Source organism: Pituophis catenifer, unplaced genomic scaffold (assembly GCF_029215685.1).
Source record: "Pituophis catenifer annectens isolate HBS135680 unplaced genomic scaffold, rPitCat1.0.hap2 SCAF_3, whole genome shotgun sequence".
Classification (NCBI taxonomy): domain Eukaryota; kingdom Metazoa; phylum Chordata; class Lepidosauria; order Squamata; family Colubridae; genus Pituophis; species Pituophis catenifer.
Window position 1 is genome coordinate 107468997 of NW_027256883.1, and position 122764 is coordinate 107591760.

The 122764-nt window shown below is 37.1% G+C and overlaps 5 protein-coding genes across 9 annotated transcripts in view; 2 read left to right on the top strand and 3 right to left on the bottom strand.

Moving 5' to 3' along the window:
- The window catches only part of SELE (selectin E), a 12375-nt gene extending 11397 nt beyond the window's left edge, over window positions 1-978 (bottom strand). Inside the window, exons 1-2 of the mRNA XM_070939188.1 lie at window positions 942-978; window positions 1-253 (exon numbers count right to left, since the gene is read on the bottom strand). The exon at window positions 1-253 is cut by the window's left edge and continues 134 nt beyond it. Coding sequence (XP_070795289.1) covers window positions 1-253; window positions 942-978 — 290 coding nt within the window. The remainder of the gene's footprint in view (window positions 254-941) is intronic.
- Window positions 979-25648: 24670 nt separating this feature from the next.
- Window positions 25649-27580, top strand: LOC139313747 (14 kDa phosphohistidine phosphatase-like). Its single transcript, XM_070939189.1, has 3 exons — window positions 25649-25955; window positions 26851-26975; window positions 27373-27580. The coding sequence occupies exons 1-3, from the start codon at window positions 25754-25756 to the stop codon at window positions 27463-27465; spliced, it is 420 nt and encodes a 139-aa protein (XP_070795290.1). The 5' UTR covers window positions 25649-25753; the 3' UTR covers window positions 27466-27580.
- A 2515-nt stretch (window positions 27581-30095) lies between these two features.
- On the bottom strand, window positions 30096-31864 carry METTL18 (methyltransferase 18, RPL3 N3(tau)-histidine). 2 transcript variants are annotated; one of them, XM_070939192.1, is made up of 2 exons: window positions 31756-31864; window positions 30096-31249 (listed from the first exon to the last, which is right to left on the bottom strand). In XM_070939192.1, exon 2 carries the CDS (start codon window positions 31244-31246, stop codon window positions 30188-30190), a length of 1059 nt encoding a protein of 352 aa, XP_070795293.1. In that variant the 5' UTR covers window positions 31247-31249; window positions 31756-31864; the 3' UTR covers window positions 30096-30187. The 2 variants fall into 2 exon arrangements, with proteins under 2 accessions (XP_070795293.1, XP_070795295.1); XM_070939194.1 differs by having other exon boundaries at window positions 31779-31859.
- A 78-nt stretch (window positions 31865-31942) lies between these two features.
- On the top strand, window positions 31943-88117 carry FIRRM (FIGNL1 interacting regulator of recombination and mitosis). 2 transcript variants are annotated; one of them, XM_070939190.1, is made up of 24 exons: window positions 31943-32134; window positions 33093-33132; window positions 39982-40070; window positions 41489-41593; window positions 43306-43446; window positions 45155-45317; window positions 45526-45610; window positions 57149-57287; window positions 57844-57924; window positions 60578-60642; window positions 65748-65896; window positions 66516-66645; window positions 67032-67218; window positions 67812-67894; window positions 68138-68189; window positions 68940-69029; window positions 70843-71028; window positions 71589-71711; window positions 72347-72442; window positions 73675-73788; window positions 83766-83870; window positions 84724-84804; window positions 86211-86330; window positions 87662-88117. In XM_070939190.1, exons 1-24 carry the CDS (start codon window positions 31943-31945, stop codon window positions 87845-87847), a joined length of 2802 nt encoding a protein of 933 aa, XP_070795291.1. In that variant the 3' UTR covers window positions 87848-88117. The 2 variants fall into 2 exon arrangements, with proteins under 2 accessions (XP_070795291.1, XP_070795292.1); XM_070939191.1 differs by lacking the exons at window positions 31943-32134; window positions 33093-33132 and adding an exon at window positions 39308-39431.
- A 216-nt stretch (window positions 88118-88333) lies between these two features.
- On the bottom strand, window positions 88334-121474 carry SCYL3 (SCY1 like pseudokinase 3). 3 transcript variants are annotated; one of them, XM_070940893.1, is made up of 14 exons: window positions 121367-121474; window positions 118505-118711; window positions 114463-114648; window positions 113263-113376; window positions 112599-112655; window positions 102913-103015; window positions 101731-101842; window positions 101113-101190; window positions 95911-96050; window positions 95257-95444; window positions 92109-92280; window positions 90784-90942; window positions 89769-90457; window positions 88334-88683 (listed from the first exon to the last, which is right to left on the bottom strand). In XM_070940893.1, exons 2-14 carry the CDS (start codon window positions 118667-118669, stop codon window positions 88621-88623), a joined length of 2226 nt encoding a protein of 741 aa, XP_070796994.1. In that variant the 5' UTR covers window positions 118670-118711; window positions 121367-121474; the 3' UTR covers window positions 88334-88620. The 3 variants fall into 3 exon arrangements, with proteins under 3 accessions (XP_070796994.1, XP_070796996.1, XP_070796995.1); XM_070940895.1 differs by lacking the exon at window positions 121367-121474 and adding an exon at window positions 121059-121079; XM_070940894.1 differs by lacking the exon at window positions 121367-121474 and adding an exon at window positions 120674-120723.
- Window positions 121475-122764: the final 1290 nt, after the last annotated feature.

Genomic DNA, 122764 nt, shown 5'->3' on the forward strand with positions numbered 1-122764 from the left:
TTTTTCGCTTCTTCGGTCAGTTGCTTGTTTGTTCCAACCCATCTCCATTCATTCTCAATTTTTCGGATACCAATCCAGTAATAATTTGAATTTATAGGAAACGTTGCATTTAAGTAGTGAATTTCCTCTTTATTCTGAATAGCAACCAGATTTGTAAAATGGGTTTTACACCATTTCTCTGCTTTGATGTAATTCATATTTTCCTCTGAGGCATGGTATGTCCAGCTGTTGCTAACCTTAAATAATAAAAATCCTAAAACAAGAGATAACAACAAATTGTTGTGTTAGAATTTAGCTGTCTGGGCTAACATAAGCCCTAGAGACCAGAAATGTAGTTCATGCTAAAAGAAGACATAAATAAAGGTTGAGAGGGTAGCTATGGGAAGAGGAATGGTTTTGGTTTAAAAAACAGGTGAGAGGTAACTATGCCTTCCTATGAATTGGATGGAAAAGGAACAGAGCATAAAATTACCAGCCATGTGCCTAGAATGGGCTTCTAATATATGGAAAGGAATCTAAAGTTTTTCTTTAGTCAAAACAAAGGACTTGATTAAGAAAACAGAATAAAAAGAAAGTGGATGAAATATAACAAGTGATCTAGAAAAGATAGAAAGAGAAAATAGACAGGAATGATAGTCTGAGTTTTGAGATTATTAAAAAAGGAAGAGAAAAACGAATCTGGTGATAACTTTCTCCTTCGGACAGTTTGGAAACATTAAGCAGATCCTGGTAAATTTTTGATACCATTCACCCTCACACAAACTTTTGACATTAGTTTGCTGTCTGTTTTTAGCCAAAATGTTTTTTTCTAGTTTGTCTTACTAGTGTAATTTTTAAAAAGTATAAAATAAGGTTCCTGCTTCAGTGAAAAGAAGCCCACCGTAAGAAATGTTGCTTCTACTCAGTCAGGAAGGCTCCTAAGATTTGAAACATTCACTTACCATAGCAAAGAGTGGAGAGAAAGTGAAAGGTAATCATCACAGCAGAAATAGTCTTAAAATGGTCTAGCTTTGTTCCTGTGCTGCAGTGTCTGGATTAAAAATAATAATAATAAAATAGTAGATTGTTATAAATTGATAAAAGAAGTAATGGGTTTTCTCAAGAGTGTGTGAATATATATAAATGAAATCATACAATTCACATGCAGTTATATAATAAATTTGAAATCCAAACAAAAGTAGCAGTTAAATCTCATCAGCCTTCTGACATACAAAGTTCTTTTTCCCTCTCATTTTCCTCTCCCAGTAATCAGCAACAGATTGCTCAAGGAGATTACAGGATTACATAATCGTTTTCAAGAGAGCTAGACTGAATCTTGTTTGAAACATTTGAATGCTGTAAATACAAACTGCAGCTAGAAAGCTGTTGAACTGGAGGAAACATTCTGCATGCATACTTTTTAAAGTATAAAGTTAAAATAGCTTATTCCTTTTCCCTCCCTTAATCTGCCTTCTAAATGCATTGAAATGACAATTCCCAACAATTGGCATTTGGTTATATTGAATGGCAATTAGCCATGGTTGGGATTATTAATTATTAATTAATTATGGCAATTAGCCATAATTCTGGCTGGGAATTCTGAGAACTGCAATTCAATCATTAGGAGAAAATTATTTTCTGGCCATGCCTAAGAATATAAAGTATGAACTTCACAAAGTGAGACTTACAAACTGTATGTTAGACTTATATATTTTTAAGAAAATTCAGATTGGCATTAGTTCTCTGTTGAATTTATAGTTTAATTTTAAAGGGCAGATTAATGTGAAAAGTAATATATATTTAATAATATAAATAATACTTTTATTCTTTGATCCTGCATTATAAATGTATTTTCTAAAAGAAATTTAGCAAATTGTCATTTTAAGATGGAATGAATGTTGTCATTACTCACATGTTCTTTTTCTATTCAACTTTCCCTTTGGCATCTTTTGAAAAATTTAAAAAAAAAGCTCAAAGTTTTGTTTTTTACTTACCGATAGTGAATGTGGAATGTGAAATCCTAGTTCTAGTTAGATGAACAGAATAGTTGTATTCTGCAGACTCAAGCTTTAAAGTGACACTCCGCAGCTTTCACTTCTTGATTGTTGGCCTATTACTCAGCTCACTGCCTTATATAGAAGACTCCAGCCACTTTGGAAATCCCATGACACATCCAACAGGAAAGTGAAGAAGAAAGTGAGAATTTCCCTAGGTAGGAAAAAAAATCCTTGGAATATTCATGCTGTTAAAGAACTAAGACCACCTCCCTGCCTTTTCCATTTGAAAGCATTTGTCCTCATGAATATCTGATTGCAATTCCTGGACACAAATGTTTATTTTAATTAATCCTCATTTTTAAAAACGATGTACTCAAATTCTTTTGTTGATGGAGCTATTCTTGGAATTGGATTCATTTCAAGGATTTATTTTTCAACATTTTTTCCTGTTTAATTATGGAGGTGGAAAAAATCCTTTTTATTCAGTCCGTCCATCCATCCATCCATCCATCCATCCATCCATCCATCCATTTATCCATCCTTTTATCTAGCAACTTGTGGCAGTAAAAATAGCCTTCCTCCCTTTAATTTTAACTTCATAAAACCCTGTAAAATAGGTTAGGTTTGAAATATAGGGCCTGACCCACATTTGTTCCTTGACTACTATACTGTAGCAGTAGCTGTATGTATACCTGAACTTGTCTGTCACTGATCCTAGTTTGTTACCTTGGCTCCTGCCCTCATCATGTTTGCCTTGTGACTCCAGGCCCAGTTGGGATCTATTGCCTTCACATATGCAGGATCAAGGACTTCTCATTCTAAGGATAGCCATGGCTCAACAGAAGAATATTTTTATGATTTGAATGAAAGATACAATTCTACTTATCTCCCCACAAATGCATTAAGCATAATAACTATTGCAAATAATATTGCAAAACTTGTAGTTGATCACATTTGAAATGAAGTTTGTAAGGATTTTCAGGCTGCTCACAGGAGAATTTTACTGTCAGGTCTGCCATCTTCAGCTTGGCACCTCACTGGCATTCTGCCATCAAAGGCTAGGAGGGAGGGGGCATGGAGGGAACAAATGGGCAATAAACATGTTTTGGTATGTGACTGGAATTAGGAAGGGGGGAATGACAACTTGACAAAGAGCAGCTTGGAACCAGTTCGTGCCAGCGCTCAAGGCCATGCACCCTAAGAAAAGAATGTGGATTACCCCAAACATCTCAGCATTCTCAAAACATCTAGGCGGATCTTCATTGGCTGAAGATGAAGTGTTCATGGGGGGAGGGCTGGGATAAGGAGAAACCTTTTGTATTTTTTTCATGCGGGAAACTTAGTTCTAGTCTGACTTTGCTGCAACCAGTGTTCTTTAGTAAAAAGAACCTATCACTTTATCCAAATGGAGTTGAGGGTCTTTCTTTCCTAAGGGATTGGATTGGGGCAGGTCTGACATTTACAATAATTTGAGGATATATATTGTGTGTGCTTATTAATAGGCTTTTGCAGTGGTGGGATTCAAGTAATTTAACAACCGGTTCTCTGCCCTAATGATTTTTTCCAACAACCAGTTTGCCAAACTGTTCAGAAGGTTAACAACCGGTTCTCCCGAAGTGGTGCAAACTGGCTGAATCCCACCACTGGGCTTTTGGCCTTTTTCTTGGTATGATATGTAACAAAACAGTACAGAATCTCTCTAAATCTTCCTCCCTTGCTTCTAGGTTTCACTACTTTTAAGGTATACTTTTTTCTTCAAAGGTTGTATTTCAGAATTGACCATGCCTGTTTTTTTCCAATTTTCTTCTAAAATTTCCTCTTCAGTTAACAAACATAAACTCTTTATGGAAGAAATTCTCATTTGGTAGTCAGAAACAGAGGTGGGAAACTGTCAGCTTCTGTTCACTAATAGTCATATAGCTCACCATTATTTGAAGTCCCACCCCAGATACAGAGAAAATTAGTTTTTGTAATACATTTTGTTGCAATATTTTTAGCATACCCTAAAATGTTATTACTCCAAAACTTCTTAAAAATTGCATCTTCACTTCATGTGCAGGAAAATATTTGTCTTGCTATCCCTTTTCAAGTGTAAAGATCTTATAGTACAATAAATATTACTTAATTATTTAATACTGCAAAAATACCATCTCTGGATAGTTTTGAATGAGTTTTAATTTTTGCTTAAACCATTTGGGGCTATTCCTAATAACCATTTTATTGCAGAAGCAGATTGTTTCTGCATTCATTTATATAAATGTATTGCTATCCTGAGGATGTCTTCTTTTAACAAAAATGGCTGATCTGAATAATTAAACTGCAGTCCTCACAGATTCAGTTTAAATACTTCAATTGAATTGGCATTAAGATAAGTGGTCCTAAATTTTGAAAAAGATAACAGGCATCCATACAGAACAGTAGGAGGAGCTTTTTAGCAAGAAATGCTTCTAGAATGAGCCAATCAATACAGAAGTTCTGTTCAGACATTGTCACAGAGCCAGTTTGGTTTAGACAGAGCACAAGTGTCAAACTCACAGCATCACACCATCACGTGACATATCACAACATTTTTTTCCCTTTGCAGAGCTATGGTGGGCATGGCCAGCACATGACGCATCCAGCCCATGGACCACCTTAGACATCCCTGGTCTAGAGGTTTGGTCTCAGGTTAGAAACCAATTTGGTCTCAGGTTAAAAAACAGGAGGTTGTGAGTTCTAGTCTCACATTAGGCATGAAAACTGCTTGGGTGACTTTGAACCAGTCACTCTCTGTCTAACCCAACTCACGAGGTCGTTATAAGGAAAATAGAAGAAGGAAGGAATACTATGTTTGTTCACTGCCTTCAGTTATTTATAAAAATAACAAAGGCGGGATATACTGTAAATATATAAAAAAATAAAATTCACCACACAAACCATGCTAAGAAGCTCCTTCCTTCTGAGCAGGGTTTAGAGTGGATGTCCTCTAAGGTTCCTGCCAATTCTATGATTCCATGGTTCAGTATCCACAGAGTCCAAATAAACATGATGGCCCTGTCTCTTTGTATATGCATCAGTGTAGGAGCATGGATGTGAGGCCACATGTGCCATCTTGTTCAACTTGATTTCCTCTACAGGCACTACTGCTGCAAGTGATGCACACTTTGAACAGAACAATCTACACAGCTGCAAACTCAGTATGATTTCCTATTATTGTATTCCTCTACTGCACATACCAGACTTTGTCTTTGTGTGTGTGTGTGTGTGTGTGTGTGTGTGTGTGTGTGCTTTTTTTTTTTTTTTTTGCTTGAGACTCTTAAGACCCTCTTATTTCAGCAAGCTGGCCTGGCCTAATTTTTTCTCCCCTTTCTTTTAAATTTTTAAACTGAAATTTTAATTTGTTTTTAAATTATTGGGATTTTAAATTATTTAATTTGGTTTTAAATTGTTTCTAACTTTTGTACTTCTGTATTTTATCCTGTGCCTGTTCACCGCCCTGAGTCCTTCGGGTGTAGGGAGGTATACAAATTTAATAAAACTAAACTAAACTAAACTAAACTTGAGAAATCTATCCCAATACCCTGGTTTTAGGAAAAAAGAAAATAACTTTTCAGTGGATGAAAAACACAAGGGCATGAATGTCTTTTCAGTTTTTGCCATTTTTCTTCTAGAATTCATTTTAAACTCATTTTTTTCTAAAGCTGATTTTAGGAGCTTATTTATTATTTACTAGATTTATACTCCTCTGGGCGTTTAAGGTGGCATACACATAGCATTTCCTCCTCCAATTTTTCCTAACAACAACAACCCTATGAAGCAGGCTAAGGAGAAAAAGTCTGACTGACCTAAAATCAGCCCAAGAACTTCTATGGCTTAAGTTTGCTTTCACCTGCTCTAACCAAAAACTTTAATCAAGCCTCAACACAGGTTTCCAAATGACATTTATGTTGTCTCTGAAGAAAGTTGATATATAAATACTAAGCAAGCATTGCCAAGTGTTCTTTAAGTCTTGTAGTACACATTCACAAGTATAATGTTCATAATTTTTACTAGGATTTTTTTCCAATGAAGTGCTACATTAAACATCAGAAACCTCACTTATGCCATTTATACATTTTAATGGATGTATTAATTTTACTTTAGTGCCTTTACATGTTGGGCACTGCTTAGTTTACAACTTTTTTGTTAACTGGAATTCTCAGAGTGACTTGCAGTAATTTCACTGGAAGAATTCATCAGTGGAGTTCCAAGAAGGAAGGAAACTCCACCAGACAGTTTGTTGTGCGCGCAGAAATATCTTTCCTGTGCAATGGTCAAGCAAGACTTTGTCTGTTGATAAGCCAGAAAAAATATTACTGTAATATTTATAAAACTTCCAATGAATTTTACTTTTCCTTGCAATCTTATCAAAACTACAGAAACATTTCTTAATGTTAAAAACTATGCAAAACTATATATGTACATAAATATTTATATCATTTCCAGACACCTTGTAATTGCATTTTTCTTCTCTGTACTATATTTATAGCTAGATTTCATTTACATTATACTCCGGGAATCAGCTTGACTCCAGGTGATATCCTGGATACATCCATGAATTTTTCTTGGCAAAATGTAGTGCTTTTCATTGTCTTCTAGGATTTTTTTAACTTCTCAGTCTAGTTTGCTGTCTTGGGATTTCCTTGTGGTCTTTCACTCAAGTAACAACCATGTGCAACCTTGGTTAGCTTTTTGAGATCAGCCAAGATTGGCTAGAATGCATTTTCAGCAGCAGGAAAACATGAATGCTTTCTTCTGATATTATGGTCCAAATATGTTATTAGAATATTGAATATTTATTTAATCTTGTCAAATTCTAATTGTTTTACTTCTTAAAACTTGTCCATTTGGACAAATGGATGTTTAGTGACAACTTGAGTCACCTGCTACCTCGTTGTGCCTGCATGACACCTCTCCTGCGCGAGCTGCACTGGCTCCCAGTGGTCTTCCGGGTGCGATTCAAGGTGTTGGTTACCACCTTTAAAGCGCTCCATGGCACAGGACCCGGGTACCTTCGAGACCGTCTTCTGCCACCAATAGCCTCCCACCCACCAGTCCGTTCCCACAGAGAGGGTCTCCTCAGGGTGCCATCAGCCAAGTTATGTCGGCTGGCGACACCCAGGGGGAGGGCCTTCTCTGTGGGAGCCCCAACCCTGTGGAATGAACTGCCCCCGGAAATACGTAAAATCTCCGACCTCCGGGTGTTCCGCTGCGCACTGAAGACCCTATTGTTCCGCCAGGCAGGGCTGTCAATATAATAATTTTAAATTGGGGTATTTTAATTTTTGGGGTTTTAAATCGGCCAAATCTATTTAATTATTTTAATTTTTAATTATTGTTGTGTCTTGTGTTTTTAAATTGGCTGTACACCGCCCTGAGTCCTTCGGGAGAAGGGCGGTATAGAAATAAAATTATTATTATTATTATTATTATTATTATTATTATTATTATTATTATTATTATTATTATTATTATTATTATTATTATTTACCTTGCTATCTTGCTTCGGATCTTTCCCAGCCAAATTTTAAAGATCTGAGAATCAAACCTATATTAGCACCCTCTGACTCTTCATAGGTTGCCAAGAGCAGCATTTATAGAAAAGATACAGATAAGACCTGGCCCATATCTTATTGAGATTGTTCTTGAGTCACACAAGCAGAACTCTCTCCAGGATAAATTAATCCAGGCATGCTTTCCTGCCTTGACAGAAGAGATGGAAGTCAGGATCTTTGAGGCCTTAATATCTACAAAGGAATAAGTTTCTTTACTTTGATGCTACAAAGTGTGAAGTACAATGTAACTAATTTGCTTCCTAACAGCTTCATAGCAATGACTCCAGTAAATCCAGGAGAGCAGCTATCACAAGGACTTCATAGACTTCACCAGGGATCCACCATGAGCAACCCAAGTTTCTCTCAACCAGCATTTATCTTCTTTCTCTTGCCCATCCTAGAGGAAGATCCTTCCATTTTTATTGTTCTTGAGCATTAGGAGATCTAATTCCCAAATTTTCAAACTTGATAGAAATAGTTACAGGTTATTCAGATGTCAGGATAGGGACCAATGATGAAACTCTTTTTCAGCACTGTAATCCACTTGCACATTACCAGCTGGGATGAACTCATGGAAATCCAGAGTCTCATTGCTATTAACGGAGGAGGTTGGAGACTGTTCTTACTCTCATTGAAATGTAAAGATACTTAATGGCTTTATGTCAGATAACCCTGAAGATGAACTGGGGCTGAAGAGGAGCATTTATTCTCTTTTTTTTCTTTGAAATTCTTTATTTATGACATATTAAAAAAGAAATTAGATATAGTGCGACCGTCTTGGCGTTATCTCCACCATACACACTAAAGTATAACACAAGTATCTTATATACATTGCTAATTATATACACATATTTGACCCCCTATATAAGTATATTTATGTAAATATAAGCATTTACTCTCAATTACCAGATGATAATAGTTAATACATAGTGATTTTGTATCTTGTTGCAAATATTTAATGTGACTTTTTGTCTAGAGCAGGGCTGTCAAACTCCCGGCCCTCAGGCCAGATGCGTCACGTGTTGGCCACGCCCCTGCCCAGTTTAGCGAAGAGGGGAAAAGTCCTGATACATCATGTGATGCTGCTGGTCTAGAAACAGATAACCCTGGTCTAGAAAGTAACCCTCTATCACTAGTGGGTATTTCAGTTCTTGATACAATAAAGCAAAAACCAGTGTGCCTACCATCCCTGTCCTACTGTCCCCATTTATATGTAATCATTTTATGTGTTTATGGCTATGTTTTGCCTATTTACTGTATATCCATTTATTTGTGCCATTTTTTATGTGTCCATGTCTATGTCTATACTGATACTTGTTTCCTTGTACTTGTTGACAAACAAACAAACAAACAAATAAAACTGACACCCCACAAGTTTATGTTCTCTCTGCTATTGACAGACCTTAGAACTTCATGGTCTTATAAGTTGTCTACATTTCAATTCAATTTTTTGATGATCCAGCTGCTAATTTTTTGAGACAGTTTATAACTATAGCCAATGATGCTCATGAGACACTATTCATTTTTCAGCAAATCATCAGCTTTGCCCAAGACCATTTATAGTGCAGATGACCTTCTTCTTTATATCAGTCTAACTAACACTTCAAATCTTGATTTAATAGGGAGTACATTTCAGCTATAACACAGGTCATCAAAGCTTACAAGAATGCTCACATAAATAATAACTCCCTTTCACATGAAATCTTTATTTCATGAAAAATGGTATTAAAGGAGAAGAAACAAAGTTATGCACTACAGAACAGGACCAGGTTACACCAGGTTGTGATATTTGAAGGTAGTGTTCTGACACCAATATATTGATTTCTAGCAGAATTCAACCCTATAAATAGCTATAACTTAATTCTCTATAAGGATGCGGTGGCTCAGTGGCTAAGACGCTGAGCTTGTTGATCGAAAGGTCAGCAGTTCAGCGGTTCGAATCCCTAGTGCCTCGTAACAGGGTGAGCTCCTGTTACTTGTCCCAGCTTCTGCCAACCTAGCAGTTCGAAAGCATGTAAAAAATGCAAGTAGAAAAATAGGGACCATCTTTGGTGGGAAGGTAACAGCATTCTGTGTGCCTTTGGCATTTAGTCATGCCGGCCACATGGCCACGGAGATGTCTTCGGACAGCACTGGCTCTTTGGCTTTGAAACGGAGATGAGCACCGCCCTCTAGAGTCGGGAACGACTAGCACATATGTGCGAGGCAAACCTTTACCTTTTTAATTCTCTATGGGACAATAAAACTCCAGATAAAAATCTAATTTTAGCAGAATTTCTGAAAATAAATTCTACCTAATCTCATATTTCCTAATCCCTCTTTCAGTATCCCCCAAAATTGGCTTAATTCTATCACCTCCCAATGTACAAAAAAAGTGATAAGTCTGATCCCACTAATTATTGAGAAATACTCTCTCATTTGTAATTAGAAAATTATATACCAGATTCCTATATTATAAACAATGGGATTGGATGCAACCAGAGAAAACTCTGACCCCTGAGCAGCTGGATTCAGGTCTGAACATTGAACAATCGACTAATGTATCATGATTTGACTTACAAATACTCTATCCTAGGAGTCCCCAACCCCCAACCCCTGCTCCATGGACTAGCACTGGTCCGCAGCATGCCAGAAACTGGGCCATGCAAACAAGCGAAGCTGCATCCATGGGATGCAGGAAGCACACAAAACCATGCCTTCTCCAGTCCTTGGAAAAATCTCTCTCCACGGAACTGGTCCCTGATGCCCAAAAGTTTGGCAGCCGCTGCTCTATGCCACCAAAAGGTGCCTCTGTATTCCTGTCAATGACTTAAGGCCAGTCTTTGATTCAAAACTACACGGTGGACTATGGGGGAAAATAGCTGCCACATTGATTGGTCAATGACCCCCTTAAACTGATAATAGCAATGCATCATGGCACCACTGCTCAAAGAAAGGGCAATTGCAATGGCAATTTAACCAAACCTGGCCCTATTCAAAAGGGCCTGAAATAAGAATACATTCTTGTCTTACCATTGATTAATTTACATATTACCAATGTTGTTGATGTTTTTGCTAAGCCAGAACATCATCCTCCATGTGTTGCTCACTGCCTTGTCACCAATTACATATATGCTGATGATGTAACCATTCTATCTGTAGTTAAGATGGGTATTTATTAAGAAGACAAATTATGATTTTGCACGCTGCAGCTTTTCAGTAATATCCACTTTTGGCCTTTATAAAACTTTGGCCAAAATAAGGCAGAGAATCCCTTGGGACCAAGATTTCCAGTTGGATAGAGCCAGTGTTTCTAATACCTTCCTACCTTCATTATAATGCAATCTTCATACCTTTTCGATTATCCATAAATATTTTTTAAACATTTACATGCCCCATTAAAGAGATTTTTCTCCCTAGCCTGAATTAATGCATTGCTTATTCTGATGACAATAGGCAGCTATACCAGCTTCTCTTGTAAAAATTGATTGCAGGTGTGTATGCTGAGATACAGAGGATGAAACTTTATCACATATATTATTAAAGTGTCCACTTTATACACAGTGGGGACCAGATCTTTTGCTATCTATTATTAGAAAACTTGTTTCCTTTGTGACCATACATTTTAATGACTGGTCTAAAAGTGTAAATAAATTTCAAATGAACAATAATCTTAATAGAATCATAAGACTTGGAAGGTACCTTATATATAATTTAGTTCATCATTGCACAGAACCAATTCAGTGTCATGGTTAAGGCATCAGGCTAGCGACCAAAAGACTGAGTTCACCTTAGGCACAAAATCAGCTAGGTGACCTTGGGCCAGTCACTTTCTCTCTCTCTCTCTCTATACAAGAAAGGAGGCAATGGCAACCTTTGCCAGGAAAACCACAAGCAGGCAGTCTCCAAGAACGGAACATAATTGAACAGAAGAAAGAAAAATTCCTTTTTTTTCTTAGTCTTTAGTGATCTCTAGTGGCATAACTTTCATTTGGAAAAGTACTGTGCCTGAATTAACATCAGTGTGTTTTATTGAAAAGAGGCACCTCCTTTTTGAAATTAGGAATGACTTTGTAAATTCCTTGGAGTCCCAGAAAATTGCTTTTCTTCCTCTGAACAAAATTTGGATATATGGAATAGTAAACTTTTTATTATTTCCAGAAAGCACAGGGTAACAAAAGAAAAGCAAAGATAAATAGCAGTGCTTCCTGTTTTGTGTTTCTTAAACTGTTTTTGGTGTTATATTAAATTACTCTTTGGTGTATAATAAAAATGAATTTTAATGCACACAATTGTTTTTCTCAAAATAATTGATGGATGCAAAGATGAGGAGGAAATACTTGCTTTCCTTTTTCTGAGCTTGGGAGACGTTCTTGCCTTGTGTGATATTTAACAGAAAGAAATAATTTAGTGATTCCCATCAGTAAGTCCTCTGAGAGTTTTACTATAGCTGGTGTTGTGTAAAACAGTCTCCACTCTGTCTGGCTCTGCATTGTCATAAACTGGAATTCTCTGCTTTAGTCATTCTGTCTCTCTTCAGTTCAGGAGGAAGAATTGGCGACAACGGTTTAAAGAGGGCTAAAAGTAATTTGTACCCTTGGTGGGGAATTTCCCTTTTTTCCTGGCCTGTAATCAGTGGGGAAAGTGGGCTAATTCTCGTCCACCTTTCAAACTTAATTCTATTTACTGATTTGGTTTCCATATTCCAGATCTTTCAAATAATTATGGATATAATTTGTTAACCAGCTTTATTATGCTTATATACTGTAGATAAATAAAATTACAATCATTAGGCAAAGTTCCTTCATGCAAACTCACCTATGAAGTGATTTATGTCTCCCAACATCAGCTATATTACAATCACCAAATCCTGTAACAGTTTAATTACCTCAGATGACAATACACCAATCTCAAAAGTCTTGTGCAAAATTTGGCATTCTCTTCTACATACAGTTGTCACAAGAAACTCAGAATAAGTGGACAAGTGATAAAGATTACATTGTTTTACTAAACTCTATGTACATTTGAATCACTTTGTATTTGTGGAAGCTTATAGTTGTGGCTATTTCTTTGGCCTGCCTTATGTGTGACTTCTTGTTATTAGTAACCTATTTGTAAATCAAGTTGGTATGCATATGCCCAGTCTGAAACAGAAGATGAATGCTGACTGGGAGAAAAGTATTGTTCTTAGTAATCTGTAAGTGCGAGTTGGTGTATTACCACTGCAATTGCTGCTCAAATCAAGAACCCTTTTGTCCTCATTAGAAGGCAGTTTCAGCTCTGCTGGAATAATATTTGTAATGCCATTGAGAAGCAGGTTAGCTAGATCTTGCCTTAAGCTTTATAATCTATGAAGAACAAAATCTTGTTCATTTTGAAAATTAAGGCAAAGGAGTTCCTGGCTTCCATCCCTTTGGTCAGAGTAGGAGAGGAAGAGGGGGTTAATTAATACTGGCAGAGATTATGTTTTTGTCTTCCTGAGGTCAGCCTCTCTGGAATAGGGGTCAGGGTCTTATCTATATCTTTTCCACCAGTTCTGCTCTTGGCAATGTGCCCAGAAACAGAAAGTTTAGCATAGGCTTAGTTGTCATGTCTCTGAAGACTTTCTTAAAAGAGATTTGAAAAGCAATCAGATAGTTTCTTATTATGATTAAGGTAGAAAGAATTTTAGAAGTATCAAATGCTAGTATAATTCAGCTAGCATCCTTGAAGCTTGGAAGCCATTCTGCCATTACTACATCCAGATGAGAAACTGGGGTACAAGGGGTACAAAGAAATAACTGCTTTTTCAGAGTCCCATTTATAGATGTTCAATAGCTATTTTGGATAGTGAGCATAAATATAGCTCGTTATTCATAACAGAGATGGATTTATCTCAGGGATATAAATTGGGCTGATTTTGCTGCCTACTACAATGTCTCTTGGGAAAGATCTTAAAAGATGTAGGCGAGAGTCCAATTTTTTCACTGGTGGCATTTAGATTCAAATTTAGATGGGAGAATCTCTCAGCAATAAGGGGACATTGATTTGTGATGAGATTAACCCAAGAAGAACTCAGTGCATTTGGTACTCTGTTAGTAGAGTACCAAATGCACTGTTATGGCGCGGGGGGGGGGGGGGAACTGTTCATCTATTGATTCAGCAGATTTTCTTCCAGAGGGAGAGAGGGTCCCATCCATTCATATTTTTTGCTTCTACTTCTATCGTTGCCTCACGAACCACCCCATAATAATTATCAACAAGTTCAGTTGTTTTAAGAGAATGGATCTTCCACACTTAATGGCCTGCAGTCTGGTTCTGGAACCAAGTTATCTATTATTAATTGTTTCAGAGGTTTTTCCTTGGGGCTATTTTCCAGGTGCTCATTCAAATCATCTTCTTTTTGCATATTAGATTTATGGATATTTAACATAAAATAAACCAATCAAGACCAATAAGAAATCAATCAGCAAGTTTAGTTTATTAAATTTATATGCCACCCATCTCACCAATAAAAGTACTCTGAGTGACTTACAAAAGTAAAAAGATAAATATAAAAACAATTAAAATTAAAAGATGCTCTATGAAAAACTAGAACCATGGAGTTTCCGGCGGAGATGTCATTGCGAGAGGGCGAGGAAACGGAGGCGCCGTTTCTGAAACCCAAAAATTCTTCATTAGTTGCTCTTTAAGGGCATTCCCGAACTTGGAGGGATCGGGAAACGAAAGAGGAATTCGTGAAGACCCCTGGCGTTGTGCTAGTGTCAGGGAGGACGAGCGATTAACCTCTTAAATTGGTGGAGAAGAAGTCAGCCTTTCTGGCACCTAGATTGAAGCAAAGAGTGGAAAGCAAGTTCAAGTGACGGTAAAAAGATCCCCTACAATAAAGGCGGTAAGCAGGAGACACGCGACTGAAGCGGAGGAGGAAAACTGGAAATACAACAGCGGCGGTATAAAGGAGAAAGGAAAGTGGATGAAATAATACAGCGCAGAAGAGAAGGGACCCATAGAATGACTAAGCAAATATAATGAGACAGAGAGGGAGCGCCTGAAGAAGGCGAAGGCAGTTGAACCTGAGCGGAAGGAACAGGCTGCGGAATACGTGAGCATAAAAGCTTTGTTTGAACTCTGGATTTATAATGATTTAAACTTAAAAAGACTTGAAAACTGAACACAGAGACTGAAATACCGGAACTCGAGCGGAAGGAACAAGTTATGGAATTTGTGAGCATAGAAGATTTGCTTAGACTTTGGATTTATAAACTTAAAAAGACTTGAAAATCGAATGCAGTGATTGAAAGATTGGGACTACTAAAACTAATACAGATGGACATAGATCACGATTTAACTTAAGAGGGAAGTGAATACTACTCTTGGGAAAAAAAAGTTAATACTTAAAAGCTAATACGTTTAATATCTATAGAATTAGAATGATATATAAGCAATAATTTATATATAAATGCAAATTATACTGTGAAATTATAAGTGGTGATAAAAGAAAGATAAGGAATTGCTGTTAGAGTGATTGATTGGAATTTTGATATGAAATAGTGAATGAGCTGATTATACTCTTGTGATAGATAAATTGACTGATTGAATAGATTGGTAATCAGAAAATTAAGAAAACTAAAAACTGTGATTGATGAAATAAGTATAAGTAAACTGATTTGTATTGTGAATAGAAATTAACTGACTAAGTGGGGTAACTGGGAAATAATAGAAATAAGTCGTGTGAGGAATAAGTGGTTGTGTGGGGGAAAAGTAAAATACTAAGAAATAAATCTAAAACTTTATGTTAAGGTGGGAAAGTTTTACATGAATACTGAAAATGTCTACAACATCCACCATAACAAAAACAGGGAAAAAACCCACAACAAGCACGACAGTAATGACTGCCTCCCCACTACAACAAAAAACAATAGATAGCATGGTAGGAAAAGAAAAAGAAAAATTGGAAATGTCACCAAATGTAATACAGAATATGTTCCAAACGATTCAGGAATCACTACTCAAAACACAAGAAAAAATAAGGAAACACAAGGAAAATCAGGAAGAAATGAGAACTTTCCATACAGAGATTAGAAATGAAATAGAAGAAGTTAAGGAGGACATTAAGACCATGAAGGATAAAATTGGGGGTATTCAACAATCCATAGTAGAGAATGAACAGAGAATTAGAAAAGCGGAAATGAAAATAGATCATGTAGAATTAAAAGTAGAAGCAATGGAACAAAAAACTTTACAACTAAATAAAGAAATGTCAGATTCATTAGCCATGCTTGAAATGGAAAAGGCCTCATATTTTTTGCACTTTCAAAACATACCAGAGGAAAAAAATGAGGATCTAGAAGGAAAAATGGTGGAGATCATCTCAGGAATGACTCAAAAAGACCAAAAGGAAATAAAAGGACAACTGGAGGAAACATCGTGTACAAACAAATTATATAAGGAAGCATAGATTAGTGAGAGAAGTCCACGTTAAATTTTCAAAAAGATCTATTCGGGACGTAGTCTACAGGAAATCCAGAGAAGAAACAGTGACTTATAATGATAAAGAAATCATAATTTTAAAACAGATACCCCGAAGAATAAGAAACATATGGCAACAATACCAGTTCTTAACATCATTATTGATTAAGTATAAAATAATATATAGATGGTTGCCAATAGAGGGGATCTTAATTACGTGGGAAGATAAAAAATATAAAATAGACACTCTAGAGAAGGCAAGGGAATTTCATAGCACACATTTTAGGCTGGAAGAAGAGCAGGAAAGTAAGGAAGAAATTGATAGTAGAAGTCAAGAAGAGCAAACAGAAACGAGCCGAGAAAAAGAAACAAGAAAAAGGCAAGAAAAAGAAAGGGAGGAAAAAGAAGGTGCAAAAGCAAAGTCACGGATGGAAACAAGACACACAAAAAAACAGATACAATAGGCAATGGATGAACCAATTAAACTCTTTTTGATAAACATCAATGGATTAAATGCTCCAAAGAAAAGAAATCAAACATTTACAAAACTACGAAAATTAGAAGCAGATGTGCTATGTCTGCAAGAAGTACATATCCAAAAAGAACATCAGAAAATTCTAGAAAACCCCAAACTAGGAAGACTATATACATCCCTGTCCCGAAAAAAGTAGTAGCGATTTACATAAAAGAAAAAATACAATCTAAATTAGTTTATGCTGATGAGGAAGGTAGAGTGGTGATGGTAGAATTAGGAACAGAAAAAATACTAATAGTAGTGATATATGCACCCAATCAAAAACAACAGGAATTCTTTAAAGATCTACATATAAAATTAGCAGAACTAGAATATGAAAATATCTGTTTAATAGGGGATTATAATGGAATAATAAATGTAAACAAGGATTACAAAACTGATAAAAAAAAAACAAAAGAAAAAGGATATACTTCCAAAAGAATTTTTTAATCTGGCTGAAGAATTAAACTTGAGAGACGTATGGAGGGAAATACATGAAGGTGAGGCCCAATACACTTTTTACTCCCACCCACACAACTCATGGTCAAGATTGGACATGGCCTGGATGACCCCAAATATCCAAACAGCGGTAGAATCAATTGAGATAGGCATAAAGCAATGGGCAGATCATAATCCATTACTCATAAACTGGAAAGGGGAAAAGAGGTTCAGGAGATGGACGATGAATCAAAGAATATGTAAAGAAAAAGAATTTAATTTGATGTTAGAAAAGGAAATTAAAATATTCTTTCAGATAAATAAAAAAGAGGAAACTTCCTTACAAAATACATGGGATACCTTAAAAGCATATATAAGGGGCCTGATAATTGCATATACGGGGAAGAAAAATAAAGAGAAGAAACAACAATTAGACAAATTAGAGAAAGACCTAAAACAAATAGAACAAAAATTGCAGAAAGAACCTCAAGATAAAACAATAAAAGAAGAATGGATAATAATTAAACATCAACTGAATCTGATAAACCAAAAGGAATTAGCCCAAAAAATAAAAATGGCGAAACAAAATTATTTTGAATATGCAAACAAGACAGGCAGATGGTTAGCCTATAAATTGAAAAATGAAAGGAATAAAAGAATGATACATCAATTGAGAGATGATAACGGGGAAATCCAACATAAAAGAGAGGCCAAAAAAAGAAATTATTAAGAAGTTTTATGCAAATCTATATAAACAAGAAGTAGAAGAAGAAAAGATAAAACAATATATAGAAAAATCTGACATGCCAAAAATTACAGAAAATCAAAGAGAAATGCTCAATAGGCCAGTAACTAAATTAGAATTAGGCGAAGTACTGAAAAAGCAAAAAAATAACAAAACACCGGGACCCGATGGGCTACCGGTGGAAATATATAAAACAATGCAAGAAGTACTGGGAGAAAATATGTTGATGTTATATAATGAAGCCATGGAGAAAGCTAAAATTCCAAAAACATGGACAGAAGCAATAATCACAATCATACCAAAAGAAGATACAGATCTTCAGCAAATTCAAAACTATAGACCTATCTCATTACTGAACACCGATTACAAAATATTTGCAGCAATTCTGGCTGAGCGAATTAAATTAGTACTAAATACATATATACATGCAAACCAAAATGGATTTCTGCTGGGACGCCAAATAAAAACAATATGAGAATAATACTTAAAACTCTAGAATATTATGAATCACATCCGGAGAAACAGGCCTCGTTGGTTTTCCTTGACGCCCAAAAAGCTTTTGATAACCAAAACTGGAAATTTATGATTAGACAATTACAAAATATGCAAATTGGGGAAAAATTTGGAAAAATCATAGAAGAAATTTATACTAACCAAACAGCAAGGATAATTATGAATGACAACATAACAGATAAATTTAACATAACAAAAGGAGTCAGACAAGGCTGCCCACTCTCACCCTTACTGTACATACTATCATTGGAAATTTTTCTGAAAAAAATTAGAGAAGATCAAAGAGCTGAAGGTTTAAAAATTAATAAAGAAGAATACAAAGTCCAGGCCTTTGCTGATGACCTAGTGTTTATAACAGAAAACCCCATGGAATCTGTTGAAAGCTGTTTCAAAAAATAGAAGAATTCGGAGAAGTGGCCGGACTGAAAATTAATAAAAGCAAGTCAAAATTAATTGTAAAAAATCTTACGAAAAATCAAGAAAAAGAATTAATAGATAGTATACAAATCCAAACAACAAAAAAAATAAAATACTTAGGAATCTGGCTGTCCACAAGAACTTCAGCAATAAAAGAAAATAATTATGACAAGCTAATAGAACAAACAAAGAAGGATTTAGAAAAATGGAAAAACTTACACATCTCATTTCTAGGAAGAATTTCGGCCATTAAAATGATCATACTACCTAAATTTTTATACCTGTTTCAGGTTACCCCAATAAAAACAGACAAACCGTTCTTTGAAAATTTGAATAAAATGACATCTAAATTTATATGGCAAGGGAAAAAGCCACAAATAAAATTTAAGCTGCTTCAGGACACAAAAGATAAAGGAGGAGTTGCACTCCCAAATTGGGAGACATATTATCAAGCAGCAGTACTGGCATGGGTCAAAGACTGGATAGAATTAAAAAATCTTAGAAATTTAACAATTGAGGGACACGAACTTCAAATTGGCTGGCACTCCTTTATGTGGGATGAAAGATACAAAACACATTCATACTTTAAAAGACACACAATAAGAAACTCATTATTACAAATTTGGCTCAAAATTAAAAAACAACACTATATGAAAATACCAAATTGGTTATCACCAGCAGAATCAATTAGACACCCAAATCTAACAGATAAGACAAAAATAATTAGATATAAAGATTTAATTGACTATCAAGGTAAACTGAAGACAAAACAACAAGTGGAGGCAGACATAGAAAGGGAAATAGATTGCTGGACTTATACCCCAATACAATCTAAATATAGAGAACATATAAAAATATATGAAATTCATAAACAAAAACAAGAAATAGATAAAATTATATTAGATTCAGAAAATAAACTAATTAGCAGAATTTACAAATTTCTTTTTTCACTATAAAATGGAAGAAGAGACAGTTAAGGAAACGATGATTAAATGGGCCCAAAACGTCAAACATACAATAAATTTGGATAAATGGGAAAAGTTTTGGCAAGTAAATATAAAATTAACAAGAGCAGTGGCGTACAAGGAAAACCAACTGAAAATGTTTTACAGGTGGCACATGTCTCCAACTAGACTGGCAAAAATACAGCCCAAAAACAGTCCGATCTGCTGGAAGTGTAAGAAGACACAAGGAACTTTCTATCATTTATGGTGGACATGCCCGGCAGCAAAGAAATTTTGGTCTAACATCAAAAAATGGTTGGAACAAATAACAGAAACACAGATAGATAAAGAACCAGAAACGTTTTTATTAGGAATCTTTAATAAATCATACTCTAAAGATATTAAATATCTCACAATTCACATACTAACAGCTGCAAGAATAATATACGCAAAAAATTGGAAGCAAGAAAAAACGCCAAACAAAACAGATTTAATAGAAAATTTTTTAGAATGCGCTGAAATGGATAGGTTAACCAAAGAGATGCAAAAAATAGAAGAATCAGATTACTATAAAGTATGGAATAAATGGTATAATTGGTTAAAAATTAGAAACAAACAAAAAACCTAGAGGGGAAATATTACCGATATAGAAAATGTTATTACACTAAGGAGAGGTGAAGAAATATATAACAAGCAGAATGTCACTTTGAAACAATGCTTAAGAAGGAAATATAATTTCTTTTGTTTATATGTTGTATAAATGTTTGTTGTGTGTATGTTATGTTATGTTTTTTTAATATTTATACTCTAATAAAAATTTATTTTAAAAAAAGAAAAGAAAAACTAGAACCATGGAGCTGGATGGCATGGGGATAAGTTCTTCTTATCCTGTTTTAAAACAAAACAAAACGAAGAACAAAATGAAATAAAAGTGAAATACAAGTAGTAGTGTAAGTAGTAAGCTAAAATATTGTATTGGTAACAGAGTGAAGTTACTAACTTCATTCTACTGCCAATAGAGGGGAGGGAATGGAGATTTTGAAGTATCCTTCCCCTGGAGTGGGTGGGAATGGAGATTTTGCAATATCCTTCCCCTGCCACGCCCACCAAGCCATACCCGCAGAACCGGTAGGGAAAAAATTTGCTGCCAGGCCTTATTAACTAGTGAGGAGGAAGTATACCCCATACCAGGACAGTTGCTAAACAAAACGCTTTGGATCTTAGACCGGTGCTACATGATGGCCTGTTACTACTTCCTTTGGAGCCTTTTAGTCTTCTTCCTCTTGATCTGGACATTGCTAATGGAACCTGTAAAATCACCCATCTGGAAGCTACTCCTTAAATCCAGATGATATCACAACAGGCACTTACTAGGTGAAATATTATCTCTGGTTCTCTTCCAGGTCAGAGTATGATATGTCGAATACCCTCATACCAACAAAAGATTGCATGTTTAGTTAATCCTATTATACTTATGGTCATATATACTTATATATAGAAGTATATAATGTGTCTATTATTCAATATCTGGCCTCAGGGATGTAATACATAAATTTGAATTTGTAAAGGCTGGTCAAAGACTGTAATAAACATACCTGAAATTTTAACTCTTCATCCCCTACAAGATTAAATTGATACCTTTTCATCCCATAGCCCTTCCCTCATCTACAAGCAAATCTATAAAACATTGTTTAAAAAAGGTCTTATTTTAACCTCAATCAAGCACCTTCAACTACAATATACCACATTATCTGTGACTGATGTTAAAGTTTAGCTGTAGATATATGGTAATGTGTTTTAACAGAACTATAGTGGAATGGCAACCTTTACAATTCCCACAAATAATATTCTCTATTAAATAATAAGACCAGAATAAGACTAACCCTTCCCTTTTTACTTCAAAATGCTAACTTTCACTCTCTTATTTGTTTAGGCCTATTTTCAGGTTTCTATTATTCAACCCTTTCTCTAAAATGATACTTTATAATCTTGACAAGTAATCAAAAGAGTAAATTTTCACCATTTTTTTCATAAAATTGTCATACTACTTTATATCTCTTGAAATAAAATATAATTATTTCAAAAAGCCCAACAATACTTTGTTTCATCACAATTTTGAAGTGCGCTGTATGCATGCATGTATACCTATTGAATCATCGCTGGGGAAATTGCAGCTGTAGCAACTTTATCTCCAAGAGCCGTCAGTGAATAAGCAATCAAGTGAACAGTCTTCCAGCTTATGATCCATTAGTATTTCCTTTCCTTTGAATGAAAGTTCTTTTAGATATCCTGTTGAGCAAAGAACAGATCTCTTGGGTCTAATCAACAAAGATACCAATCAGAACAGTAAATTAAAAAAGACCAATCTATAAATGAATGGTTTGCCCAGTCCTTTCTAATCCAGGAATACTGAAACCCTATTCACATAAATTTAGGAGTATTAGTGCAATAAAACAGAGACATAAAAGGGCTGTCCAAAACTTTTTATATAAATAGGAATTCTGAACTGGTACAAATCCAGCTCCTTTTCCAAAAGCTTCCAGTGGCCACTATTACATATTATGTGACTAGCTTTTAATGCAGAAGTCAGAAGTAGCTTAATTAAAAAAAAAAAAAGTTAACTCCAAGTAGTAGTAGTTTGGGCTATTTCAAATCTTATATAGGTGGCGCTTGGAGATATAATTTCTGTTTCAAAGTTTCATTTCTATATATTTTCAAACATCATTCCCTGTCAGTCATTGCAAATATATTGTAATGGTACCTTCGGAAATGGGGAAAAGAAATGAAGCTAGTGAATGGTCAGATAATAGACAGCATTAGTTTAAGATCCAAATCCTGAGGTTTAGCAAAGTTTCAGGAAGCGATACATAAAGTCTGTCTTAGAATAGTGTACGCCAATGCTTCCCATTTTCTTTCATTATCAAAAACCCCTTATCAGAAAGTCTTTTATACCAATCAGGTATAAAATCAGAAAGTCCTTATTTAAATTTCCCTGTTGTGATTGGGAAATTACTTTGTGTTGGGCTGTTGGTTTGAGCTCCGAGCTCGGCAATTTGGTTGCAAACGTTTTGTCACCATTCAAGGAGACATAGTCAGTGTGCTTTGAATTGTACTCGTCTGTCAGAGCACTGGCCTTTAAATGCCTTTTTATGTGACGCAAATTAGTATGGATGTTGTTTGTTCGGCTACTTTTGAGTCATGATCTGATGTGACATCGATCCAGTTTATCAATTGCTGAGATCGAAAGAACTGCATCAACCGTGATTCCGAAGATAGCATTTAAAACGAACAAACAGGCACCGCAATAACAATAATCACAATCCATCAGCTCATAAGAAATCAGACCATGTCTCAATAACAACAACCAGCCATTCAAACAGACCGAAACCAGATCATGACTCAGAAGTAGCTGAACAAACAACATCCATACTAAAAAAAACCTAGTACTAAAAAGGTATTTAAAGGCCAGTGCTCTGACAAATGAGCTCAATTCAAAGCGCACTGACAATGTCTCCTCAAATGGTGACAAAACATTTGCAACCAAATTGCCAAGTTTGGAGCACAGAGCAACAGCCCAACTACCAACCCAAGCTACTTATATTCAAATACATTTCAAATTACTTTGTGTGTCAGTAAAGGAAGTCCTTGACTTACAACAGTTCATTTAGTGACTGTTCAAAGTTACAATGGCACTGAAAAAAATGACTTATGATCATTGTTCACATTTATGGCCACTGTAGAATCCCCATGGCCTTCCTTGTGATCAAAATTCAGACACTTGGCAACTGACTCATATTTATGAGGTTGCAGTGTCCCAGGGTTATGTGATTCCCTTTTGCAACCTTTTAACAAGCAAAGTCTTGTTAAAAGACTTACAAGTCTTACAAAAGCCTTGGTGGCGCAGCGGACTAAAGTGCTGTTAATTAGCACTTAGCAGCCAGCTGCCTGCAATTACTACGATTTAAATCTCACCAGGCTCAAGGCTGATTCAGCCTTCCATCCTTCCAAGGTAGGTAAAATGAGGACCCGGATTGTGGGGGCAATAAGATGACTTTGTATAAAAAAGAACACCGCGGGGGGGGGGGGCAAAAAGCCCAACTAAGCAGGTATATACAAAAGTATGAAGGCTATTGCTTAACGTATTGTAAGCTGCCCTGAGTCTCCGGAGAAGGGCGGCATATTAATCAAATAAATAAATAAATAAATAAAGTCAATGGGGAAGCCAGATTCACTTAACGTTACTAACTTAACAACTGCAGTAATTCACTTAACAACTGGGACAAGAAAGGTTGTAAAATGGGACAAAACTCACTTAACAAGTGTATCACTTAGCAACAGAAATTTTGGGCTCAATTGTGGTTATAAGTTGAGGACTACCTATACCTAAAGAAAAATTGCTTTTACCCAATTTGGAGTAATTTACTCCAGTAAATACTCCAGTAAATTATTGGAGTATTCAGGTTTGGAATACAAAAGTATACAGTACACAGTTCACTTTTGATGAGCATCAGAACCAGATTAGGCTGCAGTCTGTTTTAGGTTTGAATAAACACAACAGATTTTTACATTACAATTGATTTACAAACTTCTTTTGGTCTACTTACTTGACCTTCATCTACAAAACCTCTCTACTCTGTTTTTACTCCCCACTTCCTCCTCTGTATAAATTTAATTCCTGCTTCAGTCAACCCCCTTCATGCAGCTGGTGAATTGAGGGGTATCTGATAAATGCTTCTATCTTCTAACCAAATTTGTTGGTATTACAGGATACTATCAAACTGATCTGGGGCTTCTATAGACTAACATGCACCCCTATAGTGTGTAATGTGTGTACTAGTTAATTCGGTTAATCCCAGGGTGGATTTGATTTAAATCAAGTCGATTTAAATCACAATTTAAATCTGTGATGGTGAACCTATGGCACATGTGCCAGAGGTGGCACACAGAGCCTCTCTGTGGGCACACGTGCCATCGCCATCTGCTCCTCCGGGTTCCAGCGTGCGTATGCACACCAGCCAGCTAGTCTTTGTGCATGCGTGTGGCAGAACCCAGAAGAGAATAGTTGGCCGGTGCGCAGGCATGCATGCCAGCTGTTCTTGTCCAGGTTCTGGCACGCATATGCATGAAGACTAGCTGGCTGGTGCAAATGTGCATGCCAGAACCCGGAAGAGGGCTGGCCGTTGCACATGTGCACTGGACTAGCTGGCTGGCACGCATGCGCGTGCCAGAACCCAGAACAGATGGCCACTGCCTGCATATGCACCAGCCAGTTGCTCTCTTCCGGGTTCCAGTGCACTCGTTTCAGCACTTGGTGCCGAAAAGATTACTCAAGCATGATTTAAATCACTAGTAAAAAGACTTGATTTAAATCAACTCGATTTAAATCATATGTTTTAAAGAGCAACCGTCATCTCTGTCCCGCAGTGGCTCCTCCTCTGACCCGCTGTTGACTCACCAACAGTCCCATTCACTTTAATGGGACAGCTGGTGATGTGGCAGTGACACAACAAGGTGAGGGACATGGCAGGCAGTAGGTGAGTGGATGCCTGCTAACAGGCACTGCCATGATGGATCTGAAATGACAGGTGCTCTTTAAATGTAAGGACTCATTCTTGGTGGTTAGTTAGAATCTTTAATATTATTATTTGCAAACAAAATGAAGGTTTCCTATTTAGCTTGCAGAGCTTGGATTCATTGAATGAGTTTACCAAAAATGTAAATATTGTGGAATATACAGCCTCATGCTATATAAGTAAGCTCCATTTCATGCTGAATAAACTGAATTAATGTATTTTAAATAGAAAACTATCTTTAGATAGATTTTTACGAGGAGTTGGCTAGATGACCTACAAGGTCCCTTTCAACTCTGTTATTCTGTTATTATTATTATAGATGCGGTTAGTATTCCATATTAAGCACCTTTTGTTCCACTGATCGAGATTGAAGAATATCCGTTCTCTACCCTGAAATTGTGGTCTTCGTAGGAGTGGGGGTGGGGGGGAGGGATGTGCTTGTGCGTGGGTGATTCCAGTAAAGAGGCTCGTCGCAGCTTTCTCCCCTTTTGGAAGAGTCCCGTTCCACTCGCGCATTCGTGCGGCCAATTCGCCCCTCGACCACAACCAGTACGAGCCAATGAGCGCTTGCGGCTGGCGATCCAGGCCACTTTTTACATTGGAGAGGCTCGACGCGACGCCGAAAATACGTCGATGCTTTCTCTTTCTGCATTTCGGCGCGCTCTCTGCTCCAGTCCGCGAAGCTGGATAATGGCGGCCGGAGGACAGCTGAGCTCGGTGCCTGAAGTGGAGCTGGATCCCGATGGCACTTTCAAATATATCCTGGTGCGGGTGCAGCGGGGGGCTGATGAACACCGCGACATCGTGAGGGGCACTGCGGACGCCGAGTTCCACAGTGAGTGGAGCTGCCAGCTGGACCGGACTCAGACATTGGCTTAACAATGAAAAAAAATATATGTGAAGTCAGCACCGTTCAGCGTGAAATTAAGAAGCCGGAATAGCACTAGAGAAAAAGAAAAGTTACATGTATGACTAATGAGTGGTCTCATTAGAGAATATTAGTTCAGCGGGTTTAACCTGGGTTAGATCCGCTGTCAGATTTCGCTGGGACATCCAAGCCTAGTTCCACCATAATGTTCCATTTGCTTTCCTTTTAAGTATGGTTTGTGGGTTCTCCCCCCACCCCCCTTATGATTTAGTAACAGGTAACAATTGAATAGACCACTGTTGAATCTTGAGTTTGCATACTGTGTGAATCCAGCATGTTGAAATAACTTGTTTCAGCTGTGCCCTGTTAAATTTTTGCATTTGAAATCTGGATGAGAAAAGCATGTTGTTCTCTTATTTGAATTATAATATAATAAATCTAAATGATTATGATGCTTTAGACTCACTGTCATGCTTTCCTTTTCCACAAAACTTTAAGTAGAAAGGTTGGTATTTTCCTTTTTACAAACAAGCCACTTACATTCTTAATTATTCTATCATTCTATTTTGTTTGTAGACAGAAAGCCAAAAAAATAAACTGTTCTCAAACTGGTTTTTAGCGTTCAGCTTTGGCATTTCTTCATTTTGGCATCTACAAGATGAAGAGAATCTATATTTGTTTATAATAATCCTTTCCAGACATAAAATAAATATCTTCAAAATTGCTTGAATGATATGAATACTATAGTTAAGGCAAGGTAGAGTTTTTATAGTTCCTACAATGTTTACATTTCACAGATCCTTGTGTTTTGTCTTTATAGTATACTGTTAATGTTCTGCTTAGCTTCTATTTTTTATTACAGATCACATATTTGAAAAAGTAAACCCTGAAATGGAAAAGCTAGGTTTTGTATGCAAGTGTCTTGGAGGAGGAAAAATTGATCATAACAGCAAAGACAAGAAAATCCGTGTATTTGGTCTTTCTACAGTAAGTGCTGCTTACATATGCTGCCCAAATATTGGTGATATAATTTGCATATTAAGATTACGGTAGTGTTTATAAATATTAATTCATGAGAAGGAATAGTAATAGATTTGGGGATGAGGTTCCTGTAATTCTCAGCTATCCTCAATATGTACCATATTTCATGTTAAACCATTGCTTGTGGAACTTTTATTGTGTTCACACATTTCTAATTATGCTGATTGCAAGAGTTGTTATTTTATCATAATTTGTCTACTTTGTGCAGGTTCTATTAGGAATAAGTCTATTTGGAAATAATCATGCTCAATAGCTATAGCAGAATGGACTAAAATATTATGAGTGTCTTTTCCCATCCTTTTATTCTACAATTCCATGACACTAGAAATTTTTCTTCTTACAGGGATATGGTAAAGCTGATCACTCTGTGACTGTTGAAATACTGAAGAGAACTTATAAAGATTATGAAATTAGCTGGTCAGATGACAAGAAATAAATTGTATAATCTAATATAAATATCTTTTCAAGATAATACACATTTAATTCTAAGTTCCCATGAGGAAATACAATCAGTGTATTTAGCGTATACTGAATAAAAAATAGGATATGAATGGCTTGGTTCATGCTTTAAATAACTTGGAGTTTTATCACGTCTTCACATCTTGTTGATAGCATGTGTATTTTTTAAATCCATACTTTACTTCCAGTTTACATCGCCATAAAGATAATTTTGGACCCTGCAATAATGGAAGCCCTCTTTAAACATTTTTAAGAAATAAAGTTTCATTCAAATCAAGCTTTATTTTGAGGACTTCCTGAACATTGGTAAATATTTGCATTTTTGTTGATAAACTGCCAAGTCAAAGCCAGAATGAACACATGATCTTTGATAATTCATCCAGTTTCAGTATTAAAACTATTTTTCAGTATGAAAAATATCTGGAATAATATCATGCCCAATATTTGCATTTCCAGGCTCTAAATTAGGGATCTACATCTTTTTCAGGTACTCCTTTTCTAAAATAATGCAATTTTAGAATCTCATTTTGGAAAACCAAAATCATATATAATATGACAATTTATTAATATTTTAATTTAGAAGGGGGGCTGTGAGCCATTTAGGTGCCATTGACACACTGGCAACTGCAGATTCTGGATAAAAATTCTGTGGGCAATTACATGACATAATTCTCTTTGTTATCCAATCCCAGAACAATTTTAAAGTATTTAAATAGTTAAAAATATTAAGATATAGGTTGTGTTTTGATAACATGTTTCATTACAATTTACTCAATGTAGTTTTATGGATTTGTACTTGTACCATAAAGATAACCACATGGCTTGGATTCACAATACATGCTAGACTGAAAAGTCATTGACGACTTGAGGTTCAATGCACACATAATCACAGTATAATTCTGTACAACTAAGGTTTCATAAAACATCACATTTTAATCCCTATGCACGACAAGACACATCAACCATGTAAGAATTAGATCTACTTCAGTATTTCAATCAACCTTGAATTAAATTCTGCTGAAGTACAATTTTTACTGTGATTCTTCATTTGGTATCTGAACCAAAAAAATGGGAATGTATGGTAACATCCAATTGCTAGTACGCATAAACCTGCTTGGTTTTACTGCTGTGAATTGTTTGAAAAGGGAAAGGTAAGCATGCTTCATAAGCTACTTCTTATGAATTTAGACTAATAAGAAAAGCAAGAGACAGAAAAATTGAAGATCAGAGGAAAGTATCAGGAGCTTCAAAAAAATTAAAAGTGGCTAGGGAAACATCTGGAAAGAATATAATGAAAATATGGTTGCAGGTTTCTAGCGGTAAGGAGAAAATTGTAAGCAAGAGAGTTTATAATTTGATATCTCAACTAAAAATAGGGTCACTTGAATTCTAATCCTGAATTAGATGTAGTAGGCAACAGAGTGACTTTGAGCCAGTCACACTCAGCCTTGTCCGGGATGAAGCATTTCTGAAAATTTGGCCAAGAAAATGCATGGATTTATCCATATTGTTTCCAAGAATCGATCAATCAACAAAAATGATACCGATGGAGGTAAAAAAAACTGCCCAAGGAAAAAGGTTTTGCCCATGGTTAATTAAGATATGATTTATTGAACCCAATTTTCTCAGTAATTAAATACAAGGGCTGAATTGACTGGTTTGTTATTCTGATATCTACCCAATTAATTAGAAAATAAACACATATTTCACCATATTGGAAGAAATATCCTTCTGGGTTCAGCTCCAAGTGGGGAAAAAGACACTGGAAACATGGAGACTGCTTGGAAAGATGGTTTAATGGTGGACAGGATCACATGACTTGAGTTCCTGAACAGAAAAAGGGCAGTGATGCTGTGAGTCCCCGAGTTTTATGCTCTCTCTGGCTTTGAACTTCCTGGGGCCCCGAAAGAGTATCCTGATTGGTTGTCAGACTCCCAGGGGGTGGGGGTCTTAGCTAGCCTTGCTGGCTGATGTAATCTTCCCAGGTGCCATGTGGTGAGTTTCTGTCCTAGTTGGGTCCCATTGTGTTGCAGATGATGGTCCATTGACAAAAGATTGAGTTTCTGCCTCTGGCCCCTTGACAAAAGGGGGGAGGCAGGAAGGTGGGAGCTGCTTTGTCTTTAAAACATGCTTCTCCATTTCTCATCCAGGGAAACAATATTCTGCCTTTTTAATATTTCCTAAAATATTTCATTTTTCCAGGAAAGGGGTGGGTGCTAACTTCCTACAAGCATAAACATGTTCATCTCAGAGATGGCATGTACAATGAATTTAGAATTTTTAAAATATAAACATTGCTGTTCCTATTTTGCTTTTGAAGCAGCTGCCTTAGATTAGATGGATCTTTATGCCAGTAAAAATTGAGATAATTTTGTTAAGTGATTGATGTATTAGAGGGAAAGATATTGTACATGTAGTATCACTCTTAAGATAAATTAGACGAGGAAATAACAATTGTGATATCAAACTAGGTCCATAAATAATGCAGTCTTAGACATTTATGGGAAATGACTGCTAGACAAAATCAAGCTAAAATTATGCTTATGTGGTACATACCCTGCACAAATAATTATAAATAATTCAGAGACAAGGAGAAAACATAGTAAGTTTTGGTGTAAGTAAAGTCAGATGTAGTAGTAATTTATTACAACACCTCTGATAACAGAAAATACATATCTAATAATATGCATGTTAGCATTTTAACAGGAATTCTTAAATGTCAGTTCAATAATGAAACGATTGAGCCCCTTCTCAATAACTTTAACCACTTGAGATTTAAATACATCCTTCTTTTCTATGAAACTTGTAAAAAGGTGGACCCCTCCTCCACACCCAAAATAATGTGCTTTGCTAGCTAAAAATATGGTGCCCTTTCTTGCCAATAAACTTGAAAGTGCATCATGGAAAGCTTCATAGTAATTAGGATTATAAATAGTTTCTGATGTAAGTATGAGATCGTATTTTATTAAAGGTTTGGTGTTATTTAAAATAAATGTAGTAAATTCTGACCATTCCCCAGAAAAAAACTTGCATTTAGAGAGAAAATCTTGGATGGAATATTTTTTCCTAGATTGATTTAGTTGAAGCTGGGTATCTTCCTCACCATCATCATTTTGAGAATTAGCCAGTATGTTCGGCATGGTGATTCCTTCAATTACTGAACTGTTATAATCTTGAAAATGAACTTCTTTGGCATTTCTTTTTAATGCAACTATTCCTAGCAGTCCAGCTCCACACCCAAGGTCCAAAACTGACTTCTGTGCAAACTGAATATCTGTTTCTGATAAATAATCCAGGAGATCAAAAGTGCATTCCCAAATCTTTAAACCTCCCTCATAGACACCTGTAATGAGGTCAGATTGAGAAGAAGTGTTAGACATAATGTTTTCTTTGACAGAGTTTCCTGGGAGTGCAGTCTCCACCACATAAATATTTGCATGACTAATGCCTGGTAAAGTTCCAATAGTTTTGTTCTCAAGGACTTTACTGACATCTTTAGGAATATCATGCACCTTGGCAGATTTGGGACAGGACTGTTTCAATAAACTTGTATCAGGTCTTGCATTCAAAGTACTGTGGTCTGATATATTAGCAATGGTTCCAGATAAATAGTTTAATTTATTTTCTTCTGAAGTAATCTTATTGCTGTTTTCTTGATTATTCAATAGGACCGTTTCCTGCTGTAGCTTTTCATTTTCAGCAATATCTGTTCTGTTTTCTGCTATTTTGTCCACAGAGAAGTTGAACTGAAATTCCATTGTCTTGAGAAATAAACAGAAAAAAATAAGTTTATGTCTGCAGTATTAATATGCAAACACACTGATTTTGGTTGTACTTAAAAAGAAATGTACAAAGCTTACTTGTTATAGTTTCCATTATTTCTAATATCCTTACAAATGTATACAGTATATATATGTTTCTTAACAATACTCATAAATGCTACACCATCCTGTGGTTTCTCTGATTATGCATTCGAGTGTTGAAAGGAATCCCAGAGAGACAGGAATCTTTGTTGTCCAGGAAAAAAGATGCCAGATTTGAGGCAAAATTAATTTGTCCCCAAATCTAAACCAGTTTCAAGAATCTTTTTCACAGCGTTTCCAAGAGCAAAAGGAACACAGCATAACCAAATCTGACACACCCAAGTACTTCCCTGCCAAGTACTACCTTCATTTTGCAATCCCCCCGACACACACACACACACACACGTTTTTCCTTCCAGGAGCAGCCTAATTCCCACACAATACAGAATCCTTTCCCCCACAACCTCGTGAAGACTAAACCTCGCACGGGAGGAGGAGGAAGCCTCTAGCCCACGGCAGGGAAGCCCGTCCACAAGGCAAGCCGGCGGCTGAACAAGCGAAAGCCCACGTGGCCCAGGCGGGAGTCTCGTTTTCCAAAGGCTTTCCAGAGCGGCTCCATCGCAGGACTAGCCCGCCCTAGATCCTAGCTCTATGATCCCCGCGGTGTTTGATGGGAATCGCGCTGAGCGGAGGAGGAGGACCTTCGCTTCTGGCGGCAGATACGGATACATGAGCGGCATGTCTCAGGCCGAGCCTGAGGAGATGGCGCTGTTGTCGGAGGTGGAGGGCTGGGATCCAGAGGCGTGCCGTCGCCAGCTCTCCGCCGCCCTGCCGCGCCTTTTCATATCCTTCTCAATTGCAGTAGCCGAGGCGCGGGGGCAATTGGGAATGGGAAAAGGAAAGGTGCCCCCTCCCCTTCCTTCAATTTGTCGTAAGGTTATCCTTCTGCCGGCGTTTGTGATGGTCAGTGGTGGTCTGGGCCCTTTCCGTATGTCTGCTTGCAAGCCAGTCAAATTGCTCGCAGCGGGCTAAGGGGGGGGGGGTGGCTAGAAAGGAAGCGCTCTAAGTGTGGGAAATGAAAACTGACCGTAGGAAACGTAGGTAAAGCCTTCCGCTCAGCCGTTTCTCAAACGCAGCATCCTGAGGCTTAAATATGTATATTTCTTGAGTTTGTTTTTCGTTCCTTTTCCAAAGACAGCGGCTTTGGAAAATGAAAAAGAAACCTATACATTATTTTAAGATGAACTGCCAAAATGCAAATATTCTAGAATATTTTTACAGATAAGAGTAATCAGAAAATAATTGATAATAGTTATTAAGATAATATGAGTAATTATTGCCAAATTTATTTGAATTACCCATAACTGTAGAGTTTAGTAGTTTTGTGTTAATTTGGAGGAACCAAATACTTTTACCACCGTTTAAACTGCCAACAAAACATATGGTTTCATTTTTCAGTTGGTTGCAATGACAAATTCTGTCTGATTTTTAAATCAAAACTGATTCCTCCTCTCTAGGCCTGGAGGATCCTGGCGTTTCAGTTCTTTGTGTTGATATACATCCTTTGCTCTCCAAGCAACAGACATTTTTATTTGGAAGTAGTAATCTCAATTGGTGTAGCCAGTATAGCTTAAGCCTTAAGCTGTACTGTTGTTTAGTTGAAAGCCGAACCATTAGTATATATTGTGAATTAAATGAGTGTGCTCAGATGTTGATAAAGTTCAACTTTATTTTTATTTATTTATTTATTATTTTTATTTATTTTAAGATATGAACATGCTATTTTTCTTAATATTTGTACTCTTTATATCAGGCAACTGACAGTGGGATTGAGCATATATGTAAGTAGTTACTGTACAGACTTTTAAAGTATGCTTAATTCCTTTATTGTTTGTATTTATTAAATTCTATGAATATGCACAAAGCAGGTTTATTTTGTATTTATAAATAAGTAAGTAAGTAAGTAAGTAAGTAAGTAAGTAAGTAAGTAAATAAATAATAAAAATAAATAGGTTTATTTTGAACCCAGATCAAATCATTGTGTTCTGGAGGTTCTGCAAAATTGTCTCAGGTCAATCATAATTCATCATAACATTTTGGTGGTTCCAAGCTATGGATGACATAAAATCTGGGCAAGGCAAGCAGACCAAAGCTGTTGCTTTTCTATCTTTGTATCTCCCAGGAGGTATATCTCACCTGCCATCTGCTCTGTGGACACTGTTATATTTATGTCAGCAAGGCTTTTTCTGGAATCACCCTGGTTATAGAAATTCAGAATTTCTCAAATGAGCATCTAAATATGAGCGCTTAGAGCCACCAACCAAACCAAACTATTCTGTCCAGAGCTGTGGAGTCGGGAGATAAATGTTCCGACTCCGACTCCGACTCCGACTCCTCAGTTTTTTGTACTTCCGACTCCGACTCCGACTCCCCGACTCCGACTCCTCTGTATTAATATGCGAATGTATTTTATACATTCCTTGAAGGAAAGAAAGGCAACATACATGTCATTACCACAGGACTACTGGCTGGGAAGCCAACAGTCTACTGTATTGAACAGTTTAAGCAAAAGACAAACACAATGAAAACAACAAAGTTTTATTAATTTTTTTTTATTAATTTAATTAATCAAGTTGCTGGATAGTAGCAGCAGGCATAAACATCAGGAACAGGAACTTTACCAGTTCAAAAATACAAACCACATTATTTGGTTGTTTTAGAACAAAAACAAAGCTTATCTATATGAACCAAAAACAAAATCTGTAAAACCTAGAAATGGTTTATATTAATCTTGAAATGTAGTTATAGGCTTAGCAAATGCAAATCAATTCAATGTAGAGTTCTAAGGAAGAGAATTGCCTCTGCCAGATCCTCTTTCATAGAGGCTCTTAAGTCAGACTTTATTATTTTTAGGGCTGAAAATAATCTTTCGACACTGACTTGGGTGGGTGGCATTGCAGTAACTATTCTGGCCACATCACTAACGATCTCTGGATAAACAAGGATGGCTTCTTCAACAGTAAGTTTTGATAAGCGATCATACTTTTCAACTTCTTTTAGTGCTTTATAAAACTCCTGTTGGAATTTTTTTATTTGGACATTTACTGGTTCTGTAACGCTTATGCGACGTCGCTTTCCTTTAGCAACTTCCATTTTGTCTAAGAAGGAATCAAAGTCTAATTCTTCGTTTGAAGAAGATGATTCTGAGTTACCACTATTTCTTAAAAGAACTCCATCCTCCTGTGGAGGTATTTCAGGTCGTAATCCCTTCATGCGAACTGCTACATCATAGAGGGCCTTTTTCCCAGTAGCAATCTGTTTACTGTTCAATAAAAGTCGGCTCATTGGGTCGACATAAATAGCCGCTAACAAGATTTCATTTTCCAGCAAAAGACTCTCTTTTCATCATTGAAGATGCAATGCCCTCAGCTATTAACCCTCCATTTTTGTTCAGGCGATATAACAGGCTCTTCCATTCCAAGAGGAATTTACCCGGGGTTAGATCATCACATTGCAACCTCTTGGTGACAGTGAAGGGGTGAGAAAGAAGGTTCTCCAGCTCTTTTGTTTGTGTCCACTGGCTTGCAGTTAATGCAAGATTTTCATTGTCCATTTCTTCTATGAAGTCTTTAAGTTCAAGCAAACGCTTCACCATTAAATAAGTGCTTCCCCAGCGAGTTGTTTGATCCAAAATGGCTCCTTTTCCTGCACGTCTTTTCAAAATTGCATCTGTTTTTGGGGCCCTGGCTGCAACAGTTACTTGCCGTAATTTGCCAATTAATGTAGCTGCATGGTGATCTTTTAATCCATCTCTTATGGCAAGTTGCAGTGTATGAACAGCACATCGCATATGATGAATAGTAGCAAGCTTCAATGCTTCTTCAACAAAGTTGTCTAAAAAAATGTCAGCATTCTCTTCAGTTTCTAAACTTTCTCTAATACTTGCAGAGCTGTCTTCCTCTAAGTCTAATATCTGTTTGATACCTTCTTCATCTGCCTTCATCTTCTCAATTGTGCTCAACATGTTAGAAGCGTTATCTGTCACAACACATAAAATCTGTTCCTTTTTAATTTCAAAATCTTCTAGAACACCCTCCACTAACTTCTGAAGGTAATCACTGGTGTGATGTGCCTGAGTGTCCTTTACTCCGAGGGTCCGTGTTATTGTTTTGTTATTTTCATCCACAAATCTAACATTAATAGCGAAATAATTGACTCTGTGACGTGTGCATGCATCCATTTTAAGGAAGACAAAACGTCCTTTCATAACTTTCTGTAGTTCTTCCTTTTTACATTTGGCCTCCTCAATTATAAGTTTCCTTATACTTTCTCTTTCCAGAGAAACACCAAGTTTTTTTGCCATTTCTCCATTTAGGCCTAAAAAGGCTGTCTGTGAAAAGAAGGATAGTGGTACACTATTCTTTACTACCATTTCAATAATGTGGTGTTTGAATTTTTCTGGTGTCATCCTTATGGTAACTTTGTCAGATATAAAGAATTTTCTTATTTGTGATTGTTCTCCAGTAGATTTCTGAACGTTTTTTGTCACAGAAGTAGATGCAATGTTTTCATTGCTATCTTTCTCATTCACGGCTTCTAACACTTTGGGATGAAAACGCTGTAAGTGTCTTTTCAAATTTGATGCTCTTGTAGGTGCATTTTTATCAGGCCCACTGAAACTGCTAATTTTTGCATCACATTGTTTTTCACCATCATCATCTTTTCTAATACATTGGCACACGTAATGTTTTCCATCACTTGATAATGCAAAGTGCTCATAAACAGTAGACTTTGTTGTGTTTGTTGTTAGCAGTCTTTTTGCCATTGTTTAGGATGCCTCTTTCCCTAAAATATAAAATATGTTATACTAACTGGCATATAATTAGATTTTTAATATCAACATACACAGTCTTGTAAGTTGTACGTACATGGCTTTATACAAACAAATAAGCTATATATCCCAGCACTAAACCTAGACATGATTTGTCCTATACAATATAAACACTTACAGTTGAATCCAAGAAGCTGTTCCACCAAGTTCTTCTAAGCCAGTGGTTCTCAACCTTCCTAATGCCGCGACCCTTTAATACAGTTCCTCATGTTGTGGTGACCCCCAACCAGGGGTGGGTTCTAAATTTTTTTACTACCGGTTCTGTGGGCGTGGCTTATTTTGTGGGCATGGCTTGGAGGTTATGTGACTGGGTGGGTGTGGCTAGCTGGTCATGTGACCGGGTGGCCATGGCTATGTGTATAGAGGGCTGAAAAAAGTCATTTCTGACAGGTCCTCGCACTTTTGACTGGTCCTCACACTTATGACCATCCTCACATTTATGCCCGTGCAGCATTTTTAACAACCATGTCACTCATTTCACAACTGCTTCTCTTCACCATGGTGACAAGATAGGGCAAAAACGTAAAATGTGAGGACAGTCGTAAGTTCGAGGACTGGTCAAAAGGGAGAGGACCAGTCAGAAATAACTTTTTCAGCCCTCTGAGTAGTCCATATACATAAAAGGATACAGCAATAGAGAGGGATGAAGGAAGGGAAGGGAAATTAGAGTAGGAGTGAGGGTAAGAGAGGGAGGAAGAGAGGAGGAGAAGTAGAAAGGAAGAGGAAGTAGGGAGGAGAAGAAGAGGGTGAGGAAGAGAAAGTAAGAAGGAAAGAAAAGAGAGAGGTGGTAGGTTTGAGGAGAAAGATTGCTGTACAATAAAAAAGATGAAAGGGAAGAAAGCCAACCCCAAACAAATATAAAGATATTAAGATAAAGAATGAATTGTTAAACTTTAAAGAATAAAAGAGAACAAATATGAATAAATAACAATAATTAGAAACACACATACAAACATACAATGTATTTTCTTTGAACAGAGTATTTGGCCGGTTCATAAATTTAAACAGTGTTTAGTCATTTCAATTAAATTTACAATTTCTATATTTCCTTTTTGCCATATTTATTCCTCATCTATTTTTGTAAAAAACCAATATTACCCTTCATCCTCATCTCTAATCTTAATCAAATTCAATTTTTCCCTTCTATTCTATATTATACCCCTTCCCATTGTCATCTATTTTTATATCCATCCTCACATTGGTTAATTATGTAATATTACAGTTGTTTAATATGAATTCAACATTTTAATATAAATCAATTAGTTATATAACTACCTTTTTTGTATATTAATCAATATGAACATGAATATTCCAATTATTTCCATGCAATCCAATTTCTTACAAATCAATTAATTATATTTACCAATAATAATAAACCAAATAATTTCCCCCATATATTCCTCCAAACCACAACTTAACCATTTCTGCTTTCAACACAATATACAATTAATAGTATCTCAATTATTACAATTCCCTAGTTAAATAGAGCTTTTTTTCTTTTGTGTTTTAAAATCTCCTTTTTTCCCTAAATTTCCCGTTGTTTGCACCTACCTTTTTTGGTGAGGAAAAAGAAAAGAAATCTGCCTGCCTAATTTTCTAACATGCAAAACCAACAGCCTGCTTTACTTTCTCTTTCGTTTTTCAGTATAGCTAGGGGGGGAAAAATCTGCAGTCTTTCCAAGCAAGCAAAAGAGCACTGAGCAAAACAGGTAGTTGGGCAGAAGCTGCTGCCTTCTCCTTTTTGTGTGCTGATCTGCTGCTGAAGATAGGGCAGTGGGAGGATCCAGGAAGGGGCATTTATTATAAAACATGATTTCCCTAGTAGAATCCCATAGTCATGTTTAAAGTTTAAGCTAACAATCAGAGTTTACAAGTTTTTATAGCCTTAGCTGAATGACAGCAGTTTTTCCAATGGTTTACAGCTTCAGTCTTGAACTATTGACCCTCCATTCCCTTCACTTATGCAAGTGTCTCTAGTCCTGCAAAAAACATATTTACTTAATCCCTTATCAGTGAGAGGCTAGGTTACCCATGGGCGCTGCGTTCCCTGTAACAGCAGAACACAACACTATGGAAAGTATAAGTATTGCCACTCCTAATTGTGCGTTGCGTGCCTTATAGTGAAGCACATGAAAAGCATGCTTCTTCACGGTCACTTAACGTGTTCATTTTGCGGTTACGTGAGGCACTGCATGCATTGGTCTTTATTCTTACAGTAGAGAAGTCATTAATTATAACTTTTTGTGAATTGGGACATTTAAACTTGCTTTTTTTAAAATTCCAATCTAAATTTAGTAGGAGTCGGAGTCGGAGTCGGTGCATTGTTTGCCGACTCCGACTCCAGGTACCCAAAATTTCCTCCGACTCCGACTCCTCGACTCCGACTCCGACTCCACAGCACTGATTCTGTCAACCATCTCTTGCTTCCTTCAGTCAGTGATACTGAAGAAACTAAATGTATTTATACTAGCTTTTTAGATCTTCCTAGTTAAATGTTTCAGAAAAAATGGAAGATTTTTCAGCAGCAAAATATTCAATAAAGGAGAATTTTTGTAGGTCAGGTTTGAAATGAGTGGTTCTTAGTGTTCCCTGAGTTTGATTGTTTTCTTGCAGATGTTTCATTACCCAAACTAGGTAACATCATCAGTACTAGTCACGGATGATGTTCCCTTGTTTGAGTAATGCAGCGTCTTCAGGAAAAAAGTTCAGAGAGCACCAAGGACTCCTCAGAAAAGTATTCTCTGGCAATACATTAGTTATATTTACTGTATGGGGAAAGGACAAATTCTAAATATAATTTCAAATTCTAAGCATAAAATGGTTATCTAGAACTTTGCTTAATACATGAAGAATATTACTTATTTCTCAGACGATTGCAGCTCCATACTACAGTATCCCTGGTTTCTGAAAAGATGTTGCTTTTTTGCTGGATCGGGATGCTTAGAATTGCAGTCTTTTTTCATTCTCATTATTTTGGCTTCCTCACCTATAAATTATTTTCTTTTTCTGGAAACTTACCTTAGGCAGCAATAAACTTCATAAAGTTTGTCTCAGAGTGTTGGATTTTCAAATGGAGGAGCTTTTACAAGTTATCACACTTCCTGCTGAGCCTGTTGATTTTTCTTATGGGGGGAATCTCTATGGAATCACAACTACAGCTTCCATCACTTGGATCAAGAAGGGAACCTCTCTTGCAACATTCATACAAACTCTGCTCTCATATACAGAAGACTACTGAGCACCTTCTGGGTCAGTGTAGGAAGGGGAATGGCCAGCATGAGAAAAAAGGGGAGGAAAATACACCACTGTAACAGAGGCTTACACAGGCATACTTGCCCCAAGTAGGAAACATACTCCTCCTTTTTTTAAAAAAAAATATACACTCTTATTAGAAAAAAAGAGACCAAACAGAAACATACTTATAATCAAATATATACAAAACTATATATAAAAAGTGCTTAAAAATGAAAAGAATGCAACAGAAAAAAGAAAGTATATATCACTGTAGCGATTAATAATAAAGCATAACTTAAAAGATAGCAGCAACAATAAAGCAGATCTGTCCTAAAATGCAATGATTTTTACAGTATTTACAGTAAATAATGATACTGATTTATTAGGAAATATGTCGGTTATTTTCTCTTCCAGCCTGTCGTGCCATCCAATTAAACACAAACGGGAAATATTGGTAATAATATTAGTTAAAAATCTGTTTAGTATTTGTGGTTAAAAGCTGTAAAATGTCACATTGAGATCTAAGCCTTGGATTTATGATTTTATTAAATTTACTTATTTACAGATATCTTAAGAATTCTGACAGAGAGATTTCTACCTCACATAAAACTTTCAGAATTGGAGAAAGTTTTTTTCTCCAAAATATTCCCTAAGGTATGATATTGTATATTATGAGCTGAAAAGTGTGAATTAGTAACTACTATGTGTATGTGTGCGCACACCTTTCAATCCATCTTGCCTTCCTGGACAAGTTTTTGAAGTTTTTTTTGCAAAGTTTTTCAGAAGTGGTTTGCCATTGCCTCCTTCGTAGGGCTGAGAGAAAGTGACTAGCTCAAGGTCATCCATCTGGCTTTGTGCTTAAGACAGGGTTCATAGTCTCCTTGTTTCTAGCCTGGTGCATTAACTACTACAAACTGGCTCTAATAACTACTGGCTATGTTGATAGTCCTCTACTTACAATCTTTCATTTAGATCAATGAGTCTGTCTTCCCTACTTTTTTTTCTGTTTTCTTTATTGAAGAAATCTGGGTTTCTGGTGTATCGGTAGGGAGGGGATTTTAGGAAGCTCTTGCCTATCGACCTATGCAGGTGGCTGGCTTCTTCAAAACCTTGCAAGAGCCAGGAAAGGTTTGCAGTCTCCCTATGGCCAGCTAATCAGGGTAGAGGCCCAGCCCACAAGTGTGGCTTCATCGCCGAAGCATGGAGGCTTGTTTAGAAGACTTGGGATGCAGTGCTAGACACTAATCTAACTGGGTCCTCCGCCTGCTGGACTGTTTTTGGCTTTGCAATTTTTTTGTTGCTTGTCTTCCTCCTTTAAGGATCCAGCTGGGTGTGGGCCTCCCAGGGATGGCTCCAGTCATGAGGTACCCATACTCGCTTAAAGACCCATGTATTCATTTAAGTTCAGCATCAGAGAAAGCAAGAGGTGAGGGCCGTTAAGCGGGGTTGTCACCACTTGCAACAGTAATGGGCAGGCTCCATTATGGTCATAGATGGATGATTACCTATATGCTTCTTTAATAAAGAAGGCTATGTAAATATCTATATACAATATAAAAGGTTATTGTGTAATCAACAAATTTTAATTTAGCTAAGTATTGACTGAAATCTAAAAAGGCTATAATAATTCATATGCAACTGGAGTTTTGTTTTGTTTTTGCTAGCTGTCCCCCTATGGCCTCTTGACCCACCTCATTCTCTGCCCAGTTGTGTGTGAAATTTGGAGCTTCTATTATAGTACTGTGCTATTGCATTGCAAGAAAAGAAAAGATGGGACTTCTGTCCCCTAATGCTCATGCTCTTTAGATCTTAGTTTCTTTCTAGAGAACCTCTGGAAGAACTTAAATAGGATATCTTAATTCAGTGCCTGCTAATATGAAGGGTTTTTTTTTTTTGTTTGAGTGTCCTTGCTGATAACCACTGCATACCTTGAATATCTCTTGTATTTATTAAAAACTATCAAGGGTAGTAAATGTCATCCCATTTTATAACAAATCACAGTGCTTTGTATGTATTTAATTTATTGCTTTCAGTTAATATTGTTTCAATTGTGATTGTTTTTGTTCAAGCAGACCATAGAATTATTTGACCATTTATTATATGAAATATCCGCTGAAGCCAAAAGTTTGACAAACAAGAATGTACAGTTAAATATGACATTGAGAAACCATCTTCAGGTAAATCTAGCTTGAAGAATTGTCTATGTCTTGTTTTTCTATAATTTTAAGATTTTGGGAGCTAATTTATACCTACAAAAAGTAAATCCACTGAAAATACATGACCAGTTGCTGCTTTTCTCTTGTTGCATATAATGTGTCTGTGGCTGTTTAAAAGGCATCTGTATTCCCAAAAGTCAATTGAAAATTGTCTTGATTTTTAGCAAAATAAAAACCGAAATGTGCTGAAACATTTTCTGCAAATTTTTATTTATATTTGACGTGCTTCTGCCTATTCTCATCCAGGCTGAAAATATAAGGAGAACCATTAATGCTGTATGCTTTGAAATAAAACATAGAATTATAGGGTTGGAAGGAACCTTGTGGGTCTTGTAGTCCAATCCCCTCCCCATGGCAGGAGATCCTATACCATTCCAGACAAATGGACACAAGTTCCTAGTGTGATGCCAAACTTCCACAGTCTAGATTTTGCTTTCATGTTGTGAAGATAACCAGATGTAAATATCTTTATAGACTGAAATAAATATAATTGATGAGTAATCTTCCAATTTTTCAGTAACAACCCCCCCCCCCCATATATAACTGCTAAATATAATCTATATAATCACTAAAACTTTCATGTCTATAACCTTTAACTGAATGAAACTGTGCATAGGCTCAAGGTTGACTCAGCCTTCCATCCTTTCGAGGTAGGTAAAATGAGGACCCGGATTGTGGGGGCAATAAGCTGACTTTGTATAAAAAAGAACACCGCTTGGGGGGGCCGAAAGCCCTACTAAGCAGGTATATACAAAAGTATGAAGGCTATTGCTTAAAAGCATTGTAAGCCGCCCTGAGTCTCCAGAGAAGGACGGCATATAAATCGAACCAATAAATAAATAAATAAATAAATAAATAAATAAATAGGGAATAATTTTTGAATAAAGATACCCCAAATGGGCTTAGATTACAGAATGCATCCATGACTCCTGTGGGATTGAAATTTGACAAATTTGTGGCTCTTCAGTGCTGCCATACTGCCACCCAGAGGTTCAGCAGACCAGTCATGCCCTAGTCTTCCAGAGGTGGGGTAGACCAGTCCTACCATTGGCTGCTGGAGGGCAATCAGCTGTGGTCAAGCCAGTAGGAAGTTGGAAATTGTTCCTATTCGCACCATTGTTTTTCCCTTGGTTATTCTGTTTAGGTAAGGAGATATCTTTTAAATGACGACCCAGCAGATCTTAGGTTGTCTAGTAATTTGCTAACAACTTAGACATGTAATTTCAGAAAAAGCAATTAATTGCAACGGCTATTTTTTTTTTCTGGATTGCTGGATTTTTCAGATGAATGTTTTTCTGCCCAAGGCAGCTATATTGTTAAGACAGACTTATTAATGCAGATTGAACCTGCCACTGAGCTAATAAAAGTTATTTTTTTCATACATATTCTCAAGTTTAAACATTCTATTTTCAAAGAAAGAAACAAAACTATTTTGATCTTTGTTTAGTATATGGCAAATGCTAGATGATCTTTGTAGAATGGCTAAATATACAGATATATATATTAAAACTTATTAAAACATTGATGTCCAAAGTATTTAGTTGGTTTTTCTCTTTTTTGAAGTCAAAATTTAACAGTTAAAATGATAATTTTTAAGACATCAGATTTCTGCTGCAGTATTCTTTTTGCAACATTTATTGATTCTTTTATTAATAGTATTTTTTTTCTTACAGGCCCTCATACATATGTTAGAAGTATTAACAGATTGTATACAACACATCTGTAGTAGACAGGAGATGGTACCCTTAGAACACGTCTATTGCCTTCCCTCTTCTGTTCTTCATGTAATCAAGAACACATTTCTACACTGCAAGGTTAGTGAGGCTATGTTTTGAAAATGAACTGAAAGATAGAAAACTGGAGAAGCAAATTAATACTAAAGTCATCTTTAATTCTTAAAAACTGAAGTTGCAAAGTTAATAGGAACAGATTATATGATAGAATCAATTTTATTATTGTAATTATACATGGTAAAAAATAAAATAATCCCATCTAAAGCACAAAGTAAAAGGTAAAGATATATGCTAAAAATCACTTTTGAAAGTTAGTAAATGAATTTTTAAAATAAAATAATTGATTTCAGTTGTGCTTTGATGCATGCTTTTCAGGGGTGGGTTTTAAATTTTTTTACTACAGTTTCTGTGGGCGTGGCTTATTTTGTGGGTGTGGCTTGGGGGGTAATGTGACTGGGTGGGCGTGGCCAGCTTTTTTTTTTTTTTACTTTTACTTTTAAAAGCATTTTTTCTACAACCTTAAGAGGTTGCAGAAAACAATGATTTTAGAAGCTTCTGACAATCAGGCAAATCAGCTGGGATCGCCAGAAGCTTTCAAAGGGATTTTTTTTCTTACAACCTCCTCGGCTGCGGAGGTTGCAGGAAAACAATGATTTTAGAAGCTTCTGACAATCAGGCAAATCAGCTGGGATCGCCAGAAGCTTTTAAAGGGATTTTTTTTCCCTACAACCTCCTCGGCTGAGGTTCCCTGGCGGTGTAGGCGCAGCGGCCCCGGCTGGGGAAAGGAGGCACCAGCCGTGAGGCCACTTTGCAAAGGTGCACCTGTACTGTGCGGCGCCTCCTGCGCTCTCACCTGTTAGATCTGTCCGGACGCCATCGCCGCTGCAGCCACCGGAGCCCGTCCGGCGCCAACGGGGAACTTTTTCAAACTTGGCCTGGCCCCACAGAGGAAATGTGGCGTGCATCTCGCGCCCTTTGCTGGCTCTCCAAACCAGCCAGAGCCCGGAAAGCCCCCGTGGAAAACTTGCTGTCTTTGCCCCACGGGTTCCGCACAATGGGAGTGAGTCCCAGGGCTGCATGTAGGCAATGACAGTGGGCGGGGTAAGCGACTGGTGACCGGGCCGGGAACCGGTTCGGGGGTGTGGCCAATCAATCTTATTGCAGGTTCTCCGAACTATTTTACTACCGGTTCTTGCGAACCGGTGCGAACCAGGAGCAACCCACCACTGATGCTTTTGCTTCTGTTGGCAAAAGTGAAATTAAGATTACTGCAGACCAGCATCTTCATTCTTGTCATTACATTTTAAGTGTAATTTATCATGAAACTTCGATGCAATATAAATTAAGATTTAATACAAGAACATTAGTGTATAGAAGGTGCAAACCATTTTAAATTTAAGTGTAAACCATTTTTAATTCAAAAAGTTTTTCTGACCTTGCCGAAAGTATTCTAATCTTAAATTTTTCAATTCAAAGTGTTTTTATATTGCTAAAAAAGTATTTGATTTTACTATAAAATAACATATAATCCCCAATATTTGCTTGTGTGCTTTGAAATCAGTAGAAGCATTGAGAAATTTGGTGTGTAATTTAATTCCATATTGTGCACATTGATATCTTCATAAAAAATTCTCCCAAACACTCATGTTTTAACAGCTACAGATAATATGAAAGATGAAATTACCTGGATTATTAATTATTGAATAGATGCTTCCAAGTTTCTTGGACCATACCAACTGCTGATCTAATAATCTAATAATTTTATCTTTGAATTTCTATTTTGTTACAGAGCAGTGAATCTTTATATGCAGAGTGTCTCCACGTGGTTTCTGATTTACTACAATCTTTGTTTAAGGGGACCTATAGTTTGCAAAAACAGTTTATGATGCTAATGGATATTTTGTCTATAAATTCCTGTGCTACTGAAGACAGCATAAGAATTATGGCATCAGGTGTGTATTTTTAAATAAATCTCACTTTATTGATACATGGCACTAAATGTCCAAATGCTCTCCTCTTTGATGAACATTGATGTTAAAGAAATGAAATTTCATGAAAGTAATAGAAAGGCTTCACTGACTATATATTTAACATAGCCCTCTATTGTATTCAATATTGACTTTTTCTTGCATTTAATTTTTATATTTATTTCCTCTATAGTGATTCACACTATGCTGGAGATCTGTTCTGCTATTTCCAGCATAGATCATGCACTTCATGCAAACACATGGAAGTTTATAATCAGGTAATTTTAAGCTATCAATTTTATTAATTATGCAATCGAAAGTTTATTTTTTTTTTAATTTTAAAACAACCTTTTAAATACAAAAAGATAAAATATCACATTAACTACATACATTGTAAAATATGAAATAAAGAAAGATAAAAGAACAGTAAGAAAGAGAAAGGGAAAGAAATAAAGAAAAAGAGACACAAAAGAGAAAAAAGAAAAGAAAGAAGAAAATACACACAATATAACAATACAAACTACAATATATATATGTATACGTTATTGATGGTGTCTGTTTGTTAATTTTGTTATTTTACAAACTTTGTTTTTGATTTATCCATTCATGCCATTTGTTCCATACCATATAATATTTCGAGTCTACCTTGTCCTTTAATTCTAGTGTTAACCTGTCCATTTCAACGCAATTGTAGATTTTTTGAATTATTAATTGTTCTGTTGGAATTTGATCCATTTTCCAAAGCTGAGCAAATGCCAGTCTGGCTGCCGTAATTACATGCAGTATTAAATATTTTATTTCTTTCCTAATATTTTCTCTAATCATACCCAATAAGAAAAGTTCTGGCTTAAATTCTATTTCTTCTGTCGTTATTTCCATTAACCAAATTTTTATTTTTTCCCAATATTTTTTTGTTTTTGGGCAAAGCCATCAGATGTGGAAGAAAGTCCCCTGTACCTGTTTACATTTCCAGCAAATTGGGCTGAGGTTGGGGTACATCTTCGCCAATCTCGAAGGGGCCAAGTACCACCTGTACCACATTTTGTACTGATTTTCTTTATAAACTACAGACCTTGTCATAATCTGGTTGGTTTCCCACACCCTTTCCCAATCTTCCAACTATCTATTATTTCCAACATTTCTCGTCCAGGCTATCATTTGTCCTTTTACTATATCCTCTGCCAAATCAAATTTTAATAAATATTTATAGATTTTTGAGATTGATTTTTCTTCTTTGGGTTCAAATAATTTATCTAATCAGTTGGGGTTTAATTCAGTCCCTCCTTCCTCTTGATCTTTTTTATACCTTGTTTGTATTTGCAAATAAGGCCACCAGTCCATCTCAATACCTTGATCTCTAAGCTCTTGTCGCATTTTTAATATTCCCCGGGCGTCTAATAATTCCTCATATCTTATTATTTTCTGGGCTGTCAATGTGTTGGGGTGCATTGTCGCCTCCATTGTGGATATCCAACTGGGAACTTTCATTTAGTGTTTGTTTTTGATTTCTTGCCAAGTGCCAATTAATGAACCTCTTATTATATGATTTTTAAAATGTTTATATGTTTTGTTTCCAGAGTTCCATATGAAGGCGTGCCACCCCTTCAGTAGGTCATGTCCTTCTAGTTTTAATAATCTTTGGTTTTCCAAATTAACCCATTCTCTGAACCATGTCAAACTCATCGCTTTGTAATATTTTTCCCACGCTGGTAATCCGAATCCTTCTCTGGTTTTGTTGTCCTGTAAAATACTTAATTTTATCCTTGGCTTTTTCCCCTCCCATACAAATTTTGAAGTTATTTTATTCAAGTTAGTGAAAAAGTCCTTCTCTAATTTTACTGGAATGGTTTGAAATAAATAGAGGAGTCTCGGCAATACGTTCATTTTTATCACCGCAATTCTTCCTAAAAGTGATAATTTTAATTTCCCCCATTTTTCTAGGTCTTTTTTAATGTGTTGTAGTAAGATTTCGTAGTTGTTGTCCTTTATAGCTACATTTCTAACTGTCAAATTAATACCTAAGTATTTCACCATTTTAACTGCCTGTAGTCCTGATTGATTTTCTAATTCTCCTATTTGTTTATCTGTTAAATTTTTGGTTAGCATTTTGGTCTTATCTTTATTGATTTTTAAACCTGCTACTTTACCGAATTTCTCTATCTCCTTTATTAGTATTGATTCTCTTTCTAATGGGTCCTTTACAAAGAATATAAGGTCGTCTGCAAATGCTTGGACCTTGTATTCTTCTCTTTTTACCTTTAATCCTTTTATGTGTTTATTTGATCTAATTCTTATAAGTAGGTTTTCCAGTGTTAAGATATAAAGTAATGGTGAAAGTGGACATCCTTGCCGTACTCCTCTATTTATTTCAAAAGAATTTGTACGATCCCCGTTAATTAAAATACTTGCTCTTTGTTTTGTATATATTGAGGCTATCGTTTTTTCAAATTTCTCGCCGAATGTCATATTTTTTATTTGTTGTATCATAAATCGCCAATTAACCCAATCAAAAGCCTTTTGTGCATCCAAAAATATCAGAGCTACCTTTTTCTCTGGATGCACCTCATAATATTCTATTACATTAATTACGGCTCTTATGTTATTTTTTATTTGTCTTGTTGGTAGAAATCCGTTTTGGTCTGGGTGTATTCTGCGATTCAGTATTTTTTTTACTCTATTTGCCATTATGTTCATGAAGATTTTATAGTCAGAGTTTAATAACGAAATCGGTCTGTAGTTTTTTATCTGCGTTACATCTGCTCCTTCTTTCGGGATTAGGGAGATATATGCTTCCCTCCATGAGTCTGGTAGCCTTGCCTCTTTTAATGCCTCATTATAAATTTCCAACAAAATCCAATTTAATGATTCTCCTAATCTTTTATAAAATTCAGTTGGTAGCCCATCTGTCCCCGAGGTTTTATTGTTTTTCTGTTTCCTAATTGTTTCATTTAATTCTTCTATTGTAATATCTCTATTTAATATCTCTTTTTCTTTTTCTGTTATTATCGGCATACCCTCCCCATTTAAGTATTGAGTTATTTCTTTTACTGCTACTTCATCCTGCTTATACAGTTCTTGGAAAAATTGGGTTGCTATTTCTTTTTTCTTTTCTAATCCCTGTTGTAACTTACCTTCCTTATCTTGTAATTGATGGATTATTCTTTTCTCTCTCTCTTTCCTTAGTCTATAGGCCAACCATCTCCCTGGCTTATTTGCATGTTCAAAATGGTTTTGTTTTATAAATTTTAATGCATTCACATATTTTTCTTGTTCTAATAGATTCAATTTGTGTTTGGCTGCTATCCAATTACCTCATGCTCATCTCCAATCTTATCATGCAATTTTCCTTCCCAATTTTTAATCTCTTCTTGTATTTCATTATATTCTTTTTCCTTCTCTTTTTTTCTTTTGGCATTATATGCTATTATCAATCCTCTAACAAAGGCTTTTGTAGTATCCCATAAATTCTGGAGGGATGTCTGATATTTATTATTATCCTTAAAGAACCACTTTAATTCTTTTTCCATTTTTTCAGAATATTCTTTTTCTTTCAGTATCTGTATGTTCATAATCCATCTACTTCTATTCCTTCGTCACCCTTTCCATTCCAACATTACCGGATTGTGGTCTGCCCAGTCATTTAAAACTATTTCTGCTGTTTCTATTTCCTGTATCAATGTTTTAGTAATCCATGTCATATCTATTCGGGACCAGGATTTATGGGGATTAGAATAGTATGTATATTTTTTCTCTTCTAGATTATAAAATCTCCAGATGTCTACTAAATCCAATTCTATTAAATTTGTAAATGTTCTATGCAGTAAGGTTTTCTTTTTTTTATTATTCTGGTCGCTCCTATAATCTTTTTTTATGTCCACAATTGCGTTAAAATCGCCAATCAGGCAAATATACTCCATATTTTGTTCTAATATTTTTTCATGCAGTTTTTGATAAAATTCTTTTTGTCCGCTGTTTGGTGCATAAATAACCACTAATAATACATTTTTATATTTAACTTTTACTTCAGTCATCAAAATTCTTCCTATCGAATCTGCATACTTCAAATTGCTTTCTATCTCTTCCTTAATATATACTACTATTCCTCTTTTCTTTTCATCTGCTAACGATACAAATGTTTTTCCTAATTTTTTACATTGTAGATATTTTTCGTCCTGTTTTCTTACGTGTCTCTTGAAGACATACAATATCCATTTTTTGTTTAATTATTTTCTTAAAAATTTGTCCTGTCCTCTTTTTCCTGTTACTTCCTGTCCTTCTTCTTTGCTCTTGTCTGTACTCCTTCTTCCTCTTGGATTTCTCCCTCTTCTTCTTTATCTATATTTCCCTCCTCACGTACCGTTTCTTGTCCTTCTTGTCTTTGTTTTTCTTTGACTCTCCATTCCGGCTCTTCTACTGTTTGTTCCTTCAGTGCCTGTCATCTGATCATGTAAAGATTGTGCTTTGTCTTGCGAATCAACTTTTATTTTTTTCCCCTGCCATGACACCAACATCCCCTCCAGTATTATCCATCTAAATGGTATTTGTTTCTTATTTAGTATCACGGCTAGGAACCAGTAGTCTTTTCTCCATTCTCTTATTCTTTTTGGTACTTGTTTTAATGTAATTATTTCTTTCTATCTGTAATACATAAGTTCTTCTTTTGTTATTTTAAAGACAATGTCTCTCACTTTCTGTCGTACAAATCGTACATGAACCTCTCGTGGCAGTTTATGTTGTCTTGCATAGTTTGTATGTACTCTGTACCAGGGTGGATTTGATTTAAATCAAACTGATTTAAATCACGATTTAAATCACTAGTCAGTAAGGCTTGATTTAAATCATAGTTTTCTACATAAAGACTAATTCTTGCTGGTATAACTTTAATATGCAAGTAGATGAAGATTTTTAGAATAACAACTTTTCATATTAGTTTTTTTATCCCCAGTTTAATAGGTTAATCATTCATATTTGGACAACTTTTCTGTTGTACTTAGGAAGGAGAAAAATAATTAATTACCTTAATAATAACAATTTAAATAGATTTATTCAACTGAAACAATAACATTACACATATTTTATTTGCTTAAACAAACATCCATGTTTGTTAGCTAATTTGGCTAAACAAAATATATATATTTTAAGAAACTTAGACTGTCAGCCCAGCCTACACATGAAAAACTTAAATACCGTCCTCTGTAGCTCACTCGTCATCTTCATCTTCTTCTTTGTTCATAATCTGGAAAAGAAAAGCAAGCTTTCCTGCTTTATCGGGTCCCAAACGATTTCTCAATTTAGAATGAATGAGTCCAAAGGAAGAGAATATTCTTTCAACGCCTGCAGAAGAAGCTACTGCTGTTAAAAGTGAAATCATTACTTGAACAGTCTCTAAATCCAATTGCTTAAGTGACTTCCACCAGTTCACTGGTGTGATTTTCTTTAAAATATCTTCAGCAAACATATATTTCTTGAATGGTTCCCCCTTAGCTTTGAAGTTTATTATAGTTGGCATTACAGATGGATGATTGCTCGATACCCATGTCATAGCTAACTCCTCTTCCTCAGCACTTAAGTTTTGACCCCGATACTGGATATTGACAATATTTGCCAAAAAATGAGCTGGAGACAGTACTTGTCCCATTTGTTTTTTTAATGCTTGTAATTTAATTCTGTCCATGTGTAGTTCTGTTTTTGAGTGTTCACTCAGTTCCTTCCAAATTTCAACAGCATCAGCAATAAAACAGCTATTTTTCTGTATTTTGTTTAAAGCTTCAGAGATGGGTTTCAAGATGCTCAGCATATGTTCAACATTTCTCTTAAGCCCAATGTTGAGGATTTTGGCCGTGACAGTGCCATCTATTTTATCTCAATTTTCTTCACAAACTGTTATCAGAATAGGCCAGTTCTTGATATACTGCTCAAAACAGTCCACCACAGAGTTCCATCTAACATCTTGTGGGAGCGTTAGCTTGGTTCCACCCATCCTTTTTAGAGCTGCTGCAGCAAAATGATTGTTAAGGAAATATTTAGCAATTTCAACAACATTAGTCTTTATTTCTGGAACTCTTGAGTCTTTGGCTAAGAGGTGCAGCAAATGAGCATATGTTTTAGCTTTGTATTCCCTTCCTGCTCTTCTAATTTTCTTCTCATCTTGGATACATTTGCAGCATTGTCTGTGACCAAACTGCATACTAGACATTTGAATTTTTGTTCACATGTTAATATAGCTTTTACTGCCACTTCTTGTAAGTATTCTGCTGTGTGTGCATTTCCTGACGTATTAATTGTTTGTGCAAGGAAGACTTTCCCTTCTTCTGTTGTTATACAAGCACATACAATAGGATCATTGTGGACATTACTCCACCCATCAATACTTAGGTTAACAATTCTACCCTCCAGAGCTGTTGCACATTGCTCCATTTCTCTGTCATACACTTTATCCAGCAGTTTTCCTGCAACATCTGCTCTGTTGGGTGGACTGTATCCTGGTCTCAGTGACTGAACCATATTAATGAAATGTGGGTTCTCAGTCAGACGGAAAGAAGAGTTCGTTGCATAAACAAACTGGGCAATTTTTTCATCAATTAACTCTTTTTCTAATCTGCTAGTTTTTAATCACAAACTTATCTATGGTGGTTCCAGGAGGGAACGGTTTTTTCTTTCTTTTAGGTGATAGTGATATGTGGCTGTGGGTGTCTGATGATGATGATGCTAATGAAGCATTATCCTGGATGGATAACTCTGAAACTGTAGAATAGGAGGATGGTGATCTTGAAGCTGGATAGTTTCCAGAATCCATGAATTCCCCTAAACAAAAAAGTCAGTGGTGTTATTTTATTGTTTATACAATTTCTGCTTATTGTACACAGCACTGCCCCAAAAGGAATATTTGCTTTTCTTCATAACTGTACCAAATGACAGTAACATGCAGTAATAATAAGAAATATAATTTTGCTCAAACATGACAGTTCAAGGCAGTCTTTAGAAATATGATTCAATAAAAATGTTTACCAATGTGAAGATCCTGCCTGTTCAAATGTGTTTCTTTGGTCATCTTCATCACAGCACTTCTCATGATGTTGCCTCATTTGGGCCACCAAGCCTTGCATTTCTTTGTTGCAGTGTTTGCAGTTTGCACGCATGCCTGCCTTACCGATAGGTAAAGGAACTTCATTAAAATATTGCCAAACTGGGTCTCTTTTACGGCCTGCTGCCATTATAGGTTTTTTCCTCCAAGGAAAGAATGTGATAAACTTCAGGTCATACACACAAAAAGATCCAAAGACTTGTCTGTCTGTGGCTGTGCAGTATTGTGCTCAGAAAGTTTCACTTTCATTTTGTACTGCTTGTCTGCTTGCCCCTTCCTCCTCACACTTAGTTTCACTTTCTTCTTGTGCAGATCTATTCCACTCCAAACAATCAGAAAAATATTGTTTCTATTCTATTCACTGAACTTCTTGAAACTTAGCACTGAAGGAGTTGATTCTGTATTCATAGGTTTGTAGAACAATAGGATTAAGGTCTTTTTCTCAACTCTTCATGTTATAATATTTTTGCTGTGAAGAAGAGGCATGTGATCTCTGCTGAGTCAAATTCAGTTTTGAGAACTGCAAAAGTAAACCAAGCATCTATGATAATATCTTGTAGGCAGAGAAACTGCCCAATAATCTTACATAAACCTCTGGAAGAGCATGACATTGTGAATGGATTAATGGAATTTATTTACCCAAAAAATTAAACATATACAGCCTTATTCTACATAATTAAAAAACTAATCTTTATTTCATGATGGAATAACCTTTGGATGGTAATATATTTTCCTCAAAAAGCATTTTATTTTAAAAAATCCAATTTAAATAAAAAAAAACTATTTAAATAAAAAAAAATCTGATTTTTTTTATTTTTTTTAAAAAATCATTGATTTTTATCCACCCTGCTCTACACTTCATCTAATTCATTAATAATCTCGTCTTTATCTCGTAGAGCTGCGATAATTTCAGCCATCACTAGTGTTAGATCTTCATCTCTTTCTTCTCTTACATTCTGAAATCTTAAAATGCCCCTCTCTCCATCTCTAAGTGTGCCACCGTGTTTTCTAACTCCTTGTTAAATCCTGTCATTTTCTGGTCCAGTCGGTCTAATTTATCTTCCGTTTGTTCTGTTTTTTTTTCTATGGCCGTAATTCGTTGATTGTTTTTTTGTATTATCTCCTGAATTGAATTCATTTTTTCATCTAATTTTTGTATGTCCTCTTTAACCACTTTTTTGACATCATCCAGATCTCTCCTAGATTCTTCGTGATTTTTAGTCATGCATTCCTGCATTTTTAACATCGTCTCTTGGATTGTTACTAGGATGGTCTGGACAGATTGTATACTCAAGGTGGGGGTCTGCTTTTCCTTTGGGAACATCCCTTCTATAGTTTTCTGTGCTACAGGAGAATTGGATCAGCTGTTGATCCAATTAATGTTGAAGTAATTTTCTTTCCTGATTTCACGGTGGTTGTTGTGGTGCTAGTCATTTCCTTCAAGATTTTATATTGTTCTCCTAAAATCCTGTCTATTTTTTCCCAAATCAGCATCTGCTTTTAACTCAATTTTCTTTCTTCCTCTCTTCCCCTTCTATCTTTTTCTTCTCTTCTTCCCTCTCCTTTCTCCTCTCTCTTTTCTTATACAGTACAATACTAATATGATTGAATAAAATCCTCCTAAAACATTTGCTAAAGTACCTTAATTAATATTCTGGATACTAATAATCTTATGCTATTCAATTCATCAGCTTATAATTTTCTAAAATTAACTTGATTTATGTATTTTCTATAAACAATAAATTTAATTAATTAATTGATTGATTGAATATATTAAATTACTATATAAATATAAATTAATATAGACAATCAATTACTATACAGAAGAAAGAAAGAAAGAAAGAAAGAAAGAAAGAAAGAAAGAAAGAAAGAAGAAATATAGTCAACAATCAAAATCTGATCCAAGCACATATAATAATACAATTAGGGAAGGAGCTATAGAAATATGGACAGTAATAAACAATCAATAGTTACTAAATATTCCGATTTGCTATTTACTATTATAATTAATTATCAAATAAATTAAGTAAATGTAGATTATTTATCTGTTCGACTGATTAATAAATATAAAGTTATTCACAATGTCTTTTTGTTTGTTTGCTTTTTTGGTTAGTCAATAGGAAGTTCAAGGTAAATCGAGTATAGTCTTTCTTTTGGAGAGTTATTCCTCCCCCTGCTATATCAAAATGGCGATTCCAAATCTGCAGTGTCACTTTTGTATATCCTTACTTTTGCTAGTCCACGTTTTTTTCTCCGTTAGAGCAGCTATATTATAGGTGAAGCTAATACCTCACATTCAATTCTCTTCCCTGCTTTCCGAAAACTCGATTTCCTCGATCGTCCTTTTTTCCGTTCCTCTGGTGTTTCCTACTGGTCTAGTTTCACCCACGCCACTTTTGCTCTCCTCGTTGTTTGCCGCCTGCTCCCACGTGTCTTTCTTCCTTTCAGCTGCCCCTCCAGGATCTAAATACTTCTTCCTCTCATTTGTCCAAAAATTTTGTAACATTTTAAACCTCTGCTCTCACCGCCGATCTTCATACCATATTCACTCTCTGCTTCCTGCTGTTCTCGTTCGGTGCGTCAGACCTCTGGGCCAGGCATTGCGGCTGCTTTTCTTCCACGTTCGAATCAAGAGTCCTTCTTGGTGTGGTGGGAGACTACACCTCTCCATACTTCCTCCGAAGACTCCCCTCTTTCTTGCCGGTCCCACCAAGACCGATCCTGTCCCTTAACGGGCACCGAAACGCTGGAAAATCGGCACTGGGTACGGAGCGATCTTTCCCCATGCCGCTTCGACCTGCGTGCCTCCGGAAGTTGCAATCGAAAGTTTAGAAGGGGATTGGATAGGGTTTCCATCCTGCATTCTGTATCTTGCAGTAGCACACTGGGAATGTTGGGAGTATTCAATAGCAGAAGATGCAGACCTATCTTCTCTCTTCATTGTTTCACGGCAACTGGTGTACAGAGGCTTGATTTTCCCAAGCAGGAGGGCTACTAAGTCAAGACTTTGATAGACCTCCATGAATTTATCTAATACCCCTTTCTGCGCCAACTCAGGAAGCTCAAACTGCCCAAGGAGCTGCTGATACAGTTCTACAGAGGAATTATTGAGTCTGTCATCTGCACCTCTATAACTATCTGGTTTGGTTCTGCAACCCAACAAGACAGACACAGACTTCAGAGGATAATTAGAACTGCAGAAAAAACAATTACTACCAACCTGCCTTCCATTGAGGACCTGTATACTGCACAAGTCAAAAAGAGGGCTGTGAAAATATTTACAGACCCCTCGCGTCCTGGACATAAATTGTTTCAACTCCTACCCTCAAAACGACACTATAGAGCACTGCACAACAAAACAGCTAGACTCAAGAACAGTTTTTCCCTGAACACAATCACTTTGCTAAACAAATAATTCCCTCAACATTGTCAAACTATTCACTAAGTCTGCATTACTATTACTATTAATCTTTTCATTGTTCCTATCACCCATCTCCTTCCACTTATGATTGCATGACTGTAACTTTGTTGCTTGTAACCTTACGATTTATATTGATATTGATTGTTTCGTAGTATGATTTGATTGCTTATTTGTACTCTGTGACTATCATTAAGTGTTGTAGCTATGATTCTTGACGAATGTATCTTGTCTTTTTATGTACACTGAGAGCATATGCACCAAAGACAAATTCCTTGTGTGTCCAATCACACTTGGTCAATAAAGAATTCTATTCTCTATTCTATTTAAAACCTAATTTCATAGGTATCTCCATATTCTGTGGTAATTAACTTACGAGTTTAGGGGTAGAAATACATTCTTTTGTTTGTTCTAAATCTCTTCCCTAGCTAGCAATCTAAATTTGACTTCCAGGACCAGCTGACTATAAGATTCTTCAGTGTTCTTATGATTGATGTAGAACATAGAATAACATGGTTGCAAGGGACCTTGGAGGTCTTCTAGTCCAACCCTTTGTTTGAGCAGGGGACCCTATACCATATTTGGGGCAGAAGCAGTACCCAATTTGTAGTAAATATTATGTATAGACACATCATCTTCCACTTCTGACTTCTGGTAAGATCATGGCTTGTTTTTTTAGGGTAATTATTCATAATTTTCTCAATATCTGGTTATCTGATGATCTCATTTGATTAATCTTCAGGGCCTATAGGGATGCTTTTTGAAAACATCAAAACTGTGACAATAAGTTCTTGACCTTTAGTCAGCATTTGTTCAGATTTATGATCCCAAAAGAAAACTGTGGTACATCCATTTTGTCAAGCTTGCCCCAAGCAGGTTGTTGTAACTCCATTACTCCAGACATCTCTGAGAGCATCTACAATCAACTTCAGGTGGAAATCACACCTATATGATCCCTCCCAATTTATAGAATGTGACTCCCATTTCTGGATGCCATAGTTTGATCAGTCTTGACCAAATGCTACCTGCATTCATCTACTCAGGACCAATTGTTGCTTCAACATCTGGTAAATCACTCAACATGAATCGGTGAACCTGGGTCATTTTGTCACAAATGTAAACCAGAAGTACAGGAAGAAGAAAAAAAAATCTAAGATCTTTTTTCAACTCCTCTAATATTGTTTGCATCAATAGCGACAAATGCTGATCTTCCCCATAGATACTAGTTGCCATACCCACACTTGTTCATTGTTAGAAAGAACAATGCCAAATCTGATGATCACTTAAGAACTGTTGAATATTTGTCTTTGCCAGGCAGATTCTCAAGCACAAATCCTTAATAAAGGACAGTTTGAAACATTCAGATATCTTTAGTGGACTTTGTGAGGACATCTTGTTTTCTTTCCAATCTTGCTTGCAGCTGGCTGAACACATGAAACTGTCTGGAACGCAGGTGAATAAATTAAAACTTCCTTAAACTGATGCTCCCAGATATCTTGGGAGGAAAAGTATCAGGTCCTAACTAGTGTGGCTCCAAGCCTTAATCTGGTGCTGTAAAGCAGTGGTTTAGCAGGGACTTCATGGAAAAAATGATGTAATTTTCTTACATCAAGCATGTTATATCCTGGCATACAAATTATAATTTTTTTCAGACTAGCCATAAAATGCCTGACATACAATGGAAGCAAAGATCTTGTTAAAAATCAGCCTATTTTCAAAATTCTTAAGCACTTGTATCAGATTATTAAATTTACATATTAGCATCTGTTCCACAAATGTTATAATATAACCAAGAGTTTCCCTCCTCACTTCTTCTGATCATATTAAATTGTCATTATCATGCACATCAGTGATTAGAAGACCTCTGTTCTATATTGCCGCAGTTCCTATCCTGAATTGACTTATCCCAGAGGAGTGGGAATGAGATAACTTGAATTTAGATAATTTTTATAGTGTGTTGATAGTGCTGTACATTTCAACTATTCTATTTTTATTTTTATTTTGAATAGGAGATTATTGATTACAAGGTATTCCAGAGAACGATAAAACTGTGTAGATTCTTTGCCAATTCTCTAATGCACTACATCAAGGTAAGAGTTGTAATTGGCTTCAATTTTATTAAAATAATTTAGCATTCTTACTAATGGTGGTGCCATGCACTTTTTACCCAAAGCTACAAATGAACATGGCCAAACTTCGTTCTATTCTTTTTCACTAAATCTTCCATTTGAATACTAATCATAGTATTCCGTGTAGTGCTTCTAAATCAACAAAAACACTTCTTGATGGAAATATTCTGAACTACATTACAAACTAAGTAACATTAAATTATATTGGCAAGTGTATTATTAACCCCATTTCTAAACTTTAAAATGCTTCCAGGAGATCTTGCATATCATTTGGCCCCCAACAGTGAATGCAGTCCTGTCATTTATCAGAGATGATGTCAAACTACAGTGACAGTTACGCACCAACAAGCTGCTCAATAACAGAAAAGAAAACTTCATTAGATTTCTGAATCTTTAATTTAATGTGCAAGTCTCTTTGTTGCTTTGCCCAAACTCTGTGTAACCCTCAAGATTGTGCAGGAAACAAAATTTAAAATTCATAGTTTTAAGTCAGTGGGTTTTTTTTATAATTATTCATGTGACTTATATCCTGTCTTCTGCTACTAAAGCAGCTAACTAATTATTAAAATTAAAAGTACAAAATTAAAAGTACAAAAAATTAAATTATTATTAATTCATCAATTAATTAAATAAAGCCCTGGCAAAAGAGAATGGGAGGGCAAAATAACTTCTATGATAATGAAGCCCACAACCTGGGAGCAATGCCAGAAGCAACGTTCTCTCCTCTGCCCCAGAGAAATGGACTCTGAGATAAAGAATGGATAGTTTAGTATCCAGTTAGATAAATGAGAGAAATGGTTCCCTGTAAGCCAGTCAGGTTTTTAAAAGTTAACACTAATATTCTAAACAATACTTGGAAAGCAATGAGTCACCTGGGCAGATATTTCTTTTTTTTTTTTTTATAGAAACTTTATTGAGGTTTTTTACAAACAAAACAAAAATAAAAAAATAGAAAAAAAAAGAACAAAACATTCAAACAAAGACATAAAACATATAAGTATAATAATATTTTCAGTTACTATCAGATGTACAGTGTTTTAACTATTTACATAAATAATAGTTGGTGATATTTCAGCTCACTTTTAATCAATATTTAGCACACCTTTAGGTCTTCCTTTCATTTTATCATGCAACCACTTATACCACCTTTCCCACACCAAATAATACACTATCTTCTCATCATTTAATTCATAGGTTAATTTAGTCATCTCTGCGCACTCGAGTATTTTCTTAATTGTAAGCTCTTCTGGTGGTTGAGTTTTCTCTTTCCAGTACTGTGCATATGCCAATCTGGTGGCTGTAATTATATGGATCATTAAATGTATCATTTCCTTTCTATATGGCTTCTTTATTATTCCCAGGAGGAAAATCTCTGGTGTTAATTCAATATCTTCATCTATTATTTCATTTATCCACCTCCTAATTTTGTTCCAGTATCCTTTCGCTTCCTGGCATGTCCACCACATGTGAAAGAAGGTGCCTTGACCGTGGCCGCATTTCCAACAGTTGGGGTGTATATTGGGGTATATTTTTGCTAGTCTGGCCGGGGCTAAATACCATGCCTGGGCAGATATTTCATTATAGGCACATTTGACTCTTCTTTTTTGTGCTAGTTTATATCTAGCTGTACCAGGGGTGAAATCTAAAATTTTTTACTACCGGTTCTGTGGGCGTGGCTTGGGGGTTAATGTGACTGGGTGGGCATGGCCAACTTTTTTTTTTTTTTACTTTTAAAAGCATTTTTTCTTCAACCTCTTCAGCCGAAGAGGTTGCAGAAAAAAAATGCTTTTAAAAGCCTCTGATGATCAGGCAACTCAGCTGGGATCGCCAGAGGTTTTTAAAGGCATTTTTTCCCCCTACAACCTCTTCGGCCGAAGAGGTTGCAGAAAAAAATGCTTTTAGAAGCGTCTGACGATCAGGCAACTCAGTTGGGATAGCCAGAGGCTTTTGAAAGCATTTTTTCCCCCTACAACCTCTTCGCCGAAGAGGTTGCAGAAAAAAAATGCTTTTAGAAGCCTCTGATGATCCCAGCTGAGCTGCGTGATCATCAGAGGCTTTTTTTTTTTTTTACTTTTGAAAGCATTTTTTTCAGCCAAAGAGGTGGTAGAAAAAATGCTTTTAAAAATTTAAAAAAAAAAAAGTCTCTGATGATCTCGCGGCTCTGCTGGACATGGGGTGGGGGAGCGCAGGGATTTTTGCTACCGGTTCTCTGAACCACCCGCCGCCATCGCTACCGGATAAGGAAATCCGGTCTTAACTGGGAGCATTTCACCCCTGAGCTGTACCATGTTTTGAACCAGCTGAACTTTTCAAGGCTGGATCTTAGTAGCATACATTACAACAGCTGAGATGGAGTGTGATCAGGTTGTGGATAAAATTTGCTAAATTTGAAGTAGCATACTAGTTATAATTGCACAAATAGGTTTTTCATCACAGGTGCCAACATAACTAAGGATTAAAGAGCATTTCCAATCCATAGATTCTAGAGAGAGCACAACCTTATCTGGACTCTTGGCCTTCAATTCCAGTTTACTGTTGCTCAGTATCCCCTCTCATTGGTTTTGGAGTTTTTGGCATTTGTATTTAACACTGTTTAACACTGTTTACTTTATAGGAGTTCACTTCATTCCTAGTAGATTCTTGCTATCAGCTTCACCAGACATATCTTCAAATATACAGGTAAATGAAACATAGCTAATAACGCTTTGATTTTACTGTAGAATGCTCCCTCTATCTGTTTTCTGAGCTTGGAATATGGAACTAATTTGAAAGCCATTTTCCAGATATGATTCTCAAATTTGGAATTACAATACAAAGCTGGAATTTTTGGTATTCAAGAAATGAGCCACATAAACTAAAGTCCAGTGCTGAGTATGCTGAATGAGTCTGTGATTGTGTTGCTATATTATGGATTTATTTATTTATTTAGCATATGGTTGGTCACACACAGTATTAAAACACTTCATTTTTACAGGTTAAAAACAATTAAAACAATAAAAAAAAACAGTAAGAAAACCTAAAAGGAAAACAGAAATAACATTTCAAAGTTTAATGTCAAGTTTGGAGATCCAGTCAGTAGCTGCCGTTGTTATGCAGAGGAAGTCCCTAGAATCTCCTGGATACCTTCTGTTAGGGCATTCCCTCACTATATGCTGGATAGTCTGTCGAGGGGGCCCGCAATCACATTGTGCTGAAGGTGTCTTTCCCCATTTATACAGGGAGTCAGCACACACCCCATGAGTTGTTCTAATTCTATTATATGTCACCCATATGTGTCAGGGTAGGCTAAATCCTGGAGGTATACTACTAGGACTGATATGCTCGGAGACATCTTGGGGGGAACAGCTATTCCACGCCTCCATCCACTTTTGTGTGGTGTTCTGATGATCGGCCATCAACTTACGCGCTGTCAAGATTGGTGGATTTCTTGACTTTAATCGGCATCTTAAGAAATCAGGAATGTATCCATGTATGGGTAGAGAGGAATTTAATAGGATCTTACTATACTCCCGAATGAGAGCTTCTTGTCGTCGTAAATGCGGGGGGAGTATGTGACTAAGAACTGGTAACCAGTAACTAGGTGTAGATTTTATGCACCCAGTAATTAGCCTCATCGTATGGTTAAATTGAACATCAGTAAGTCCTGTATGTGAGCTGTTTATCCATACAGGTGCACAGTATTCCACTGCAGAGTAGCAAAGCCCGAGGGCTGCACATCGGAGAGTTGGGGCTGAAGCTCCCCAAATTGTTCCGCATAGTTTTTGTAGGATGTTATTTCTGCTGTTAACCTTGGCAGCCATATTCTGGATATGTTTCTTAAAGGATAGGGTCCTGTCTAAGGTGACCCCCAGGTATTTTGGTGTTGCCTCGTATGGAAGCAGTTTGTTATTTAGGTATACATTGAGTTCTCTTTTTGTCAATTTGTTGTTGAGGTGAAAACATGATGTAACTGTTTTACTTACACTTGGGATTAACCTCCATTGGTGGAAGTATGTGCTCAAAGTTGTAAGGTCGGCTGTAAGTACGCCTTCTGTAGCTTCGATGTCCTTGTGGCTATATGCTAATGTCAGGTCATCAGCATAAGAGAACTTTTTTGATATCGTGGGTGGTATATCAGAAATGTATAGATTAAATAGAGATGGAGCCAGCACGGAGCCCTGAGGGAGTCCATTTTTCAGGTGTCTTTGCTTACTGATTTTGTCACCCATGATGACTTGAAAGGTCCTTGCTGAAAGCATGTTATTTATTAGGCGGCCCATAGTCCTACAGGGAACAGCGTGGAGGAATTTCTTTAATAGGCCCTCCCTCCATATTGTGTCGTATGCTGCTGTGAGATCCACAAATACAACAGATGTTTTCAATTTATTCTGATAGCTGCTTTCAATATGGCTTGTAAGACTAAGTACCTGATCAACACAGCTCCGATAAGATCTAAACCCAGCCTGTTCAATCGGTATTTGTTCGTTAATTTTCTGTCCAATTATATTAATTATATTATATTTATTGTTATGTTATGTTATGTTATGTTATGTTATGTTATGTTATGTTATGTTATTATATTATATTATATTATATTATATTATATTATATTATATTATATTATATTATATTATATTATATTATATTATATTTATTATATTATATTATGGATTATAATAAGCAAAAGCATAATTGCCTGCCTTCCCAAATCCTATGCCTTACATGTAACTAACCTCCATAGCCATGGAACTTAAAAATATTAAATTGTTTTCCTGTAAGCAAGATACTGTTTCAAGGGATCTCTGGTTCAGATAGCAACAATAACATCTCCAAACAAAAACCATTCCACTACTTCTCTGCTGTTCCTCAGATTTAATTGTTAAATGAATGGGGGTATTAACAACCAGGAAAAAAAATCTTTGAATTTGGAGTCTTTGGGAAGCAGATTGTCCTATTAGATAACAGGTAGTTGAAAAACATACAGCAAACACATTGGTCACTAGAAGAGAGAATGCTAGCTATCATGGGCTGGAAAGCACCTAAATTTTGTATTATTCAGAACTGGAACAGAAATTAAAGTAGACTGAAGATAGAGAAGCTCAAATTTTATTTATTTATTTATTTAGTAAATTCATATGTCGTCCATTCACCCAATGTTTATGTAGTGTGTGATAATGTCCTTCTGCATATTACTATTTCATATAAACAAATACTTTTTATCATATTTCTGTCTACCACCACTTCTTGCTTAGCCAAGTTTGAGTCAGTTTAGGATCTTTGCCCTCTATAGGCAAATACACTGACTGCATTTTACCCCATTGCAAGAAGAATGGGTCAGTCATGATGTCCCTGTATTGAAATGAAAACTTCTGTGAGAAAATCCCAACATGCAATGCAAAATAAATCCTTAATAACATCACACCTGGAATACTGGATCCAGTTTTGGTCACCACATTACAAAAAAGATGTTGAGACTTAGGAAAAAGTGCAGAGAAGAGCAACTAAAGGCCTGGAGATTAAAACATATGAAGAACGGTTGCAGGAATTGGGTATGGCTAGTCTGGAGAAGAGAATGACTAGGGGTGATATGATAGGAGTATTCCAGAATTTGAGGGGCTGTCACAAAGAAGAGTCAACTTATTTTCCAAAACACCAGAAGCTGTGTCCAAATCCTGTCCAAATCCTGTTCAGAAAGACCATGACACACTACAGCACCACAACACTAAGAAAAGCAGAAGAGAAACGGCTGTTGGACGCCTTTCTCCCTAATGGCTATCCCAAAACCTTCATATTCTGACACACACCACCCAAATCACAACATAACACATAGCCAACCACCATGCAAAAACTAACCCTACTGTACACCAAAGGAGTGTTGGAAATGACAGCCAGAATCCGCCAACTCCTAGGAATAACAATAGCCCACAAATCCACAGCCACACTCCACCAGGTATTATCCAGAACCAAATACAGAAGGATGAAAGAAACAATGTAATCTACAAAATCAACTGTAACAATTGAAACCAATTCTACCTAGGACAATCATCACATCAATTAAAAACCAGGACCCATGAACACTACCTGGCAGTCAAACGCCACGATCCCAAATCCTTAATCTCTCTACCCACACTGACACCAAACAGCACCAGTTCGATTGGAGCACAAAGATCATTGGCCACGCTACCACCCGCCACACTTGTGAATTCATTGAAGTCTGGCACTCCACAAGCAATTCCATCAATAGACACATTGACCTACAACCAGCCTACGAACCCCTCAGAATCCAATCTACCACACAGCCAACCAGAGACAGCATCAACCCTCAACCAACCCATGCAACACCCCCCCCCCCCACCAGCAGTTCACCTCCCAGTGACCCTGGCTTGATGTAATCTTAACAAGACCCATCACAAGACATAGCTGGCCCATCACAAGATCTCACTCGACACACCTGAAGCCCTTATAAACAGAAGAACACCAACACTGACATGCCCTAAACTCTGCTGAAGATGTTACATAGCCTGGTAACGAAATGTTCAGAAACTAACCTACAAGCTTGGAGAAATCTATCTGTATTCTCTCATGGCAATTGATCACCCCCAAGAAATTTGTCCTGGATTTCTTTATTGCTATACAATTTCTTAATTAAAAAGTATTGAGCAAGATGCTTCAGACTGTGATGGTAATCCAATATCAGTCTCACTTCCACTGTAGAAAAAGCTAAAATACAGGTGGGAGTGCTTTGAACAATATCTTTAGTTTTTATAAAAAAGAAGGGATATAAATCTAACAAAGGTTTAGATCCTTTACAGTACAGTATGGAAAGAAGCCATTTGATTCCTGGACCAACGATTCCTGAACTGTTTAATTCCCACATAAAAGTTTAATTTCTACATGAAATAATGGAGATTGCAATTGAGCACCTTCTGTATGCCAAATCAAAACAAAAAAGAATGCATTGGTGATTCTTTCCTGGTAATTCAGGAAATGCTGAATTTGCAGGAGGAGAACCATTTTAGTCTGTAGATGTCAATAATCAGAAATGGTCTGGTAATATAGATAGTCCTTGGCTTACAATCATTCATTTAGTGACCGTTTGAAGTTACAACAGCACTGAAAAAAGTGATTTATGACTGTTTTTCATATGACTGTTGTGGCATGCCCATGGTCATGTGATTAAAATTTACACACTTGGCAACTGACTCATATTTATGATGGTTGCAGTGTCCCAGGGTAATGTGATCCCCTTTTGCAACCTGAGAAGCAAAGTCAATGGGGAAGCTAGGTTCACTTAACTGGGTTATTAACTTGACAATTCCTTAACTGGAATTGTGGCAAGAAAGATTGTAAAATGGGGCAAAACTCACTTAGGAACAGAAATTTTGGGCTCGATTTTGGTCGTAGGTTGAGGACTACCTGTAGTTTTTAAGACTAACAATTTTGTAAAGATTTTGTAAACTACCTCAATTTTCCTCCCTACCTCAGCATATTTAAATCTGATATCAATTAGGCCCTCCCATATGTGTTGACTAAATTGTAGCTCACAATAGCTTATGCCTTGCAGTACATTGGTTATCTTATAAGGTCTTTCTGAAGTGCTAAATGCAACTTGAACTTCTAATCAGTTGGGAATAAGATATTTGAAAATCTGTAAATGGCTCTATGTACTGTTTTGAATCCTAAAAGTTCATTTTTTTTTCATTTAATATTATACCTCAATAGTTAAGGCATGTTAAGTACTGTATAAGAAATGAGACTTGCATAATGCATACAGCAATGAGACACTCTGCATTCTTTTTCAACAGTAAGTTTCCACCAAGTCTTCATGGTCTGGTGATTTCCGAGGCTCATCAGGATGAAATAGCCAGGGGATTCCTAATGTCACTGGATTCTCTCCTCCTCCCGTTACTTTCCTTTAGGCCTTTTGTAGAAGTCGTGTTAAGTAAAACTTTAGGTAGGTTTAAAAGTCCTGAATATGCTCCAGTATTTTAACTTGTCACAAAGGAATATTACTATATATACAAAGGCTCTTTTCCTTATTCGTCTCTTGTAAAATATAGACTCACTGCAACAGTATTGCGTGCATTTTCAAATCTAATGTTGACATAATCTGCTTAATTCAAGTTTTTTTTTATTTTCTTCTAGCTAATGGGATTTTCAGACAAAAATAAAGTAAGAAATATGTTAGCTGCATCTGATTTCTTTACTTTTATAGATACATCGTAGCTCAAGCATGAGTAATCATGATTGGTTCTAACTCTTCAAACTGCTAATTAGAACTGAGATTAACTACCAAAGCAGGAAAGAAAGAAAAATACAGTTTAAACTTTTGGAAAATGTATAGCAAATATTTTTAAAATATAGTTTTCTTAGTAAGATAGTTTAGGTTGTCATTACAAATTTCAGTTCCATGCACTATCAAGATATAAATTCTAGTATTTTTAGGGCTGTACATTTTTGTGGATTAGTTAGACTTGACAAACTTGAGAAGGCAATACAAATTATGTATTTATTTTGTTATTTATTTAATCAAAATGTATTTGCTGTCTATTTTTCCAAATTCCAAACTTCAGCTCTCTCTCCTGAGCTGCATTTTCCACAGTGTCAGCTTCTTCTTTCTCTAATGGAGATGTTACCATCCCAGCCCCAGGATGTGCAGGCCCTGTGGAACAGAGGAAGTCAGCTCCCAGAAGAGATTCCCAGGTGCTTTCTACTGCCATGAATCTGTGTTGGCATATGTGGTTGTATTTGAGCCTGATTATTCTCTGCTGATAAGCCAAGACCTTGACACGTCCTGAACTTACTTTATGAAAACAGATTATATTGTTCTAGTGAAGGAAATGTAGTATTTGGTTTTAATGAAGCAAGTGAAATTCAACATTGAGTTTTAAATTAGTCTGTTTACGATATTAATGATGACATATTAACTTATATTTGACTTATATAATTGGTGTCATCCTTCAGTTTGTTTTTTCCAGAAATCTAGTGATTAATAATACGCTTCAGTCTCTATTTGTTTTAGTGATGTGTGAGGACGAGTACCAAGGAACTTTGTAGAGTATGAACTCTTTTGTTCTGTTTCCTCACAGGTTGCCCTTGTTTGCAGCCTTATTGCTTAGTCTTCAGCAGTGCCCTAGTGAGCTCTCCCTTCCTGTCTTCTTGCAAAGAGCAACAGAGACAGAACAAGCTGAGGGCCCTCTCACCTTTTACCACTATGTTTGCATCCACTTGTGTACCTTTATAACATCCCTCTCAGTTTCACATTTCCATTTACTGGTAAGGAATATTGCAACTCTTAACTTGAAGAGTTTTTAAACTTTAAAATCAGGCATTTATTTTGGGAGATTTGGATAGATCATGCTTCACTAATGTGGATTACACTAGTACATCAATAACTGATTTAAAAATAAAAGAAATGCACACAATATATTATCATTATTAAAATTGAGCTCTTATTAGCTTCACCTTTTAGTACATTGTTGCTCTTTCCTCCATCCATTTCCCCACATGCACGCTCGCTCACTTTGCTCATGCGTGGCCTAAAAAAACAGCAATTACATACAACGGGATAGCGCCAGGGCAGGTGGGCTGGCCCAGCTACTGGTCGGAACTGCCGGTTCATCCAAACCGGTCTGAACTGGCAGCAGCCCACCTCTGCTTTCTCCCTAATGGAATCATGATTTCTTAATGCAACAATTATTATGTATAATTTCAAAATACGCTCAAAGCTGCTAGTCAGATCCTAAAGTATTTTTCTGTAGTTCTATTCAGCTGGGAGTCTGCCTTTTCTCTTTACTGCCTATGGGATGATAATTAAAAAACCAACTTTTGATTTCTCTGTGTCTGTTTGTTATCTGTTTAATGTTTAGGAATCTTTCCTGCTGGAAACTGTATTAGGTCCAAATATGATCATGGCTCTCCTAGCTATGGATGTCTGGTGCTTCCTTGCCCGGTAAGATCAAAGGTGTGCTGAAGGATGAGGAGCTACAACAAAGGGTGACACAAGAGCTGCTTATCTACTTATCCCTTACATTACAGTTATTCCATTTTTTTCCATTCAGGGTAAAAATGCGCTTGCTTAGAACTAAATGAAAATTTGAATTCAGATGTTCCCATTGAAAGATCATTCCAGAGTAATAGTGATTGACTGGTCATGGATTTATATACTAATCTTGCTGTCTTTCTCATCTTCTAGGTATGGAACAGAAGACCTATGTGCACACCATGCATTTATAATAGCACACGTGGTAAGCGGCATTTGGTTTTCTTATAAAAAGCTAATTTGAACTAAGCAGAAATAGTAAAGTCAGGCAAAGAACAATGTGAAGTTTAAATGGTCTAATTCCAGAGTTTTTGATACCTTAGAAAGTGTTATTTTATAATAATAGGGAAATGCTAATTTCTCCCCTCCTTTGCCTGACTTGCTTATACACAAAATGCTAAATGCTGCTTTTGTAATTTAGAAAAACAGGAGTAAAAGAAAAAATAGTCAAATTGATTACTGCATTGGTGATGATGGGCACATATCTAAACTGAGTGCTTTCAGATTACTTAAAGCTGTATTCCTGGCCAAGCCAGTGTTTCTCTTGGGGCTCTTTCCCTGAAATGTTGCTACTTGGGTGAAATTCTTTTGGAGTGCTCAGTTTTTTTAAAATGTGTTTTGTATTTTTACTTAAGTTGTCGGGACCTTTACTAAACCATTTCTTGTTTTTTGTGTGCTTTGATATTAAACTTCTGAATAAGAAGAAACTCTTCTTATGAAAGCAAAATAAGTGCATTTGAAGAGATTGATTTGGTCAGTTAGGCTAGATAGTCTTTATGGCAGAGATTTTGCATTTCTGATGATGAATTTATAAATGTTGAGATAAATATGATGATGGATTAATTGCTGCCTAAAATTAGGCCAATCTGTGCATAGGTGCAGATCCTGGGCATTCAGATGAAGTTGATTAAATATTGTTTCGTTTAAAAACCATCTGTTTTGTGTTCAAATTTAGGTAAAAGCTTGTCCTGCTGAATGTTATCAAGTCTCTTTCCTAGGGGTGCTATTACGACGTTTGCTCTTTCTGATGGCCCCAGATCACCAGGCAAGTCTCACCTGCGTCAGCTTATAAATATTGAGCTATCCTTCTTCAATGTGAATATCAACTCACTAGCTAATATGAATCAGGTTTTTTTGTTTGTTTGCAATGAATGGTAAAATACTGTGTTTCCCCAAAAATAAGGCCCTGTCTTATATTTTTTTGAAGCCTGAAATAAGGGCTTGGCCTTATTTTCGGGGGGGTCTTATTATTTTGGGGCACAATTTGGGGGTGGCAGGTGGGGAGGGGGAGAAGGCTTAAAGGCCCAGTGCGGCGCTTCCCCTAGCCTGCCCGCCCGCGCTTTCCTTCGACCGCCCCTCTCCAAGCTCTCCGCGCAGCCTCCCCTCCCCTTGAGCCAAACCAGCCAAGAGGCGCGCACAAATTCGCTCATAGCAGCAAGCCAAACCCGTCCAGAGCCTCACCACTTTCGGTCGCTGCCTCCCTGGCCTGAGGCTCCTGCAGCGCGCCCTTTCGCTTAGAGAGGACATGCCCTTTTCTGGCTGGTTGCTGCTTTCAAGAAATGTCACAGCGGTTTCCCTCCCTCCCTCTCTCTCTCTCCCTCCCTCCCTCCCTCCCTCCCTCCCTCTCTCTCTCTCTCTCTCTCTCTCTCACACACACACACACACACACACACACACACACACACACACCGTTCTTTCTTTGGGATCACAACACAGATGCCCCTTCCAGAATTGCAAGGCTGAAGGCTTCGGATGGAGCATTTTGGGGATGCGATCCCAAGTAAAGAAAGATCGGCAGGAAAAGGGGAGGAGGCCGGCAGCTGGGGAGGTGCTCTGGATATCTAGGCCGAGTTGCACAGCTCTCGCTGGCTTAGCTGATCAGCAGGCAGCAATTAAGGGGCTGAACCTCCAGGAGGTGACTGGGGAAGGGAAAGGCTGCCTTCTGTGCTGGCCATGCCCACCCCTTGACTAGGGCTTATTTTTTGGGGAGGGCGCATATTTATGCCCACCCCAAAAATCAGGCTTGGTCTTATTTTCGTGACATGTCCTATTTTTTGGGAAACACGGTATACTTGCTCATTATTGCAGGACACTTTATTTCTGATGATTAATTATAACATGGAATGAAAAAGGAAGATTTTCTTTTCCCTTAATTTGACTATCAATTACTTTTCCACCTGGTATGAAATATTTAAGATGGCTAGAAATACCTTTCAATGTTCTTCATTGTGGCCTCTGTGTTTCTATCATGTGCCTTTTGTGGCTGCTCATGATATAATTTAGAATATCTTAGAGCAGGGTAGACAGCAGCCAATAGGCTTCTGTGCATTCCCAGGGCTCCTGTCATAAATATTACTGAAATTAATGTCACAATTCCCATCATTTGGAGACAACCAATAAATGGAAATTATTGTATAAGTCCCCAAATAGGTTTTGCATAACTTAAAAATCAGAGCCCTTCCCACAAAACAAAACAAAAACACTCTTCTGAAAACTAGGCAGAAGCCTCTTTGGCTTTCTGTATTTAAACAGCTTATAAATGATGATAGCCTAAAAGTGACATTGGTAGCTTGTGATAGGGTCTTGCTTGTATTTGTATGAGAAGAGGAATGTAATTAGTTGAATGTAATTCCAAAAAAGTCACTGTGGAAAGGTTGTTAAAATTGCATTCCTCAGAGCATCTAACTGACTGAAGATTTCTTTTCAGCCTTTTCTTTTAGTGTTAAAAGTATAAATATATTTTAGAGTTATTGCTGTGGGTGGAAGACAGCTATATTCTGGATAGAAGAGTAAATTGTTGAATTTTTTCCACTTTCATGCAGCGTTTATCCCATGCTTTTTTTTTCATTTCTTTATAGTTAAAATTCACCCAAAAGTTTCTTCCAAAAGATTCTGAGAACTTACTACTGTGGCAACACCTTTCTCTCCAGGCTCTGTTACCATTACATAGACATCAGGTTGCTCATGAACTTTTTGTGGCAGGACTTGTGCGATGTCAGGAGTGGCTGAATAGTGAAAAGTCATTGAATGAACTTCCACAAATAGTAAGAAAAAGTGTGAATCTAAGGATTCTTTTTATGAATTAAAAACTCATGGGGGTTGTTTTGTCTTCCTTAGTTCCCATCTTTTCTGAGAATCTTGCACATATAGACAGATAGACCAATATCCTGTGGTTTTTCATAATATGGGATTTAATGATTCCTGGCTTTATAAAGAAGAGTGGCCTGACTGTATCCAGCACCATCTACTGCAGTGAATCTCCATGAAGGATGGAAAGTTCTGAATTACAAAGCTATTACTTGAAAGAGAGCGCAGTTATTTTCCTCCTCCTTGTGGTTGCAGAGAAAACCAGAGCGTACAGAAATAGCTTCTGCTGCTTTTAGAGAACCGAATATTCCAACAAAAACCCAACATAATTGATTTACCTTAATTTTTGGTTTTATAGCCCCTGAACTTCTCTTTAAATTCTTGTACTAAAGCACTGCTGTAGGCATTTAATCTTGGAAGATAATTTCATTAGAACTCCATACTGGAGGAGTTGTTCTGTTGCAAGATGACTCTTATATTATTTCTATCTTCTTACAATTCTTCCCTTGGTTCCTAGAACATGGCTCTCTCAGCCTTGCTATCTATGTGCCAGAGTGCTAGGGAGACCCTGAAGGAGGAAGAGCAAGCAGCACTGATGGGAGCTCTTGGCCAGATTGCAGTCCATCTGTCAGCTACGCAGGTAAAGAATGTTAATTTCAGCTGCATTTGCTTGACTTCTTTAGATATAATGAGGGAGATATAAAATATTTTTGCTAGTGAAATGGAAATCGTATTCCATCTTGTTCCTGCTTTTTGTTTTAATACCTGGAGTTCTACCTCATTGTAATAGCTTCCCAGGACAAATCAAACATCACATCATATAAAATGTGATTGCAATATCTGTTGTGTGCCAGAAGAAAAATATTCTGTGTAGTCCCAATTTATCTTTGGCAAAATGACCGTTTTCAATGGCATGGTTTTTTTCTCCATTTTCTATGAAATAAATGTATTAAGCCTCTCTCCTTTTATCACTACCATGTTCCCTGAAATCTTAGAAGCCAATGGAGAATAATTTTTTAAACTGTATCCTCTTATTTAAAAGGTAGTTTAATTCATAATTCAATATTCAAGAAGGGTACCTACTCTGTAAGTTTTAAAATATGGATTTTAATAAGCCAAGTAGTTGATCAATAATAAAACTGACTGCTGCAACAAAGAAATTATGTATCTCTTCCTGACGTTAATATTAGCAACTGCATGTGTAGTTCCAGAATCTTGTTTAAACAGAGAAATGGGAGCTTGGGGTGACACAAAATGTTACTTCTATCAATTAAGATATCCAGTCTAGCCTGTTTCCAGCAGACGTTTTGCTTGACACTTCAGCTTCTCCAGCTGTTCATTGAAAGATTAGAACCACAGTTGCTAATTCAGGTAAGAAAAGATTTGGTGGGTGGTAGGCTTGATTTAGATGCACAATTGACTAATGTACTGTTTTTCAAAGCTAGTTTTAGTTAAATATACATAATGTATAAATAAATAATCTGGGGTTATATCAATTGTGGGAATATGAAAATGCCACATTCCTGCCATTCTTTATCAAATTGTGGAAAGTCTGGTAACGAATAAGCCAAACTACTTCATGCTTCCCAAAGTTCGTTAATTTCCCTGTTCAGTGAATAACTCCAAATTAAAACATCTGAGACAAATGATAGCTAGCCTACATTTGAACACAATCAGTAAAGTTGAGCCCTCTATTTCTGGTAACTGGTTCTGCTATCAAAACACTCTCACTGTTAGAAAGGTCTTTCTAACTTGCCATCAGAATCTTCTGTCCTCTAATTTTTAAAAAAGTTTTTTCTATGACCCACTCTCTAGAACAAGAAAAAACATGTCTTTACTTTCTTCTGTGTAACATCTTTTCTGGTATTTGAATTCTGCTATCTTCCTCCATGTTTTCTTAAGGCTAAAAATACAATTACAATTTCACAATTACCATCACCGTCCTATTTCTATGATTTGTTTATTAAATCTTAATTTTTCATATGTCACAAATGTGGCCGTGCTTTTCTTGCTTAATGAGAGTGCAGGATTTGCTTAATGATGGCAATCAGAACTGCCAGAACTGCTGTTGGTAACCGGTGTAGCCCCATGACATTGTACTTTAGAACCGTGCCATTAATGATGGAAATTCGATAATGAAATTGCTGTCGTTAACAGAGGACCACCTATAATTTTGTTCCATTTTAATTTAGGCTCACATTTTGGATGGGTATAGTGTTACAATATATTGATGACATTGAATTCTCTTTCTGTGTTAGCATAAAATCAGTACAAATCAAACAATAACATATGTGTGAGAGTGTGATATTCACAAAACAAGATAGGACTATTGCAGTTCTGAGAGAAAGTATAAATTCAGTCCAAAATGAGCTGCTACTTACATAAATGAGTTTTTCAGAATGCTTCAGCATTCATTTTTTTATTTTACTGAATATTATATGCAATAGTGTCTTCATGAGCTAAAGGTAAGCAGTTTATCTTATAAAAAGGAAGAAAGGATAAATGAGCAAATTGAATCTTGATCATAAAAAGCAGCATCAAAAATTATTCAGTATAATTTATTTTCTGCAATTTTTCTTGTTTGATACTTATTTTCTCCATAGATACTTTCACTACAAACTTCCCTTTTGCAATTGAATTCCCCTGATCATGTTGTGATTGCAGTGTTAGATTTTCTTTCTTCAGTGGGAAGACCTATTATTCCTCCAGATTTCCAGGTAAATAAAGAGAACTGTCATTCTGTTCTCTCTTTTCTGTATGTATTTTCTTTGATGTAATCTTTGGAACAGTTATAGAAGAAGCCCTCCCTGGACCCGGCTGTATTAGCGAACTATCGTCCAGTCTCCAACCTTCGCTTTGTTGCGAAGGTTGTTGAGAGTGTGGTGGCGTGACAACTTCCCCAGTACCTGGATGAAGCTGTCTATCTAGATCCGTTCCAGTCGGGCTTCAGGCCAGGGTACAGCAGGGAAACGGCATTGGTCGCATTGGTTGATGATCTCTGGAGGGCTCGGGACAGGGGCTGTTCCTCTGTCCTGGTTCTATTAGACCTCTTAGCGGCTTTTGATACCATCGACCATGGTATCATGCTGTGACGATTGGAGGGGTTGGGAGTGGGGGGGTACCGTTTTGCGGTGGTTCTCCTCCTTCCTCTCCGACCGTATGCAATTTGTGTTGGCAGGGGGACAGAGGTTGACCTCGAGGTGCCTTGTTTGTGGGGTGCCACAAGGGTCAGTCCTCTCGCCCCTTCTGTTCAACATTTATGTGAAGCCGCTGGGTGAGATCATCTGTGGTTTCGGGGTAAAGTTCCACCAGTACGCTGACGACACCCAGCTGTACATCTCCACCCGGACCATCCCAATGATGCCCTTGACATGATGTCCTGGTGCCTGGAGGCCGTGCGGATCTGGATGGGGAGAAACAAGCTCAGACTCAACCCTTCCAAGACCGAGTGGCTGTGGCTCCCGGCGTCCCGGTATAGTCAGCTGGTTCCATTGCTGACTATTGGGGGCGAGATCTTGGCCCCCTCAGAGAGGGCTCGCAACTTGGGTATTCTCCTGGATGCACGGCTGTCTTTGGAAGATCATATGACGGCCGTGGCCAGGGGAGCTTTTTATCAGGTTCGCCTGATACACCAGTTGTGTCCCTTTCTGGACCGGGATGCCCTGTGCACAGTCACTCATGCCCTCGTCATGTCCCGTCTGGACTACTGTAATGCTCTCTACATGGGGCTCCCCTTGAAGAGCACTTGGAGGCCCCAACTGGTCCAGAATGCGGCTGCGTGGGTGATTATGGGGGCGACATGGCGCACCCATGTAACACCTCTCCTGCGCGAGCTGCACTGGCTCCCGGTGGTCTTCCGGGTGCGATTCAAGGTGTTGGTTACCACCTTTAAAGCGCTCCATGGCTTAGGATTGGGGTATATACGAGATCACCTTCTGCCGCTGATAGCCTCCCACTGGCCAATACGCTCCCACAGAGGGGGGCTCCTCAGGGTGCCGTCGGCCAAACAGTGTCAACTGGCGACACCCGGAGGAGAGCCTTCTCTGTGGGGGCACCAGCCCTCTGGAATGAGCTGCCCCTAGAGGTTCATATGATCCCCAACCTGCATACCTTTTGCCGCGCCCTGAAAACTCTTTTATTCCAACAAGCCGGGCTGGCCTAATAGGAATTTTTAAATTGAGTGTTTGTTAGTTTTTAATTTTGTGGGCCAAATTTTATATATTTGTTTTTTAAATTGTTCTTAAATTTTGTGGTTTATATGTATAGAATGTTTATATGTATAGGTATAGAAGTTCAATAAAATCTAAATCTAAATCTAGAGTAAAAATAAGGAATAGTGGTTGAGATGTTACTTTTCAGCACTGGCTCCTGAATACTGTATTAATACAAAGAGGAATAATGATTGTAGTCTAAACATGCAGATCTACATTTAGATAAAATGTCCTAAAGCTGAGAAATGTTGTTGACAGGAGGCAGAATTCTCTCTCAGTCTTCAATAACCAATATAGAGGCCAGTGGAGCGGGAAAGTGTGCTATTATTTACAGATAACCAGTCTGTCCTCTACATCAAAGACATGTATTAAGATATTATGAGCTATTATAATTATTGAAGTTACAGAACTGTAGGTGACATTCAAATTAACTCTCCTGTCTAGTTGGTAAGTCAAGCCAAAGTTTCGGTAGATCTTTACATAGAAAGCCATGGACAAACCAGTTGTTCTGATAGAATATGAAGATGAAGAGGCCAATTTAGTTTACTGGCAATACTTAACTAACAAGAAGTTTGAATGAAATGAGAGTGCTTGCCTTGGCTTAGTCCATAATAGCAAAGACAAATCTTAATAGTGTGAAAAGGAAGCAATTTACTTGATGTTAATAGGAAATATTTCTGCAGATACCTATAACCCAGAACTATAGAGAACTCTACAACCTTAAATATCTTATCTCAGATCAATATATCAAAATGCATATCTGCTCAACATCAAAAGCATATGACAGAGTGATCATGCAAGACATTTGTGATGCAGTGACATTGTGGAGAACAAAAATAAACTGAGTCAAAATCAGGAATTCTTTCTCAGATAGATGTTTTGTTTCATTACGTACAGGGATTATTGCCTGCTCTTTTACAAGAATTCCTATAGGTGTCTGAAACTATCTTTGTCGCAATAATGAAAATCATAGTTTGAATTGCTACATTCTGAGTTGTTGACACAGTTATCTCTTTGGAATAAGAGCTACAGGTTCATACTAACCTATCTCCCTATTTCTCCCCAACCCCCTTTCCCCAAAATGTAGACAGGTTCTTTCAATCTTTCAGAAGTTACAACCATTTTTCCCCACCAAAAGATTTAAAAACCAGCTATCCATTTTGATGGAATTTGGATTAGAATAAAAATCTGATTAGTAAATCACATAACAACTTGAAATAATTCAAGTTTCTTACAAATGTATCAAAATAAGCAAGATTGGGTAAATCTCAAGTACAGATTTGGCAGTGAGGACTGTGTTTGTTTGGTTTTTCTCTCTTCAAGTACTGGAAAATTGATAGTGTTAGGTCACAAAAAACATACTATAATTTAGAGTGTTTCACTTAATGGGGTGGAAATTATTTTTTTCCAATTTTTTTCAGTGAGGAGTTCTAAAATACATGTTTTTATACCAAGAGTTCAAATCTGCTTTTATTTTTTGCAATTGTACAATGTTTAGCTTGGTATGGTAAATCCATGCCTGATTATATACTCCACAAAAGACTCCTGTAACCCAAATACTGTTAACTTTCATCTTCTCAAAATTACACCTTGTGCTACAAAAATTCAAAGTTTTTTTCTGCATGAAACTTATCTAGCTAAGTAAAAAATAAAGCATGCAATCATAAACTAACATAAATAAGCAATTATCTGAGTTACAAAAATGTTTAAGCGAGTTTCATCAACTCGCGTTTCATTGCTTTGATTTGTACTTCGACATCAGCTGCCGACTTGCGTTTCTCATGTGTATACACTCTGCTTGCTGCCTCTGGGACCTGTTTCAGACATCTCTCTATTGATTGGGCATGACAGGGCCATTGTGGTACTTGCATTGGTTCATCAATGAACTTCTTTAATGCTGCTACAGTCAGTTTGCACATCAAAGGTAGCTCATATACACCTTTAGACCAGTCAATCAGCTCCATCAAAGTAGATACTCTGGTGTTGATTTAAAGCGTTTTTCTTGCACATACAGCAAAATCTCCCAGCACGTCATTATCTTCAATAAAAGCTCTGTCTAGCATAGTATGAAGAAGAAAAATAACAGCTCAAAAAAACCCAGCATGGCTGCATAAAGAACTCTCTGACAAATTGAAACACAAAAACGCCAAGTAGAAAAAGTGGAAAGGGGCAGAATATCAGCAAATATTCCACGCCTGCAAAGATGAAGTGAGGAAAGTTAAGGCTCACAATGAACAAAGACTTGCAACAAAAGTAAAAAATAACCAAAAAAAGCTTCTTCCAACATGTTAAAAACAAGAAAAAAGTCAAGGAAACAATTGGTCCATTGCTGGGAGAAAGTGACAAGAAGGTGACAAGCAACAGGGAGAAAGCAGAACTACTTAACTTGTTTTTTGCATTTGTCTTTACACAAAGGGAAAAAACAGTCCAACCTACCAAAAATAGCACCACAAAAACAGACAAGTTAAAATAGGGAAGAAAATGGTAAGTGAGCACTTGTCTACCCTAAAAGAGTTCAAATCACCAGGACCAGATGGATTACACCCTAAGATTCTGAAGGAATTGGCAGACGAGATTTCAGAACCACTGAACTATATCTTTCAAAGATCCTGGAGCCCCGAGGAACTGCCAGAGGACTGAAAAGAGCTGATATAGTTCCCATTTTCAAAAAAGGAAAAAAAAAATAGATCCAGGAAACTACAGACCTATCAGCCTGACCTCAATACCAGGGAAGATTCTGGAAAAGATACTCAAGCAACAAATCAGCAAACACCTAGAAGCAAACAAAGTAATAACTAAAAGCCAACATGGATTTGTCAAAAACAGATCATGCCAAGACTAATCTTATTGCATTCTTTGACAAAGTGTCAGAATTAGTGGACCAGAGGAATGCTGTCGATATAATTTACTTGGACTTCAGTAAGGGATTTGATAAATTTAAATTTAAATTTAAATTTGTGAACCGGCCAAATACTCTGTTCAAAGAAAATACATTGTATGTTTGTATGTGTGTTTCTAATTATTGCTGTTTATTCCTATTTGTTCTCTTTTATTCTTTAAAGTTTAACAATTCATTCTTTATCTTATATCTTTAGGGCTTTCTTCCCTTTCATCTTTTTTATTGTACAGCAATCTTTCTCCTCAAACCTACCACCTCTGTCTTTTCTTTCCTTCTTACTTTCTCTTCCCCCCCTCTTCTTCTCCTCCCTACTTCCTCTTTCTTTCTCCTTCTCCTCTCTTCCTCCCTCTCTTATCCTCACTCCTACTCTAATTTCCCTTCCCTTCCTTCATCCCTCTCTATTGCTGTATCCTTTTATGCATATGGACTACTCAGAGGGCTGTAAAGGTTATTTTTGACTGGTCCTCGCACTTTTGACCAGTCCTCGAACTTACGACTGTCCTCACAATTTACGTTTTTGCCCTATCTTGTCACCATGGTGAAGAGAAGCAGTTGTGAAATGAGTGACATGGTTGTTAAGAATGGTACAATGGGCATAAATGATGACCAGTCATAACTGCGAAGACCGGTCAAAAGTGCGAGGACCTGTCAGAAATCACATTTTTCAACCCTCTGGGTAGTCCTTTTGTGCACAGGGACTACTCAGAGGGCTGAAAAAGTTATTTTTGACTGGTCCTCGCACTTTTGACCAGTCCTCGAATTTACGACTGTCCTCACATTTTACGTTTTTTGCCCTATCTTATACCATGTTGAAGAGAAGTAGTTGTGAAATGAGTGACATGTTTGTTAAGAATGCTGCACAGGCATAAATGTGAGTATGGTCATAAGTGTGAGGACCAGTCAAAAGTGCGAGGACCTGTCAGAAATGACTTTTTTCAGCCTTCTGAGTAGTCCCTATACACATAGCCATGGCCACCTGGTCACATGACCTCCAAGCCACGCCCACAAAATAAGCCACGCCCACAGAACCGGTAGTAAAAAAATTTAGAACGCACCCCTGGTTGGGGGTCACCACAACATGAGGAACTGTATTAAAGGGTCGTGGCATTAGGAAGGTTGAGAACCACTGGTATAGTCCTTAATGGAATTGCATCTACATGGAGGGAAGTATGCAGTGCGGTACCCCAAGGCTCTGTTTTAGGCCCAGTACTCTTCAACATCTTCATCAGTGATTTGGACGAAGAGATAGATGGGGAACTCATCAAATTTGCAAATGACACCAAGCTAGCAAGAATAGGCAACACTCCAGAAGATAGGCTAGGAAGATAAGATACAGAAGGATCTTGACAGACTTGAACATTGGGTGCTATCTAACAAAATGAAATTCAATGGTGAAAAAAGTAATGTTCTACATTTAAGCAAGAAAAACAAAATACACAGATATAGTATATGTGGTACCTTGCTCAATAGTAGTAACTGTGAGAGGGATCTTGGAGTCCTAGTGGACAATCATTTAAATATGAGCCAGCTGCCAAAAAAAGCCAACACAGTTCTAGGCTGCATAAACAGGGATAGAATCAAGGTCACGTGAAGTGTTAATACCATTTTATAATACCTTGGGAAAGCCACAGTTGGAATACTGCATCTAGTTTTGGTCACCACAATGTAAGAAGGATGTTGAGATGCTAGAAAGAGTGCAGAGAAGGGTAGCAAAGATGATTAGGGGACTGGAGGCTAAGACATACAAAGAACAATTGCTGGTACTGGGTATGTCTAGTCTGATGAAAAGAAGGACTAGGGGTGATATGATAGCAGTGTTCCAATATCTCAGGGGCTGCCACAAAGAAGGAGTTAAGCTATTCTCCAAAGCACCTGAGGGTAGGACATGAAGCAATGGTTGGAAACTAATCAAGGAGGGAAGCAACTTAGAACTAAAGAAATTTCCTGACAATTAGAACAATCAGTGGAACAACTTGCTTCCAGAAGTTGTAAATACTCCAACACTGGAAGTTTTTAAGAAGAGATTGGATACCCATTTGTCTGAGGTGGTGTAGGGTTTCCTACCTAAGCAGGGGGTTGACTAGAAGACCTCCAAGGTACCTTCCAACTCTGTCCTGTCCTGTCCTGTCCTGTCCTGTCCTGTCCTATCCTATCCTATCCTATCCTATCCTATCCTATCCTATCCTATCCTATCCTATCCTATCCTATTCTCCTCAAGTCAATGATCATTTGCACACCAGCTCTCCTCTTGAATGGCATCTGAACACAAGAGTGTCTGGATTATCATTTCACTGAAAGCATACCATACTGAGCGTTGCATGGTTGGCAAAACAGCATCTACTACAGCCTTTTGCAGTCTGACTTGCTGCAGCTGGAACAATACATGACGTGGGCCTTCAATCCAGGAATGTTTTACTTTGATGTTGAATCAGCAAGGGTAGTACACACGAATTATGTATACCACTATCATTCTTAACTTTTGGAGAGTTTGGCCTTTAAAGCCATGTTTTGAAGCCCATATTCGACAAAGCCTATTTGCCGTTGTCAATCTGCATGAATGGCTTATGGGACCAAGCCAAACTTCCCAGATCTGTGGGAAGTTCTCCTGTCCATATTGCCTGTGTGATCCTATATCCATACACTTGATCAGTAGAGAGATCCTTTACAACACTGTCGCTCAGTGAAATGAGAGGCTCACCAATTGAAACTCTGGTGAATGAAGGAACAATGTCAAGTTCCGTTGTGGTGTATAGCATGTTGCCAATTTTACCTGCCCATTTGTTGTTAGACAAGATCTTCCCATCCAATTTTGTGATTAAGTGTCATAGAGGTAACTTATTCGTGTGGAATGGACACACCAACCAGATAACCTCCGGTCAAGCTTCCTGTTTTGAGCCATTCTCTGGAATGAAATAATAAAGATATCTTCCACCCAGCTCACTGCGCACAGATTAATGTTCTTCTTTGATGGTACTGGGGAATTGGTGATTTGAATTGTTTGCTTTCAGCATAACTTTAGTTGCATCAATACGGCCATCAAAGAAGATGCATTCTATTTCGCTCTTCATACAGAGATCATCAAATTCTTGATCTAGAGACTTCATAATTTTTTCCTGGGCTCTCTTGACTGTATTGTGGTCAACTACAAGTCTCTTGTCTTCTTTGGTGATTAAGCCAGCACCAGTGGCACGTAGACCAACACCATATTAAATAATTAATGCTCTGCATAGCATCATTTGTTATTTCTAATCTACTGTATTTATTGTTGTTTTTTGAAGTTGAGGACATGTGTGTTTGGTCTAAGGCTTCATAACTTCCATCACATTCATCTTCCTCATCATTCATCTATCTGTCCTTCATTTTCATCATAAGAGATAATTATTTCATTTGTCAGTATCGGAATGTCTAGAATACTTCTCTGCTTATATTTAATGAGCCTCTGTCTCTCATCACCTTGCTGCTTTTGCCTTTTCACTAGTCGTTTCTCCTTGGGACATCTGGCAACCAATCTGATGCAATCCAAAAGAACCAATCTGGCCTCTCTTTAACAAAAACAAGTTCCTTCAACGGTATCTTCATCTCCTTAGGGCAGGTACAGTTAACGTGAGCTTCTTTTTTGCAGCCAGCAGGGCAGGGCAGCCGAATTTGGCACACAGAACAATTTGACATTTACAGTTGAGAATGTTAAACAGTTTGTCAAGTTTCACAGTGAAAGTCTCTTTGACCTCTAGCTTTCCTCTGCCAAGAGATATGTTTTTGGTTTGATCCTAGCTCTCTTGGATCTTGTTCAAGATTGTCACTCATGAATTAACAACAGGGGTCACAAAAGAATTGTTCACTTGTTCCCACTTTTCAAGCACTTTTGGATATATGTCTCTTGCAAGATTGGCTGTTGGGTAGTTTGTAGCATCATCACTAGTTTGTTTTCTTAATAGCAGGCCATATCTGTTGTGGCTCCGATCACCGAGCCTGTGTTATCAGCAGGAGAGGACTCCGAGAGTGAAGGAGAGGAGTTGGCAAGGCCTCCCTCTCCAGGACCATCCTCTCTGGCAGTGCCTCCGAAGGCCAAGAGATAGGCCCGGGGCCAAGCACTTCCACGCAGCCGCAGGTGGACAGTAATGATGATGATGATGAGTCTTGGCTGGACCCTCGACAGTGTCGCAGAGATAAGCGCGCGCAGCAGAGGAAGAGGCGTGCCAGGGATTAGGCTGAGTCACTGGACCACACCCCACAGGGTATAAAAGGGGGTGTGGTGGCCGTTCAGGCTCTGTGACGAGCAAAAACTGATATTGAACAAACCTCTCTGCATTGCTGGACTTTTTGAATATTCTCTTATCTTTTGTGTGTTGGCTTTGAAAAAACACTCCCTTCGTAAGTAAAAGACTCTTGGCAGCCAGCCACTGGGTTGCTGCCAATTCTGCTCTTATAGAAAACTTTGTCGGCTGGTTTATTTCATTATTGACTGTCTGTGGATGTGCGTGTGTGAGACGGAGACAGAACAATATCTGAGAATGTCTCACAGTGTTGGGAGTTCAGATGGCAACAAGTCTCTGTCCGTCCCCATTAGGTTGCTCATATGAGTGAATGTTCCCAGTCTTGTTCTTTTTTTAGAAGCCAATACAGATCAGTTATCACACTCAAGGGAAACGAGGTCAGCAATATTAACGCTCTCAGGCAAAATAATATTTAATAAAAAGAGAAAGACGGCTAAACCTGTGAAATTAAACCAAAAAATGTTTAAAAGTTATATTTATGTAGTTATTTACCAAGCACATCTAAATTATATTAAAGTAACCTAAAATCTTTACAAGACATGTCATAACTTTTGAGCATCCCTAATGTTTGGAAATTGAAAGTTGAAAAATTTGACATGCCCTAAATATGGCCATAGTTTTTTCATAGGAGCAGAAATTTGGTGAAGACACCTATCTGGGCTTGATTCTAAATTTATTTTAAACTAACAGTCACTAATATGTGAGATATTTCCATTTCTTTACTGCCCTGATGAATATAATTTGTTGTGGTGTCAAACTCAAGGCCCGGGTGGCAGGATACGTAGATCTGGCCTGTGGGGCCGCCCTGGAAACAGTGAAGGATCAGCCCGTGGTGCTTCTGCCAGCAAAAACGGAACTTGGGAGGGCTTCATGCGGCTCTCTCGAGCTCTGTTTCCGCTGGTAGAGGGTTGCAGGAGGCCATCACAGCCAAAAATGAAGCTTGGGAGCCTGTTTTCGCTGGCAGAGCGCTTGGGCCATCACAGGCTCGCCCAACATCAGTGATGTCGAGCTGGCCATGCCCACCCTGGCCACAGCCACCCCGGCCGCCCAAAGTCAAACAACCCTGATGCAGCCCTCAATAAAATTGAGTTTGACACCCCTGGTATACATGAATACATTTTAACAGCTGCAATATGTTATTGCAAGTTAGTTTGTTCTGGAGGGAGTGAAATGCCATTTGTTATTTGTTATTAGCAATCACTGTTGTGATTTAATTTTAGGGCTGTAGATGAATTATATAGGTCCATTTCTGTAGTTACTACTTTAATGTAGAGCTGTAAATCAAACTAATTGCATTATTCACTTGTTAGGTTCAATTTCTGTCCAGCTTGTCCTGTTTGTTTGGTTCTTTACTGGCTAACAATAGCTGGCTAATACAACAGCATGCCATAGAATCATTCACTCAATTTGCAGAGGTAAGTCCAATTGTGTTTTTCAAGTTTTAGATAGTCCAAGTTAAGTTGTTTCAGATTGTTGCAAGTAACTAACTCATGATGAAGTCCATTTTTGAAGCAGAACCTGTCCTTTAGAGGATTGATCTGTAATGGAATTTGGAGAAATTAGAAGCAACAGAAACATTTGCCTTGCCCAAAGTACAAATTCAAAATTTCTGCATCTACCACAGTTTTGGGAAAAGGTAGAATCATATTTCATAACCAGAAGTTTGGAGAAAGTGAGGAAACCATAGAGGAAAGCTGGATTTTTGCCTTTGCCTTACAAATTTTTTTTAAACAATAAGTAGTCTTCTTTTTTTCTACAATCCTTTTTTGCATGACAGAATAGAGGGAGGGGAACAGCAGGCTGATTATTAGCAATATAATTGTTAGGAAGATTTAACTTTAGCGAGATCAACATCCTTGAATTGCTTATCATACTCATGACTGAGTTTTATTATAGCAGATCATATTTGCTTGGTAACAAGTCATGGTTCTGGAGAAATGGAAATCTTAAACTATGAGCTAATCTTGAGGACAAGAAAATATGTGAAGAAGTTGTATAGTGTTTCTATTTCTTTTGAAATATTCTGGTTGTAATGTTTGTTTTCATAAGATAATTAGTTTCAATATGGAAAAAATAAGGGAATATGAACAGAGCAGAATCAGTACTTTAAATACTTTTAGTATTAAATTTACTGCAACCTAAGTTTCTCTAGTGCTGAATACATTCAGTATTTAGTAGATATTCTTTGATGCTGCTTGATTGTTACACCTAATAAACCAACTAGTTATCTAAACTTTCCTTACTTTCCTGTTTTGTTTTTGTATTAAGGGAACAAGCCATGAACCAATACTTCAGAAATGTTTGAACTCTGTTGAAATCAAAACCAAAGTTGTTGACTTTCTTTCCAAGGTATACAAGAAAATATAAAAGTGACTGCAATCCTAGTGTCAAACCTACTTTTAAACTCAAGTTTCATTAATAAGTGTGCATACTATATCATTTTAAAACACACTGTTCTTGCAGAACAGATTAAGAATTTTTATGGGCCTTGAAACATAATCTAGAACATGGGTGTCAAACTCGATTGTGTCACGTGACTTCACTTGATGTATCATGACTTTTTGCGGAACTGGGGTGGGCGTGGCCTGTGCATGATGCATCCGGTCTGTGGGCCACCAGTTTGACATCCCTGATCTAGAACTTTGGCTAGAGAAGTCACAAGGCCCAATGCATTGCAGAATCCTGCTGAGTGAGATCACAAGATTTCTGATTTGTTTTCCTATACAGTACACATTTCAGTACCCAAAGCAATGGTTCCTTTATAGCCTGTGTATAGCTTTCCACATTTATTTTAAATATTTATATTGTACAAGTAATCCTTATTTAGTGACCACAATTGGCACCAACACCCCAGTTGTTAAGTGATGTGGTTGTTAAGTGGAAAATCTTATGATTGTGCTTTCAAATTTACTTTGGCTTTCCTTTTTCCCTACTCTATTCTTTGGAATGCTCACTCAGCAGATAATTATCAAGAATAGAATTAATTTTTTTATTTACATTCATTGGAAAGGGAAGGATTACAAGAGAGTAAGCAGGCACACAATGGAGGCTACACATTGAAAGCAGTTCCCTGGCTGTTTGTCTAATGCACTTATGACTCTGTCCTGAGCTGCTTGGGAGGCAAACAAAAGCTGAAAGTGGGAAAATGATTAAAGTCCTGTCAGTTACAGGCAGCAGTCTGCTAATTAAGGTCACAGAAATAAACTTGTTTAACTTGCCATTAGTACCTTTTGGGGAAGCGCTGCAGAGAAACCTCAGGAACACATCACTTGTTTAAGTAATCTCACTGGAGGGAGGGGGAGTAAAGAGTCATGCATACTAACTGGCTGTAATGGTGAACGTGACTGACAGAGATGCTGCAATGGTCGTGAATGCAGGCATTGATCACAGAATTACTTTTTCATCTCTGTTGTAACCTTGAATGGTCACTGCCTGAGGCAGTCACTAACTGAGGTCTATCTGTACTTTTCTAACTGAAAGACAACTTGGAAAAAATAACAGATATGGAGATTCTCAGTCATCCAGGTCACAGTTGTCCCAAAAGTATTTTTTTTCAAGAGCAACTGGACTTTCTGGTTTTTCTTTGAAGACATTTGGCTTCTCATCCAAGAAGCTTCTTATTCTTCTCCACCTGAGTGTCTGCTTAATTTTATTCCTCCTTGCCCCACTTGTAGGAGTAAACTAAGGTAACTTATATATGAACTATTAACAGTCATTAATTATTGATACTGGTTATTTTTGTTATTCTTTCACAGAGCAATCATATTGAGGAGACACCAAAAGCAAAAGCAGATCGAATGAAAGAAGAAAATGCTCTTTTTATGCACTTCTTCCTGGAGGCCAGAGCTGATGGGCAAAGAGCTCTTATTGAAGAGGTATTCTGTAGTCTTTTCAATGAGAAAATCTAACTTCAGAATGACAAGGGTTATCACAGTGTTATTTTTATATTGGAAAATTTAGGGTTAATTGAGGGTACTCACAGATACTTTGACATTAACAACCATTTATATGATCTTAGTTTTTTCATTCATGGGAATTAACTCCAATTAAAATTTACATATCTAAGATGTATATACAGAGGGAATCACATTTACTAAAGTGATTGCTAGCAAGAAATCTTACTTGCAAGAAAAAAGAAAATGCACCCTCTAGTCATCTATTTAACATTGTTCTTATTCAAATGTTGATGTCTAATCTTATATTAGATGATCAGTGCCTTGAAATTACATTCCAAATCTTCCGAAACTGCAAGTTAATTTAGAGAAACTGCAAGTTCATTTTAAAGGGGGAAGTCTGTTCATCTCTTCCTAATATTCTCTGTATAATGGAGGTAGTCCTTGATTTAGGACCACAATTAAGCCCAACATTTATGTTGCTAAGCAAGTAAATTGAGTTTTGCCCCATTTTAGGACTTTGCCACAGACAGTTGTTAAATGAATGGCTTCCCCATTGATTTTGCTTATCAGAAGATTGCAAAAAGTGATCACATGATCTTTGGACACTAGCTAACATAAATTTGAGTCAGTTGCCAAATATTTGGATTATGATTATTTTTCATGTGTGAAAAATGATCGTAAGTCATTTTCTCAGGGCTATTGTAACTTCAAACAGTCACCAAATGAACTGTTGTAAGTCAAGGAATACCTGTGGAAAGGACTACAGAATTTTCATAATACTGCTTTAGTGCTTGTATTTAGAGGAGTCATTTTAAGTAGGGAAGGTAAGTCTGAAGTCTATTGTATATGTTTTATAAATATAAAATTTTCTATATTTATACAACAATCTTACTTCCAAAACTGAGTTTGTGACGATTGGACTAGAACTGCTGCTTCTATAGGCCTCTACTATTATATAGTTTTATTAATTTTTGTTTCCAAACTGCTGCATAAATAGCCAGTAATATCAGAACAGCTTCAGGAGTATGTAACTGAAAAGATGCTACTTATTTGCATGTGAAGAAGCTTCCCTCAGCATTACAATATATTCTTTTTTGTTGTCAAGGAGGATTAATTTCAGACATAAATACCCATCTATTTAAAACAAAGCCACTTTGAGCCTTCTAATAAGAAACAAAAGGAATATAGGACTTGAAAATCAGAGAGTATCATAGGAAGTTGTTGGATTTTATTGCATTGACTGGGTTCATTATATTCCCCTGCTTAAAATCCTTGTGCTACAGAACTGCTCTTCTGTTTTTTAATTGTAGCCGTCCCCCAAGAGAATTTGCTATTCACCCACTGAGGTGCAGTACAAGTCAGCAGTTGACAATGCTGAAAGGGCACTGGAGACCATGAAGCAATTGTTACAGAAAGGCCCACCTCCCACTTGGTTTGCAAAGAAACTGGAAGCATTACAGGCGACGTTGCACAGCTTAAAGAATAGTATACATTGATCTGACTGGATCTGGATGATTTTAGTATCGTACTGTAAACTGTAGTTCCACATTTAGGGCTTGAACACAAAACAGGCAGAACTAGTAGTAATTCTGAATCTAGAAAGCTGTATGTTAATTTTATGTTTATAATTTGTTACAGCTTTCTGGTTGAAAAATATTGCAACTGAGTGAAAATAATGATTTTAAAAATTGCATGTGTGTTAATTTATGCCCTTTCTTTAGTTTGTTTATATTATCTTTACTACCAAAACGTAAGAATTACAAATATACTCAACAATCCCCTTCAGGACATTTTACCTGGGAAATAAACTGTCTAGTATAAGAATTTAAGATTTGCTGCTATCCTGTGGTTTTTCTCTCCTGTTTAATTTAATCTCAGTTACTCTACAATTACCCTTGTAAAACAATTGTAGGATTCTCTTGTAGGATCAATAGAAATGTTTTGAAGCCAGTTTACTCATACAAATAAGTTCCACAAGAAACTAGTGATTTATCCATTTATTTTTCCTAGAATTCTTCACAAATAAAACAGTTGTGGAAATATAAAGCCACATATCTGTAACATCCCGCTTTGTCCAATTGTTAGCAACCAAGGCAGGGAAATCCCTGCTATAGTTTTGGCCTAAAAGTTTAACTCAGAAAGGCAAGCACTGATATGCCAATACCAAGTTCTCATTGCTTGTGCAAGTGGAGAATGAGGAGAGGACTTAGAATGTCCAGGGTACTGTGAAAGAAGCTACTGAACTGTAACCGATAGAAGATCTTCATCATCACCAGTTAGTATCTTCTTCCCAATTCAGGTCATCATCTTCTTCCCAGCCAACGCCATCCACCTGAAATAATGATCAAATCATGAAGACAGCCAGTGACATTATTGAACTCTGTGTACCACTGCTATTTATTAGCAGTTAGCGAGAAAGTGTATTTTTTTCCACAGGGTATCATTTTTATTTCCCAGGAATAGCAATAAGTATATCAATCACAACCATCTTGGGGGTCCTGATTTTCCTGAATCTAACACAAATGTATACTGATCAAAACAATTTCTTCTTATAACACTACTAAGAACCTGTGTGGCCTTCCTATATTACAAAGTGAAACATGGATGCCACATCCAACTCAGACACAGACACCTTCATGTTGGAGTTAGTTCACAAAATAATTACATGATATAACAATATTGTGCCTTTTCTTTAACACTATTATAGAACTATTTTAGATTTGAATTTTTTTCTCCATTATGAGATGGTAGCTAAGACATGTTTTCTTTAAGCAATCACCTGTTCAAAAAAGACATGTAGTACTCTCTTTGCCAGTGCAACTACTGAAAACAGAACCCAAGAATTAATGTAGTACAAAACAGCAAGTTCTGATGATGTGCCTCCTGACAATGTACAGATGTGGATCACAAATATTTGGGTGCAGAGGGTGGTAAAAAAATGGAAAATAGCTGGTGGTTGGCATAGCAATTAAAGGAATATAAGGAGAAGGAAGGTACACTACAGTACTGGGAAGGTGGTTCAATAGATGTACTGCACTTGAATTAAAATATGTGGCTAATGCAAGGAAAGTGCCTGAGAGAGGAGGGTCGGTGACTTGGCACAAAAGCCACACAGGAGAATATGGGAGAAAGGGAAAAGCACACAAGACTTTCCCTATTCGTCCACCAAGCCCCCTCAGAAATAGGTCTCATCTGAAAATGAAATCAACCAAGTTATTCCAAGTTTCAATTCAATCAGATCGTGAACTGTCCTAACAGTTCAGTTGAATCAGTGTTGTGTGAGCATATCTATTAAGAACGTAGCTGACAAAATGTCTGCCATATCACTCATGTAATCAACCTGATACAATAACCTGTCGCCAACTAATACACAGGAGTTTTATAAAGTACTAGAGCTTCTGTTCCTCAAATTCTTACCTCTGCAATTTCTGATGCTGCAAATTTAGAAGAAAACTGCATTTCTTGTCCATCGCTCATAGAGTTCAAAACTCTCTCTGAGTTACTCTGAATAAATGAATGGGTCTCTAGTTCTGGTAGAACTAAGAGCGATGATGAAGATTTGATATCTGGGACCATGTCTGCAAACCAGTCCAGCTCTGTGTCATGCAATTCTTTCCTCTTCACCTGGATCACAAACTCTTCTCCTAAACCACTTTTCAACTTGGGAGATTTCTCTAGAAATGATGTTTTGGTCAAATAAGACTTTTGATCCTGGTCTCTTGGGTCACAGCCATCGCTGTTGCTGATAGACTCTGGCAAAGGATTATTTTGGAGAGTTCTGAGTTCTTTTGTGGGTGCAAACGTATTTGGAGGCAGCTGCAGCTCTGCGATGTCATTTATCCCTCTATCATAGTGAGTGTTTCCTGAAGAGAGCTTAAAGGGAGATTTCTCTTCTCCATCATGATTGGCAAGACATGGATGGCTGTTAACACAAAAGTCTTTCAGTTTGGTATCAGCAATTTTATTTTTTTCTGGCTTGAGCTCTTCGTACTCATTCCAGTCTGGCCATTCTTCTGTCTTCTCAGTCACATGGTGGCAGTTTTTGCCATTATTTATTGTACTTATTCCACTAGGAATATTATATAAGTTTAAAGAGTCTTGCTTCCCTAGAGAACATACATAAGCTTTGATCAGTGATTTAATGAAACTAAATGAAGTCTTACACACACACACATTCTTTTGTACTTAAACATACAGGCATATTACTTTCATTTTCAGACTTAAATATAATATAAGGTAAGAAAGCTGAATAACAGCTGCCTAGCCTAGAATTCTCTCAATTGCTATATTTCACTTTACATTCAAAAGAAACAGTATCTTATCATAGCTTTCCCAATATATTACCCAAATGTATAGATTTGGATTTTGTCTTAGATTGGCAGATATAATACTTTTTAGAAAGAAAGGCAAAAATAAGTAGGACCAAGGCTACCTTTTCTTAGGGCAATGTGAGAACCTTCCCCTGGTACATTGTTCTTGTTGCTGAAGGACAAACTTCCAGAATTGTGGCACTTGAGAAACATACTTGAATTATGCTGTAGTGGTAGGTAGATTAGTTTACCCTCACAGCTCATTACCTCATCAGAAGAGTCTGTTAAGATATTAAGACATATATAAGGATATACTAGAAAAAAGCAGCAATCCAGTAATATCAAAACATTTAAAACATATTTAATACTTTTTAGAATATTGTTTATTTAGTTTCATTAATAAAAGCATTAATTATTTGCTCTTATAAGATGGATAAAGAGTTATAAAAACTGCAAGCAAAGGATTAATCAGAGATGGGGAATCTGATCTGTATGGCCAATTTGGACTTCTAAGACAACCCATCTGAACAGGAATCCTCACCCCCAGCAGTATGAGCCTTTGCTTTCCCCTCATCACCCTAACACAGATAAACTGACAAAACAAACAGAGCCTTTAGCCTTACTCCTGATATTGCTCTTCTTGCAAATGAGACTTAGTTCCACAAGTCTATTGGTACAGTAGACATTTAAAAGCAGGAATTCTCCTGCATGAGTTCAACCTGCCTAAACAGATCTAATGTGGAATGATGAATGAAATGTGTTAATCTGATATTTTTTAGACCTTTTGGGACATGTGATCTGACACTTTGTTTACTAGATGATGATGAGTCTCTTATGCTACTTCATATCTTCTGAAATTTCACTGTGAGTGAGAGGAAAAATAATAAGGAGCTATGTACATTGAGTTGCACAGACAATTCTTTCCCGGGAAATCTTTAATTCAAAAATTATTTTCTCTGTCCAGAAGCTGTGTACCCACATATTTCCCATTAAAAAACGAATTCAGTGAAATCCAGAAGCATGTCTGAGATCAGATGGTAATGCCAATTCTTTGATGATCCAGCATGTTCAACAAACACTCAGAATAAGATAAAACAGTATTGCATCTTTATGAAAAAGAATTTGCTGTATTGATTAATGATTCCTATCTACTAGCTATACAATTATTCCAAGTTATATAACATCATTACACTTTAGCTTTGTTTAAAACTTCTTATGTAAACAGCCTTCCATATCAAGGAGAAAATTACTGCAATTTAATGGTTCAGTAACTATCCCCAAATGAATCCTAAACATGTAACTTTGTCCCTGATGCTTTCCTTTTTAAACTATAGCACAGATTGTGATTAAGTATGCAATTGGATTGCTCCAATTACAGTCTGTTCTAGTTTCATCAACAGAGCTTCTTTTGTTTGTAGGAGAGCTAAAATTGGCTATATTTATTTACCTTCAGAGGAAAGATCCATAATTTTAGTGAAACTTGGGGCTGAACGCTTGAAGATCTTTGTTCTGTCACCCCCCACAACCACATCAGGTCCAAGGAATGAGACTAGCACTCCTAAGCTTTGCAGTGTCACAGCCACTAGAGAATCACTAGTATCTCGCAAGCCAAGTAAAACCTAGAATAAAGATATTCGGTCAAATGGAGTTGGCTTCCTACCCATCTTCAGTTAAAAAACAACAATGTAGGTCTGAAAAATCCCTTTAATAGTTGTACTACTTGGGAGGGGGAGCAAATATTTAAAAAATGTAGTTTATTGTGAGCATTTACTACCACAATGATACTTTCAAGCTGGTTTGGCTATAATTCATCCAAATTTATCTGCTTTGTGTACATTTAGAATTGAATATTTATACAAAAGTTTTGAAATGCCAAATACTTGTTCCCACTTGTGACTGTCCAGCACAGATAAAACGAAGGGGGTATAACTATGTAAACTAGAAAAGGTGGATAAAGGGAAAAATCAATCTAGATGGAGAGGATGGCTAGAACTTCAGAATCATATTCCTAAAGAGAAATAAAAAAGACTAGTTGACTTTATCTTTGTAAATAATCTCACTGCAGAAATCAACAATCCTTAATAATTGTTATTTACTATAAAGGAAATTCCTTCCCCACCACATATACATAATTACCCATGCCTTGAGATGGTCACCTTACATTTCCCAGCACAAGCATCCACTGCTAGCCACAATGATAACATGACAAAACATGCATTGTGATACTGTGTTTCTCAGAAAATAAGACCGGGTCTTATTTTCTTTTAGACTTGAAAATAAGCACTTGGGCTTATTTTCAAGGCGGTCTTACTTTTTTTGAGGTGCAGCAGGCTAGATTTGGTGAGCTGGATGCACCATGGACACACCGTCGCCTTCATTCTGAACCTTCAGCTTTCGAAATGGAGGCTTTTTGGCGAATGGGAAGAAAATGGAGAGGAGGATTTTCCTGCCTGCCATCCATGAGCTTGAGGAATGGAGGACAGGCAGGAAAATTCCCCTCATTTCCCTCACATTCACCAAAAAGCCTCCCAAAAAGAGGGAAAAAGCAAAGCAGCTGGCCGTGGAGCTGCCAGCTTTGGGGAAGCAGCCCAACAAGCAGAAGTGCTGCGCCCAGAAAGAGAAGGGCAAAAGCGGTATTTGTGTTGCCCCAATGGGCCAGTGGGCAGAAACTGCAGCTGGACGGTTGCCCCTCTCCCCGCCGCCACTCATACTGGCCACACCCATCCCCCCCGGGCTTATTTTCAGGGTAGGGGTAATATTAGGCCCACCCCCCAAAAATTAGGGTTGGGCTTATTATTGGGGTGGGTCGTGTTTTCAGAGGAACACGGTATCATGGCTCAAACTCTATATTTCATACTTGTATCATACTAGCATACTTGTTGCATGTACTTCAGAGATAAGAGTTTGAGCTGTGAGGTTGCAATGTACATTTTGTCACTTGACCTGCTATAGTCAAAACGAACTGTTTTACTTGGTAAACATGGTAATCAACTGAATTGGTAGATACTATAAATAATAAGAGCAAGTGTCTGAAATGGAGGAGAAACAGCTGTTTTCAGCTATTAAGAGGTGAATAGCACCCTTGTCCTCCTCCATGTGTAAAGGATGCAATGTAGAGTCTCCTCTGTCCATGAAGGCACTCTGCGGGAATGAGAATGCTCAGTTTCCCTAATCCCTTTAAAGCAGTGGTTCTTAACCTTCCTAATGCCGCGACCCTTTAATACAGTTCCTCATGTGGTGGTGACCCCCAACCATAAAATTATTCCTAAAACAATTGAAAATACTTGTTTTCTGATAGTCTTAGGTGACCCCTGTGAAAGGGTCTTCGACCCCCAAAGGGGTCGCGACCCACAGGTTGAGAACCACTGCTTTAAAGTTTCCATGGCAAAGTTTCCTTTACTCACTGTCTACATAAGAGCCACTGAACTACAACATACTACAAAGCAGGGGTGAAATGCTTCTGGTTCGGACCGGATCACGCGATCCGGTAGCAATGGAGGCAGGTGGTTCGGAGAACCGGTAGCAAAAATCCCTGCCCCCCTCCATGCCCAGCTGAGCCACACAATCATCAGAGATTTTTTTTTTAATTTTTAAAAGCATTTTTTTTACAACCTCTTCAGCAGAAAAAATGCTTTTAAAAGTAAAAAAAAAAAGCCTCTGATGTTTGCGCGCCTCAGCTGGGATTGTCAGTGGCTTTTAAAAGCATTTTTTCTACAACCTCTTCAGCCAAAGAGTTTGTAGAAAAAAATGCTTTTAAAAGCCTCTGACGATCCCAGCTGAGTTGCCTGATCATCAGAGCCTTTTAAAAGAAAAAAAGCCTCTGCCGATCAGGCAACTCAGCTGGGATCGTCAGAGCCTTTTAAAAGGATTATTTTACAACCTCTTTGCCAAAGAGGTTGTAGAAAAAATGGTTTTAAAAGTAAAAAAAAAAAAGTTGGCCATGCCCACCCAGTCACATTCTCCCCCCACCAAGCCACGCCCACAGAACCAGTAGTAACAAATTTTAGATTTCACCACTGCTACAAAGTAATGCGTAAGATGACGTGTAACTGCAGCCTAGCACAAAAATCATAAACCAATCATGTAATTTTGGAGTTTCTTTTTTGCAAAGAGAAAGAAAAAGCAGCTTAAATATTGATCCTAATTTAAGTAGTATCAACTCACTGAGATTTATTGCAGAGTAAGTACACAGAGGTTTATGCTTCCAGAACATTACTTCATTCTCCCTATGTGTTTAACTATATGGACGTATGAGGTAGCCTATCTCTGCCCTTTTTGGGTACATGGCCTCTAGCCAATTTGTATATCCAGACACACAAATCTCTAGGTAGGTAGAAAACTCCCCTAAACTCAACCGAAGATATTACCTAGCCTGATAACGAAACATTCGGAAACCAACCCACAAGCTTGGAGAACGAACCTTCACCCTCATCCTACACATATTTGCCACTATTGCAACACAAATGTCTGTCTGTCTATCTGTATCATCTATCTCATATGCATAAATGGGTTGGGAAAAAAGCTCCCAGAATTGATCTCAGTCAGCCCTCTCTGACAAAGCAAGGAAGCAGGGCAGTATGTACAATGTTTTTCACCTGTGGCAATATGATGTTTTTTAGCTCTTTCTGTGTAAACAGTTCTGCATAGGCATCTAGGTGAGAGAGCAATACCATCCGAACATGTTCTTCATGCACCTCAAAGAGTTTCAGCAGCACTGGGCTGACATGTGCCTGGAACATAGCCGGAGACAGCAGACCATTGATCTGGCTTTCACTCAATTTATCTGGCATGAAGAAATTGGAAAGTTAACATGATGCCAGTTAAAACTGGCAATTCAAAGTTTTTATCACAACTATTACCACAACTATTTCATTTTACACTTAACTATTTAAAATTTAAAACTAAAAGTCTTTAAAGAGAACTGTTACATTTTCTAACATTTGAGGCACTATGTGAAAAAACAAAGCTTCAGTACCTGCTTACTGAAGCCAATGGGAAGGAGGAAAGGAGTTAACTTTTATTAATCTCTAAGAACAAAAATTCCATTAGTACATTTAGACCAACCATTACCTCAGTGAAAGAGTAAGAAAATCAGGATAGAAAACATGGCAGAAGAGGTGAAAACAGCCATAACAATTTTTGTCCCCTAATGTATATGACCTGGTTAATAATTTCATCCTGTGGCACTTCTAGGGCACTCCCAACTCTCAGATTGAACACATGCTGGAGAGATAGTAGTCAATGTTTACCCTTCTTGGGCCCCAAAAGATGAGGAAGAAAACTCTTCACAGCTACTGGTTCAGCAAACACAAGCTGATTGAGCAAGAGAGGTACCAAGCGCAAAGCAATCAACTTCTCTGACAAGCCAGCCACTCTATCTAGCAGGAATCTGTATTAAGAAAGAAATTGGTCAGTACCTCACAGTTTCTACATTTATATACATTTACCACTTCTCCCCAGAGCATTTAAAAAAAACAGGTCAAGCCCTTTGCATATAAGAATAAGATCCATAATTTCTACTGTTCTTTATCCTCAAATGTAGAAATATAGTTTTGCAGATATGAAGCTATTAATAACTTGGAAATCGAATCTGTCAAGCTTACACTTTTTTAAAATAACAGCATTTACAATAGTCCATTAAATCATACCAAAGAGACAATCAAATGTCACATAATTAAATATTTAAGTTCCTTATTATATTCCCTCCACCCTCCTCAATAACAAGACACAATATCCACTTCTTCTCTACATGAAGACACAACTATGGATTTGAAATCTCTAATTCATGATATCTGACCAGTACGAAATTCATATAGACCTCCCCATTGGGGGTTCTAATTTGGTCTAGAACACTTGTAGATTACAGCTCCTTATCAATAATCATGTCATCCTGAATATCTGAAGCAATTCCAGATACCCTTTGAGTGAACAAACTTTGGTGAACAAAAGGAGCCTTGGTGGTGCAGCAAGCTAAAGTGCTGATAAGTAGCACTTAGCTGCCAGCTGCCTGCAATTACTGCGAGTTAAATCTCACCAGGCTCAAGGTTGACCCAGCCTTCCATCCTTCCGAGGTAGGTGAAATGAGGAGCCGGATTATGGGGGCAATAAGCTGACTTTGTATAAAATAGAACATCGCTTAGAGAGGGGCCAAAAGCCCTACTAAGCAGGTATATACAAAAGTATGAAGGCTATTGCTTAATGTATTGTAAGCCGCCCTGAGTCTCCGGAGAAGGGCGGCATATAAATCGAACCAATAAATAAATAAACAAATAAACAAATTGGGTACATTAAGTTTTAATAGTCCTTTATGTAATTGGATACTGGATTTCCTTATTGATATGCCCCAGTTTGTGCAAGTTGGAAGAAAAGTTTCCAACTCCATCTCCTTGAGTACACAGATAGCTAACAATCTGAATTGGTCTCTCCATACATCATCCTTAGTGAAGCGTACAAACCAGCGTCTGCATTTCCTGGGTCGGATGAGGAGAGCACATCTTTCTCCTTCTGTCCTGGCCACCTTTTACAGAGGCACAATTGAGAGAGCGTTTTTAACAAACTGCATCACTGTTTGGTTTGGTGGCTGCAGTGCCTCAGAGAGAAAGTCCATTCAGAGAGTGGTAAGGACAGCTGAGAAGAACATAGGAAGCTCGCTTCCTGTCATTCAGGATACTGCTTATAAGTGCTATGTACTTAGAGCTCAAAGCATTATTAGAGACCCCCCCACAACCACTTCACGGTTTGTTTCTGTTGCTCCCCTATGGGAGGAGGTTTCAAAGTACAGTCAGGTCCAGAAATATTGGGATATCGACACAATTCTAACATCTTTGGCTCTCTACACCACCACAATGGAGTTGGAATGAAACAAACACAATGTGCTTTAACTGCAGACTGTCAGCTTTAATTTAAGGGTATGTACATCCAACTCAGGTGAACGGTGTAGGACTTACAGCAGTTTGCATATGTGCCTCCCACTTGTTAAGGGACCAAAAGTAATGGGACAGAATAATAATCATAAATCAAACTTTCCCTTCTTAATACTTGGTTGCAAATCCTTTGCAGTCAATCACAGCCTGAAGTCTGGAACGCATAGACATCACCAGACGTTGGGTTTCATCCCTGGTGATGCTCTGCCAGGCCTCTACTGCAACTGTCTTCAGTTCCTGCTTGTTCTTGGGGCATTTTCCCTTCAGTTTTGTCTTCAGCAAGTGAAATGCATGCTCAATGGGATTCAGGTCAGGTGATTGACTTGGCCATTGCATAACATTCCACTTCTGTCCGTTCAAAAACTCTTTGGTTGCTTTTACAGTATGCTTTGGGTCATTGTCCATCTGCACTGTGAAGAGCTGTCCAATGAGTTCTGCAGCATTTGGCTGAATGTAAGCAGATAATATTGCCCGAAACACTTCAGAATTCATCCTGCTGCTTTTGTCAGCAGTCACATCATCAATAAATACAAGAGAACCAGTTCCATTGGCAGCCATACATGCCACACCATGACACTACCACCACCATACTTCACTGATGAGGTGGTATGCTTAGGATCATGAGCAGTTCCTTTCCTTCTCCATACTCTTCTCTTCCCATCACTCTGGTACAAGTTGATCTTGGTCTCATCTGTCCATAGGATTTTGTTCGAGAACTGTGAAGGCTTTGTTAGATGTTGTTTGGCAAACTCTAATCTGGCCTTCCTGTTTTTGAGGCTCACCAATGGTTTACATCTTGTGGTGATCCCTCTGTATTCACTCTGGTGAAGTCTTCTCTTGATTGTTGACTTTAACACACATACACCTACCTCCTGGAGAGTGTTCTTGATCTGGCCAACTATTGTGAAGGGTATTTTCTTCACCAGGGAAAGAATTCTTCGGTCATCCACCACACTTGTTTTCCGTGGTCTCCCGGGTCTTTTGGTGTTGCTGAGCTCACTGGTGCATTCCTTCTTTTTGAGAATGTTGTTCTCAAAACAAAAACAGTTGTTTTGGCCACGCCTAATGTTCTTGCTATCTCTCTGATGGGTTTGTTTTGTTTCTTCAGCCTAATGATGGCTTGCTTCACTGATAGTGACAGCTCTTCGGATCTCATCTTGAGAGTTGACAGCAACAAATTCCAAATGCAAATAGCACACTTGAAATGAACTCTGGGCCTTTTATCTGCACATTGTAATTGGGGTAATGAGGGAATATCACACACCTGGCCATGGAACAGCTGAGAAGCCAATTGTCCCATTACTTTTGGTCCCTTAACAAGTGGGAGGCACATATACAAACTGCTGTAAGTCCTACACCGTTCACCTGAGTTGGATGTACATACCCTCAAATTACAGCTGACAGTCTGCAGTTAACGCACATTGTGTTTGTTTCATTCCAACTCCATTGTGGTGGTGTATAGAGCCAAAGATGTTAGAATTGTGTCGATGTCCCAATATTTCTGGACCTGACTGTATTTCTAGCAGGACTACCAGATTCTGTAACAGCTTTGTTCCCTATGCTAGCCGTCTGGTAAACTTGCAAGATTTGTTTCTCTCGCCATGTACATGTATACATCCAAATTAGACTGTGTTGTTTTTCTGTGGGTATATGCATAATTTTGTATTTATTTATTTATTTTGTCATGTTTATGTAGTCTATATTAGAGGTGGAGACCCTTTGAGAGCTGTATGCAATGAAATTTCATTTTAATGTATGCCAATTAGTGTACATTCAAAGTGACAATAAAGTTATTCTAAGTCTAAGAGCATGTACTTTTGGCATTGGTAGATGATGCCATTTTCTATTTCATGTACATTCCGTAGAAAATATTATTTCTCTGTAGTTGAACTGAAAGAGCCTTGGTAGTACAGGGGTTTAAGGCACCCTGTTATTAAGCTGGTTATTAAGACCAGCTGCCTGCAATTATTGCAGGGTTCGAATCTCGCCAAGGCTCAAGGTTGACTCAACCTTCCATCCTTTCTAAGGTAGGTAAATTGAGGACCCAGTTGTGGGGGCAATAAGCTGACTTTGTATAAATATACAAAAGGATGAAGGCTATTGCTGAGCACACTGTAAACCGCCCTGAGTCTTCGGAGAAGGGCGGCATATAAATCAAATTAAAAAAAAAAAAAAGACAGCTGGGAATGTTCATACAGCTATTCTTTTAAAGATGTTCCTATATAAAGCCTTATGTGAGCCTTATTTCATTTAAAAATCAATTTAACAGTTTTAATATTTGAATTAACAGTATTAATATTTGATATTAACAGATCAAAATTCCCATAGTAAAGCAATTTTAAAGACAAAATTTATCTTTCTTTCAAATAGCCAAAAAAGCAGAGCAATTTTTTCAATGGGGAGCATTCCATAATATAGAAATAAATATTGGGAAAAACCCTTTTACATATTATTTCCAAATAGGGCTCAGTGAATAATGGTATCCCCAAAATGGCTTCTGCTATAGATCAACTAAACCACAGGAAAAATGTAAACCAAGCAATCTTATAAAAAGCAACATCCCATGCTGTTTATTAATTCTTTGAAAGGTTGAAACCAACCTTGGGAATTTGCAGATCTTTAATACTGGGCCAGTATGATCTTGAAAGAGCAATTTGGAGAAGTTATTAAGGTATCAGGCTAGAAACTGAGTGACCCAGAGTTGTAGTCCCACCATAGGCATAAAGCCAGCTGGGTGACCTTAGACCAGTCACTCTCTCTTAGCCCTGAGAAGTAAACAATGGCAAATCACTTCTGAAATTTTGCCAAGAAGACTGATTCAAAGGCACAAGAAAAATAAATCTTTAAGCCAAGAATTGTTTAGCAGCCTAATTTAGCATACCTATATAATGTTCTGGACACTCTTCATAATAAACAAAACAGTTTTTATATCATTATTTTGCAAATTATTTTTATGTTTTGAAAAATGTCACTGCTTTCAAATAACTTTAATGAAATTTTAAATCATATTTTCATTCATGTGCAAATGTTTATGAAAATGCCAATAAATAAATGCTAATTATTTTAACTATATCAAGCAACGTCATAGGTCAGTAGCAGAATACATAATTCTAATATGAAAGATTTCAAGTTATTATTTTTCATTGGAAAGGTAAAGTACTGTAGAAAAGAATGACACATTATTAATTCATTATTAATTGATCTACTTATCAGAATACAATATAGTAATGAATTACCGTCATAACTTGCTATAGAACTGCCACTTTGAACATTTCTTTTATTTTTTTTTCTAGATTTTAGAGGATGACTTAACTACTTGCACAAATGAACAAAAAAGAATTAGCTTCTTGTAATTTGATGTTGCTACCCAATTTTCAGGAGACTGTCTGAACTATACATGGTAGCATCTTTCCCAGTTTTTTTTATTTTCAGTTTATCAAGTTATTGTAATCAAACAACCAAAAACTTCATAAAATGCCATAGAAAGTAATATACAAAAGTCAAAAAAAAACAGTCCTTTATTCTTACTTGAAAAATTCTGTTTTTTCCTCCTCAGATTTCAGTGTTAAACTATTCAGAAAGCTTACCACTTCTAAGAAATCATTTCTGAAAAAATTTAAATGGCCATTATTGAGCAAACACATACAAACAGAACAAAATAATTCAACATCGAAAATAAAAATGACTCATATGCAAATAGAAAGATGCAGTCATGCTTCACAGTGAAATGATACCAAAACACAAACTTAAGAAATTTCTCCCAAGAACAATTCATGTTAAATTTTCAGCCTAAACAGCCTCAGGCACAACTAGTTGTTAAAAAATAAAAACAAAAAACTAACTACATCACATCAGAAACTATGTTATAAGAACTGGGTGAGTTCAGTAGAAAAACATGTAGACAACGGTATTGATCATTATTATAACTAAAACTTATTTTGTCAATTAGTGTTGCTTATGAATTGATCACAGATTATGAAAAATACTGGAACTATTCAAATCATTGCTCATATCATATCATATCATATCTTATATATCACCAACATTGAAGCAATTATAATTGCAGTATTATTTAGTTCCTAATGCAAAGAACAATAGAAATTAACTAAGAATATATATATATATATCTTTCAGTAAGATACTTACCTAAAAAAATCATGAAACAGTAGGTTGGACAGTGGGGAGCGGCATGTTAGATCTGGATTTAGCAAAGTGGAGCGTAATGTATGCTGAAAGCTGGAAAGTACATCCTCTGAAACTAGAACACAAGTTTAATCAATTCTCTTTGAAACAAAGTTGAAAAAGTTCTGTCAAATAAAGAGAGTGTACTGAAAAATGAAAATCATTTATTCTTTTGCACTTTAAGAAAACTCTCCAAAACAGTTTTTTTCGTTATAATGGCTATAGAAGAAAATAAAATGAGCTAAATGAAGATACACGTACTGAAATATGGCAACTAAATATAACAGAAAATTATTTCAAAGGAATGGAAGTGAAGAACAGGTTTTTCTACTTGAAAATTCTGAGAAAATAAAACTTTCATAAATGCACAGCAGAGTTTATAAATTTATTTGCTCTACATGTCAAAAGCACAGAATTATTCTGTTTGGGATTAAGATTCTAAATTTTAAAATTAAAGATAAAAAGCAACTACTCTAAAAATTGTCAATTTTTAAATCAATTCTTGATCCAATCTATACAGCAGGATATTCAAACCACTGCTGCCTTGATATATAAGACTTAGTTTTGAAAAACCCCTTCTAGGGATTCTAATACACAATCCCTGAAGTTATTCACTGCTGGCTTTAAAAAGCAGTATTTTACAACAACATTATGTGAAGTACAGGATCTTGTAAAGAAACCTACTCTGTTTAATTACCTGCTGAAAAAAACATCATGGCACAAATAATAGACATTTCTATTGCCCTCCTCCTCCTCAATCCTAACAAAAGGAAGGTTTCGGCTCATCTGGATCTCAAGAGCTATCATGTTTTATATATTCCCCCAAGGGAGACAAAGCCTCATCTTCTGCAGATCTTGCTATATATAATTGTGGAAGTGAAGAACTGAGCTTTCTCCATAATCCCCCAGTGAAGGGGCGCAGTTCTCCAAGGCCAGAAAAACTCAATTTCTGCTTCTGCGTTTCACAAGAGCTGTTGGGCTGAGGCCAAGTAGCTCCCGGACACCCCTGCCCCCAAGCTGGATTTTCTGTTTATTTGGAAGTTGCAGGGGGATAAGCACTGTATATAAAGTATTTCCTTCTATCTATTCTGAATTGTAAGTATATTTACATTTGAGGCAATACATTCTATTTCCAAGAATTCTTACCTTCTTCATTTAAAAAAGTAAGCAGTTTTTCAACTATTACACCAAATGAGTAGGCATCTCGGGAATGCCCATGGCCTTCAGGAAGAAGCTGGAAGTCTACAGACTGGGGAATAAAAATATTATATGGAGGACACTAACCATTTCCCAAACTTTATCTTTAAATATATCATATTTCCTTAAGTTTTTAAAAATATACAGTATATACATCTTTCTAGTGAAATACAAAAAGTACCATATCAGAGATAAGTTACCAAAAGGAGGAGACTAAAATTTAAATAAAAAAGATATGCAGAGTGTATCGAAGAAACAGCATATAATCTAGGGGGAGCTGTTTGACATACAATAAGGCTATGGCACTTGGTAAGGGATACATTAACAACCAAAGAACATTTTTGGTCTTGAAATCAAGGACTTAATCAGCGAAGGAACTCTTGCAGTGGGCGAGTTGCATTAAGTAGGACAAGATAAAAAGCAAGAAAAGGCTCTACAAGAAAGGTTTAGAGAAAACCAAGCTCCTTTTTTAAAGTACAGGTTTTCAGAACCACAGGAGTTACTTCCAGGATGATAAAGAGCCTGCAGACATTATTTCACAAATAATGGCGAGAGATGATACAAAATACTCATAACAAGTAATTTCTATCATGTTCAATTAGGGGAATAAACTGAAATTACAGATGAGAGTCTGATAATAAAGCAAAATTCCAGGAAATAATTAAGTGATCAAATTTGTGAGCATCTAGAATATAATGCATTATTTTCTAGGACTAACGTATTTTTGTCAAAGGTAATATTCTTGAATTCAAAATTTCTACTACCATAGGTAGGTGAATTAGTTGATACTTGATGCTTGTTCAATTAGCTGCTTATCCACCTGGCTGTAGCAGTAGAAATTTTGAAATCAAGGATATTGAATACTTGATGTATTCATTTAATCATTCATTTAAAATGACATTTTAAATAGTACATCACACAGGATTTTTGTCTTATATATTCTACCTAAAATATTATCTAGATGTGTGATAAAGGGATTTCTTATCAAACTGAGATGACATAAAAAGTAGAAAGCAAAATCAAGCAAAACGAATCAGCTAAAACAACATTAAATTTTACAGAAACGATATTGTATAACTACAAATTGTTTTTAATATTTCATAAAAATGCATGCTTCTAGCCCAACATTATATTGTCTTCAATTTGATAAGAGCTGTTTTTTTTAATTAAGTTATGATATAAAATACAAAAGAAAATAGTAGGAAAGATAGGGAGGGAGAAGGGAAGGGAAAAGTATAGGAAAAAAGAAAAAGAAAGAAAAGGCATTGACTTTCCACTCCCTTTAGTGCAGTAGAAGATAATAACATCGAACCTTCACTTTTTACTTTTATGTAATAGTATAAACTAGCCATTTCTATAGCAACAAACCTATCCACTGGGTAAAACTCAAAACCAAAGTTTATTTTTTTCCACCTCAAGCACAAAGTCCAGAAGCAGTTTCCAAGTAGAAACAAAAGTAATTGTGGTTTTTCTCTTTAATCAAAGCAGTCAAGTTTATCTAGCTCTGCTAACTCCATCAACTTTTGCAGCCATTTGTCCATTGTGGGAATCGAAGTATCCTTCCATTTTTATGCATAAAGTAATCTTGCTGCCATCAACATATATAATATCAAAGTTCCAAAAAATTTCCAAGTCTTTTTCCATTAAACCCAAAGAAAAGTTTCTGGTTTTATCTTTATATTCACTTTTAAAATCTTCTGTATTAAGATGTGAATCCTACTCCAATATTTCTTTGGTGTTTCACATGCCCACTATTTATTTATTTATTTATTTAATTTAACTTATATGCCGCCCTATCTCCAACAGACTCAGGGCGGCTCACAACAATAAAATCCACAATAACCACAATACAAAGCTAAAATACCTATACATGATAAAAGGTCCCATCTACTTTTGCATTTCCAACATTCATTTGAAATACCTTTATACGTTCTTGACAACTTATCTGGTGTTAAATAGTTTAGTTTAGTTTAGTTTAGTTTAGTTTATTTGATTTATATACCGCCCTACTCCTGAAGGACTCAGGGCGGTGAACAGCCACAGGATAAAAACACATAAATACAAAATTTAAAACTGAATAAAACCGAATTAAACAATTTGGCCGAAGACAGATTTAAAACACCCCAATAAATTAAGAACGAATTAAAATTTGCATTTTAAAAAGGGAAAAAAGGGAAAAACTAGGCCAGGCCAGCCTGATGAAATAAAAAGGTCTTGAGAGCGCGGCAGAAGGTGCGTAGATCCGGGATCCTCCGTATCTCCGGGGGGAGCTCATTCCAGATAGTAGGTGCCCCCACAGAGAAGGCTCTCCCCCTGGGGGCCACCAGTCGACATTGTTTGGCCGATGGCACCCGGAGGACCCCCTCTCTATGAAAGCGTACCGGCCGGTGGGAGGCTACTGGTGGCAGCAGGCGGTCCCGTAGATAACCAGGTCCTAAGCCATGGAGTGCTCATCTTATAGAAGTTTTCTTTTAAATTATAATTTAGTGTAAATTTTAAACCTTTCATCCACTCCCACTGTTCAAGCATTACATTATATCCAAAGTCCCTTGCCCACTGAATCATGCGATGCTTCACATATTCATTTTCCAAATTCAAATTCAATAACAATTTATAGACCTTAGCAATAATATGTTTATCACTATCACGCAGTAGGATTTCTAATTCATTTTTCACAAAATCAAACCCATAACTCTTTTTGTCGGATTTAAATCTTTCTTTCAATTGTAAATAAGTAAACTAATGGCAGACACATCCTTCTGATTCTAACTCTTCCTTAGACTTAAGGATAGGATCACCAAAATTAAAAGATATTATTTGACCATAAGTCCACCAGTGTGGCTTTACTACCTTTTTTTTTTTCTTAAAAAAAGCTTCCTCGGGCGACACCCAGAGAGGCATCTTCACAGAAAACTTGTTTTATATTTATTCCAAACTCTTAGGATGGCACATCTAACAAAATGGTCATTAAAATCAACATTTACTTTAAATTTGTCATACCATAGATAACCGTGCCATCCAAATCTTAATTCATGACCCTCTAAATCAAGTAGACTCTTATTTTAGAGGTTCACCCACTCTTTTAGTTAGACCAAACAAATAGCATCGAAATACAATTTCAAATCTGATAAACGCAAACCTCCTCTTTCCTTAGCATCTTGCACAAGTTTATATCTAATTCTTGTTTTTCCCCTTGCCATATAAAGTCAGAAATACTCATCTGCCATTGTTTAAGTGGAGTATCAGTTGCAAGTATTGGTAACTTCTGAAACAAAAAGCCATCTTTGGTAAAACATTCATTTTAATTACAGATATTCTACCCAATAATGATCAATGTATCACAGTCCTGACAAGCATTGTTGTTTTCTGTTTGTTTATTTTAAAACCTGCTAAAACCCCAAACTCATTTAATTTCCTCATCAAATATTCTATATTATTTTTTGGGTCTTACAAAAATATAACCAAGTCATCAGCAAATATCCTCAATTAATGAACTTCCTTGTTGATATTTATACCTGCTATTTTTTCATCTTGCCTAATATTTCTACTCAAGATGTCCAACACCAATATAAGCAACAAGACAGAAAAGGGGCATCCTTGTCTCATACCCTTTTGAATTTCACATGAATTGCTTAGATCTCCATTAATAATAATCTTTGCTTGCTGTGATGTATAAACTGCTTTAAGCCCTTGAATAAAATTCTCCACAAAGTCCATATCTTCCAAAACTCTGAACATAAAAGCCCAATTTAAATTGTCAAGGGCCTTCTCTGCATACAAGAATATTAAAGCTGTTTCTCATTATGATATTGTAAATATTCAATAATATTCAAAACAATCCTCACATTATCCCGTAACTGTCTTTTTTGGCAGAAAGCCAAAAAACGGGGGTGTTTTTGCCCTCCCCAGCCCCAAGGAGCACTCTGCAGGCCTCCCAAACCCTCTGCGCTCCCTGTTTTTGGGAAAAACGGGCCCATTTTTTGTAAAAATGGGATGTGCGGGGTGGGGCTTCAGGAGGCCAAAAATGGCTGTATTTGGTGTATAAGACGCACCAACATTACCACCCTCTTTTTGGGGGGGAAAGTTCGACTTATACTCCGAAAAGTATGGTATTTGTTGAAACTCTGTACAACTATAAGAGTAGAGCTGCCATGCAACTTAATTATATTGTCTTTGCTTCAGAAAATGCATCCTTTATCTTTATAAATAAATAGTTATAGCACAGTAAATAGCATGAACCATAAACAAGATATTAATCTTAGAGGATTTTGTACAATTGAGATTAATTAGTTTGACACTCATAGATAATATTAACAGCTGAAAAACTTAAAAGACTATCATTGATGTATATATAGTATACCTAGTAAACATCGTTATTCCAGATCTTGAAATGAAGCACATTTCAGGATTAAGAAATTGATACTCTGTCAGGATATCTTGACACAGCACTAATTTAGCCTGATTTATTAGCCATAAAGGAAACAGCATTTGAATTTTTATATATATATAGAAAGTATGGAAAAGAACTTGAGAAATTTCATTATGAGTCAGTAGGGAAGAATTTTGAAATAAAATGGCATAGCATTTCCCTTCATTTATCCATTTATCTTTCTTCATTCCTTAATTATTTGTAGCACAAATTTCAGTGCACCTAGACAAAATTGTCAAAGCATACTTCTCAACTTATTCTGAATGAAAACATTTTTTCATTTTTTTCTTTAGCTTTTTTTTAAAAATAAATTGGGATCAGTCCGTGCCAGTTGGAGCACACGCGGCCATGAGAGGAAAGAGGCTGGCTGAGCTGTACCCAGATGCTTCCTGGCTCCCCTTGTCCCAGAAGCATCAACCTTGCACTCTCCCCTCTCTGCTAGCAGCTGCCCCCTTCTCCCTCTCCCTCCTCGCTGCCAGGCGATCCCGTGTGAAGAAAGGGGTGGCCGCTAGCAGAGAAGGGAGAGTGCGAACGAGGTTGGTGCTTCTGGGATGAGGGAAGCCGGGAAGCATCTGGGTCCGGCTCAACCAGCCTCTTTTCCTCTCACAGCCACGTGTGCTCCAACCGGCACGGACTGATCTGCAAGAAGGTTTGATTCACAGCAATCCTGTAGCTTCCAGGTGATCCCGTGTTCCCTGCCGCTGCCAAGCTCGGTTGCAGAGGCTGGTGTGTGCCAAACGGCATTGGTACTGGGCTTGGCAGAGGCCGAAAAGAGGGAGTCAGGGAGGGCCGGAGACCTACCAGGAGCGCGAGCTCTGGCCAAACTTCCTGGAGTGGCTCCAGTACAGAGGCTGGTGGCGCCATGGTGGTAGCCACATGGTTCAGATACCAAAAAGGAAGTAGAAAGGCCAAACAGCACAGGCGCAGAGAAAGGGGGCAAGAAAGGTTCCCTGCTCCTGCTCCACTCCCCTTGGGTGCCATCACAGCACGAAGCAGCTCTAGCAAGGTTGGGTGAGTGGCCACGTGGTGAGACGAGCCACCCGGCAAGCAGAGACTGGGAGGGACGAGGCTTCAGCCGATTGAGCAAACAGTTAATAACCGATTCTAATGAACCAGCTGAATCCCATCACTGCAGCTGGCCCTCCCCCACCAACCCTCTGGCCCAGGAGCACATGGCTGCACCGCCAGCATTACCCCTCTGCCAGCTGGCCGCAACTGCTCCCCCACCCACCTGCCAGCCTGGGAACATGTGCCTGCGCCACTGGCATCACCCTTCCACCAGCCGGCCTTCCCCCGCCTATCCGTGCCCTTTAGCCTTACCTTTGCGGGCAGATGTGATGCAGTGAGCAGAAATGTGCAGAAGTATGGTTCAAATGAACAGAAGTGGAAGATAAGGCTGACCGCTGGAGGAGGGGCAATGTGGGCGGCACAACCTTGTGATCAGCAAGGCACCTCCTCCCCAGGCCCCTGTCATCTGGGAAAAGCCAGCAATGTGAGGAGTGGCTGGGAGGAGAGGGACAAAGGGCAGAGCGAGGGGTGGGGCTGAATCCCACCAGTCTGTGGGCTGGATACATTGCATCGGCAGGCCATAGTTTGAGGACTCCTGCCTTAAGTAATGAAATATTTCTTTATGCTTAGATGGGATATTTGCCCCATTAATATTCCATGTTATAAACTTAATCTCCATCCTTGGATAAAATAGTTAAGTTCCTGGATGGTTATCTCAGTAACATCTTCTTCTTCAGTAAAAAAACTTTTTGAGGTTGATCTACTTCTACTTGCTTGTCTGTATCCATTTCTTCAGCTGGGTCCAAAATTAGTTTATATTTGTTCAAGAAGTCCTTCGGTTTTTCTATAGAATTCAGTCTGAATATTTGCTATTGATAAGTGAATATCATTCCTTCAAGTTTATCCCAGGAGAAGGGAATTTTTACCTTCTTCAGGATATCAGTAAGGAAGAAATAAGCTTTCCTTTTTCTCAAAATTCTGACAGGAATTTCCTTCAAAACAATTATATCCCTGTTTTCCATTCTTAGTTTAGATTTAAAGTGGCAATCCAAACCATGATCTCTCTTTATTCTTCTTACAAAATGGCCTGAGACATCCCTTGGTAATTTTATTGTAGTAGCAAATCTGGAATTTATTCTATAAATTTTGTCTATTTCAAAGTCAAGGGTCTTTTTCCCAATTGATTAACCTGGCCAAGGCTTTAATCATTCTTGATCTAATATCGTCTCCAGACAATTAAGGAATTTCTCAAAATCTTAATTGAAGATGCATAAACTGTAATTCCAAAAGAGCCCTTTCATCCAAATCAGCTTCATACTGGACATCTTTCTTCTCCAATTTATGCTCCATCAGATCCACTCTATCCTTCACCTGTTAATATCTCCAGTCAAGTGTTGTATCTCCTCGCAAAGTGCCTTTGAAAGTGTATCAAGTTTTGATTCTTGTTCACATTGTCTGAATTAGTTCATGTGTTTTAGCTGTATATTCATCTTAGATCTAAGATCATTCTAAGATCATTCAAGATCTTAGAGATTCTGCATCTTCTGATGTTCTTTAGCCTTCTCAATTTAATAAGAGCTGTTGATTAGCACTGCTTAAGTATTATTTTTATGTGTATCCATTTAATTTCAAGTGATCTAGCCAAAACTTAATTAGCATGCTAATCTGAATGTCAATGGATTACTCAAATACTAACTGAAGTAAAGATATATTATGTCTATACAATTCCCACACTCAATTATGGAAGTTACCAAATCAAAATATGAGATAGTAGATATTTTTAGATAGGCATATCACCTGGCAAGATTTGTTCCAAAAATTCATATTGTCTCAGGAATTTTTAATGTGCTTATAAATCAGTCTTTTTATGATCTACTTCTACAGTCTTCACAGGTTTTGATGTCAAGTTGAATAGACTATGTTGCTGTATCATTCTCTTCCCACTTTTTGAATGTAAGGGGGAAAAAACTCTGAGTCTCCTCCATTAATTAGGTACCTACTAGGTTCTCCATATTTTCTCAAAGATAATACTTAACAGTTTGACAATAATATTAGCTATTTTTTAGTACTGTAGGATGCAATTCCTCTGTCTCTGGAAATCTAAACTCTGAATAAACTCCTTACATTCAGAAAGGGATGTTTTCTAACAATGATCTCTTGTACTACTCTCTGACATAATCAGTATATTATATTCTTTAATGCTTAAACAAGCATATTATGGTTTATGATAAATGGCTTGTTTTTGTTCTATCTTAAATTTCTCCACATTCCCCTCCTTATATGGTCTTAACTTCAGTAGTTTAGCTGTATTGCTGCAATCTTTGCTTAACGCTAATCTTTGTTCCTATTGAACAGGCTACAGATTATCTCATTAAATAATGACATAATAAAAATAGGAGGAAGGTGGGTATATTTGCTACCCTTAGTTATTTGTAAAAAATAATATGGTACAAATAAATAGAAAATAAATGACAGACAGACAGACAGACAGACAGACACACACACACACACACACACACACACAGACTTAAAATCGTGGGGCGTTTGCTTTTTGTTTTGTTTTTTCAATTTGTCAGCATTTTGCTATTTTTATTGACCAACTAGTATTCTTTTCACTACTTTTTTAGATATTCCAGAAGAAGCTTTTTGTTGTTGTTCTTAGCATCTTTCATCAAACTCAGCCTATTTTGAGCATTTGTATTATGACACCAACTCTATGATTCCAAGCTACTTCTGTCCTTCCATTCACCCATTTTTTTTGTTTTTAATCTTCATTAACTTTTTTGGTATAGCTATACTGGGATGTTGTATTCTTCCCTGCTTTTCCAAACTGGAATTACATTTAAGTATAACGAATCAAAAGCACAGGCATGCTGCTTGGAGCAGTACACATAAAAAATGTCTAAATTGACATAATAAATTAAGACAACATTCAGAATTAGCAGGGTATCTTTAAAAAGTAATTAAAACTTAGGGTACATTGCAGAACCATAATGTCACTGGCAAGATTGCCAATTCTGGGCACATTTTATGAAAGACATTGGTAAAGTGTCTCAAAGAACAGAAGCCAGGAAACTTGAGGGGGTTGGAAATTAAGTACTATGAGGTTCTACAGAAAGAGCTGGATATATTTATCATGGAGAAGAAAACTTAAAAGGGGTAAGAAAACAAATATGACATAACTAAAAATCAGGGCAGAATTGAATTTCTTCAAAGACTAAAATTAGATCTATGCTATAGATATGCAAATTTTGGTTAAATATTAGAAGAATATTCTGATATTCTTCCAAACAATTGATGATCTAGAAATCATAGTAAATAATATTTGGGTAAATTTTCATCTAACATTTACATATTGTTTTTACTCAATTTGGCAGGCATCAATACAACAGACTTCAATAATACAATACAACAAAAATCCTACTTGAATTTATGAAATCTAATATCATTTATATAATGGTAATAACTCATGTAAAATGACACAAATTATATATTTGGTATTATGTGTTTAAATGATGTAAAATTTTATACATACATTACGGTATATAATTTGCATAATGACATCACTACGATGATGTATTTTACAATTTAATGGATAACAGGAAGTAAATGATAAAGACACCCACTCCTGAACTCACCATTAAATCAAAGTTTCAATGCACCTGCACAATTCAGAAAAGCATGGATTTTGAATAAAAAATTATTCTGATTCATACAAATTTTATATCATAGATATTTTAAAAGTATATCAAGTAACTTAGTATAAAAGTATAAAAAATTCTATCTGGATGAATTTTTGCCTCAGTTCTTAAATGAAAGTCTTCCAAACTTCAAAAGATGTCACATATTAAATTTGCTTTTAAACATCATATTGAACTTCTGGATCTGATAAATTTGAAATTCGAAGTAAATATATTTAGGGAGGGAACTTCAGAACCAACATTTTAAAGAATGTAACTCTTGTGTCAGTTTTATTAATTTTCCAGATGGGTCCAACATTGAATGATACCATACCATCTTGATATATTTAAAAAATATAAAATATATTTTATAATATACGTGCAACAGATAATGAAGAGTTACTTTTTGGTTACTACACATGTACAATTAAACACACATTAACAGAAACTCTTTTCTGAAGTTATCTTTTATATTGGTCTCAGCAGAGTTCTCCTGTATAAACAATGATAACACCTACCTGTTCTTCAGGTGGAATCCCTGTCTTCTCTCGTATTGATTGGATACTATGCAGAAACTACAATGGGTGAAACAATGGAAAGCTATATTAATGCAGAGGAACTTGTGTCAAAATGAGAAGCTACAGAAGCATGTATTTGTTATCTTTGTCCTTTCCTTACCACACATCTGTATATTTATTCAAATTTCAACAGCAATTCTTTACCCGTCTACTCTTGATGCATTATTTGACATTCCAAAATCCCAATGAATCATTTCAAGCTATGTTGCATATAACCCAAAACTTCTGTAATAAGATTGTGAAATGGTTTTAAATGGCTTAAAAAATGGCTTTATCACAGAGTAAATCACTGTCCCTAAAAGACGGTGTGTAATTTGTCTGAAACGAACAAGAAATGCAATTGATGTATACTGGACAATATGAAATATTGGTAACTACTGAAAGTTAATAGTAGCCTCAATCCCATCTCGGTTGACTGACTCGGGGACTCTGCTTACAGCTTTGATAAAAGAAATAAGGCAACATGACTGGCTTATAATCTCATACATGCTGGAATCTAAAAATATCCAAATTATTCAAGAGAGTGGAATGCAATAGTGAAGACCATTCAAGGAACAAGAAGTAGTCCCCTTGTGTGACAACAGAATAGGGTGCTTGATTCTACCTCTGCTGTTGCTTCATTCTGCTTGCAGACAGTTTCCATGCCTCCTAATTTCCAGTGTCCATCCTCACTCACAAATACAGAGGATAAGCAGATATTGTTGTGGGTTAGATTTCCCTATAGGTGTTTTTAAAAAGATAAAAAATACATAGTAAGACTGGGAATAGTTAAATATAAAACCCTTGTTAGTACTAATTGGATATCCTGAGACAACAAAGGACAGCAGTCAAAACCACAGAGGAACTTTATATCCCACCAGAGAACTAGAAAAAAGGGTGTGTTATGTCAGGCCAAGTTTATACTAATCAGTTTATTACGGACACACATCTGGACAAAAATTAAAGGGGAACCTTTGTTGTCTGCAATTTAACTAAACTTGAAAAGGAATGCACCTCCATCAGCAAGCCTTTAAGTCCATTTCATCATCCCTATTTAAAATGCCCACTTTGATATTCCCTCCTTATATAAACACTACCCTAAATTCTTGTTCACCTGTCTCCCAACCTCTAGCCTAGGTGAACATTACCCTGCCCTGCCCTGCAACCTGTAATCATTGTCAAAGCAATAGTGAAAATGTTTGATTGTAATAATGCTGACTTCCAGCAACCCAACTAACAATGGCTTTTTAATTGAAATAGAATGCTTGACAATAAGATGGCTCCCTCTCCTGCAATACTATAACTGCTTATTCTTTCAAAGATCAAATATAATGAAAATATGATAGTGACAATTAATTTTCTATTATTTGGATAAGATTGAAAGGATTTTTCTTATTCTGGAAATTATGACAGTTTAGGGAGTAGAACGGTATTTGAGTATCATTTTTGAACTCTCCTATTGGTTAGTTTGGGAGATAAATGATTGGCTCATGAGTTTTCTTTGTCTCTTCTCAGCATTCTGATGCTAACAAAAGTGATGATCAAAGGATGGATCCAGAACAGAGACTGGAAACCAAATGATAACATGCCCTACATCAGGCCTATGAAAAATGCACATATATAAAAATGTGGCATAATGTGATTTATTTTTCATTAGGTGACACAAAATTATGTTAAAAAACAAGAAAACTAAAGCAGTAAAAAGAAACATGTGACATTTGATAGATATAGTAAATATAGTGTAATTAAAGTAACAAACTAATAAAGCCAATCTCCATATGTCTCTCTTTATTTTGATTGGAAAGTGCTTAACTGTCACACTCACCCTATCATGAAGAAACACAAGAGCCTGTAAAACATCATAGATTCCAGCACATATCTCTGAAGAAGAGAGAGCCTCCAGGACCTTTTCCAGTGGTTGCACATGCTCTGTAACCAGGTGAATTCCATCTACTTCCACAGTACACGAAAGGAAGCGCAGAAGGCAAGGATGGCGTAACGTTTTCAGGTGCTTTCAAAATGCAAACAAAACAACCACTCAGTATGACATACATATAAACACTACCCTCAGTATGACATACATATTACCATATGCACACATTTCATATCCAATAGTGAAAAGGGAAAAAAGACAAATATTATACACTTCCTTGTCTATAGCATGATTTCCATATGGTTACTAAGCAAATTGACTATTTCATTAGAATATTTGGACAAAATTAATTCTAGTTTGCTCTCTAGTAGTCAGAATTTCCACCTATATATTTGTTTCAAATTCTAGCTTCATACATAAAATGAGACAGAAAATCCTGGCACTCCAAAAGCCTAATTTTAAATAACATCAAATAGGTGATGTACATGTAGGCTATCAACATTTTTCAATAAGTCTATAATGTTTTTGAAGGAAAACTCACAAACAATTCTATGGAAGTTTCAGTCTCCAGTGGCAAATACTCTATACAATATGGAAAATGTCTGCAAGCATCATTCACTATGATCCAAAAAATATAAATCAAAACCTTTAGGATTCCCCAAAGAATCCTGATATTTGATATGTATAATAATTTTAGCTCAGTTTTCTTAAAAGTAATTCCATATGCTTATTCCATATACTTAAAAAAATCTAAGAATACTTAAAATTTTCCCAACTACATTAAAGAACATATTATAAGAATTAACACCCTGTGATCAGATCATGCATTTCTTTTTTAAAAAGAGATTAAAATAAAGTAAAGTAGAACAGGCACTAATAAAATTGCAATTGACAGAGCTTCTTTGAGCTCACCTGACCAGAAGGTATTTAAAATAATTTTGAAGACGGCAGACAATGCGAATTGGAGAATAATGTCACCTTCCCTTACTATAGATATGTAAAATTGATGATGTCACCTAGTAATGAGGTAACAAGTTACCTAATAAAACATATTTAAGCAAACAACCAAGCTCAGAGAGCACCAAGAACTGCACATATGAAAAGTATTTTGAGACTGAAATGTCCAAATACTGAAACATTCCATTCAAATCCATTTTATTTCATGGACATCTTTTTGTTGGAAACTGAAACTAAATGCCAGAAACTGGCAAAAAATGTCCACAATTGCAGTAACATGACTGTAGGATGCTGCAAGTAGCCATAAATGTGAGCCATTAGCCAAATGCCCAAAATGCAATCCCATGACCTTGGGGGGTGGGGTGAGGGGGGGTTAAAATTTTGACATCAGGTGATGGGTACCTGATTGGGGGGGGGGGGTGTCAACCAATCCAGAACAGTTACAAATCAGCAATATTTTATCATTCACAATGATTCATAAACAAAAGTCAAGTCCTCAGATACTAACTCTGCCCTATTTTAAGCATTAATTTATGGCATAACAACAGCACCAATAGCATAATGAACTTGCCTCTCATTTAGTGTAAGCTTTCATCCCAGACAATGTTTCATTGTGCAAATGACAAACCAATCAATCTTAATGCAAAATACAGTCAGGTCCAGAAATATTGGGACATCGACACAATTCTAACATCTTTGGCTCTATACACCACCACAATGGAGTTGGAATGAAACAAACACAATGTGCATTAACTGCAGACTGTCAGCTTTAATTTGAGGGTATGTACATCCAACTCAGGTGAACGGTGTAGGATTTACAGCAGTTTGTATATGTACCTCTCACTTGTTAAGGGACCAAAAGTAATGGGACAATTGGCTTCTCAGCTGTTCCATGGCCAGGTGTGTGATATTCCCTCATTACCCCAATTACAATGTGCAGATAAAAGGCCCAGAGTTCATTTCAAGTGTGCTATTTGCATTTGGAATCTGTTGCTGTCAACTCTCAAGATGAGATCCAAAGAGCTGTCACTATCAGTGAAGCAAGCCATCATTAGGCTGAAGAAACAAAACAAACCCATCAGAGAGATAGCAAGAACATTAGGCGTGGCCAAAACAACTGTTTGAAACATTCTCAAAAAGAAGGAATGCACCGGTGAGCTCAGCAACACCAAAAGACCCAGGAGACCACAGAAAACAAGTGTGGTGGATGACCGAAGAATTCTTTCCCTGGTGAAGAAAACACCCTTCACAACAGTTGGCCAGATCAAGAACACTCTCCAGGAGGTAGGTGTATGTGTGTCGAAGTCAACAATCAAGAGAAGACTTCACCAGAGTGAATACAGAGGGTTCACCACAAGATGTAAACCATTGGTGAGCCTCAAAAACAGGAAGGCCAGATTAGAGTTTGCCAAGCAACGTCTAACAAAGCCTTCACAGTTCTGGAACAAGATCCTATGGACAGATGAGACCAAGATCAACTTGTACCAGAGTGATGGGAAGAGAAGAGTATGGAGAAGGAAAGGAATTGCTCATGATCCTAAGCATACCACCTCATCAGTGAAGCATGGTGGTGGTAGTGTCATGGCGTGGGCATGTATGGCTGCCAATGGAACTGGTTCTCTTGTATTTATTGATGATGTGACTGCTGACAAAAGCAGCAGGATGAATTCTGAAGTGTTTCGGGCAATATTATCTGCTCACATTCAGCCAAATGCTGCAGAACTCATTGGACGGCGCTTCACAGTGCAGATGGACAATGACCCAAAGCATACTGCAAAAGCAACCAAAGAGTTTTTGAAGGGACAGAAATGGGATGTTATGCAATGGCCAAGTCAATCACCTGACCTGAATCCCATTGAGTATGCATTTCACTTGCTGAAGACAAAACTGAAGGGAAAATGCCCCAAGAACAAGCAGGAACTGAAGACAGTTGCAGTAGAGGCCTGGCAGAGCATCACCAGGGATGAAACCCAGCGTCTGGTGATGTTCAGACATCACAGACTTCAGGCTGTGATTGACTGCAAAGGATTTGCAACCAAGTATTAAGAAGGGAAAGTTTGATTTATGATTACTATTCTGTCCCATTACTTTTGGTCCCTTAACAAGTGGGAGGCACATATGCAAACTGCTGTAAATCCTACACCGTTCACCTGAGTTGGATGTACATACCCTCAAATTAAAGCTGACAGTCTGCAGTTAATGCACATTGTGTTTGTTTCATTCCAACTCCATTGTGGTGGTGTACAGAGCCAAAGATGTTAGAATTGTGTCGATGTCCCAATATTTCTGGACCTGACTGTATATGGTAATTATCTGAACTGAGAATGGCAGTAGGAAAAAAGCAGCCTATAGAAACACTTCAGCTCTTAGGGATATGCTATTAGTGATTTCAACAAAGCAATTCTGAGTCAAATGATTAGAAATACCTTTTTTTAAAAAAAAAACTAGTCTGAATTTATTCACAAATTTCTCATGCAGTTATAAAGCTTTCTAATTATACCTCACACAATTAAGTCATTAGTGCAAGAAGATCTGTGTCACTGTCAGCAACTATTCTGTAAAATGGCCAGTTTCTACAAATATTTATCAGTGTCTGAGGCACTTATATTTATATGTCTAACCATTATTATGTTCTTCCCGTGCCTAGTCTTGAATGTAAATAGAACATAAAATACTAAGCATATAATTGCTAATTTCTTGTGAAAATATAGTCAGTTTTTTGTAAAACATGGTTTATATTTTAATGTTTCTACAAACCCAACAGATATATTCAATAAATTATAACAGAGCAACAATGATCAAGTATGATATGTGAATCCAACCATAATCCTGTCAGAATAATACTCTATGGGGTATACTCTATACATACCATGGTATACATCAGTAATCACTAGGAATTAAGCTCAACTTTACTTTTCGTACTGCCATTTCAAAGGCCATGCGTCTTTTCCACATAAATTGCCCTTGAAATTTCTACTAAAAAGAAATTTCATAAATTTCTATGCAAATAGTAATAATATAATAAATATTTCAATACCTTGGCAGCTCTGTTAACATTGTCTTCATTTTCTCTGTTGTAAACAAACACTGACGCAAGTTTGTCATGCTGCAATATTGCTGAATAAATATTGACTCCAGAAGGTAGTGTAAATGAAGGTTCATCCACTGCATCACGCTTTAAAGCACTGTTCTCTGATCCCATTACCTAACTCAAGGTGTCTTGGAATATATTTTATAGTAGAAGCTTTAAAGAGAAATGGTTTCATACAAATTGGTCCCAATTAGTGCAAAATTCCTTACATTCAGCAGCATTCATAACAAATTGTGATTATGCGATAATGCAAATCTTACAATTACACACTTAGTGTGAATCATTTGTATAATCCAGAAACCTATGTGTTAGTATTTACATGATGCACATGTTGTTTGCAATTCTGGAAAGCAATTCTGGAAACAAAGAAGTAATCTTGTACAAAATATGAAAAAAGTTAGGTCAGTTTGTATGTGCTACTGAATCTCTAAATGAACAGAAGCTGACACAGCCTCTAAATGGTACAAATTTAAATACAAGAGATCTAAAACACACTTTCAAATCAACTATGAAGTATTACAAGAAAAAAAGATCAAGGTTTGGAAATGGTCTTCACAGTAATCAGATTTGAATATTGTTGAAAATCCATGGGGAACTCATATATACAGGTAGTCCTCGACTTGCGACCACAATTGAGCCCAGAATTTATGTTGCTAAGTGAGAAATTTGTTAAGGGAGTTTTGCCCTATTTGAGGACCTTCCTTGCCACATTTGTAGTATGAACCATTGCAGTTGTTGAATTAGTCACACAGCTGTTAAGTGAATCTGGCTTCCCTATTGACTTTGCTTGTCAGAAGTTCGCAAAATGAGCCTGGGACACTGTGACTGTCATAAACATGAACCAATTGTCAAGCATCTAAATGTAAATCATGTGACCATAGGGATGCTTCAATTGTCATGTGAAAAATGGTCATATGTCACTTTTTTCAGTGCTGTTGTAACTTTGAAGAGTTATTAAATGAACTTTGGAAGCTGAGGACTACCTGTACAGTATATGCAAAAAGACCAAAGAATATTTTTTGAGCTCTGCAAAGTATGCAAAGAGGCAAATACAAACACCCTTAAGTCTCTTTAAGAAATTTTATTTCAGCCAGAAGTACTGAGTTTCCAAGATTTTGCATCTGTCCTATAAATTGTTTTCTTATTTTGAATTGGTAAGCAACTGCACATAAATAGTAGGTATGCATTCAAATTTGCAAAAAGATCTATTTAAATTTGTACAATATAAAGACTGTCAGCTTCTTTTCATCTAGAGATTCATGAAATATACCATTTGCTTAGGGATACCTTAACTGATTAAAGTGAAGGAAGAAAATCAACAGAAACAGAAACTTTTAATTATTCATTTTTCCACATACATACATACATACATACATACATACATATTGGTGGTTGCTTATTTTTTGTTATTTACATTTTGATAAAATTGTTTTGCTTTTCTTTCCTCCCTAGTCATAGGCTTATACAATGAAAAAGGCACAGTCTTAGTATTCCAGAAATTGCTAAAGAACATTTTCTGTACTTAAATTAGTCAATAAGAATTTGTTACCAAAAAGATAAATACAAGTTTCCCTTGCACTGAGCAACTTAAATTCCTCTTTGGCCATGGATTTTTATTTTAATTTATATCTCTTATTATTTTTAGAAATACTATTGTCCCCACAACAATGCCCCAGTGAGGTGGGTTGGGCTGAAAGAGTGACTGGCCCAAGGCCACCCAGCAAAGCAGGCTTTTTTTCATATCTAAAGTGGCACCTGAACTCATGGTCTCTGGCTTTCTGGGCTGGTGCCTTAACCATTAAATCAAACTGGCTCTCAATTTTAATTGGGTTTGTTGACTATTTATTTAACTGTCTTTCTGTATCCATTTAGAGATAATGGTGGAAAACACAAAGCACAAATTGAAGTGATAAACAGTAAATGCAATGCATTTAAATCACAGAAAATTGAAAGTTTGGAGACTCATAGAACAAAATTAGTTTGACCACCACTGACTCCTTTTTTAAAAAGTGAAGCAACACGTTTACCAGAAATACCAAAGCAGATTCATCATTCCTATTTATTTTTTTAATGTACATGCCCCTCATTTCCATTGTGTGGCTCTAGGTGACTTACAGCTGTTAACTCTGGGTATTTCATTCTGCTTCCTGGCTCAGCTATGTCACTATGATCCATTCACTGGATCATTCACTCACAGAGAAATATACAAGTTCTGGTCACCTATCTAAAAAGTTGTATAACGTGGCATGCCCCACTGTGAGTAGTAAGGAACAGATGTTCTAGGCAGAAAAAAATGTTTCAAACAGAAACACACAGAAGAGGGCCAGAAGATCGTGAAATAAAGCAATATTAAGTCTATAACTCAATGTCAGATCATCAGACCTACTCTTATATTTCAGAGACAGACGAGCAGAAAAGAGAAACTGACTGACTTATCCAATTGAACTCTACTCTCTGTAAATGTGCCGGTTAATATTTAAAATGTCACAGGACTCTCCACCTTTCTGGAATAAAATTCTATGACGATAAAACAAGGCACTAATAATGCTCCGACGTTGGGCGGCTCTCTTCCTTTGCTGAACTGCGCCTCAGCGCTGATGACAGGCAGTCTGCTTACTGCATGGTAAGCAAATCGCCAGGACCGGGACCAGAGCTCTCCTGGAAAGACACCGAACCCCAATAGTTAATCCTTTCTCGGCAGCGTCGAGCTGAGCAATTACCCCCGGCCCGGTACCGGGAAATCAAGCGCCCCTCCCCCGCCCCAGAACTGCCCGGGCTGTCACCGCCGGTTGGCTGGCGCCCTCTCACCTGCCACCCCGCCGAGGGGGAAGGAAAGAACCGAGCTGCCCTCACCGCCCCACTTCCTCAACAGCCACTTCCACAACAAGCGCTGAGGGAAGGGGAAGGTAAATTTCCGGCTTACGCAGACCATAGAATCACACCGGAGGATCCACTGACGCCCACAAGATCGTCCCTTTCTCCGCACAGTGGTCGGTGACGCCATATTGAATGAGGGCAGTAGAGTCTGGCAAGGAGCGCTTAGTCGACGGAGCAGGATCGCGGTAGCTTGTTAAGCTCAGGGGCGTAAAATGTCGATTAATAAAGAATTAATAAAAAATGTCTATTAGGAAGCTAGGGAAAACGCTGGTATGTCCATATTGCAACTCTTGCCACAGTTAATTTCTAATAATATTTTGCCTTTGCATGGTGTGTAGGGGACCGTCGTTTTATGATGGAAGAAGCTTCCTGGAATGAAATGGCGTTGTCCCCGAAGGCACTTTTCACGCGGCTGCACTAGAGCACTGTTCTTCGATGTAAAAGCAGAAAAGTGCGCCAGCGGGGAGAACTGTGTGGGGTGCCCTTAACATGGCAGATCTTCGAACCAGAGGAGTAGCTCTGCCTGGCGGTAGGGAGTGCCTCCTTTGAATCCCTGGCCCTTGGGACCGCTGCTGTTAGTTCTGTGATCTCCACGGGTTGCCACAAATGAGCCCTTCCCTCTGCTTCTCCTGTCAACCATGGCAACAGAATAAGCAGGTATACATCCCCTCCTTTTCCCCCCTTCTGCTTTGCTTGCAAAAGGTGGCAGGTGAAGGAGTGGGAGAGAATGGGGGAAGGAGGTATGCTGTAGATAATGATGCAATTTCAGGGAAGTTTCCCCCCCCCCCCATCTTTGCCACAAGGGACAAAAGTGGGGAAGGATACCAGATATGTATTGAAACATCTTTGGTTCTACTGGTGAAAGGCCTTTGGCAGGGTTGGGATGGGAGTAGTGTACTCATCCAAACTCTACTTCACCACTCAGCTGTCTTGGTTGCTCTTCTTTAGTAACTTAAGAGGGTTGCAAGTGAAGAGCATTGGCTTGCAGTGGTTCTCCTTCCTCCAGGGCCAGTTCCAGCTGTATTTGTGGGCAGAATAATGGGCACTTTAAGTCTTAGAAATTAGTTTGGAGCAACTCAGGGGAATTATCCCTGCCATAAAAAACCATTGGCTTTGTGCAATTTTTGGGCTAAGGTTTTACTTCAAAACAAACAGCCCATATTAATTTACCTCCTTTAATAAAATAAACCCCACCTGCAATGTGTTAGAGGTTGATTTTTAGGAAGTTAAGTTTTTTTAAAAAAAAAAAACATTGTTTTTAGTTCATGATTTTAAATTTTTACTTTGGGAATTACCTGGAAAATGTCAGCTATGTCCAGGGCCGGATTT

What these genes read in the sequence shown, in the direction of transcription:
- LOC139313747 (XM_070939189.1), top strand. Translation starts at nt 25,754, where the DNA reads ATGCTTTCTCTTTCTGCATTTCGGCGCGCTCTCTGCTCCAGTCCGCGA. An exon ending in TGCGGACGCCGAGTTCCACA is followed by an intron (nt 25,956 to 26,850) that starts GTGAGTGGAGCT and finishes TTTTTATTACAG; the next exon opens with ATCACATATTTGAAAAAGTA. An exon ending in GTGTATTTGGTCTTTCTACA is followed by an intron (nt 26,976 to 27,372) that starts GTAAGTGCTGCT and finishes TTCTTCTTACAG; the next exon opens with GGATATGGTAAAGCTGATCA.
- METTL18 (XM_070939192.1), bottom strand. Translation starts at nt 31,246, where the DNA reads ATGGAATTTCAGTTCAACTTCTCTGTGGACAAAATAGCAGAAAACAGA.
- FIRRM (XM_070939190.1), top strand. Translation starts at nt 31,943, where the DNA reads ATGATCCCCGCGGTGTTTGATGGGAATCGCGCTGAGCGGAGGAGGAGG. An exon ending in TGAATGAACTTCCACAAATA is followed by an intron (nt 71,029 to 71,588) that starts GTAAGAAAAAGT and finishes CTTGGTTCCTAG; the next exon opens with AACATGGCTCTCTCAGCCTT. An exon ending in TTGTTGACTTTCTTTCCAAG is followed by an intron (nt 84,805 to 86,210) that starts GTATACAAGAAA and finishes ATTCTTTCACAG; the next exon opens with AGCAATCATATTGAGGAGAC.
- SCYL3 (XM_070940893.1), bottom strand. Translation starts at nt 118,669, where the DNA reads ATGGGATCAGAGAACAGTGCTTTAAAGCGTGATGCAGTGGATGAACCT. An exon ending in TTGTGTTTCTTCATGATAGG is followed by an intron (nt 113,377 to 114,462) that starts GTGAGTGTGACA and finishes AAACACCTATAG; the next exon opens with GGAAATCTAACCCACAACAA. An exon ending in GGATTCCACCTGAAGAACAG is followed by an intron (nt 103,016 to 112,598) that starts GTAGGTGTTATC and finishes TTTATTCCCCAG; the next exon opens with TCTGTAGACTTCCAGCTTCT.